Genomic DNA, 144,179 nt, shown 5'->3' on the forward strand with positions numbered 1-144,179 from the left:
ATGTATGAAAATGAGTTTAGAAATGTTTGAAAGTTAAATATTATTGAATGTTATGAAATGAGTATGTACTATTTTGATTTGAAATGCACTATGGACGGGAACTGGATCATGTTTGGTTATAAAAAATGGATACGGATTTTGGAAATAATCTGAGACTAATCAAAATGTCAATTTAAAATAAAAAAAAACCAAATAAAACCAATTAAAATCAAATTAATCTATAATTTGTTAAAATTACTTTGATATCAACCCTAACATTTATTTGGAAATTAAAATCAATTAGAGTTTGAATCATTAGTAAAACACATTTAAGATTAACTTGAAATTTGGAATTAGATTTACTTTGAAATTAAATTAAAATTGAAAATTAAAATCAAATAACTAAGATCCATTTTGTAATCACAAAGCACCATGATCAAAAAGCTAAATAATAACCAATGTCTATCACAAAATATGGATTTGGGAATGAATGTATGCAAATGAACTTTAGGCCAAGTGCCAAATAAAAATGAAAAAAATGAAAAACATTCAGGACCAAAATCGGGGTATGACAGTTGCCCCTATTTAAGTATCTTCAACTAGAGAATATGAAGCAGGACACTCTTCATATGATCATAGTGGGAGATGGTTAAATACTAAGAAGACCCGGATTTTGATCCTGAATCCCTATGACATGATGTGATATGATATGATATGATATGATATGCATGGATGCAGGATTCTCTTTTTTTTTATTTTCTTCCCTGCTAGGGATATGGTGGACCCTTGACAGGAGATGCTACTAGACAGACCAAGTTGTGGGGAATGCTGATGGTCCACAGGGAGAAAGACAAATGGTAAAAAAACAAGTTTAATGGGGAAGACAGTCCTGCTGGAGAATCAGACACACACTGGGGAGTAATCAAAGTGAAAGTTGATAAACAACGTTCAGAGTACAAGAGATTTCGGTAGTAAGTTCACATATGACTTACTAGACCCGAATAAGAAAGATAATGTCAACCGGTTCAGACACAACAAACAGGTTCATGTATGACCTGACAATGCTGGGGAATAATCATGGAGAATAACTCTTCAGAACAGGTTCATATATGACCTGACACCGGAATAAAGCTCAACAACAGGTTCATATATGACCTGAATAGTATTGAACAAACATAGGGAAAAAATCTTCAGAACAGGTTCATGGGACCTGACACCGGAATAAAGCTCAACAACAGGTTCATATATGACCTGAATAGTATTGAACAAACAGAGAAAGAATCTTCAGAACAGGTTCAAGTATGACCTGACACCGGAATAAAGCTCAACAACAGGTTCATATATGACCTGGATAGTATTGAACAAACAGAGAAAGAATCTTCAGAACAGGTTCAAGTATGACCTGACACCGGAATAAAGCTCAACAACAGGTTCATACATGACCTGAATAGTATTGAACAAACAGAGAAAGAATCTTCAGAACAGGTTCAAGTATGACCTGACACCGGAATAAAGCTCAACAACAGGTTCATATATGACCTGAATGGTATTGAACAAACAGAGAAAGAATCTTCAGAACAGGTTCAAGTATGACCTGACACCGGAATAAAGCTCAACAACAGGTTCATATATGACCTGAATGGTATTGAACAAAAATTGGAAAAACTCTTCAGAGCAGGTTCAAGTATGACCTGACCCCGGAATAAAAGCTCAACAACAGGTTCATATATGACCTGAATAGTATTGAACAAAAATTGGAAAAACTCTTCAGAGCAGGTTCAAGTATGACCTGACCCCGGAATAAAAGCTCAACAACAGGTTCATATATGACCTGAATAGGATTGAACAAACAGAGAAAAAAAATCTTCAGAACAGGTTCAGATATGACCTGACACTGGAATAGCAACAGTTGGACTTTGACCGTACGCAATGGACTACAACCAGCTTTTAACGGATTTTGCCAACAATAATTGGACTTGAAAATGACTGCAAAAACCAGATGTTGGTTTAAAGATACCAAAGACAAACCGGAATTAGAGGTCCAAAGACATAAGATCAACAGCAAGACCTAGGTCAATGCACAATGAGCACGAAGTACATCCCGGCTATGCATGATTTGAAATTTTGCATGATATATGAATGATCATGATTATGTTGACACTTGGCAGACTGGGTGTTTGTAGGGATTGTTTATAGAGGTTCTGATTCCTCAACACCAATAACTCATACCCGTACAATTAACAGGCGCATCCAGAGGAAAAACTATCATGATTGATAGTTATAAATAACCAAAGGTCCATCCTTCTAGAGGATTAATGAGTTATATTCCATGGGGACTTTTGTTGATGATCCTGGAGTATTTATGCAAACTTTGAGCCTTTCGGGGGAACAAATGATTTTCCTTTGATTTTCACATATATCAAAGTAATTTTGTTCTAAATTTCAAATTCTTTTCAAGTTTCAAAACTTCATTATTAACAAATAAATGACATCTTGCATAACAAAGAAAAGCATAGATGAACACAACTAACAATGATTGGGAAAAACTTGTATTTTATTCAAGAATGGTAGCACACAAATGGCGTAGCTCCATAGAGTGTTACAATTTTTTTGAAAATGGCAATAAGGAAAGGTTTACATTGAATTCAGTGACCACTAACATCCTTAATAGATATGATCCCCCAAAAACTTTGCTCCTAAGGGGAGTGACTGGATTAATCTTCTACCTCAAATTCTTCGGTATTAATCAGTAACAACTGATGCAGTTTATGCCTTTATGCCCCTAACTTTTGCCTGGATCGCCCTTTCGGGTTTTCAATCCACCGGGGCGCTCTTTTTTGCCTAAGCCGCCTTTTCAGGTTTTCAACTTAGCGAGCTACCATTTTTATTCATCCCTAACTTTTGCCTGAACCGCCCTTTCGGGTTTTCAGTCCACCGGGATACCCTTTTTTGCCTAAATCGCCCTTTCAGGTTTTCGATTTAGCGGGTTTTTATGAGGCATAGTATTTTTTAACTGCATCAGAGTTCACAGGGTGTGAGAGCTCTTCATCATCCATAGTTGTGAGAATCAAGGCACCTCCGGAGAAAGCTTTCTTCACAACATATGGGCCTTCATAATTGGGAGTCCACTTCCCACGTGAATCCTTGTGTATTGGCAAGATCTTCTTAAGCACGAGGTCTCCTTCTCTGAATTCCCGAACACGTACTTTCTTGTCAAAAGCCCTTTTAAGCCGTTTTTGGTATAATTGTCCATGGCACAAAGAAGTCAATCGTTTCTCATCTATGAGGTTCAACTGATCAAATCTATTTTGAATCCACTCAGCCTCTTCTAGCTTGGTCTCCATCAAGATTCTCATTGAAGGTATCTCTACTTCAATTGGGAGAACTGCTTCCATCCCATATACCAAATAGAACGGGGTTGCCCCTGTTGAAGTGCGGACGGAAGTCTGGTATCCATGCAGTGCAAAGGGTAACATTTCGTGCCAATCCTTATAGGTTTTTACCATTTTTCTGCAGGATCTTCTTGATGTTTTTATTAGCGGCTTCAACAGCGCCATTCATCTTTGGACGATATGGTGAAGAGTTATGGTGCTCAATCTTGAAGCTCTCGCATAATTCTTTCATGGTCTTATTGTTCAGATTAGTCCCATTATCTGTGATGATCCGACTTGGAATTCTATAACGGCAAATGATCTCCTTCTTGAGAAACCGTGCAACCACTTGCTTTGTCACATTAGCATAAGAGGCGGCTTCTACCCATTTGGTAAAGTAATCAATGGCAACCAGGATGAAGCGGTGACCATTGGAAGCTTTAGGCTCGATGGCGCCAATCATGTCGATGCCCCACATTGAGAAGGGCCAAGGTGACGTCAAAACATTGAGTAGGGTCGGAGGCACGTGTACCTTGTCGGCATAGATTTGGCATTTATGACATTTTCTAGCATAATTGAAGCAGTCGGATTCCATGGTCAACCAGTAATAACCAGCTCTCAAAATCTTCTTGGCCATGGCATGTCCATTGGCATGAGTCCCAAAGGATCCTTCATGAATCTCCTTGATCAACATGTCCGCTTCACGTCCATCCACGCATCTGAGCAGAATCATGTCGTGATTTCTCTTGTACAACACACCATTGCTCAAGAAGAATTTGGATGCTAACCTCCTCAATGTTTTCTTGTCAAGGGTTGTGGCATCTGTTGGATATTCTTGATTTTGCAAAAAGCATTTGATGTCATGAAACCAGGGTTTACCATCGGCTTCCTCTTCAACTGACTGGCAGTAGGCAGGCTCGACTTTCCGCTCGATCTGGATGAGAGGTGCTTCATTATGGAATCTAACTTGGTACATGGAAGCCAACATAGCCAAAGCATCAGCAATTTGATTCTCAGTTCTCGGGATATGACGGAAAGTGATTTCGTCAAAGTATTTTATTAGTTCCATGACATAGGCACGATATGGGATCAACTTGGTATCATGGGTTTCCCATTCGCCCTTGACTTGGTATATGACCAAGGCTGAGTCTCCACATACTTCAAGGATTTTGATTCGGAGATCAATGGCTGCTTCGATGCCTAGGATGCACGCCTCATATTCTGCTATATTGTTCGTGAAATCAAAACACAACCTTGTTGTGAAAGGAGTGTATCCACCATTTGGATTCAACAGGACAACTCCTACGCCATGCCCCATGTAATTGGAGGAACCATCAAACATGAGCTTCCACCGAGATCCGGGTTCAGGTCCTTCATCAAGTCTTGGGATTTCACAATCTTTTACTACCATAATGTCTTCATCAGGGAAGTCAAACTTCAACGACTGGTAATCTTCAACGGGCTGGTTTGCCAAGTAATCGGACAACACACTTCCTTTGATGGCTTTCTGAGACACACATTGGATGTCATACTCAGATAGTAACATCTGCCAACGGGCGAGTCTTCCTGTCAAAGCAGGCTTTTCGAATATGTACTTTATTGGATCCATTTTTGAGATCAACAAAGTAGTGTGGCAAATCATGTATTGTCTTAGACGACGAGCGGCCCATGCTAAAGCACAACAAGTTTTCTCCAAGAGTGAGTATCGGGATTCACAATCGGTAAATCTCTTACTTAGATAATAGATGGCATGCTCCTTTCGACCGGTTTCGTCATGTTGTCCCAGCACACATCCCATTGACTTTTCAAGCACAGTTAAGTACATAAAAAGTGGTCTCCCCTGAACAGGTGGAACTAGAATAGGGGGCTCTTGCAGGTACTGTCCGATTCTCTCAAAAGCCATTTGGCAGTCAGAATTCCATTCAACTGCTTGATCTTTTCTGAGCAACTTGAATATAGGTTCACACGTAGCAGTCATGTGAGATATAAACCTAGAGATGTAGTTCAAACGTCCCAGGAATCCTCTAACTTCTTTCTCTGTACGCGGAGCAGGCATTTCTTGTATTGCCCTAACCTTGTCTGGATCTACCTCAATTCCTCGTTGACTAACAATGAAACCAAGCAACTTTCCAGATCGGACACCAAAGGTACATTTAGCAGGATTCAGTCGTAGTCGAAATTTCCGAAGACGCTCAAATAGCTTTTGCAAGTGGTCTATGTGATCCTCTTCACTTTGAGATTTTGCAATCATATCATCCACATAAACCTCAATTTCCTTATGCATCATATCATGGAAAAGGGTGACCATTGCTCTTTGGTAAGTTGCCCCAGCATTTTTGAGACCGAATGGCATTACCTTCTAGCAAAATGTTCCCCAAGGGGTGATGAATGTGGTCTTTTCCATGTCTTCTGGATCCATCTTGATTTGATTATAACCCGAGAATCCGTCCATAAAGGAGAAGACTGCGAACTTAGCAGTGTTGTCTACCAGAGTGTCGATATGTGGCAGGGGGAAATCGTCCTTTGGACTAGCTTTGTTTAGATCCCTGTAATCAACACACATCCTGACCTTGCCATCCTTTTTGGGTACTGGCACAATGTTGGCTACCCATTGAGGGTACTTTGCAACTGCTAGAAAACCGGCATCAAATTGACGTTTCACCTCGTCACAAATCTTTAGAGCCATGTCGGGTCTTGCTCTTCGGAGCTTCTGCTTCACTGGCGGACAATCTGGCTGTAGTGGTAACTTGTGGACAACAATGTCAGTATCTAAACCTGGCATATCCTGATACGACCAAGCAAATACATCTACATATTCATGTAGCAACTTGATCAATCTTTCTTTGATGCTTGCCTCAAGTGTAGTCCCAACTTTGACCTCTTTCTTGTCTTCCTCGGTGCCAAGGTTGATTGTTTCCACTGGTTCTTGATGTGGCTGAAGGGCCTTTGACTCGCGCTCGAGCATCCTTTCCAGTTCTTCTGGGAAATCACAATCTTCCTCACTATCCTCTTCCGCTTGGTAGATGGGGAGTTCAAAATTATAGGAAGTAGCGGGGTCATCGAATTCAACTGGTTTATTGATTATTCTGCATGTTTTTTAATGATGGTTTTTTTTAGAAAAATGGAAATAAAATGCAAAAAAAAAGTAAAAAAATATTTTTGTAGTTTTTGAAAGGATTGCCATTTTAAGAAAAACAACAGATAAATGAACGACAAGAATTTGAACAAAATGCTATTTATTTGTCATAATGATTTTTTTTGAAATTCAAAAGGGGCCCTACAAATGATCCATTAGCCTTGGGCAGAGCTAAGGATTTTCAAAAACACAAAGGAAAACAACAATTACTTGACACAGGAAAAACTTCTGGAATCTCAACCGCTTCCCAATTTGTTAGGGCTGCTTCACACCGGTATATTAGATTTGATGTTTCTCCATCTTCAGTGTCATCTTCCACTGCACCAACTTGATCTCCATGGATAAATCCTTTGCTCAGGAAAACTTCTTGTATGCTCCGCACACGGTCCTTTGCAGGGACCAGGGCTCCTCCATTAGCAGAAGGCTCGTACCCCAAACCAAAACGGTCATTTTTCTCATTGACGTTGATGACTTGCCCCCAACCTGCAGGGCCTCCACTTTCAACTGCTGATTTTGCACTCTTCAAAGAGGCGAATGACAAGCTAGTTTTCTCAATAGGATCCTTAACCTCTTCAAGTGTGGCATTGGATATTTCAAGGGCTTGAAAAGAGGTTTCTAAGGCATCCTCATCAGCCTCAATATAACGGAAAGAGGAGAGTTGACTGATGATAAAATCCTCTTCACCTGAGACAATAACGAGCTTGTTATCGACAACGAACTTCATCTTTTGATGTAGAGTAGAAGTTACTGCCCCAGCGGCATGTATCCATGGGCGTCCCAAAAGGCAGCTATAAGCTGGATTTATGTCCATGACTTGGAAATTGATGGGGAATACATGCGGTCCAATCTGTATCGGTAACTCTACCTCCCCAACTACTGTCCTTCGTGAACCATCAAAAGCTTTCACCACAAGCGCACTAGGTTTCAACTCCGAACCTTGGTAAGACAATTTAGCAAGTGCCCTCTTTGGTAGAACATTGAGGGACGATCCAGTGTCAACTAAAACTCTAGCCAGAGCATCTTCTTGGCACTTTATGGATACATGCAGAGCGCGGTTGTAATTCTTCCCCTCTTTGGGCAGCTCTTCATTACTGAAGCTTAGAGTGTTGCAGGCCGTGATATTGGCGACCACTCCATCGAATTGGCCGAACGTTATATCTTGGGTAACATGAGCCTGAGCAAGCACTTTCAGCAGAGCCTCCCTATGAGCTTCAGAATTCAGAAGCAAAGACAAGATAGATATTTTTGATGGTGTTTGATGCAACTGATCAACTATCTTGTAGTCAGATTTCTTTATTATCCTTAGGAACTCACTTGCTTCATCTGTTTGCACAGCCGGCTGTGCCCCTCCCTGTTCTGGGGTAGGATTTACATTTGCAGCTCCCCTTGTTGGCTCTTGAGGGTTCACATTAAAATTGGAAGTATAAATCCGACCACTACGGGTCATCCTGCTTGTCCCTGCGATATTGGTGATGTCGGTGTCAACATTCTCCAAAACTTCCTTACTTTCAGCAATTTTGGGCTTTCCATCTACCACTCCATCCACCACTGTTATGTCGTACTTCCAGGGTACCGCCTTGGTGCTCTCAAAAGGAAATGGGGTAGGCATGCAAACTACCACGGGTGACGGATGAACAACGTCTCTCCTGTGATAAGTCACCTCAAATGGTTCTGGTATGTTAAAAACAGGTTCAATGACCGAAACTTCCTCATTTATTGTTGGACCAGAAATTTGTAAAACACCTTGATTCATCAAATTCTGAATGTCATTTCGTACCACTTTACATCCTTTTAGCTGAATGGCACATTCCTCACAACTATCGTGACATGCGTCAATCAATCTAGCCCTCCCCAATCCTACATGAAGCGCTAGCAACGGAGTTTTAACATCTTCCACGTTTTTGATTACATACACATCAGAAGCATCTTCGACGGCATTAACATCACCATGTGCTGGCAAAGGGTTATTCTTGACATTGGGTCCGACGTCTCGAAATGAAAGAATCTTCTTCTCAACCAGGTCTCATACAATATGCTTTAAAGCATAACATCCTTCTAAATCATGTCCAGGGGCATCCCCATGGAAAGGACAATGGGCATCTGGATTGTACCACGGAGGCAAAGGATTTGGTGGAGGACCCAAAGATCTGGGAGTCACTAACCCTTTTCTATAGCAATGATGGGTACAATTCAGTGTATGTCATAGGGATTGAAGCAAACGGAAGTCTACTTCTCTGTACCCTATTTTGATTTTGAGGATTTTGTGGACGAGGAGCCTGTGCCCTCGGTTGTTGATAAGCAGGTGGCGCTGGTGCCTGCTGGTATATTGGCGCTTGTTGAGCGGGTGGATAAACATGAGCTTGTGGTTGGTTAAAATTTGGTGTGACTGCTGCCACATATGGTTGTTGAACATATTGTACTGGATAAATCGGTTGTTATTGAGCGAATTGGTGTTGCTTCTTCCATGAATGACTCCTCCTTTGACTGGTTGACACTGCATTCGTATCACCCTCCTTCTTTCTTTGAAACCCTCCAGAAAACTTTTTGGCATTACTACCAGATGTTTCAGAGGTAGTCACCATCTTTCCATTCTTCAGTCCCAACTCGACCTTTATGCCCACGACGACCAGATCAGAGAAGCTCGCAGATATGCTACTCACCATTCTTTCATAGAACACAGGTTTGACTATATCCATGAACCAATCTGCTAACTCCTTCTCAGCCAGAGGTGGTTCGACTTGCGAGGCCACTTCCCTCCATCGTTGTGCGTATTCCTTAAAAGACTCCTTATCTTTTTGGGACATGCTGAGCAGTTGTCTCCTATCTGGGGCTATATCCATATTATACTTGTAATGTTGGATGAAGGCATCAGACAAGTCCTGGAAACAATGAATCCTGCTTTGATCAAGGCTTAAGTACCACTTGGAGGGAGCACCCCTCAAGCTGTCCTGGAAGCAATGTATCATAAGATTGTCATCCTCTACATGTGCAGCCATTTTCCGATAGTACATAATAAGGTGACTCTTAGAACACGAGTGGCCCTCATACTTATCGAAATCTGGGGTCTTGAACTTCGCAGGAATCACAAGACCTGATACCAAGCACATCTCCTTAGCAGTAGCACCAAAAACTTGATCGCCTTCCATAGCCCTCAATCTCTTCTCAAGCAGCTGGTAATTCTCCTTCATCCCTCTTAGGTCTTCCTGCCTTTCCTCATCTTCATCTGAAAAGTCTGGAGCATGTTGTTGATCCTCAAAGTAAGGTTGCACATGCGCACGAACGAGAGGAGGTGCGAACGTGTGGACCACAGGATGATTTTCATTGATGGTCGGTAGAGGAGTCGTCTGCTGAGCGGATGGTGCAAAACCAGGGGTGCCTTCAACTGTAGGAGTGAAACCGGGAGGTAAACCATAGGTGGGCCAGGTTGTTGGTACCGTCCTCGCAGGTTGGGGTTCAATCGATGGACCGGCGATTTCTGAAACAACCGTTGTTTGGGTATCTAACTTTGCCCTGATGACCTGTAATATTTCCATGACCTGACCCATGTTTCCGCGCAGGTCTTCGAGCTCTGAGCTCACTCGCTCCAATTCATGCTCTTGATCTGCCATTCTTTGACGAACTCTGGCACGAGTATTATATTGGTGTTGAAAATTCAGCGTGAAACTGGAGGAAGAAAGGACAGAATGAGACTCTGTTTTGAAAAATGCATGAATGCATGTATGGATGCATTTTGTTTGCAAAACTCTTGGTTAGTTTCAATCATTCATTTCAAAAATGTCACAACACTTGTTCGCAAATATTTAAAATAATAAGGAAATGAAACACAATAAAATGAATCTCAAAAAGCGATTTTTCATTAATCTCATATCAAAGTTCAAATACAAACAACGTGCTCATGACTTATGGGCTTTCCGAACCGTAGCAAGGTCGGTAGTTAACCCTTCTAACATTACCTTACAAAACTTAATGAAATTAAAGACTTGATGCGGGGTGTTCTCTGGACACATGCACCAATCAGCTTCTTGCAGCTTCTCAGGTAGCTCACGCATGATGGAACTCGCAAATCCGGACAGCTTCAAAAATTTGCCCTTCCACTCAGTGTAGAGCCCTTGGAGATCTTGGATAATGCGCACGTCTTCAGCCTTGGTCACCTCTATATCCCTATAGAGGTTTCTCCAATATCTGCATTCACCTAGCAACACCATATAGGCAGCATCCTGATCCCCACCTTCAAGTGCCTGGATTCTAGCATCGGCTCGATCCAAATGATGTTTCAACCGTGTGCAAACTCTTTCTGACTCTTCAGTCTTCAGCTTCTCACGTTCCAAAGTATCCTTGTATTTCTGAATGGTATTCTCCAATTCACGAGTACTAATCTCAGAAATCAACTGTGCTTCCCTTTTCATCTCAAGGGTCAGCTCTAGAGTCTTGTTGAGTTTTTGAATCCAGAGTAAAGCTCTATCCAACTCCTCTTCCTTTGATTTGAACACAGATTTAGTGCTAAAGAGCGCTTGTCCAAACTTTTCTCTCCTTGCTTCAGACTCTCTAGCCCTTTTGTTGGAGACTTCCAGCTCTTTGTCCTTCTTTTGTTGATCGTCTTTCAAGTTCCCATTCTCTATCGAGACTCGGCCAAGCTTGATTCTCAAATCAGCATTTTCCAACTCCAACTCCTTGATACGGGCATTGAGCTTCTCTACATCTTCAGGTAATATGGGTTCTGGCTCAGGAACCAATGGATAGATAGAAGGATCAAATGGATAAGGGAGTTTAATCATCTGAACCCTTTCTCTAACCCAACAAGTGTAAGACTCTTGGGCAATGACATTTCTCTTACCCAACTCCTTACCTTTTCTGATAACTGCTCGCCAAGACCTCTTGATCTTTTTCACCATGGGATGATCCGCTTTAACACTATATAAGATGAAAGGCTCTAGAGCTTCAGCTTTTGGAGGGCCATTCATAGGGTACCCATGCTGCCTCAGAGATAGCACAGGGTTATAATTGATGTAACCCTTGGTTCCTATCAAAAGCACATTGGGAAAGTCTCCAATGCTGACAATCACATTCTCGGTTTCCCAATCCCTGATATACCACTTAACATGACTGGAAGTGAGGGAAGCTAACTTCTGGAAGGGCTTGAGTTCCTTTGAGACAAAAGGACCTTCTTCGGGCATGTGGGATCTAAACCAGGCGTGCAACAACTGCGCACAACATAAGACGATTCCTCCCTTCTTCTCATGACGATCATGGAGAGTGTAGTAGAGATCTGCCAAAAGGAATGGTACAGGGTTACCAGAGAGGAAAATTCTCACCGCCAGGTGGTCCACAAAATGGTCAATATTTGGGAAGAGAACTATCCCATATATCAACACGGCTAACACAGCATAAAAGGCTTCCCAATTCCCTTCTTTTTCCATCTTCTTGGCCTGATCTTCCAAGAACTTCCTAGAAAAACCACTGAAAGGTCCTTTCACATCCCAATTATCCACGGCTTCAGAAACTTTCAGACCCAAAGCTGAAGCTATTCTCTTGGGAGGAATATCTTCATCAAGCTTAGGAAATGGATTGTGATCCTTCAAATTCCGGCCTATGATCCTCTCAACCTCCTCCAAGGTAGGAGCCAACTAGAAGTCAGAAAATGTGAAACAACGTAGAGGTGGATCATAGAACTGAGCAATAGTCACTGCGGTCATCATGTCCATATTCTCATTTAGGATGTCCAGAATTTTTCCATAGTTTTGTACGAAGCCGTTGAGTTTGAGGGGTGTTACTTTGGCACTCAACTTCTGCAGGCTGGTAAGGTCCACGTTCTTATATTTGAACTGAAAAGTGCCTCTTCTCTCAGGATTCATCTTGCTAACAAGTCTTGGATTCCTGAAATAATGCGAAACAAACTAAGAGTTTTGCTTTTATGCATATGCAATGAATGGATGAATGGATGCAATGTTTTTTTTTGTTTCTTTCTTTGGATAGGTTCAAAGGTCCGAGAGGTATGGATAAATTTGATTGCTTTTCCAAAACGGGGTTCTCACCGGGTATGATCTAGGGCTTTGTTTACAAAGGATCCCCAGAGTCATTGATTCACAAGAATGTTTGACGCTTACGGGAAATACTTTCCGGTCGTCAACTCCATCAAGGGAATCTATTCTGGGTGAGGTTCTCGTACCGACCCTTACGAAGTATTCACTTCGGGAGTCCGTACTACGCAACCATCGACTGGGTTCTAGACAGGGTACTCAGAGTCATGGATTCAAAAGATTGTTTGACGCTTACGGAAAATACTTTCCGGTCATCAACTCCATCTAGGGAATCTATTCTGAGCGAGGTTCTCGTATCGATTCTTACGAAGTATCCACCTCGGGGATCCATACTACGCAACCATCATTTCTAGTTGGCCAAAGGTTTAATGTTCTAAAAAAAGGTCCTTAGAGTCATGGACCCCTTTGAAACATCGACGCTTACGAGGTATACACCTCGGGCGACAATATTTGCAAAAGAATCTACTCTAAGTGAGGTTCTCGTACCGACCCTTACGAAGTATTCACCTCGGGAGTCCGTACTACTCAACCATCGTCCTATCTTATGTTTTTTCACTCTAGACTCGGGTGTAGAGTCTTTCCCACATGGTTTACAATCAAATACCCAAGTACCCAACACAGTGGAACCAATATTCAACAAATATATCAATATAATATTAAAGATAATGAAAAGCAATAAATAAGGAAAAGCCACACAATTAAACAAACAAAGGAACACAAACGTCCTAACTAGGCTTGACTCGCTTAGGGATTGGGTAAAAGTCCCCAGCAGAGTCGCCATCTGGCGCACCTCGAAAAATGGGGATACGACTTCAAAGTGAAGCGCGATCGCACGCTCGCAATGATGGACTGAACAGAGTCGCCACCGAACTTTATTTATTCCTAAAAAGGAAAGGGGAAATATCGATAAACCTAAGACAAAAAGAAAGGATAAGATATGGTCATCGCAACCAATATCAGGGTTCGGGAGTCGATTACGCAAGGGGAAGGTATTAGCACCCCTCACGTCCGTTGTACTCAACGGGAACCATTAGGTCAATTGTGCGCGTTAGTGTTAGTTGAAATATTAGGCTTTTCGAATTATTAGGTGGGAAAGAAAGGATGAGAAGAGAATGTTTTTGGATTTTTGACGAAGGACTAAACCTAAGTTTTTTATTAGTGGGCCTGACAAGTGTCGCATCCTGCGAAAAATCAACCGGCGAGACTCGAATAAAAACACACACAGAGCCGCCACTGCGCGTTATTTATCCCAAGATAGGGAAAGGAAACGCTCAGAGAAACCTGGAAAGGAAATGGTCTTGCGACCAAAGAGACAGGGTAAGGGAGTCGGTTACGCAAGGGGAAGGTATTAGCACCCCTCACGTCCGTCGTACTCGACGGGATCCACGTCCTAGAATAAAGAAAAGGTTGCTAAACATCACACACACACACGGGGAACGCGGGTGGGGTTAAGAGGAACGAGCTCGATAAGGTATCGCACCTTATGCCTACATATCTTGTCTGGAACAAGAATCAGAGCCACTGTAGTTCGGCTTACGCACGCCAAACAACACAAAACATACAAACAAGCAAGGGTGGCCAACATGGAGCCCGACAACCACTGGATGGAATTACGTCGGCATCCGAACCAAAACATGTACAAAACGGCAAACGTGGAGCCCGACAGCCAATCACTGGACTTAAGTCGGCATCCGAACCCAAAACACACTCAAAACGGCAAACGTGGAGCCCGACAGCCAATCACTAGGCTTACGTCGGCATCCGAACCCAAAACTCACTCAAAACGGCAAACGTGGAGCCCGACAGCCAATTACTGGGCTTACGTCGGCATCCGAACCAAACACACAGTCAGATAACAAGTAAACGCACGCAAAAAAGAAAAAGGTTGCCCGGAGTGGTCTCGCACGACCACCTGCCTACATACCTCGTCTGGAACGAGGATCAGGGCGATGTAGTTCCCCTGAAAGGGACTGAATTGCTAACCAGAAACCGGGGAAAGACACACTACTAGGGAGCTGGACTCGAGCCTAGTGTTGTCATGCATCGTTTACCCTAAGTTCGGTTTTCTATCCTACTTGCATAAGCAAGCCTATCCTAACCAGGAAAGAAGCCAGCACACAAGCATACAAAATAATTCAAGCATACATCAAATGAGAACAAGCATCTCAACCAGATATCCACACAGCACGCACTATAACCAAACAAGTGGCTCACACAATAGGTTTGACTGCCGAAGCAAGTCGTCTGTACGGGCTGGGTTTGCTCTTAACCTTGCCATTACGAGGCTAAGGTGAAGCAGATGAGAGGTGAAGTGAGGATCAGACCTCACAGCTCTTATCCCTAACCAGGGAGAGCTTCTGACAAATGAGCATGGGTCCAGAATGGGGGAACCCTTCTATACTCAGAGACTCTGACACAATGTGCACTGTGTCGCATCACGCGAAAAACCGGCGGGAAAAGAAAGAACAACAGAGCCGCCACCGTGCGTTATTTATCCCAAAAGAGGGAAAGGAAACGCTCAGAGTAAACCTAGGAAAGAACATGGTCTCGCGACCAAAGAGAATGGGTTCGGGAGTCGGTTATGTGAAGGGAAGGTATTAGCACCCCTACGCATCCGTCGTACTCGACGGGATCCACGCACACTAGAAAGGAAAATTGGTTGCTAAACACTGCTCAAATACTCACACACACTGGCTGAAAGAAACGAAAGAGACTGACTAAAACTGAACTCGGCAGGATGTCGCATCCTGGGCCTACTTAGTCTATCAGGCATAGACATCAGAGTCCAAGTAGTTCGGACTGGGGAGACGACACATGCTCGCTAGGATGTCGCATCCTATGCATACGTATCTTCTCGGACGAGAGAAGAATCAGAGCATTCGTAGCTCGGCTGACACGCACACAAACAAAACAAGACACAGGCAAACGTGGAGCCCGACTGCCAATCACTGGACTTATGTCAGCATCCGAACCAAAACACACGCAAAGAGGCAAACGTGGAGCCCAAATGCCAATCACTGGACTTACATTGACATCCGAACCTAAACACACACACACTGGAACCCAAATGCCACTCGATGGACTTACATCAGCTTCCAAGCACACAACAACACAACAAGTTAATAGGGAGTCGGGGACTCGAGCCTACAACTGTCAAACACACACTCAAACAAACAGACAGCGTATTGCTAAGGAGTCAGGCACTCGAGCCTAGCAACTGTCAAACAACACACACAAAAAGGAAAAAGGGCGCCCGGAGAGATCAGCTCAATCTCCTGCCTACATACTTCATCTGGTATGAAGATCAGGGCGATGTAGTTCCCCTACAGAGGGATAAAGGACTAGCCTAACCAGACAACAGAGGGAGACACAACTAGGGAGACTACGACTCGAGCCTAGATGTTATCATGCAAATCATCCCTAAGTTAAGGTTTCTAGCTAAATGGCACAAGGGCCAACCTATCCTAAGCATGGCTCACATAGGAAGCAAGCCACACACACTTAACTTGCACAGGAAGCAAGCCAAGCAAAACCTAACTTGCACAGGAAGCAAGTCTAAACTAATCCTAACTTGCACAGGAAGCAAGTCAAACAATCCTAACTTGCACAGGAAGCAAGTCAAACAATCCTAACTTGCACAGGAAGCAAGTCAAACAATCCTAACTTGCACAGGAAGCAAGTCAAACAATCCTACAAGCACATATAGCACACACTATACACAAGCAAGTGGCTCACACAGGGGTTAGGCACTGAGGCCAACTGGAATAGGGTCAAAGGTTGCTCTTAACCTTGCCATTGAGGGGCTAAGGTGAAGCAGATGAAAGGTGAGTGAAGATGAGACTTCACAGCTCTTATCCCTGGCCTGGGAGAGCTTAAGACAAGAATGTGTGGGTTCAGAAAGTGGGAACCCTTCTACACATTTAAAACTGACTCAACTGTGCAATTGCACAAGATCTTGGGTTTGTATCTGCAATGCATCAACACAGTGGTGTGAGCAAAGCAGATGACACACTGAATAGTGGGGGATAGATTGCATATCCCTACCTTCCACCAATTGCCTCTTCACTTAGGAGGACTTTGACTCTATGCAAGGACAAAATTAAACATCCACAAACATTGCCTCTTAAGGAGGACTTCAGACAGTTGCCTGGCCAAGTAACAGGCCAGGTCTTCCAGACTACATGAAGTAAAAGAGACATACCTCAATGCAAATTGCTTATACAAGCAAAGCAAAGCAAGTTCAAAGAACTAGGCAACTAAAGGTACCTGAAATGGTCAAACAGATCAGTATACAAGTCAAAGTTAAATCAAAATGAAACAGATGTCAACCAGTCAACACAAGCAAGTGAATGTGCAAGGCACAAGGCTCAAGGCATGTGAGCCAAGCCATCTACAAAACAAAACATGTTAGACAATGATATTTAAACCAGCTCAATCAAAAAGAATTGGTCTCAATGGCCATTTGTTGCTTAACCTGAAAACACAAGCTCAAAAGTGAGTAACAGGACCACTAGGACAAGCCTAGGGTCAAAAGAGAATGAAAAAGTCAAAACAGCAAAGGATGAGTGTCCAAAATCATGTTCACACAATCAAGAAACAAAACCAATTGGGTCCACATTCATATCAATCACTATCATCATTTCATGAACAGCTTAGGTCAAAACATGGCATTTAGAAGCTCATAGAAGTCAACAGCAAGACTTGAATCAAAAGCAATCCTAAACATTTCCAAAAATCACCAAATAAATCATGATCAATCACAACCCATAGCATGGTATGCATGTCAAATTTCATCTCATTTGGACAAGTGGAAGGCAGTCAATGAAAATCAGAAAGTCAAAGCAATTTTGAACATGCTCAATGAAGTCAACCAAACATGCATCAACTTAGAAAAATCATAAGTCAGAGATGGTGTATGATAAATGAATGGGATCAAAACCATGGCAAAGATGTGGATGTCTAGTTATCTCATGTAAAATTTCATGCCCATCTAATAAAGTATGAGTATTTCACAAATGAAATGGGAACATGTGTCACACAAAGTCAACAAATGACCAAGCAAGGGAGAAAATCTCAAACAATTAGGAAATGCCACAAATGATTCCAAGAAAATTCACATGTAAACTAGACATACAAGAGTAGGTTCATGCAAAATTTCAATCCATTTTGAGGTCAAGAAGCATGGTAATGAAAATCATGAAGTTGGTCATCAATGGTGTGACACAAATTGTCACACCCTAATTCAAAAAATCATAACTCTCAAACCACAAATGATAAATTCACAAACTTTACACCAAAATCACCATGATTGTGTCTAGTTTAAGCACAAAAAATTTGGGAGCCATTGGATACATTCTCATCATTTCACAAATGTTTTGGCAAAGTGTATAATATTTGCATACATGTCACAAACCCTAGTGCCAAACAAAAACCAATGATCACAAAATTCTGGAAAAATCATGATAAAAAAGTAGAGGTCATGAGGAAGACAATGCAAAAAACCCCATTAAATTTGGATCAAAATTGGGCAAGTTATGAATTTTGCAAGTTGGATGAAATAATTGAAGAAATAAAATGAAATGATTTAAAATTAAAAATGTAGAATGGCAGTTTGGTAATTCTTTGGATCACTTAATGGAACGATGCCGTTTAAGCCAAGAATTTGAAATGTTCCTATTGGTTGTTCCTTAAAAACCATGCCAGGCACGTGAATGTAAACAAAAACCTGGAAAATGCATTTGGGATTAGGGTTTTGCATACAGTGTTCATCCATCATCCCTTCCAATCGTGATTTTTAAAAGATGCCCAGAAATCTCAATCAAGCACATCAATCTCATCAGCAAACCAAACACAACAACATTCCAACATCCATTAACCCTAAATCATGCTATTTTGAAGCATCATGCGAAATAAACTTTAACAACCAAACTTAAATTCCGATTTTCTTTCTTGATAATCAATTATTTTCAAAACTATAACAACTGTTGAGCTCAGCATCAAGAGATCTTCATGAAGCATATCGGAATTTAAAAAAAATGGAAGTTGAAAACTCACCTATTTTTGAAGACAGTCGTGGCACAGTGGTTTCTTGGTGGTAAATGCCTGTAACAGATGTCCCCAAGGTCTTCAAAAGGTGAATGATGAAAAAGGTTTTGCTTAAGATGGCTTGGAATGGTTGCAAACAAGTTCTGCCATGGCTGATGTATGAAGAAAACAGTTGGATAAAAGGCTGCTACAGATGGAGGACGCTGGTGAAAATCAGTTCAAGATGTTGTATGAATGTAGTTTTTGGCAAGGCAAAGTTTTTTCTTTGGAAGTTTCTTGACTGTTTTGAAAAATGCCAAAGGATGCAGTTTTTAGAATGAAGGATTTCCGTGTTATGGCTGCTGCTTATTAGTGCTTCCAATGATAGGGAATGAGGTTAAGATGTTCTGTTTGAAGTTGCTTTTGGCAGGGCAAAACTTGGTCTTTTGTGTTTTTGGACAGAACTTGCAAATGCCAAGATGTGGTTTTGTTTAGCATGAGTGAAATAGGTTGGTTCTTGCTGTCAAAATGTGGCTATTAGTGGCTTCAAAATGATGAAATGGTGGTGAAATAACAATGCAAGGCTTAAGTTCTTTTGGAAGTTTGGAATGATTTGGTAAATGCAAGTGAGAGGGATTTTTAGAGAGTGAGAGAACCAATGCCTCCTGCTGTTGGAGTGAGGCTGCTATTAGTGTTTTCTTGACAGAAAAATCCCATACCTCTGCTGTTGGATGTTGCTTTAGGCAAGGCCAAGTTTGGTCCTTTGAGAGTTTTTTTGATAGATTTTGCAAAAGTGTGAAAAATGTGATCTTTTGAAAGAATGGGTGAGCCAATCCTTCTTGCTGTCAAATGTGGCTGCAGCTGGTTTTTTGTGACAGAAAATGAGGTAAAAATCTTCTGTTTTTGATGTACAAGGCATGGTCCATGGATTTGTGGGATGTGGTTTGGTGAAACTTGTACTTTCTTTCTAAAAATCAAGCAAACTAGCATGGGCTGTATGTACTGCATAAAATGACCTTGCAAACATATTTTAAATAACATTTCTGAACATATTCCAATGGCCAAGTGGTAAAAAAATGATTATATCAAAAAGTCAACCCTTGGTCAAACTTGAATTTAAATGAGACAAGTCAAAAAATGCCATTTTGATTGGTGAAGTTTTGGCACATGAAATTTATATTTTTGGAAAGAGGGGATCAAATGTGACTTGTAGAAAAAAACCCCACCAAAATTGGCCAAATGGTTTGAGAGATATGGCCTTTTGAAGTTCAAGATTTTCTGAAATCGATTCGATCATAACTTGCCAACCACACATGGGAATTAAGAGTTCTTGGACTTTTTGGAAATGGGAGAACAAGATCTTCAACTTTCATGTTGGGCAAAAATTCATTTGAAGCTTGTATCATGATGTAAGTTTGAGGATCAAGACTTTCCATTTTTGGTAAGTTTCAGTTACAGGTCCAGTTTCCATTTTTAGAAATTTCTGATCTGGCTTCAAATTCTTCCATGATGGTGTTTGACATGATACATGAGGCCTATTGGGACATGAATAAGCTCTCTCTCAAACCATTTCTATTCATCAAATCACTGATTAAATGGACAGTTGACCAACAGTTGACTTTTAGGGTTTCTGCCTGACTGGGCATCTTCTGATGAATTCCAAACCCTAATTCCTTGAGAACTTGACTTCAAATGATGTCCCAAGTTGTATGAACTCTTGATTATTGATCATGGTGCCCAAATCCCACAAGAATGGCCACCATCCACTGCTTTGACTGACTGTTGACTGTCTAGGGTTTTTGACTGTCTGTGTGTGAACTGATGACCTCTGAGCCTTCAACCCTTGACTTGAACACTTCAAATGGACCCCCGAGTCATGTGATCTTGTTGGACAAACCCTAGGGCCTTGGCTCCTTGAGAAATGCACTTGCTTGCTTGGTTGACTGATCTCCTGATCAGTTTGACCTAATTTCTTGATTGGCTTGCACTTGAGGCAAAAGAGGCAATGCAAATGCTATGCAATGGACCATGATATGCTATGACCTAATAATGAAAATGTATGTACAATGATAGGTGCAAATTTGAGGTGCTACAGCTGCCCCTATTCAATCAGCTGGGAACCCGAATGGATGAGAGCAACGGCTGTCAGACTTTCAGGGTAAACAGGGATTGAATACTAAGAACCGTAGAATTTGCACAATACAGGGATCCGCCAATGGAAACGTCCACTGGGATTTGATATTTATTGCTGGGTATATATTTTTTGGGTTTTGTTTTTAAAGGGTACAGCCACATCCAGACATCGCAACGACGATGAATGGGAAAAGAAATCACAACTAGATGTCAACGGACAACTAGGAAAAACTCGACGTTTACCAAGACCAACGGAGAGGTAACCAGACATTAATGAATGACCGGAAGGGATACAACCATACGTCAACGGACGAAATGGGAAAAACTCGACGTTTATCGAAACCAACGGAGAGGTAGCCCGACATTAATGAATGACTGGGAGGACTCGGCCAGACATCGACGGATGAATGGGAGAAAACTCGACGTTTACAGACATCGGAAGATGATGTTTACAGACACCAAAAAGATCGACCAGACATTTACTGATGAATGGGGAGACTCGACGTTTACAGACATCGAAAGATGATGTTTACAGACACCAAAAAGATCGACCAGACATTTACTGATGAATGGGAATACTCGACGTTTACAGACATCGAAAGATGATGTTTACAGACACCAAAAAGATCGACCAGACATTTACTGATGAATGGGAAAACTCGACGTTTACAGACATCGAAAGATGATGTTTACAGACACCAAAAAAAGATCGACCAGACATTTACAGATGAATGGGAAAACTCGACGTTTACAGACATCGAAAGATGATGTTTACAGACACCAAAAAAAAAGATCGACCAGACATTTACAGATGAATGGGAATAAGAGAAACACAACCAGACGTCAACGGACGAATGGGAAAAACTCGTCGTTTATCGAAACCAACGGAGAGGTAAGTCCACATGGGGAGGGTACAACTAGACATCACCGGATGACTAGGAAAAAACTCGACGTTTATCGACACCAACGGAGAGGAGTAAACTCAACCAGACGTCATAGGACGAAAGGGAGACTCAACGTTTATCGACACCAACGGAGAAGGAGAAAACTCAACCAGACGTCATAGGACGAAAGGGAGACTCAACGTTTATCGACACCAACGGAGAAGGAGAAAACTCAACCAGACGTCATAGGACGAAAGGGAGACTCAACGTTTATCGACACCAACGGAGAAGGAGAAAACTCAACCAGACGTCATAGGACGAAAGGGAGACTCAACGTTTATCGACACCAACGGAGAAGGAGAAAACTCAACCAGACGTCATAGGACGAAAGGGAGACTCAACGTTTATCGACACCAACGGAGAAGGAGAATACTTCACTAGGGAAGAAGGACACAACCAAATCATCAACGGATGATCGGGAAAAACTCGACGTTTATCGAAACCAACGGAGAGGTAACTCTGCATGGAGAGGGGTACAACTAGACATCATCGGATGACTAGGAAAAACTCGACGTTTATCGACACCAACGGAGAGGAGGAAACTCTACTGGGGAGAGTGAACACAACCAAATCATCAACGGATGATCGGGAAAAACTCGACGTTTATCGACACCAACGGAGAGGAGGAATCTTCACTAGGGGAGGGACGACGTTACGAACATCGAAAGATGATGTTTACAGACATCAAAGAAGACCAGACACTTACGCATGACTGGGAATCACCGAAAGATGGTGTTTACCGACGCCAAAGAAGACCAGACACACGCGGGTGCTGACGGGATACTGACATCCACAAGATGACCGGGCAAGGCTGAACACTTGCAGGGGGGTCTCACTGGGGAGAAACAAACTTTCTGTCACCAACAGGTGAGGAAATAAACCTCTGTGGGGATCATAAACACCAAATGTTGACTGGAGCAACTGTAGCAAATGCGTTGTACAGGTTGAACAAAAATCCGTCTCTGCAGGGGATACGGTTTGATGGGGTTTCGAACACATGAATGCATATGTTTGAATTTTTCTATGGCGTAATGCTCCATTTAGGAATGGAAATGCTACGCGATTTTTGAAGATGCAATGATCACTACATGCAAAATGCAAATGAACCCTGGCTAGGGAGCCGAAATGATCAGATACTCTGACTCCGTGGGGAGACTCCTTTTGGGGAAATATTCTGTGGGGAACTCTGCTTGGGGAGTGGCGGAGCGACTCCGCTGGGAGGAAGACTCAACCAATCTTCAGATAGGGTAAACCCTGCTTTGGAGAATGTCTGTTACACCGCTAGGGATAACCCATGCGATCCATAGGTAGAATCAACTCAGCTGGGGATGCCGATATCAGTCTTCTACAGAAACCCGTCCAATCCACTGGTAGGATGAACTCTGCTGGAGAAATAAATGCTACTCCACTAGGGACGACCCAACCAATCCATATGTAGGAAAATCACTGCTGGAGATGTATTTCATGAGACCCGCTCCACTCGGGGATAACAATCGAAAGATTGACCAAAGAGTGCATGAGATATATTATCTATAGCCGTCAAAACGTAGATAATACACTCGCATGGAAGATTATCCATAACCGGGTTGCAGGTTGTTAAATGGATAAATCGACCGAAAAGAAAGGCATCGGTACCAGGACTAGGTATGCAAAGATGACCAGTCAAAAGAGGATAAAGTTGCTTACTCAGAGCAAGTATCCAAAAAAGAGGGGGAAGACCCAATGGGGACAATACTGCTTGATCAAGACAAGTATCCAGAGGGGAAAAGAATATCAATACCGCAAACCGGATACTGATAACTGCAAGGAGGGGATTACATCTACCGGTTTGTAGGCAGAAAACCACGGAAAAGTAACCAGTCATCGATAGGATGAGCACAAAGGGTTAACTCCAATCAAGGGGATGAGAGTGGGATTTTACAACCACCAACTAGTAGGTAGAAAACCACAAAGATAGGACTTACAACTACCAGTTCGTAGGTAGAGGCCAACAAACGAATCTACTGAGAGACAGAGTGAGAAAAAAGGATTTACAACTACCGGGTAGTGGGTAGAAGACCGTAAAGAGAGGACTTACAGCTACCGGCTCGTAGGTAGAGGCCAACAAACTCCGCTGAGGATAAGATGAATGAGTGCCGGTTAGTGAGCGACTATTCATTTATGCCCCAGGGAAGCACGAGAGACAGTCAACAAGAAGCCAATTTAGGATCGATCCGAGAAGGCAGACTGAATCAAGACTCATCCTAATGAGGAAAGAACTCAATAGGGAAAACCCATCCCATTAGGGAGGGAACGGAAGCAACCGTCATCCACGAGGATGTATCTCAGTGGGGAAATGGCAGGAAAAGATTGACACTTTCTGCTTAAGGGGTTGGCTCTACATGGAGAGATCAGACACACCCGACTCTGCTAGGAAAATCTACTGGGGAGATTTGTATTACCAAATAGCAGGAGGCAACCATCAACAGATACACGGCAACAGCTGCATCATGAGTATCCGAATGCTATGATTATGCATGTATGCATTATGCATGATGAATGTATGATGAATGCTGACAAGCAGACATGCTCAACACGCAGGTCCGGGAATCAACCATCCGGAGAGAAAACCAAAGTCACCAGAGAGCCAAGAAAATCCACTGGAGGCTGGGACAATAGGGAACAATCAACATCCTGCAGGGGAGAAAGGCCACCCGAGGCTTCCGGAGGGATCGTCGGTCACAACCGGAGAGAAGAGTTCAACATACAAGCGGATGCGCCACACCAACTTGTGCTAGAGATACCAAGAAGCAATCAGATCTCTGATGAAGATAGATAGGTATTAAGAAAGCTTTTCATACTGATAACTCCGTTGGGGAATCTATCTGAGGGACATGACGGAGTACTGGGATGTCAATTCGCAAAATACTGAATCTTCCAAGAAAAGCACCCATGCTGGGGAGAGATGAAGACTGCTCTGCTGGAGAGGCGAAAGTTGAAGTCTTCGGTAAACACTCTGCTAGGGGAGCTGCCCCACAATAATGTCCGAAACAGCAAACTTGCTGGGGATGCCCCACGATAGGGCTCAAACAGCGCTCTACTGGGGATGCCCCACAATAGAGCTAACAGGGATTTGGAGGAAGAATCTGTACTGCCGGGAACATGAAGATGAACAACTTCAAACAACACTGCATCGGGCAACTTCACTGAGGAGAGACCATACGAGGTTCTGCAGGACAAAGATACAGTCATGCTCGAGATACGAACAATTGTCTTACCTGTTGGTAATCATACCACCCCCGGGAGAGCACTGTGGGTCTCCTAGGTATCCTTTCATCATTGTGAATGTTCACTTTGTTTAAGAACAATTTTTTGAAAAATTTGTTTATTTTGAAAACAATGATACTTTATCAATTAAAACATGCAAAACATTTGTTGAATTGAAACAAATAAGAGTGCAAATAATTGGATAAAAGCTCAAATTGATGTGATGGAATGGTAGTCTGCAAGGGGCGAGACTCCATAGATCTGTACAAATTTGAAATCGGTGATATATATTGGAGAGGGCTACATTGAACATAATGACCTTTCCTCTACCATTCTGAATTTTCGATGTATTCAGAGCTTCAGTCGATGATGAATCGAGAATCCCTGACGGATGACAGATATAGAGCACAGTCTTGTCAAGATGCAGTTACTTGCCAAATCCCTAATTTTTGCCTAGATTGCCCCAGTGTGAGGTGTTCAATCTAGCGGGATGCAAATTCTTTTTTCAATGTCTCTAACTTTTGCCTGGATCGCCCTTTCGGGTTTTCAATCCACCGAGACGCTCCTTTTTGCCTAAGTCGCCTTTTGGGGTGTTCGACTTAGCGAGCTATTCTGCTTTTTGTTTTAGGCGAAGTATTTCTTGACTGCATCGGTATTCACAGGACGAGTGAACTTCTCCATCCATTGTTGTAAGTGCCAAAGAACTGCCTGAAAAGGCTCTCTTGACAACATATGGACATTCATAGTTTGGGGGTTCACTTGCCCCTGGAATCGGGTACGAAAGACAAGACTTTCTTGAACACAAGGTCACCTTCTCGGAACACACAAGGCTTGACCTTCTCGTTGAATGCTTTTTTACTCTCTGCTGATATGACTGTCCATGATACATGGCAGTTGATCTCTTCCTTTCGATCGAATTCAGCATCAGCCAACTTGGGACTTTAAGGGTGCTATCTTTCTTTTGTTTTTTTTTTCTTTTGATTTTGCTTTCTTTTGATTTCTTTTGATTTTGCACCCTCCTCTTTCTTTTTCTTTTTTTCTTTTTTTTCTTTTTTTTTGATAATGCCCCAGTTGGCTGTTCTGCTGATTCTCGAGATGCAGCTGAGTGTGATCTTCTTTTCTTGCTCAAGAAGTCGGGAAATACCGTCAGGAATCCCTTCAACATCATCTTCTTTCGCTTCGAATACAGGGAATTCAAAATTGGGAGATGACGTCTGATCACTATGTTCAATGGGTCTAAGAAACAACCTGCATAAAGATTTTGAGTATAAAAGCTTTTTGGAAATCAAACAAGACAATCGTTATGCAGATGAAAAGATTGCTTTTATTCTTGTTTTTTAGGGTTTTTTGTGATCACCAATTTCATGCAAAAAGCGAAAAGGGAAAACAATTGGAAAACAAATGTTTTAACATGAATTATTTGAATGAAAATATCATTGCACAAAACGTTGCCAACAATGTCATCACTTCTCCTTTTGGCATGGGAGAAGGGTTTTTAAACAAAGTGATTGTTACTCTGACTTATGAACAACTGTAGGAAAGCCCACAGTGACCCAATTGTGATAGATCCCGCCGGGGATGACAACTGTTAGTATCTCTTGCATTAGCAGCTTCTGTTTTCTGAACAACCCTTCTAAAGAAAAGTCGGCGCCAGCCCAGGACTTGTTATCTTCAAGCTTGATTATCACAGGGACCCAAGTCTTCAAAGTTCGAAATACCTGACCTCACGAGGTCTTGAACCTTCATCTTCAGCTGGAAACAACTATCCACATCATGACCAGGAGCACCCGAGTGATACACACAATGTTGTTCAGGCCTATACCACCACCGAGGGTTGACGGGTATGGGTGGCGGGTCTCTGGGAGTAATCAAGTTCCGCTCTATCAACGAGGGACAGAGCTCGGCGTAGGACATGGGGATTGGATCAAAAATGATCTTCTTCCTCTCATTACTCGTACTGGCTTGTTGGGAAGCCTGCTGCTGAGGACGACGTTGTTGATGCTGATATTGCTGAGCTGGTCTTCTCGGTTGCTGTTGAGTAACTGGAATAGTCACAGCAGCAGCATGACGGTTCTGTCCTTTGTTTGCACTTCCTCCGACGGTGCACAGCATTTGTCTCCCCTCTCCCCTTCTGGGTGCCCCAGAGGATGGCTTCATAGTACCGGAAGAATTTGAAGAGCCAGGATGGCGAAACGGAGCACAGGTTGCTCTGACATCAACAGTCTCTGCAGCAAGTGGTTGTTCACTGATTCTGATCCCCCTCAATTCATTGCCCAAGGCATAATTATTGACGAGAATAGTGACAGCAGCATTCTCATGAACGGGTACACCCACTGGTGGAGCACGGTGGACTGGTGGAATCATGGCTTCCAGTCTCTGGGCTAAGGCACGCAGCTCCTCTTGCCCCTGAACAACTCCTTGCATCATCGTCATGAACTGGGCCATGTTTGCCCTCATCTCGGCCAATTCTGCCTGAACTTGATCCATACTCCTCTGTTGATTCAATCTGGTTGAGTAGTGGTGCGGACGACGATCAGCAATCCTGTCTCAGTCAGGAACCAGAGTGAGAAGTCTCTCCCAAACATGTCTGCAATGCAAGGATGATATGTGTATGATATGCATATGATGCGAATGCTATTTTATCATGAATGATCCTGAAAAGGATATGCGTATGCGAGTTAACTTTTTTTTTTTTTTGCATTACTATTTTTTTTTGGAAAATAAACATGCTATGATGCAAATGATGGAGCCAAGACTGGCAGGTTGTGCATCTTAGAACACCGGATCGGAGCTTCGGCTTGAACACGGAGTCACAAACATCTGTAACCCAAAGTCAACTGGTCAACTGGCATCTGAACCCATGTCTGGAGAACTGAGTCACCATCTGAGCGAGTACCCTCAAATTCAGCCCAGGGATCCGAAATAAACGGAACCCTCTGATCAATACCAGGGTCAAACCTCCGGCGTCCAGAAATATAACTCGTAGTCACCATCAGTACCAGGAGTCACCAACTGTACCTGTTAAAAAGATCAACCCTTCCCCACTCACGGGTGTAGTCTAGGCCAGGGTAAGGTTGAGAGAAACGCAGGATAAACAACCCTTTCAAGAATATCATCCTGTGCACACCCGATGTATGCACCGATAATACCCCATCAGAGTCTGAACTGCTCGTGATATCAATGTTCCGCTAAGTGGCGTACACCACCCGCTTCCCATGAATCACTCTATTCCTAGGTTTCCTAGATTTCACTCATGGCCTGGGTATTGGACCTTTTACCTCAACTGACTCCCACCCCACAAAGAAAAACAGACAACCAGCCAGGAAGAATGAATAATGAATATGAATGCAAACATTAATGCACGTAATAAATGCAAACAATAAATGAAATGAACAAATAATGAATGCAATAAATAAACACAGCACAAAGCAACCAAAACCCTAACCTAGAGAGCGCTAGGAGAGACTCGCTCAGGGAAGATGGACCAGCACAGGTCAACTTCTCTAGTTCCCCAGCAGAGTCGCCAGCTGTCGCATCACGCGAAAAACCGGCGGGAAAAGAAAGAACAACAGAGCCGCCACCGTGCGTTATTTATCCCAAAAGAGGGAAAGGAAACGCTCAGAGTAAACCTAGGAAAGAACATGGTCTCGCGACCAAAGAGAATGGGTTCGGGAGTCGGTTATGCGAAGGGAAGGTATTAGCACCCCTACGCATCCGTCGTACTCGACGGGATCCACGCACACTAGAAAGGAAAATTGGTTGCTAAACACTGCTCAAATACTCACACACACTGGCTGAAAGAAACGAAAGAGACTGACTGAAACTGAACTCGGCAGGATGTCGCATCTTGGGCCTACTTAGTCTATCAGGCATAGACATCAGAGTCCAAGTAGTTCGGACTGGGGAGACGACACATGCTCGCTAGGATGTCGCATCCTATGCATACGTATCTTCTCGGACGAGAGAAGAATCAGAGCATTCGTAGCTCGGCTGACACGCACACAAACAAAACAAGACACAGGCAAACGTGGAGCCCGACTGCCAATCACTGGACTTATGTCAGCATCCGAACCAAAACACACGCAAAGAGGCAAACGTGGAGCCCAAATGCCAATCACTGGACTTACATTGACATCCGAACCTAAACACACACACACTGGAACCCAAATGCCACTCGATGGACTTACATCAGCTTCCAAGCACACAACAACACAACAAGTTAATAGGGAGTCGGGGACTCGAGCCTACAACTGTCAAACACACACTCAAACAAACAGACAGCGTATTGCTAAGGAGTCAGGCACTCGAGCCTAGCAACTGTCAAACAACACACACAAAAAGGAAAAAGGGCGCCCGGAGAGATCAGCTCAATCTCCTGCCTACATACTTCATCTGGTATGAAGATCAGGGCGATGTAGTTCCCCTACAGAGGGATAAAGGACTAGCCTAACCAGACAACAGAGGGAGACACAACTAGGGAGACTACGACTCGAGCCTAGATGTTATCATGCAAATCATCCCTAAGTTAAGGTTTCTAGCTAAATGGCACAAGGGCCAACCTATCCTAAGCATGGCTCACATAGGAAGCAAGCCACACACACTTAACTTGCACAGGAAGCAAGCCAAGCAAAACCTAACTTGCACAGGAAGCAAGTCTAAACTAATCCTAACTTGCACAGGAAGCAAGTCAAACAATCCTAACTTGCACAGGAAGCAAGTCAAACAATCCTAACTTGCACAGGAAGCAAGTCAAACAATCCTAACTTGCACAGGAAGCAAGTCAAACAATCCTACAAGCACATATAGCACACACTATACACAAGCAAGTGGCTCACACAGGGGTTAGGCACTGAGGCCAACTGGAATAGGGTCAAAGGTTGCTCTTAACCTTGCCATTGAGGGGCTAAGGTGAAGCAGATGAAAGGTGAGTGAAGATGAGACTTCACAGCTCTTATCCCTGGCCTGGGAGAGCTTAAGACAAGAATGTGTGGGTTCAGAAAGTGGGAACCCTTCTACACATTTAAAACTGACTCAACTGTGCAATTGCACAAGATCTTGGGTTTGTATCTGCAATGCATCAACGCAGTGGTGTGAGCAAAGCAGATGACACACTGAATAGTGGGGGATAGATTGCATATCCCTACCTTCCACCAATTGCCTCTTCACTTAGGAGGACTTTGACTCTATGCAAGGACAAAATTAAACATCCACAAACATTGCCTCTTAAGGAGGACTTCAGACAGTTGCCTGGCCAAGTAACAGGCCAGGTCTTCCAGACTACATGAAGTAAAAGAGACATACCTCAATGCAAATTGCTTATACAAGCAAAGCAAAGCAAGTTCAAAGAACTAGGCAACTAAAGGTACCTGAAATGGTCAAACAGATCAGTATACAAGTCAAAGTTAAATCAAAATGAAACAGATGTCAACCAGTCAACACAAGCAAGTGAATGTGCAAGGCACAAGGCTCAAGGCATGTGAGCCAAGCCATCTACAAAACAAAACATGTTAGACAATGATATTTAAACCAGCTCAATCAAAAAGAATTGGTCTCAATGGCCATTTGTTGCTTAACCTGAAAACACAAGCTCAAAAGTGAGTAACAGGACCACTAGGACAAGCCTAGGGTCAAAAGAGAATGAAAAAGTCAAAACAGCAAAGGATGAGTGTCCAAAATCATGTTCACACAATCAAGAAACAAAACCAATTGGGTCCACATTCATATCAATCACTATCATCATTTCATGAACAGCTTAGGTCAAAACATGGCATTTAGAAGCTCATAGAAGTCAACAGCAAGACTTGAATCAAAAGCAATCCTAAACATTTCCAAAAATCACCAAATAAATCATGATCAATCACAACCCATAGCATGGTATGCATGTCAAATTTCATCTCATTTGGACAAGTGGAAGGCAGTCAATGAAAATCAGAAAGTCAAAGCAATTTTGAACATGCTCAATGAAGTCAACCAAACATGCATCAACTTAGAAAAATCATAAGTCAGAGATGGTGTATGATAAATGAATGGGATCAAAACCATGGCAAAGATGTGGATGTCTAGTTATCTCATGTAAAATTTCATGCCCATCTAATAAAGTATGAGTATTTCACAAATGAAATGGGAACATGTGTCACACAAAGTCAACAAATGACCAAGCAAGGGAGAAAATCTCAAACAATTAGGAAATGCCACAAATGATTCCAAGAAAATTCACATGTAAACTAGACATACAAGAGTAGGTTCATGCAAAATTTCAATCCATTTTGAGGTCAAGAAGCATGGTAATGAAAATCATGAAGTTGGTCATCAATGGTGTGACACAAATTGTCACACCCTAATTCAAAAAATCATAACTCTCAAACCACAAATGATAAATTCACAAACTTTACACCAAAATCACCATGATTGTGTCTAGTTTAAGCACAAAAAATTTGGGAGCCATTGGATACATTCTCATCATTTCACAAATGTTTTGGCAAAGTGTATAATATTTGCATACATGTCATAAACCCTAGTGCCAAACAAAAACCAATGATCACAAAATTATGGAAAAATCATGATAAAAAAGTAGAGGTCATGAGGAAGACAATGCAAAAAACCCCATTAAATTTGGATCAAAATTGGGCAAGTTATGAATTTTGCAAGTTGGATGAAATAATTGAAGAAATAAAATGAAATGATTTAAAATTAAAAATGTAGAATGGCAGTTTGGTAATTCTTTGGATCACTTAATGGAACGATGCCGTTTAAGCCAAGAATTTGAAATGTTCCTATTGGCTGTTCCTTAAAAACCATGCCAGGCACGTGAATGTAAACAAAAACCTGGAAAATGCATTTGGGATTAGGGTTTTGCATACAGTGTTCATCCATCATCCCTTCCAATCGTGATTTTTAAAAGATGCCCAGAAATCTCAATCAAGCACATCAATCTCATCAGCAAACCAAACACAACAACATTCCAACATCCATTAACCCTAAATCATGCTATTTTTGAAGCATCATGCGAAATAAACTTTAACAACCAAACTTAAATTCCGATTTTCTTTCTTGATAATCAATTATTTTCAAAACTATAACAACTGTTGAGCTCAGCATCAAGAGATCTTCATGAAGCATATCGGAATTTAAAAAAAATGGAAGTTGAAAACTCACCTATTTTTGAAGACAGTCGTGGCACAGTGGTTTCTTGGTGGTAAATGCCTGTAACAGATGTCCCCAAGGTCTTCAAAAGGTGAATGATGAAAAAGGTTTTGCTTAAGATGGCTTGGAATGGTTGCAAACAAGTTCTGCCATGGCTGATGTATGAAGAAAACAGTTGGATAAAAGGCTGCTACAGATGGAGGACGCTGGTGAAAATCAGTTCAAGATGTTGTATGAATGTAGTTTTTGGCAAGGCAAAGTTTTTTCTTTGGAAGTTTCTTGACTGTTTTGAAAAATGCCAAAGGATGCAGTTTTTAGAATGAAGGATTTCCGTGTTATGGCTGCTGCTTCTTAGTGCTTCCAATGATAGGGAATGAGGTTAAGATGTTCTGTTTGAAGTTGCTTTTGGCAGGGCAAAACTTGGTCTTTTGTGTTTTTGGACAGAACTTGCAAATGCCAAGATGTGGTTTTGTTTAGCATGAGTGAAATAGGTTGGTTCTTGCTGTCAAAATGTGGCTATTAGTGGCTTCAAAATGATGAAATGGTGGTGAAATAACAATGCAAGGCTTAAGTTCTTTTGGAAGTTTGGAATGATTTGGTAAATGCAAGTGAGAGGGATTTTTAGAGAGTGAGAGAACCAATGCCTCCTGCTGTTGGAGTGAGGCTGCTATTAGTGTTTTCTTGACAGAAAAATCCCATACCTCTGCTGTTGGATGTTGCTTTAGGCAAGGCCAAGTTTGGTCCTTTGAGAGTTTTTTTGATAGATTTTGCAAAAGTGTGAAAAATGTGATCTTTTGAAAGAATGGGTGAGCCAATCCTTCTTGCTGTCAAATGTGGCTGCAGCTGGTTTTTTGTGACAGAAAATGAGGTAAAAATCTTCTGTTTTTGATGTACAAGGCATGGTCCATGGATTTGTGGGATGTGGTTTGGTGAAACTTGTACTTTCTTTCTAAAAATCAAGCAAACTAGCATGGGCTGTATGTACTGCATAAAATGACCTTGCAAACATATTTTAAATAACATTTCTGAACATATTCCAATGGCCAAGTGGTAAAAAAATGATTATATCAAAAAGTCAACCCTTGGTCAAACTTGAATTTAAATGAGACAAGTCAAAAAATGCCATTTTGATTGGTGAAGTTTTGGCACATGAAATTTATATTTTTGGAAAGAGGGGATCAAATGTGACTTGTAGGAAAAAACCCCACCAAAATTGGCCAAATGGTTTGAGAGATATGGCCTTTTGAAGTTCAAGATTTTCTGAAATCGATTCGATCATAACTTGCCAACCACACATGGGAATTAAGAGTTCTTGGACTTTTTGGAAATGGGAGAACAAGATATTCAACTTCCATGTTGGGCAAAAATTCATTTGAAGCTTGTATCATGATGTAAGTTTGAGGATCAAGACTTTCCATTTTTGGTAAGTTTCAGTTACAGGTCCAGTTTCCATTTTTAGAAATTTCTGATCTGGCTTCAAATTCTTCCATGATGGTGTTTGACATGATACATGAGGCCTATTGGGACATGAATAAGCTCTCTCTCAAACCATTTCTATTCATCAAATCACTGATTAAATGGACAGTTGACCAACAGTTGACTTTTAGGGTTTCTGCCTGACTGGGCATCTTCTGATGAATTCCAAACCCTAATTCCTTGAGAACTTGACTTCAAATGATGTCCCAAGTTGTATGAACTCTTGATTATTGATCATGGTGCCCAAATCCCACAAGAATGGCCACCATCCACTGCTTTGACTGACTGTTGACTGTCTAGGGTTTTTGACTGTCTGTGTGTGAACTGATGACCTCTGAGCCTTCAACCCTTGACTTGAACACTTCAAATGGACCCCCGAGTCATGTGATCTTGTTGGACAAACCCTAGGGCCTTGGCTCCTTGAGAAATGCACTTGCTTGCTTGGTTGACTGATCTCCTGATCAGTTTGACCTAATTTCTTGATTGGCTTGCACTTGAGGCAAAAGAGGCAATGCAAATGCTATGCAATGGACCATGATATGCTATGACCTAATAATGAAAATGTATGTACAATGATAGGTGCAAATTTGAGGTGCTACACACTGCACAGGATCTTGGGCTTGGATCTCAATGCTACAACCATGTAATGGGAGCAAGGAGAAGACTCAACTGAATAGTGGGGGATAGATTGCTTATCCCTACCTTCCACCAATTGCCTTATTTAAAGGACTTTCACCTGCTTGGCACGAAAAATAAACAACCACAATCATTGCCTCTTAAGGAGGACTTCAGACATTTATTTGCCCGGCCCGGTAACAGCCGGGTCTCCAGACTACATGAAGTCAAGAGGACCTACCTCAATGCAAGTTGCTTAAGCAAAGCAAAGCAAAAGTTCACAAGGAACTGAGCAACTAAAAGTACCTGGAAACAGTCAAACACAGTTAGTACTCAGACAGACAAAACTAAACAGCAAAAGTTTAATCAGTTAATCTATATAGATCAATGCACAACAAAGCAAGCTCAAAGCTTAAGCCCAAACTTCACAACCTACAAAACAATGTTATGTTAGTGTACAAACATCAAACAACATCAATTGCATTTAACTTGATTCGTTCTCCATGTGCATTATGCTTTTGATCCTGAAAAATCAAGCAAATATTAGCAACAAGACCACTAGGCTAAGCCTAGGGTCCAAAGGCAAGAAAAATTCCTAAACAGCAAGGTATTCACCAACCAAAGTCAAATTAATGTCAAACAAAAGCCAACACAATTGGTCTCATGTTTATATCATTCATCATGCTCATGTTATGCACAAAACAATCCACATTGGTTCAAGTGAAGCACCAAACATGCAAACAGAACTATTGCATTCAAATCCACACCAAAACACTTCCAAAAATTCTCAAATAAATTACACCTAAACAGGGGCTAATCCAGGTATGGCACACCAAATTTGAGCTTAATTGGGCAAATGTAACCATGTCAATGAAAATCAACAAAAACAGATACAATTATAGGCTCCAAATCACAACATCAACACATACATCCATTTCAAAAATTCATAACTCAATGAAAACAAAAAAGAAATGGATGAGACCAAAACAGGGATGTCACATCATGTGTCTATTACAAGCATGCCAAATTTCATGATTATCCGATACCATATGAGCATTTCACATCAAAATTACAAACATGTACCACATGGACTTGCATATTTGACCAACAGAGATGAAAAATCACAATCAATTTGAAAATGCAATGTAAAATTCCACAAAAAATCACAAAGCATCTTAACATACCAATCAACCATCATGCAAAATTTCATATTATTTCAACAAGCACAGATCACTCAAATAATTTCAACAAGTTGACATCAAGAGGTGTGACACAAATTGTCACACCTAAGTTCTAAAATTCATAACTCCATGGCCAGGTATCAAAAATTCATAAAGTTTACATATAAATGAACATCAATGAATCATGAATCAACACAAAAAATTTCAGACATTTATTTTATGATATGAGAATTTCATGATCAAAATGGTAGAAGGTGTCAAAATGTAACACATGTGAAAGAACCCTAGGGCAAATGAAAAATATACCATGCACAACTTTGACCACTAGGTCAAAAAAAATTCTACACACATCAAGGAAGCCATAGAAAAAATCCACACATTTTTCTGAATTTTTTTACTATTTTTATGAATTTTTTAAGCATGTCATGAATTTTTAAGAATTAAACAAATTAAAAAGAAAATACAATGGCAGTTTTGTAAATAAAAGGCGCGGGGGAGGGAAACACGATTTTGAAAATTCAAACAGCTTTGAAGATCAAACAAGCTAAACTCCATCGTTCCAACTCAGAAATTCCCAGAACATGCAAGAACACGCAATTTCCAAAACGTCACCAAAATGGACAAGCCTATATTCATTCAAACCGTATGAACGTGTAGATCTCAAATATCAACTTAGTTTGACCTAACAGTTCCTAAATCAAACGAATCGCGCGAGCTAGGGTTTGACATCAAAATTTCAATTCCAGATTTCTCCTCCTATGGTTCATCATTCGCAAAACCAAAAGCATCACAGTACTCTACGATCAACACACTATAGAATGCATATAACAATTAAGGCATTGGCATGATTCGAAAAATTGAGAACCTGCTATGGCAGTGGTGAGATCGAAGCTTTTCACGTGTTTCCTCCACAAACAGTCCAACTATAAGCTCCAGGAAGATGAATTATGTACTCAGGTTCGAACAATGTTGCTTCTAGTGCTCGAAATCCACATTCACCATTGATGATGCTCCTTGGAACAGTCACGATTCAATGCTTCTTCCAATCCAAACTCCACAAACAGTTTGAGAAGATGATGAAAGGAGTTCAGTACAAAAAGAAATTCGAAAATTGGTTGAAGAATGAAGAAGTTTGATGGATTTGAAGCTTTTGGTGTTCTTGAAGAATTGAGAGAATTCCAAGAATTTCAGATCTGATTTGTGATGAATGATTTTCTGTTATGCTTAGAATGAGATTAGGATTATATATGTGAGCTTAATCATCCCTTAATCATGTAATTAGCCAAATTGGAATTGTTAGTGAAAGTGTGAAATTTCAAGTGAGGGCAAAAATGGAATTTCCATAGGACAGCTCATGCCACCTCAATGACAGCTCACACACTCTCTAAATACCTGTCATGAACTATTGCAACTTGTTTCACTCTCATTGGATGCATATTTTGGAAATTCACTATGTGATGGTACTTTGTCCAATTTTGCAATTTCATTTTTCAAGTCAAATTCCAAACCACAAGCCTTAGCCATGAAATGATGATTCCAACAAATTTTAAATGCCATTCATGAGGTGTAGCAAAAATCCCCACTCAAAAATTCCAATTATTTTGAAAGTTGGACAATTTTGCCCTTGGTCCAATTTAACTGTCCAGTTGAAAATTGACCTTTTGCATTGACCACTTTTGGAAAAATCCAATTATGCACCATGAAAGTACATGTCAAATGGAGTTTGTGCATATAAAGAACTTGCAATTTGGACAAACCATGTGGAAGTTATGGCCTCATGATTATGGGTCATTTTTGAATTTCACTGAGCCATAATTTTCCAACCATACATGGGATTTTCAAGTTCTTGGACTTTTTGGAAAGGTGAGAACAAGATCTACAACTTTCATGTTGAACAAATTTTCATTTGAAGCTTCCTTGGACACGTGGCTTTGAGGTCCAAAACTTTCCATTTTTGGAAACTTCAGTTACAAGTCACTTTCTATTTTTGGCAGTTTTTGTTCTGACTTGATTTTCTTCATTTTTAAGCTTTGAAATGTCAAATAACACTTGTTCCAACAGGAATGAAGTGTATCTAACTCATTTCCACCTCCAAATCCATCAAATCATGTACAGTTGACCACAGTTGACTTTTCATCTGATAGATGAATCTGGCAATGCATAGATCAATCTGAGCTCCAATCTTCAACTGAAATGGCTCAAGGGTGAAACCCTAGCCTCAATAAGCACAATATAATCATATAATGAACCCCATAACCATCATAAACCCCATCTCCTGATCATGCCCTGCTTGGCCCAATGCCACTGATTAGGGTTGACCAATGGTCAAAACCCTAATCTCAAGGAATCTGCTTCAATCTCTTGCATCTCCTGATGATATCAAATCATGATGATGATGATGTATCATTGCAATCAAGATGAAGATCAATATCCATTGAGAATCACAAAACCCTAATTTGACAGCCCAATCCTCAGATGGCCCATGATCAGTCACTAAACCCTAGGCTTGCACTTTGACTTCCTCATCTTCTGATCAAGACTTGAGAGTATAGCTTGCACAATGTAACCACATGATATGCAATATGCAATGCCTAATGACCTAAAATGATATGCAATATGTTAATGCTAGTCCCAAGAGAAGAGGGCAAATTTTGAGGTGTTACAGCTGCCCCTATTCAATCCACTGTGAACCTGTCGATACGAAATAGCCTCGGCTTTCGGATGATCAGGATGAAGAGTGATTGAATACCAAGAACAGACGAACAATTTGCACTCTGATGGGATAATAATTAACGCCTGTCAGAATCGGCGAAGAAACAAACTCAAAACGTCGACCTGGATACCAAAATAAATGGTAACTCAGGGATAACTATGGCCTGAACACCACACATCCACTCGGGATCATTATTCTCTCTTCTTTTTTCCTTTTTCTCGAACCCCGAAATTTTTCTCTGCTCTTTTTTCATTTTCTTGAACTCCGAAATTTTCTCTGCGCAAACGACCCTCGGATCTCTGCATTTGAACCCCATTCTCCTGTTTGCCAAAATAAATGGACCCCATTCTCCGATTTGGACCCCAGTCGCCTGACGATAACCCGCGATCGCCAATATGAACCCCGTTCTCCAGAAAATGCCGCAACATCTCCCTTTCTCCATTTGAACCCCAGAACATGCCTCAGCATTTCTTTTCTCCATTTGAACCCCAGGACAATGCCTCAGCATATCCTTTTCTCCAATCTCTCGTGATAATTCCGCTGGCAACGCCGGAAATAACACCAAACACCACTCTGAGGGCGACATATCAGAGGGTACACCTTCACAAAAGGAAGGTAACATGTGCATCTCTTCTTCCGAAGACACCCGTAACGACCTCCACTGGCATCCGCCAAAGTCTAAGGTGACACATGAACAGAAGATAATCCCAAGGACCTCATCTTGGATATAATCTTCAACTCCATCTCCATTTGAACCCCAGAAAATGCCTCAGCCTATACTCTTCTCTGATTGAACCCCGATCTCCAGAAAATGTCGCAACATCTCCTTTTCTCCATTTGAACCCCGGAATCGCGCTGATCGCGTAACGTCCTTTGATTTCATTTCCATCTCCGCCCGACGGAAAAATTTCCTCCAGTATCGCACTACTAGGGAACATTGCTGATCTGACGTTATGATACCAAACTCCTCAGAGTACCACCTTCAACCAGACACTGACTGATGACTGGGAAGAAACTCGACGTTTACTGGACATCGAACGATGATGTTTACAGACACCAAAGAAAACTCGACCAGAACATTAAACAATGACTGGGAGAAAACGCGACGTTTACTGGACATCGAACGATGATGTTGACAGGACATCGAACAATGATGTTGACAGGACATCAAACAAGGATGTTGACAGGACATCAAACAATGATGTTGACAGGACATCAAACAAGGATGTTGACAGGACATCAAACAAGGATGTTGACAGGACATCAAACAATGATGTTGACAGGACATCAAACAAGGACTGGGAAATAACTCGACGTTTACTGAACATCGAATGATGATGTTTTACAGGACACCAATCAAGCTCGACCAGACACTTACTGATGACTGGGAAATACTGTGGTTCCAAACTCACAATGCTGAACTCCTCGGAGTATCGTCTTCACTGTCCGGCAAACCAATCCCAAGCGGTAACCACGGCTTGAATCGCGCTGATCGCGCAACGTCCTCTGATTTTATTTCCATCTCTGTCCGACGGAAACATTTCCTCCAATATCGCACTACTGGGGAACATTGTTGATCTGACGTCGTGATGCTAAACTCCACAGAGTAACATCTTCGCTTTCTGGCACAACCACCTCTCAAACGGTAACCACGGCTTGAGACTAGCTCTATGCTTGCAACATGATGCATGATCTTTTTCTGCGTAATGCTCCATAATTATGGAAATGCTACGCGATTTATTATTTTTTCTATGCAACATGCTATGCTTATTCTACATGATGAATGCATACAAAGTATCCCCTCAAGGGACTCTTCTGGGGAGCACGAGACACTCCGCTGAGGAACTCCGCCAATACTCCAATTCCACCCTGCTGGGGAATAAGCACTGCTGCTGGGAAATAGGCAACCCTTGCTGGGGAAACCTCCTTTGCACCCAATCCTACTCGAGAAACCGCTGGGGTAAGCACCACCAACACCCTGTGGGGATACAATAGTTTTTTGACTTGCTGGGGATATCAATCCCAACTCTGCTTCGGGAAACCCTCACAGATACCTGCTGACTTTACTGAGGAAATGCTCACAGATACTCCGCTGGGGAAAACAGCAATCTCCCGACTCAACTGGGGATGCATCACTCTACCACCGGCTGGGGATAACCATCCTGACCCTGCTAGGGAAACGAATACTACTCCGCTGGGGACAACCCGCGCAACCCATAGGTAGAATCAACTCAGCTGGTGATGCAAAAATCCGTCCGCTACGGGACTTTGTTCAATCCACTGGTAGGATGAACACTGCTGGAGATATATTTCACTGAAACCCGCTCCACTCGGGGAACTGCTGGAGATATATTTCTTTGAACCCGCTCCACTCGGGGAACTGCTGGAGATATATTTCTTTGAACCCGCTCCACTCGGGGAACTGCTGGAGATATATTTCTTTGAACCCGCTCCACTCGGGGAACTGCTCTTCTGGCCTGGCTGCTGAGGAAACACCGGTGTAAACCTGCCGGGGAATAGCAACCTTCTGACTCGGTTAGGGAAGTCCACAGACCTTGTATCTGTTGGGGAGCTAGTCCTATGACTCTGCTTGGGGACCTAGCTGGGAAATGAGAAAAGTGGGTACAGAACACCCGTCGACTCGTCGAACCGTGGTATCCACCTCCCAATCTCGTATCAGCTTTCCACTTTTGAGAATTCCCAGACTCGTCTGGACCTTTTCTGCTCCATCATCTTGTATTCCCAATCGCTTTGCGCTCGACGGAAACGTACTCCTGGGAACTATACATACTTTTCAATCTTCCGACTTTGAAGAGTCTTCTTGATTAATTTCAAGGGTCGTCGAACGTCTCGACGTCCCTCCGTCGGACTCTGCGGGGAATTACACACTTTCAAGTCTTCCGACTTTGAAGAGTCTTCTTGATTATCATCAAGGATCGTCGTACGCCTCAACGTCTTCGTCGTTTCCATTCATTCATTCGTTCCTGATCGAACTCTCTGGGGATTTGTTACAAAGCTTCCACATCACAACCTGCAAGTGAGTGAAGAATATCTAACAGTTCCTGCAAAATAAACCGTCAGATAAAACCGTGCCCCAGGCGTGTCAAGATTTCAACACTTGGGTCACTCAACCTTCCAAATAAGATTTCAAGCTTTCCATCTTATAAACATGCATTGGAAGGAACCTGTATGTATTAAAATGCAACATTCTTTATCAACAATATCTGGATGTTTTTGCAATCAAAGCGGTAATGAAAAACAAAAACAAAATTATTTGACTGAATGTGCATTTTATTGATTGGAAAAGTGTGGCTCAAATGAGCAATACAAAAGGAAGCAATTCCTGAAAAGAGGTAATTGCGCTCAAAAGGAAAAATCTATCCTAATGGCAATGTGAAACCCGTGATCTCATCGAGTTCCAACTCGGTTACACCCCATATGTCCTCAGACTCTCCATGCTTTCTGCCTTCTGAACAAGACGCTTCCAACTGATCCCTACCGGGTATTATCCACGATGTTTTAACCAAAGCGCAAACGATCATGCTAGACGCAGTTGTTCGTTTCAATCCCCCTTTTTGCCTGGACCGCCCTTTCGGGTTTTCAGTCCACCGGGATACCCTTTTTTGCCCAAGTCGCCTTTGTGGGGTTTTCGACTTGCCGGGTGTACATTTTCTCATTTTATCCCTAATTTTTGCCCGAACCTTTTTCTGTTTTTGGTTCGCCGGGATGCCCATTTTTGCCTGGACTATTTTGTTCTTTTCGTCCAGCGGGTCTCTTTATACGAAGTATTTTTTAACTGCGTCCGCATTCACAGGGGATGGAAAATCCTCACCATCCATGGTCGTTAGCAACAAGGCTCCGCCAGAGAAAACCTTCTTGACCACGAATGGACCCTCATAATTCGGTGTCCATTTGCCCCTCCGATCGTTTTGAGGAGGAAGGATCATTTTCGGCACCATATCACTTACGTGATACACTCGAGGTCGTACCTTTCTGTCAAAAGCACGCTCTATCCGCTGCTGATATAACTGCCCATGACAGATGGCCGCTAGCCTTTTTCTCAATCAGGCTCAACTCCTCATACCGGGTCCTTACCCATTCAGCCTCTTGCAACTTCACGTCCATCAGGACTCTCAAAGAGGGAATCTGAACTTCAACAGGTAATACAGCCTCCATCCCATACACCAATGAGAAAGGAGTTGCCCCAGTAGATGTACGTACTGCGGTACGGTACCCAGGATACAAGCTTCGTACTTAGCCACCCTGTTGGCGTATTCAAATGCTATCCTGGCAACAAAAGCCTATTCACCTTAACCTCCCCATCAGACATCGGAATCCGTTCGGATTCGGGGTCAGGCCCCTCCTCCGGGATCGGTTACTCTCAATCTTTCGATTAGAGCACCTCAAGATGTCCTCATCAGGGAATTCAAACTTCATCGGTTGATAATCCTCCACGGGTTGCGGGCGATGTAATCAGACAATACCCCTTCAATTGCTTTCTGAGAGCATCACAAATCAGTAAACATTATTTTGCTCTTCTCGCAACCCGTCCGGTCAATGCTGGATTCTCAACCCATACTTGATCGGATCCATCTCGGAAATCCACAAAGTGGTATGAACCAGCATATACTGTCTCAGTCGGCGAGCAGCCTATGCCAAAGTACATCAAATTTTCCGAGCAGTGAATGTATTGTTTCACAGTCGGTAAACTTTTTGCTAAGGTAAATTGCATGCTCTTTTCGACAAGACACGTCATGCTGACCCAATTCACCTTGTAGACCCCTCGAGGGCTGTCCAGTACAGATTAACAATCGCTCCACAGGAGACATCAGAATCAGAGGCTCCTGCAACTTATTCTTTTATTTTTCAATGCCCCTTGGCAATCATTAGTTCACCTGACCGTTTGATTTCTTTTTTTTTCAACATCTTGAATATAGGTTCGCACGTGGCTGTTAAATGAGATGTGAACCATGACAGATAGTTCAATTTTTCTAAAAAACCACGAACCTCTCCTTTATGCTCTCGGTTCAGGCGTTTCTCTTATTGTTCTTTTTTATTTTATTTTATTTTTTATTTTTTTTTGCAGGATGAACCTCGATTCCTCCTTTTTACAATACACCCCTAGCAGCTTACCGGATCGCACTCTGATAGTGCACTTATCTGAATTCAACCTCAGTTTGAATCATCTTCTCCTGTCAAATAACTTGGCCAGATCTGCCAGATACCCCTCTCCTGTTTGGGACTTTGCTATCATGTCATCAATCATAGCATTTGATTTCATGACGAATCATATCATGAAACAAAGTCACCATGGCTCTCTGATACAGGCACTGGCATTCTGCTTCTCTGGAGGACAGTCTTCTCTCCATGGTAGCTTGTGTACAACGACATCGGTGTTCAACCCTGGCATATTCTGACATGACCAGGCGAAAGTATCTACATACTCCTTCAACAAGGCTACCATTCTACTCTCGATTCGCCTCTGAAGCGGCCTCATTTTCCTATTTCCTTCCTGACCTCGGCGGTGCTTGGTACAACAATCTCAACCCGCTTCACGTGCGGCTGAATCACCTTCTCCTCTTGTTTAAACAACCTGGCTAATTCCAGCAGATCACAATCTTCTTCGCCTTCTTCGTCAGCCTGATTGCTCGGATTGTCGAAGTCATATGTGGTGTAACCAAATCGTTATCAACGAGATCCGGAGAATTATTTTTGAATTCGGGACGAGACAAATCAAAAAGAAAAATGAAAACAAACATTGCCATTTTTATTTGTTTTTAAACTGCAAAAATAAATGAAAAACAGGGAACACCGCTTTTTGACTGAAAAACATCCTTTTATTAATGATGCAGAAAATGCAAATTTAAACATGAGGTGACCCTTACAATGGACCATTACGTGTCGGGCAACACGTATGGCTTTCATGCATATAAACTGAAAACAAGAAATTATTACTCTTCAGGATGAGTGACAGTGCTGATCTTTTTAAGCCTTCCAGCTTCCTGGTACGCACGGCTTTATCCAACCCTCAAACTTGCAGTTACTGTCATTCTCCTCACCCACTGTATAGGCGTGATCTGAATCTCTGGCAATTGCACTCACCATCGCCTGACCATGTGCCGGCATGGGATTGGCATCAGCATTCAATGACAATGTAAAATTGAGGGCCTTGGAATCCACCAGGTCTTGGACAACATTCCTGAATGCTCTACAGCCCTCAATGTTATGCCCCGGTGTTCCAGAATGAAATTCGCACTGGGCATTCTCATCATAGTTGGGAGGCCTCTGATCTGTTCTCATCGGAACCATCGCCCTCGGCTGAACCAACCCAAGATCCATCAGTTTCTTGAACAGAACAGCGTATGTCACAGGCGGCTTGTCAAAATGGCGATCAACCCCTTTTCCTCTCATCTGGTACCCGGCTCTCTGTTGAGGTGGCTGACGTTGCTGTCGGACTGACTGATTACCAGCAGGGATGGTTACAGCAGCAGTGTGCTGGTAGTAGCGATCCCTACCATTTCCTCTCTGGGCATACACAGCACTCGATTCACCCTCATTCTTGCGCTGACCATTCCCAAATGGCTTCTTCGATGCTGATGACGAAGCATTACCTTGAATCTTCCCCATTCTTAGCCAACTTTCAATTCTCTCCCCAGCCACCACAATGTCTGCAAAGTTGGTTACCGGACAACCAACCATCCTTTCAGCAAAAACCCCTTGCAGGGTACCCATGAAGAGATCAGACATCTCTCTGTCCACTAACGGAGGTTGCACTCTGGCAGCCAACTCCCTCCACCGTTGTGCATACTCTTTAAACCCTTCACTATTTTTCTGAGACATACCCTGCAGCTGGGTACGACTCGGGGCCATATCAGCATTGAACTGATACTGTTTAAAGAATGCATCTCCCAAATCCTGCCAGCTCTTGATGTCAGCAGATTTCAGCTTGGTGTACCACTCCAAGGATCCTCCAGACAGACTGTCTTGGAAGAAGTACATCCAAAGCTTTTGATCTGTTGTGTACGCAGAGATCTTGCGGACAAAGGCCTGAAGATGAGTTTCCGGGCAGGAACTCCCATTGTATTTGTCAAATGCAGGCGCCTTGAACTTTTGTGGGATCACAATCCCCTCGACCAGCCCCATGTTGGACATGTTGATCATCCCTGGAGTGGCATAACTCTCCAGCACTTTAATCTTCTCAGCCAGCAGCTGGATCTCCTTGTTCTGAGGCGGGACCCCATATTGACCCAAGGGCTCGTTGTGCATCGAGAACTGATCAGCCTCTCTATCTTCCTCCCTATCTTCATCGAAGCCATAGAATGGAGGCACAAAATTATCCTTCAGATTCTGCCCCGGACCAGGTTGACCACCAACATTGTTCATGAGGCCCACAGTCGTCCTCTTTCCACCATCTCTGGATCCCAGCCCTTGGTTGGAGACTCCATCCAGGTTGACCCCACTGTTTACCGCAGAAACCCGCTCGAGTTTCTCAACCTTGTCTGCCAGAGCCTTCTGACCAATTGCAAAGCCTTGCATTATATTGATCAGCTCGTTCATCTTATCTTTCAGTTCAAGCATATCTGCACTGGGAAGCTCCATGAGTCTGGGAGTATTTCTTCTGGTGTAATATCTGTGAGGGCGTGTTGAGTGCAAAGGGATGACTCTACGAGCGCGAGCAATGATTCCTGCAAAACAGCAAACAGGTTAATATGCATGAATGCAACGTCTATCCATATGAGGAAGCTTCTGTCCTTTGATTCTGATTTCATCGAGACAGATAATATTTTGACATCCACATTCTGAAATTCAAAATGTCTCTCAACCAGATTCTCAATCCATAATACTCCCCATATGGCTAGACGTGAGTTAGGTGCAGATGAATGCAAAATGAGGATGATGCAGATGTATGCAATGCACTGTGCCATCCTCCAAGTCATCTGAACAACTGTACTGAAGCCTGGTCTCTGAACTGATCGTACCCATCTGAGGAATATGTAACCACAAATCCGACTCAAGGGTTCCGAAATAAACGGAAGACAGATACATCATCATCATCATCATCAGTCTCTGAGCAGACATTCTCAATCATCTGAATCGGCCCGGGGAATCCCGAAATAAACGGATCCCCACTGATAAATATCTCAGCCCGGGGAATCCTGAAATAAACGGATCCCCACTGATGAATACCACGGACAGCACTCCGGCGTCTCAGAAATAAACGGCCATAAATCCGACTTATAAATATGACTCGGATCCACGGAACAAAAAGTCACCATCTGAGTCACCATCAATCACCAACAGTCACCATCTGTACCTGTTAAAATGATCATTCCCTCCCCACTCACGGGTGTCATCTAGGCCAGGGCAAGGTCGAGAGAAACGCAGCATAAATAACCTTTCGCAGAATACCATCATATACACACCCGAAGTATGTAACGATAATATCCCACCAGGGTCTGAACTGCTCGTGATGTCAATGTTCCGCTAAGTGGCGCATACCACCCGCTTCCCATGAATCACTCTATTCCTAGGTTTCCTAGATTGCACTCATAGCCTGGGTATTGGGCCTTTTACCTCGAGTAACTCCCACCCCAAAACAAAGGAACCACCTGTACAGAGGACGGCAACAATATGATAGTATGATGCATGCAAACATTAATGCAAATATACACTGGTTAGAATAATAAATGCAATAAATAATACAAAACAAGCAACCTAAACTATCCTAGAACGCTAGGAGAGACTCGCTTAGGGACGATGGACCAGCATAGGTCTACATCAGAGGTCCCCAGCAGAGTCGCCAGCTGTCGCATCCTGCGAAAAATCAACCGGCGAGACTCGAATAAAAACACACACAGAGTCGCCACTGCGCGTTATTTATCCCAAGATAGGGAAAGGAAACGCTCAGAGAAACCTGGAAAGGAAATGGTCTTGCGACCAAAGAGACAGGGTAAGGGAGTCGGTTACGCAAGGGGAAGATATTAGCACCCCTCACGTCCGTCGTACTCGACGGGATCCACGTCCTAGAATAAAGAAAAGGTTGCTAAACATCACACACACACACGGGGAATGCAGGTGGGGTTAAGAGGAACGAGCTCGATAAGGTATCGCACCTTATGCCTACATATCTTGTCTGGAACAAGAATCAGAGCCACTGTAGTTCGGCTTACGCACGCCAAACAACACAAAACATACAAACAAGCAAGGGTGGCCAACATGGAGCCCGACAACCACTGGATGGAATTACGTCGGCATCCGAACCAAAACATGTACAAAACGGCAAACGTGGAGCCCGACAGCCAATCACTGGACTTAAGTCGGCATCCGAACCCAAAACACACTCAAAACGGCAAACGTGGAGCCCGACAGCCAATCACTGGGCTTACGTCGGCATCCGAACCCAAAACTCACTCAAAACGGCAAACGTGGAGCCCGACAGCCAATTACTGGGCTTACGTCGGCATCCGAACCAAACACACAGTCAGATAACAAGTAAACGCACACAAAAAAGAAAAAGGTTGCCCGGAGTGGTCTCGCACGACCACCTGCCTACATACCTCGTTTGGAACGAGGATCAGGGCGATGTAGTTCCCCTGAAAGGGACTGAATTGCTAACCAGAAACCGGGGAAAGACACACTACTAGGGAGCTGGACTCGAGCCTAGTGTTGTCATGCATCGTTTACCCTAAGTTCGGTTTTCTATCCTACTTGCATAAGCAAGCCTATCCTAACCAGGAAAGAAGCCAGCACACAAGCATACAAAATAATTCAAGCATACATCAAATGAGAACAAGCATCTCAACCAGATATCCACACAGCACGCACTATAACCAAACAAGTGGCTCACACAATAGGTTTGACTGCCGAAGCAAGTCGTCTGTACGGGCTGGGTTTGCTCTTAACCTTGCCATTACGAGGCTAAGGTGAAGCAGATGAGAGGTGAAGTGAGGATCAGACCTCACAGCTCTTATCCCTAACCAGGGAGAGCTTCTGACAAATGAGCATGGGTCCAGAATGGGGGAACCCTTCTATACTCAGAGACTCTGACACAATGTGCACTGCACAGGATCTTGGGCTTGGATCTCAATGCTACAACCATGTAATGGGAGCAAGGAGAAGACTCAACTGAATAGTGGGGGATAGATTGCTTATCCCTACCTTCCACCAATTGCCTTATTTAAAGGACTTTCACCTGCTTGGCACGAAAAATAAATAACCACAATCATTGCCTCTTAAGGAGGACTTCAGACATTTATTTGCCCGGCCCGGTAACAGCCGGGTCTCCAGACTACATGAAGTCAAGAGGACCTACCTCAATGCAAGTTGCTTAAGCAAAGCAAAGCAAAAGTTCACAAGGAACTGAGCAACTAAAAGTACCTGGAAACAGTCAAACACAGTTAGTACTCAGACAGACAAAACTAAACAGCAAAAGTTTAATCAGTTAATCTATACAGATCAATGCACAACAAAGCAAGCTCAAAGCTTAAGCCCAAACTTCACAACCTACAAAACAATGTTATGTTAGTGTACAAACATCAAACAACATCAATTGCATTTAACTTGATTCGTTCTCCATGTGCATTATGCTTTTGATCCTGAAAAATCAAGCAAATATTAGCAACAAGACCACTAGGCTAAGCCTAGGGTCCAAAGGCAAGAAAAATTCCTAAACAGCAAGGTATTCACCAACCAAAGTCAAATTAATGTCAAACAAAAGCCAACACAATTGGTCTCATGTTTATATCATTCATCATTCTCATGTTATGCACAAAACAATCCACATTGGTTCAAGTGAAGCACCAAACATGCAAACAGAACTATTGCATTCAAATCCACACCAAAACACTTCCAAAAATTCTCAAATAAATTACACCTAAACAGGGGCTAATCCAGGTATGGCACACCAAATTTGAGCTTAATTGGGCAAATGTAACCATGTCAATGAAAATCAACAAAAACAGATACAATTATAGGCTCCAAATCACAACATCAACACATACATCCATTTCAAATCATGTGTCACATCATGTGTCTATTACAAGCATGCCAAATTTCATGATTATCCAATACCATATGAGCATTTCACATCAAAATTACAAACATGTACCACATGGACTTGCATATTTGACCAACAGAGATGAAAAATCACAATCAATTTGAAAATGCAATGTAAAATTCCACAAAAAATCACAAAGCATCTTAACATACCAATCAACCATCATGCAAAATTTCATATTATTTCAACAAGCACAGATCACTCAAATAATTTCAACAAGTTGACATCAAGAGGTGTGACACAAATTGTCACACCTAAGTTCTAAAATTCATAACTCCATGGCCAGGTATCAAAAATTCACAAAGTTTACATATAAATGAACATCAATGAATCATGAATCAACACAAAAAATTTCAGACATTTATTTTATGATATGAGAATTTCATGATCAAAATGGTAGAAGGTGTCAAAATGTAACACATGTGAAAGAACCCTAGGGCAAATGAAAAATATACCATGCACAACTTTGACCACTAGGTCAAAAAAAATTCTACACACATCAAGGAAGCCATAGAAAAAATCCACACATTTTTCTGAATTTTTTTACTATTTTTTATGAATTTTTTAAGCATGTCATGAATTTTTAAGAATTAAACAAATTAAAAAGAAAATACAATGGCAGTTTTGTAAATAAAAGGCGCGGGGGAGGGAAACACGATTTTGAAAATTCAAACAGCTTTGAAGATCAAACAAGCTAAACTCCATCGTTCCAACTCAGAAATTCCCAGAACATGCAAGAACACGCAATTTCCAAAACGTCACCAAAATGGACAAGCCTATATTCATTCAAACCGTATGAACGTGTAGATCTCAAATATCAACTTAGTTTGACCTAACAGTTCCTAAATCAAACGAATCGCGCGAGCTAGGGTTTGACATCAAAATTTCAATTCCAGATTTCTCCTCCTATGGTTCATCATTCGCAAAACCAAAAGCATCACAGTACTCTACGATCAACACACTATAGAATGCATATAACAATTAAGGCATTGGCATGATTCGAAAAATTGAGAACCTGCTATGGCAGTGGTGAGATCGAAGCTTTTCACGTGTTTCCTCCACAAACAGTCCAACTATAAGCTCCAGGAAGATGAATTATGTACTCAGGTTCGAACAATGTTGCTTCTAGTGCTCGAAATCCACATTCACCATTGATGATGCTCCTTGGAACAGTCACGATTCAATGCTTCTTCCAATCCAAACTCCACAAACAGTTTGAGAAGATGATGAGAGGAGTTCAGTACAAAAAGAAATTCGAAAATTGGTTGAAGAATGAAGAAGTTTGATGGATTTGAAGCTTTTGGTGTTCTTGAAGAATTGAGAGAATTCCAAGAATTTCAGATCTGATTTGTGATGAATGATTTTCTGTTATGCTTAGAATGAGATTAGGATTATATATGTGAGCTTAATCATCCCTTAATCATGTAATTAGCCAAATTGGAATTGTTAGTGAAAGTGTGAAATTTCAAGTGAGGGCAAAAATGGAATTTCCATAGGACAGCTCATGCCACCTCAATGACAGCTCACACACTCTCTAAATACCTGTCATGAACTATTGCAACTTGTTTCACTCTCATTGGATGCATATTTTGGAAATTCACTATGTGATGGTACTTTGTCCAATTTTGCAATTTCATTTTTCAAGTCAAATTCCAAACCACAAGCCTTAGCCATGAAATGATGATTCCAACAAATTTTAAATGCCATTCATGAGGTGTAGCAAAAATCCCCACTCAAAAATTCCAATTATTTTGAAAGTTGGACAATTTTGCCCTTGGTCCAATTTAACTGTCCAGTTGAAAATTGACCTTTTGCATTGACCACTTTTGGAAAAATCCAATTATGCACCATGAAAGTACATGTCAAATGGAGTTTGTGCATATAAAGAACTTGCAATTTGGACAAACCATGTGGAAGTTATGGCCTCCTGATTATGGGTCATTTTTGAATTTCACTGAGCCATAATTTTCCAACCATACATGGGATTTTCAAGTTCTTGGACTTTTTGGAAAGGTGAGAACAAGATCTACAACTTTCATGTTGAACAAATTTTCATTTGAAGCTTCCTTGGACACGTGGCTTTGAGGTCCAAAACTTTCCATTTTTGGAAACTTCAGTTACAAGTCACTTTCTATTTTTGGCAGTTTTTGTTCTGACTTGATTTTCTTCATTTTTAAGCTTTGAAATGTCAAATAACACTTGTTCCAACAGGAATGAAGTGTATCTAACTCATTTCCACCTCCAAATCCATCAAATCATGTACAGTTGACCACAGTTGACTTTTCATCTGATAGATGAATCTGGCAATGCATAGATCAATCTGAGCTCCAATCTTCAACTGAAATGGCTCAAGGGTGAAACCCTAGCCTCAATAAGCACAATATAATCATATAATGAACCCCATAACCATCATAAACCCCATCTCCTGATCATGCCCTGCTTGGCCCAATGCCACTGATTAGGGTTGACCAATGGTCAAAACCCTAATCTCAAGGAATCTGCTTCAATCTCTTGCATCTCCTGATGATATCAAATCATGATGATGATGATGTATCATTGCAATCAAGATGAAGATCAATATCCATTGAGAATCACAAAACCCTAATTTGACAGCCCAATCCTCAGATGGCCCATGATCAGTCACTAAACCCTAGGCTTGCACTTTGACTTCCTCATCTTCTGATCAAGACTTGAGAGTATAGCTTGCACAATGTAACCACATGATATGCAATATGCAATGCCTAATGACCTAAAATGATATGCAATATGTTAATGCTAGTCCCAAGAGAAGAGGGCAAATTTTGAGGTGTTACAACAAGATTTAAAAATCCTGCTCCTACGTATCTCAAAAGAGAAATCAAGGCTTACGTAGTTCTGGGTAGAAAAATGTTTGTTTGTTGGTCGATTTTAGCGAAAGCTATGTTGTATTAATCGACAAAAACATCGTTTTACCCAAAACAGATGAGGAGTGGACGCGTACCACACATCGAACGGATTTATAAATCTACATTCGGAAAAGCGTCATTTATCTCTACTCAACAATCGTGGCCGAAACATTGTTTTGTATCACTTAAGACAATATATCTTTCATTTATGAAAAAGATTTTTGATTAATCGCACGGCGGTGAGAAAAGAGTTTGATCGGTTGGATGTATTTTGAGTGATGGCGAGAACTTGGATGAGCGAGATATACATCTCGAATCCTAGCCTCAGGAGTGCACGGTATACACCATGTTCGATTTCCATCTTTATTGAAAGTGTTTAAGATAGAAATTAAGTATTTTGGAATTTGATTGAGAAAGGGTTTGAAGAAACCGCATTGACAAATTTAGGCGATGACGAGAGTTAAGATTGGCGAGGCATACGTCTCGAATCTTAACCTCAGGAGTGCATGATATACATCATGTTCCATTTCCACCTTTATTGAGAAAAGTGTTTAAATAAGAATTAGGTGTTTTGAGTTTTGTTGTGAAAATGACTTGACCATAGATCAAGTATTGATGGATGTTTTAAGAGAAATTTGGATAAGTGTTTGAGAGAAAACAAAGTGGATAAATTTGGATGATGGCGAGAGCTAAGGTTGGCGAGATATACATCTCGAATCCTAGTCTCAGGAGTGCGCGGTATACACCACGTTCCACTTCCATCTTTATTGAAAAGGTCTTAACTATTGAATTAATATTTTTTGAGTTTTTATTAGGAAAAATGGCTTGACGTTGAATCAAGCGTTTGGTGAAAGTTTGAAACAAATGGAATAGAATGGGAGGGAGAAATGGATTGGTTTGTTTATTGAGAAAATACTCGACGTTGGATCGAGTCATATTTTTGTATTTTTTTGGAAATGGTTGGTTTTATTCTTGTATTAGTATCTAACTAAATAGTCAAACAAATACAGAAATGAAATAGTACAAGATTATTACACATCGGGGGAGTGGGGTACATTTTGTCAAATGGGGATTCAAAATCATGAAATAATTAAATCGGGCCCAAACAACAAATAATGTAATGCATGAGTGTAAGTGCAAGAGAACCGGCTCATTGTAAGAAAGCCCAAGAGTAAGCTATGTGAGGTTGATGGCGAGGCTTAAAAAGCAATCGACTTACAAGGGTGTGAAAATGGGCTCGACATTGAATCGAGAAAAATATAATTTTTATAGTTTTAAAATGGTTTTGAATGAATGATGAAATTAAAAAAAGATTTGTGTTATTAAATAATAATGAAACCATGAGTATAATAAAACATAAACATAAAAAATGTTAAAAGAAATAAAATGCTAAAAGAAATAAAATGCTAAAAGAAATAAAATGCTAAAAGAAAAAAAAATGCTAAAGGAAAAAAAATTGCTACATATGAGTATTGAACCCTCTCCACTTAAGATTATGAAACTACCCTCTCTCCACTAGGCCATTTATCATTAGTTATTATTTTAATGCTATTTTAGATATATAAACCAAGATAGATTAGACATTAGAATAAAAACTAAGATAAAAAAAATCTGTTGGACTACCAGGAAAATGAACAAAAATCAAACTCAGCCGCTTGGCTGTTGGGTTTTAGAGTTAATGGATTGGGAATAGTAAAAAGTGAAATTATTATTAAACAACAAAATTAATATCCACTTGGAATACTGAAGGGTCATTTAAATTTCCAAAAAAAGATTTTAAACACTCCTAAGGTAAATAATAAAAAAAAAAGAAAATGAATGAGCTAGCATTCACACTGGGACGGAACTCTTCCTCTCTCAGTCTCTCAATCCCGTTCCCAATCTCCCATCTCTCATTCGCTCACCGCTGCTCCCAATCTCCCATCTCTCATTCGCTCACCGCTCACAATCTCTCTCCTCATTCATCCTCTCAGGTTCTCTCTTCAATCACTCTCATCGCTTACCTACCGCTTACCCATCGCTCAACCTCGTTAACCAGAGAGAGTGCAAACCCATGGTTTTAAAGAGAGAAGTCAAGCGGGAATCTCACCTTTGGCGACGACAATGAATCAGGTGAGCTTGAATCTATCTCCTCTCTTCCAATACTGGCTTTTTACTTTGATTTTTTTTATTAGGGTTTATCCCCTTGAAATCGCGGCCGCCTCCGACTTTTAGGGTTTTGGTTTTCAAATTCTCTTTGCCTCTCCAAATTTCGTTCTTCTCTTCACTGATTTTTCTCTCCTATTTATGTTCACAACTTAGGGTTTCAAATTGGTACCTTGGGTTCAAAAGAGGTGTCCCTACGAAATACTTTTTGTGCTCAGTATCAGATTGGTCCCTTTGATGTCTGAATTTGGAACAGGTAATGTGAGCTCAAACTTTCTCTTCATTTTTGTCTCTATTCCAATTTGGGAATTTTCTGGATTTTAACACTTGCCAATTGTTTTGTGTTACTGCAGTAAAAATGTTGAAGATTCCAAAAGCAGTTTCGGTTTTGATCACAGCTCTGGTTTTGGGTGGTTTTTGCTAGAAGCAATACTTGTTTGCTCTTTTTGAGGTAACGAATTTGAATGTACAATTGTTGACCTTGGAAGAGAAACATGTTTTCGGTCAAGTGGTATAACAAGACCATTTTTATCATTTTCCTCTAGATGAGCAAACTGCTTTCTGAATTGATCCACGACATTTGGATAGAGAAAACTAATTCTTTCTGTTCCATTGATGTAGTCTTTCAAAAGTTGAGGATGATACTCTAGAATCTCACGGAAGATTAGCTCTCAGATTTCTTCCTTTGTCACTCTTCGTCTTTCAAATTCAAACTCCATTTTAGTGATAGGCTGGCAGGACGGTTAAATTCCCACGACTATCAAAGCTAGCTTCCTCTAATAATTACTCATTTGACATTGCTAGTCCGGATTGCTTTAGGTAATATCCTCTCTGATTCACATTTCTTTTTCTCACTTTCTGCTGTTTTCTTCATTTCAAGCTCTAGCTGTTTGCAGTTTTCTTCGTGGGCTTTGTTGAACATTTGAGTGAAGTTGAGCAAAGTTGTGACAACTTGTTCGAATAGACAGCGGGATGGATCTTCGCCAAAATAAAGAATTAATGCGTCCACGTTCCTGCCCACCCATGAATATAGTGAAGCCAATGAGCGGACTTCAGCTTCAGCAGAACAGAGGAAGTCTTTCAATTTCTTGCGGAACTTTTCTGATATAGGACCATCATTTTCAGAAGTGGATAATTCCCGTACAATTTTCTCTAATCCTTTGTTTATAGTTTGCATCTCCTCTGCCAGGAACTTCAATTGGATCTTTGCCGCTGGCTCTAGATTAGCAAGATCCTTAGAGAAGTCTAAAACTTCAGGCAATTTGTCATCTAACACCTTACAAAGATAATGCATGAGAGTCATTTTGTTGTTCCGTGCACGTGTCTCAGTCAGTTTAAGAAGGCTATCTTATCTGAATCCAATGGCAGAACCCCTGGCATTTCCTTGGTTCAAAGCATTTCCTAAAGTAAGTATTGTTTGCATAATTCTCTTTAATTTGACAGAACTCCTGATCTCTTCTGAAGCAGCATTTACAGCATTCAAGCTATTCTTAAGAACGGAAACCTGAGAATGGAACTGAATCTTGAATGAAAATACTCTGAGCTTAGATTCTACCCGTGGTACTTTCATTAACTCCATGAAGAACTGTTCACATTTCCCTAACTTCCCCTTTATAACTCTTGATTATTTCCATCTCCTCTTTTGCAGGACAAAACTTTATGAGGTTCTCAACCTGATCAACGTCAAGGGACTCTTCCAGTGCTAGCACTGAACTCATTAAATCCTGCAATGGCACCTTCACTTTTGAAAGCATGATTTCACAATTACATGCCCGCCTATGCTCAATCAGTTGCACTTTCTCAGATTTAGGCCTAACCGAGCTTTGGACATTTGACTTCTTGGCAAGGCCTGAACTCGGGGCTGCTGTTTTTGTATGTTTTTTCGTCATGAAAGTTTTGCAGGTGGTTTTGAGTCAACAGTCGGCTTTGTCTCCACTGGGGTGTCCTTTGTAACACCCTTCTAAAATACCCCAAATATTTAATTAAATTAACAACATATAAATCAGAGTAATCATGCAATTAAGGGTGTCACACATTCCTTTCGCACCATTCGTCATACTATTTAGTCATGCTCATTATTTAACTCAAAACATAAAGTATTGCACAATACGCAGCGAATAGAGATCAAATCGATCATTCAAAACATGTAACATACTACATGTAAACTGGCTCAACAAACATCAACAACTCAATTAAAATGTTCCCTCCCGATGTTACATCTATCAGAGCATGACCCACTAAGGAGACTACACTAGACTCCAAGCATTAGCTTCTACTCAATCACTGCTCGTTACCTGAAAAATAGTTGTAAAGGTGAGTTCCTCAATCGATATAATAAGCATTATAGAATATAATGTCATGTTAAGTAATTTAACACATTAATCACCCTAATCGTATCACACATTCAGTAACGGCACATCAACTCAAATATCATACTCAATAATCAACACAATTCACACTCATGCTCAATGCCAACACAACACACGTATAACATTGGAATACATCCATTCATATTACACACCACACACATATTATGCAATGAGACTCCATGCATGCGGTACCGACTATTCGTGAACATATAGTTCAACTTCACCGACCAAATCCAGGTACGGCTACCAAGCTCACCAGTCCCACTCATTTGAGACCTAGTGACTCACATCACTATTTCCTCACCATGGGAATTAGCTACCACCCCAAGGGCCATGCTATGCACGCTAATTCACCTAGCATGCAAACATCAAAAACAGTCCAAATGACTAACATCACTAATTCCTCACCATGGGAATTAGCTACCACCATAAAGGCCACAATATGCATGCTAATCACCTAGCAATGCAACATCATAACAATAATCCACAATGGACATATGCTCACACTCTAAGCCATAAAACAGTCCATTCACAACACATGCATAACATATACATTCACAATATTATGCATACCATCATACATCATCAACACATGTATCAAAACATCATATCATGTCAAATAACTCAATCACAGTATTAGCACACTCTACTAATACCTATACTGCTCAAAACAGCGGGAAATAATCCCTACTATATCACACACCGATATAGGCAACCATCAATTAGGCACACAACATTTTAATTAACAATTTTTCCACTCTGCAACAGTGTTAACCGGTTAACGCCCTGGGTTAACCGGTTAACGCAGCACAAACACACTTTCTAGCAAAACGCAACAGTGTTAACCGGTTAACGCCCTGGGTTAACCGGTTAACGCAGACAAAACAGCAGTTTTTCACAATTTATAACAGTGTTAACCGGTTAACGCCCTGGGTTAACCGGTTAACGCAAGACAGAAAGCTGTTCCTGCGCTAACACAAAGCAGAATGCAGAATTCTCCGCATTTTCCGCCGTTGGAGGACTTCCGGACCTCCGATTCTAATTCCGTAAAAAGCTACACGTCCAGAAATTTACGACACACACCATTATCGATTCAATTACAGTTTTCACACAACTTATTCATCACAATTTCTCAGCATTCCAAATCCCAATTAGGGTCAATTCAACGGTTTATCACTACCCATTACATGCTAACCCATAATACCCATTAAACGACGATAAACCCCCCTTACCTGAGTTAATCGGCGAATCTTTTAGCTTCCCGCTCTTCCTTCTTCAACCTTCTTCCTCTTGTTCTGCCCCTTTGCCCTTTCTCCACTTTCTCAATCGCTTCTCTGTTTCACGCGAAAATTTTCTTTTCCAAATGAGACTCTTTTTCCTTATTTCACACTTATATATTTTCCACTTTATATTATTATCCCAATAATAATAATAATTCAATAATTCCAAAATAATAATAATAATAATCCAATTATCTAATTAAATTAATAAATATATTATTAACTTAATTTAAATAATTATCATATTATTATCGGGGTGTTACAACTCTCCCCCACTAAAAGAGTTTTCGTCCTCGAAAACATACCTCAAGCGAATAACTCCGGATAAGATTCCTTCATCTGACTCTCCAGTTCCCAAGTCACATTGCCACCTGCTGGTCCTCCCCAAGCTACCTTCACCAAGGCAATCTCTTTACCCCGCAACTGCTTCAACTCTCGATCCTCGATCCTCATAGGCGATGTTTCAACAGTCAGGTTATCTCTCACCTGTACATCATCTACTTGGACTACATGCGACGGATCATGAATGTACCTCCTCAACTGAGACACATGAAAAACCTCATGCAAATTCGCAAGCGACGGCGGTAAAGCGATACGATAGGCTACCTCCCCTATCCTCTCCAAAATCTGATAAGGACCAATAAATCGAGGTGTCAACTTCCTCGACTTCAAAGCTCGACCAACCCCAGTTATCGGAGTAACACGAAGAAACACATGATCTCCCTCTTGGAACTCAAGTGATTTCCTCCTCTTGTCATGATAACTCTTCTGACGACTCTGAGCAATTCTCATCTTCTCCTGAATCATCTTAATCTTTTCCGTGGTTTGTTGAACAATCTCCGGTCCAACCACAGCACTCTCACCGGACTCATACCAACATAAAGGCGTCCGACATCTCCTACCATACAAAGCTTCAAACGGTGCCATACCAATGCTCGAATGAAAACTATTGTTGTAGGTAAACTCAATCAAAGGCAAATAACAATCCCAAGCACCTCCCTTTTCCAAAACACAAGCCCTCAAAAGATCCTCTAATGACTGAATCGTCCTCTCAGTCTGACCATCAGTCTGCGGATGATATGCGGAACTCAACCTCAGCTTAGTTCCCAAAGCCTTCTGTAAACCTTCCCAAAACTTCGATGTAAATCTAGGATTTCTGTCCGAAACAATACTCGACGGAATACCATGCAAACTTACAATCTTCTCAATATACAACTCGGCTAATCTCTCTAACGGGTAATCCATTCTGATCGGAATGAAATGAGCCGATTTCGTCAATCTGTCAACAATCACCCAAATGGCTTCAAAATTCTTAATTGTCCTCGGCAAACCAGACACAAAATCCATACTGATACTGTCCCACTTCCACTCTGGAATAGTCAACGGTTGCATTAGCCCAGACGGCTTCTGATGCTCAATCTTTGACTTCTGACAAGTCAAACAGGAATAAACAAAGCTCGCAATTTCTCTTTTCATTCCCGGCCACCAAAATAACTTTTTCAGATCATGATACATCTTCGTAGCTCCAGGATGAATACTCAGGCCACTACGATGTCCTTCCTCAAGAATACTCTTCTTAAGTTCGGTAACATCCGGAATACACACCCGATTCCCAAATTTCAAAATACCATTCTCATCAACTCTGAATTCACCACCTTGACCTTGATTCACTAAAGTCAACTTATCAACCAAAAGCACATCGGATTTCTGACCCTCTCTAATCTCATCCAGAATACCACTCGTTAACTTCAACATTCCCAATTTAACACTATTGTGAGTACTCTCACACACCAAACTCAAGTCTCTAAACTGCTCAATTAAATTCAATTCTCTAACCATTAACATAGACATATGCAATGATTTCCGACTCAATGCATCAGCCACTACGTTTGCTTTACCCGGATGGTAATTCAAACCAAAGTCATAATCCTTCAGAAACTCTAACCATTTCCTCTGCCTCATATTCAGCTCTTTCTGATCAAACAAATACTTTAAACTCTTATGGTCACTGAAAACCTCAAATCTTGACCCATACAAGTAATGCCTCCATAACTTCAGAACAAATACCACAGCTGCCAACTCTAAATCGTGTGTCGGATAGTTCCTCTCATGAACCCTCAGCTGTCTCGAAGCATAAGCTATAACCCGCTTATTCTGCATCAACACACCACCCAAACCCAATAATGAAGCATCACAGTAAACCTCAAATGATTCCGACGGGCTCGGTAATATCAGAATAGGAGCAGTAGTTAACCTTCTCTTTAACTCTTGGAAACCTTTTTCACATTTTGAGTCCCAAACAAACGCTTGCCCCTTTCTAGTCAACATCGTCAACGGCAACGCCAACTTAGAAAATCCCTCAATAAACTTCCTATAATAACCAGCCAAACCAAGGAAACTTCGAATCTCAGCAACAGACTTCGGAGCTTCCCACTTAGATACCGCTTCTATCTTAGAAGGATCAACAGCAACACCACCTCTTGAAATCACATGACCAAGAAAACTAACCTCTTCTAACCAAAATTCACACTTGGATAGTTTAGCAAATAACTTCTTTTCTCGGAGAACTTCTAAAACCACTCTCAAATGCTCATCATGCTCTTCTTCAGATTTCGAATACACCAAAATGTCATCAATAAACACCACGACAAACTTGTCTAGGTACGGATGGAAAATCATATTCATATACTCCATGAATACTCCAGGCGCATTAGTCACACCAAAAGGCATTACAGAATACTCATAATGTCCATACCTTGTTCTGAAAGCAGTCTTCTGAATATCCTCAGTTTTCACACGTATCTGATGATACCCCGATCTCAAATCTATTTTGCTGAACACACTCGCACCAACCAACTGATCCATCAAATCATCAATCCTCGGCAAAGGATACCGATTCTTGATCGTCACTTTATTCAGTTGCCTGTAGTCCACACACAACCTCATAGTACCTTCTTTCTTCTTAACCAATAACACTGGTGCACCCCACGGTGACACACTCGGACGAATAAATTTCTTATCCAACAGTTCTTCCAGCTGACTCTTCAATTCAGTTAACTCAACAGCAGACATACGGTACGGAGCCATCGATATCGGTCTAGTACCAGGTACCAAATCAATCGAGAACTCAACTTCACGCTCTGGCGGTAATTCATTCACTTCTTCCGGAAACACATCAGGAAAATCACACACCACTGCTAGATCACAATTCGCCAGTTTATCTTTAGCCTCCAAAGTCGCTAACAGCATAAACAACTCTGCCCCATCTGCTACTGCCTCATTCACCTGCCTCGCTGATAGAAACAAACTCTTTCCTTCCTCAATCTCAGGAAAAATCACAGTCTTATCAAAACAGTTGATAGAAACTCGGTTAAACACCAACCAGTTCATACCCAGAATAACATCAATCTGCATTAGTGGAAGACACACTAGGTCCATCCCAAAGTCTCTATCGAAAATACTCAAAGGACAATTTAAACAAACTGAAGTAGTAGTCACTGAACCCTTCGCAGGAGTATCAATCACCATACTTCTATGCATCTCAGATATCTCTAACTTAAGTTTCACAACACAGTCCAAAGATATAAAGGAATGAGTAGCACCTGTGTCAATAATAGCTACAAGAGGAAAGCCATTAATATAACACGTACCTCGGATCAAACGATCGTCTGCAAAAGTCTCAGAACCTGATAAAGCAAAGACCTTGCCTCCCGACTGGTTCTCCTTCTTTGGCTTAGGACACTGTGGACTGATATGACCCACCTCTCCACAGTTGAAACAAGTCACAGTCTTCAACCGGCACTCTGCAGCCAAGTGACCACCTTTTCCACACTTAAAACACTTCTTCTCAGCACTGGTACACTCATGGAAACGATGTCTAGCCTGACCACATCTGTAACACTTAGCAGGGGCACTAGAGTCTCCCCCACTAGGCCTCTTCATCCCACTCTGTCTCTGAAAACCTTTGCCAGCTGCATACGGTTTTCCACGATCATTCTGATTCTTGCCTTTCCTATCAACCCTTTGCTGATAGCTTTCCGCTCTGGCTTTGGTATCCTGTTCAAAAATCCTGCAACAGTCCACCAAATCAGAAAACACTCTAATCCGCTGATATCCAATAGCCTGCTTGATCTCGGGACGTAACCCGTTCTCAAACTTCACACATTTTGAAAATTCTCCAGCAGCCTCATTATAGGGAGTATAATACTTTGACAACTCTGTGAACTTAGCAGCATACTCAGTAACAGACCTGTTACCCTGTTTCAATTCCAAGAATTCTATCTCTTTCTTTCCTCTGACATCCTCTGGAAAGTACTTCCTCAGAAATCTCTCTCTGAATACAGCCCAAGTGATCTCAGCATTCCCAGCAGATTCCAACTCAGTGCGGGTAGCAACCCACCAATCATCTGCCTCTTCTGACAGCATATGCGTACCGAACCTGACCTTCTGGTTATCGGCACACTCAGTCACTCGGAAGATTCTCTCTATCTCCTTCAACCACTTCTGAGCACCATCTGGATCGTATGCTCCCTTGAACATTGGAGGATTGTTCTTCTGGAACTCACTCAATTGACGAGCAGCTCCCATTCCCACGACATTCGGATTCCCTCCAAGTACTCCAGCTAGCATACCCAGAGCCTCAGCAATCGCAGCATCATCTCTACCTCTTCCAGCCATCTCTATTCTGAAAACCCAACAAGCTAAAACAATAAGTACTGATAGGGTTACACAACACCTATCCCGTACAGGGGAAACAGAATAATTACGACTCGACTCGACCGACTATGCTCTGACACCACTAATGTAACACCCTTCTAAAATACCCCAAATATATAATTAAATTAACAACATATAAATCAGAGTAATCATGCAATTAAGGGTGTCACACATTCCTTTCGCACCATTCGTCATACTATTAGTCATGCTCATTATTTAACTCAAAACATAAAGTATTGCACAATACGCAGCGGATAGAGATCAAATCGATCATTCAAAACATGTAACATACTACATGTAAACTGGCTCAACAAACATCAACAACTCAATTAAAATGTTCCCTCCCGATGTTACATCTATCAGAGCATGACCCACTAAGGAGACTACACTAGACTCCAAGCATTAGCTTCTACTCAATCACTGCTCGTTACCTGAAAAATAGTTGTAAGGGTGAGTTCCTCAATCGATATAATAAGCATTATAGAATATAATGTCATGTTAAGTAATTTAACACATTAATCACCCTAATCGTATCACACATTCAGTAACGACACATCAACTCAAATATCATACTCAATAATCAACACAATTCACACTCATGCTCAATGCCAACACAACACACGTATAACATTGGAATACATCCATTCATATTACACACCACACACATATTATGCAATGAGACTCCATGCATGCGGTACCGACTATTCGTGAACATATAGTTCAACTTCACCGACCAAATCCAGGTACGGCTACCAAGCTCACCAGTCCCACTCATTTGAGACCTAGTGACTCACATCACTATTTCCTCACCATGGGAATTAGCTACCACCCCAAGGGCCATGCTATGCACGCTAATTCACCTAGCATGCAAACATCAAAAACAGTCCAAATGACTAACATCACTAATTCCTCACCATGGGAATTAGCTACCACCATAAAGGCCACAATATGCATGCTAATCACCTAGCAATGCAACATCATAACAATAATCCACAATGGACATATGCTCACACTCTAAGCCATAAAACAGTCCATTCACAACACATGCATAACATATACATTCACAATATTATGCATACCATCATACATCATCAACACATGTATCAAAACATCATATCATGTCAAATAACTCAATCACAGTATTAGCACACTCTACTAATACCTATACTGCTCAAAACAGCGGGAAATAATCCCTACTATATCACACACCGATATAGGCAACCATCAATTAGGCACACAACATTTTAATTAACAATTTTTCCACTCTGCAACAGTGTTAACCGGTTAACGCCCTGGGTTAACCGGTTAACGCAGCACAAACACACTTTCTGGCAAAACGCAACAGTGTTAACCGGTTAACGCCCTGGGTTAACCGGTTAACGCAGACAAAACAGCAGTTTTTCACAATTTATAACAGTGTTAACCGGTTAACGCCCTGGGTTAACCGGTTAACGCAAGACAGAAAGCTGTTCCTGCGCTAACACAAAGCAGAATGCAGAATTCTCCGCATTTTCCGCCGTTGGAGGACTTCCGGACCTCCGATTCTAATTCCGTAAAAAGCTACACGTCCAGAAATTTACGACACACACCATTATCGATTCAATTACAGTTTTCACACAACTTATTCATTACAATTTCTCAGCATTCCAAATCCCAATTAGGGTCAATTCAACGGTTTATCACTACCCATTACATGCTAACCCATAATACCCATTAAACGACGATAAACCCCCCTTACCTGAGTTAATCGGCGAATCTTTTAGCTTCCCTCTCTTCCTTCTTCAACCTTCTTCCTCTTGTTCTGCCCCTTTGCCCTTTCTCCACTTTCTCAATCGCTTCTCTGTTTCACGCGAAAATTTTCTTTTCCAAATGAGACTCTTTTTCCTTATTTCACACTTATATATTTTCCACTTTATATTATTATCCCAATAATAATAATAATTCAATAATTCCAAAATAATAATAATAATAATCCAATTATCTAATTAAATTAATAAATATATTATTAACTTAATTTAAATAATTATCATATTATTATCGGGGTGTTACATCCTTAATTTTGTAACAATTTTGTACCTTTTCAAACTCCCCTTGAGTAATAAACCTTCTTAGCCTTGAACCTAATGCCCTTCTGAAATTTTGATTTTGAGGAATGTTGTGCTTTGGATGGTGGGTTATTTGGGAATTCTTATGGGATGGGAATTGGGATCTGATGTGAATTATGGTTATACCTTGGTTGTAATTTTTGGATGAAATTTGGGAATTGGTTGTAATGTAGGGGTTAGTTGTAGGATATGGATGTAATGCATTGTTATGCTTAAATGTTAAATGAAAATGTATGTATGAAAATGAGTTTGGAAATGTTTGAAAGTTAAATATTATTGAATGTTATGAAATGAGTATGTACTATTTTGATTTGAAATGCACTATGGACGGGAACTGAATCATGTTTGGTTATAAAAAATGGATACAGATTTTGGAAGTAATCTGAGACTAATCAAAATGTCAATTTAAAAATAAAAAAAAAACCAAATAAAACCAATTAAAATCAAATTAATCTATAATTTGTTAAAATTACTTTGATATCAACCCTAACATTTATTTGGAAATTAAAATCAATTAGAGTTTGAATCATTAGTAAAACACAATTAAGATTAACTTGAAATTTGGAATTAGATTTACTTTGAAATTAAATTAAAATTGAAAATTAAAATCAAATAACTAAGATCCATTTTGTAATCACAAAGCACCATGATCAAAAAGCTAAATAATAACCAATGTCTATCACAAAATATGGATTTGGGAATGAATGTATGCAAATGAACTTTAGGCCAAGTGCCAAATAAAAATGAAAAAAATGAAAAAAATTCAGGACCAAAATCGGGGTATGACATAAAGCATCTCTCATTTTTCCCTTTTCCTCTAAAAGGTTTCCTTCTGAAGAACTTCATATTCTTCCTTTTCTTTCCCTTGAAGGTCCTATGAGACTTGGTGTATTTTTGTCTTTGGTGTTTCTTTTTTGTTGTACAACTACACCTTTTGTCTTTACATTTAATCTCCAGGTAGGGTTTTCTACACGCGTGTGTGAATTTTGACTTTTGTTCTATAACTTCAGAAAATTGGTCATGAAAACTGCAAAGCTTTTCAAGTGCTTCTAGTGTCACCTGGTGAATTTGTCCAAGACTCATGGTTTGGATATCTCTTTGAGTTGTGGCTAACATTCTATGGATTTCTGGTTGGAGCTCTTGTGGTAGAGAGGAGACATAGGTATTCTTGAGACTAGGGTAATTATATCCATTAAGGACATAATATCTCTGTGCCATTCTGTGACAGTGTCTGTCAAGATCCTTTGTTTTGAGGGAACAACACTTCATCTCAAAGAATTCTTGTCTGTTCTTGCTATCAAACATCTCCATATCACCGATAAATTCACGATGAAGCACACCAAGAACATTAGTTGTAGTTTCTAAACGGTGTAACTCATCTTGTTTGAAGGTTCCAAGATTGTGATACCATTCTTTCACTGTGCCTGTCATCCTACAGCAAAATTCTTCAATGATCTTATAGCTATCTGCACTTGTTTTCATCATCTGGGTGTCAAGCCAAGCTCCAAATTCAAGTAGTCTTTTTCTCCAGCGACTGGGTGGAATGTCATCAAAGGTAAACCAGGGACCGCCATTTGGTTTAATCCTTTCAGGGATCAGAGTTTCTTCAGGGGACTCTTCTTCAAAAAAGGAATCTTCCTCTTTTATATTTGCCATGAAGAGTCTTGGGATATAGTTGTCTTCAGATTCTGATTTTGAGGAAACAGATTCTGGTGTTTCATCAGTAGATGTTTCTTGATCAGAGTTATTGTCACTATCTGTCGAGGACTCATCTTCCTTATGTGCCGATGTTTCAGCAAGGTGGTGATTTTTCTGGGAAGATTCGTACTTTCTGGTGATCGCCATGGCTTGGAAACCTTTATCTGGAGTTTCTTCTTCCTTTTGGATTTTTGGAGGAGGTGTTTCAGGGATATCCTGAGAGTCTGAGGATGAGGCGCTTAGGCAGGAAGCTTTGCCTTTTGTCTTGGAGGTCGAGGGAGTTGAAGTTCTAGTAGATTTTGGCCTGTAAGCTGTAGGTATGTATCTAACCTGATCTGGTGGTGATGAAACATAGGTAGGGTAGAAAGGAGAAGGCCTTTCTGGTTGTTTAAAATATGTAGGAAAAGCAGGAGGGTCAAAGAAAGAGTTTTCAACGGGCTTGGGCTTTCTTTCATGAGAGGCTCTTAAGAAATCATCTATCTCTTTTACTTGGCCTTGTAGCTTTCTGATCTCTCTTTCCTTTTGGTCAAAGGTCTTGCCAAAAGTTCTCTCTTCTAACATCTGCCGCAAATCACGATCCAGCTGAGATACTTGGGCTTTTAAGCTCCTGTAGTGCTTCTGCATTTTTTGGGATAAAACCTTGAGATTATCATTTGTCTCATCAATTTTCTCAGCAATCTTATCTACCCTTTTGTCAAGGCTTTGGAGAATCTCATTTTGAGAAACCATGTTTTCAGATTGCCAGTTTAGCACTTCTTCAGCTTGGGTTAAAGGCTTAAGTTTCCCATCGGGCTGGACTTCACTGGGATGAATGAAGGGTTTAGATGTTCTGCCTGTGATTGGATCCATTTTCCTTTCCAGGGAAGGAAATTGTCGTTCGTACTCTGGAGTTGCAGCTGAGTACATAAAACAAGGAATTGGTTGGACGACAGTTGGAGGATGTAGTGGCTTACAATGGTCTGTTGGTGACCATGTAACAAGGGTTGGATCATCAGGTGGTAACAATCCTTCTTTCCTGAGGATTTTTAGTCCTTCTTCGTAGATAGAGAGGGGTTTCTTTTTCCCATGGATTCCTACCCATGGACCATTGTCTGGATCAAATCTTCTTTGAGGAGGTGGAGAGGGTTTACACCTCCCTTTTTTATTTGTTTTGGGAAGAATGGTATCTCGGTCAATATCATTGCCGTGCATCCAGCAGTCACAATCTGGGTCACATCTTGTAGGATCAACATCCCAGATGAAGTGGCCATCTATTTTATCAGTGTAGATGGGTTTTCCTTCTGCTGTAACAGCATGGACAGGACACCAGTCTTCTTTTAAAACTGGTTGGATCATCATTGTCTAGAAGATTGGAGATATTGAAGTCGACCCTTCGTCTGGCTTTTTGAAAATCGTCTTAACCCTCTTGTCAATAGATCTTCTGAAAGTAGCCTCTTGGGATTGGATAGGCCTTCTATCAACATGAAGTCTCTCGTAGTTGGTTATCCATTCAAGTGGAATTAGTTGAGTTAACTCTTCCCTTGTAATTCTTCTCGGAATTTGGACTATAGAGCGTATGTCTTCTTCTCTATTGGTGACAACCAATAGTGAATCAGAGGAGCAACCTGAGAGAGGGAGATCTATCGAGTGATTCTGCAAGCGGTATATTATCTGGTGATGGAGAATGGCTGACATAGCTTCTGGTACTTGGTCAGTTCCAGTGATTTGAACCTGTACTTTAAGTCTCGTGGATAAAGTATTATCACTGAGACTCACGTTATAATTAGGAAAAATGGTGAGGACGACACTCCCTGCATGCAGCGTGGTGAGAACAATTCCTATCACAGCGTTTTCATAGTGGAGGTAGCTCGAGTCCAATAGAGCTATTTTGCAAAAGACAGGTTGGTTCTTCCTTCCGTGTAGGGAAAAGATGAGCCTGACAGCCCCAAAGTGTAAGGCTGTATATCCTCCAGTCTTCCAGTGATTTATGAGATACCGGGGAATCTCCAAATCTACGTACTGCTCCTGGTTCGTAGCTCTTAAGCTACATTGGTCTAGTCTAGACGACTGGACATATTCTTTCATATGAGGGCGGTTTGTAGAGATAAGATTTCGGATGGATCTCGTAACACTTCTTTGTCTTCTGAAGATGTTGTACGGACTTAATAGAGGAGGTATTGTTTCGGAAATTTGAGCATCTTCTGGAACATGAGAATATATTTTATGACATGATGCCACATTATAAAATAAAATGTCAATAAGATAAATTTATTGAAAAATAAAAAAATCCAAAAAAATATTAAATAGAGGATAAATAATTGAATTTTTTAAAGAGATTAAAAAATAATAAAAATTAAAATAGAGGATTAAAAATTACTTAAACCTTTACAAAATGTTTTGGGCTTATATTCACTATAGAAACGACGTCGTCGGGTAAAAGCAAGCGCAAAAAAAAAAAACGAAAGCAAGGACATCATTTCTACGTTTGGCTTAACGGCAGCGGCAGGGGTTTAGAGTTTGACTCAGAGCGGCTAGTAAGAAAGAGAAAACAAAGGAGAAGAAGAAGAAGAAGAAAATGGGGAAGAAAACAAAGAAACCTGGCAAAGGCAAAGAGAAAACGGAGAAAAAAACCGCAAAAGCCGACGTGAAGCGAGCTCGCCGGGAGGAAAAAAAGCTTTCTCCCGAGGACGACATCGACGCCATTCTGGTAACATAACTAACTACCTCGCGCTTCTTTTTTCTACTTTCTCCGATCAATGAATAGCCTAAATAATGTTCACATCACACTCGTTGAATCAGTTGAATATACAAAAAGAGGAAGCTAAAAAGAAGGAAGTTCATGTTGAAGACAATGTTCCCGCGCCTTCTCCTCGCTCCAATTGCTCGGTAAAGCATCGCCACGCAATGCTGCGAACTTAATTTCTCACTCTTCAGTTCATATCTTGATTTCGATTGCTTGTTACATGCTGATTTGATTGATTGATTGATTGTGCAGCTCACTGTTAATCCATTGAAAGAGACGGAGTTGATTCTCTATGGAGGTGAATTCTACAACGGGAACAAGGTTAGGGTTGTTATTGTTGAATTCAAACATTCTGATTTTGATTAAGGCATATGTGAATGCCATAAGTTTTAAGTAGTTTTGTGACACTGTTTGAGAGACTTTATCAAAACAACTTATAACATTTTTTTTTATATATACGTTTTGAATTTTTTTTTATAAATTCTTCAAGGTTTCTGATTTTGATTAAGGCTACATGATTTATTTGAGTTTTATCTACTGCCATAAGTTTTGTGACACTGAAAGGTTTTATCAAAGCAACTTATGATATATATATATATATATATATATATATATATATATATATATATATATATATATATATATATTGAATTTATTTTTATAAATTATAACCTATATATAAAAACAATTTAAATGTATTTTATCTTTTGTTATAACAATAACTTATGCAAGTTTATTTATAAGTGTTTATTTTGTTAAGAACTTCTGCTATAAGCTGCAAATAAGCTGTTTATCCAAACAGGCCCTAAGTAACCGTTTGATCTGACTTCTTTGAGCTTATCATCTCATGAAAGCACATGTGACATTATTTGAGAGAATTTACAAAAACAATTTTATGATATGTTTATAAACTGTTTTCAACTTATTTAAGCAAGGCTCCAAGATTGGTAATGCAAACATCTTATAGATTATATGAAAACAATTTGACTTGATTTTATCTTGTGCTATGAGAAATATTTGTTTGTAAGTGAGCATTTATGCTGTAAGCTGAAGAATAAGTATAAGTTGTTTATCCAAACAAGGTCTAAGTAGCTGCAACTTACCATCACGATTTGAATAAATCTATGCAGACTTTCGTCTATGGTGATCTTTACCGTTATGATGTTGAGAAACTGGAATGGAAATTGATTTCGAGTCCTAATAGTCCTCCTCCGCGCAGTGCTCATCAGGCTGTTGCTTGGAAGAATTATGTTTATATTTTTGGTAATTTGATTTGGCTCTGTCTTTGATATTTGTGTGGATTTGTGGATTAGACTTGAAAACTTATGTGTCAATTTTTTTTATGTGCTTTAGGTGGTGAATTTACATCTCCAAATCAAGAGAGGTTCCATCACTACAAGGTTAAAGCTGTGTTGCCTTGCTTTTGTTTGTAGTTAAGGAAATTAAGATTTGATTTACTGATTTTTGACTGTTTGGAGATGCCGCTTTTGAATTTTGATCTGTGTAGGATTTTTGGATGTTGGACCTGAAAACTAATCAGTGGGAACAACTTAATTTAAAAGGGTGCCCTGGTCCACGCTCGGGACATAGGATGGTATGCTCGAATTCTTTTATTGTACCATGTGCTTTGTTACCAATTTTCTTGTAAGAATGTCCGATTCTTACATCTTAAGTCAAACAGGCTTTGGGGATTTTTTTTTTCTGAAAATGCACAGTATCAATTAAGATCACACTAATGTCAGGTTGCATAGCAAAGTTCCTCAGATTATTATTTATGACATCAAATCAAACCCAAATGGTGAAAATAGCATCACATGTTTTAAGTGCAAGAATACTTCTAGTCCAGTTAGAAACACAGAAGCTTATTGATCCACATTACATTTCATTTTTGTTCATCTCAAAGTTATATTCCACCTTTGAGAATGCAGTACAACTAAACAAGTGTAATTATCATAACTGAACGGCTGACGCTGATTTGATTACTAATACCATTGTCGTTGGAACTTGGAGTGACTAAAACCCAATTAATGTGCAAGATACTGCTATTTTACACCGAAAAGTTTCCTTTACTCTAATTTCTCTTTGAACAGCTATAAGATTTGATTACTTGCACATTTCAATTTTTCCCACCTGTCCCCATTTTGTGAATTGTAGAAAAGGCTATCAAAAGTTTGTTTTATTTTTCAGTTGATTAACTTTAGAAAAGAACACTTTTATTCAGAAAATAGGTGAAAACTGAGAGTAGAAGAGAAAATTCTCCTTCTAGGGTTTCCCCTTATACAACAGAGCCACCACTCTAGTCACAAAATATTATTAACACATCTGAATGATGTCTCTATCCTTCTATTTTTCTATTTTACCATTTACTTTATTACTAATCAACTATTGTTACTAACGCCTCCTTATCTTATTGTCACTAAATAATGCACATCCTTTATTCTAACAAATTCCTTATCCTATATCCTCCTAACCAAAGACATCGCAGCTTTGTTCTATATATTGTAGAACACAGATTATTCTTTCTGATCATTTTATACATTTTGCTTTACAAACATTGATGTTTGAAGTGGTTGGATTACTCTTCTAATAATCACTGAGAGTTATATATATTGTTGGAAATTCCGCTTTCATTGTGGTCCGCTTCTAGCCACCGAATTGCGGCATTTGAGTTCCCCTCATTGCAGCCCCCAACACCTTCATGGTTTTGGGGGTATTATGGGGTGAATTTAGTCCCACATTGCCTAGAGATATGACCTTTTGTAGTGTTTATAAACTTGCGCAACCTTCACCTTACAAGGCGGTTTTGTAAGGATGAGCTAGACCCATTAATGCTTGTTGGTCCAAGGGCAAGGGTCTTTGTCCCTTAAGCATGATCTAGGGTTCGAGTCCTGCAAATGAAGAAAAAACTTTGTTCCCTATATGGGTTCACCCGGCTCGACTCAGACTAGTTGTGGGCTTGGGGGTGGAGCTGGGTATGATACGTATATGGGGACTTGCACAAATAAACTCCATATATATATATGATGACTTGCACAAATAAACTCCATATATATATATATATGATGACTTGCACAGAGACTCTAATAATCTATATTAGAGACTAATAATCTATATTAGAGTCTGTTGTATACGGGGACTTGCACAAAGACTCTAATAATCTATATTAGAGTCTTTTATCTTAATCACATGTTTTTGATCGCATTATTTGGTTCATTTGCAGGTATTATACAAGCACAAGATTATTCTTTTTGGTGGATTTTATGACACACTTAGAGAAGTGAGGTTGTTGACACTGCTTTGTTCTTTTTTATTTGCATTCAATTTTTTTCCCTTCATCAGATGAAAAATGGAAGCAGAGATTGAGCTTCTTATTAACTTAAGTTACATCTTTGGATGTTTTATTTGCTAGTGAATATTAGCTTGAAAACATTGATTTCTTAGTTTTGGTTTTAAGGGATGGAAATCGTTTTTGCTTATGCCACATTTCTGTGTATATTTGTAGATGCACAACATTTGTGGTTAAGTGGACTCATGTGATTTTTTTCTCTATCCTTATGGTTTGTAGTTGTATTTGGAATGGTTGTGTTGGCCCACAAAAATTAAATTTATTTAGTAACAAGCATGATGTGAATAAGTTTTAAGATGATATTTTAAGTCGCGACAAGTGGAATAAGGAAGGTTAGTGGTGGGAGTTTTGTTAGAGGGAATGATTAAAAGTAGTGTGAGGGAGGGAGAGAAAAGGGGAAGTTATGAAGTGGAATTGGTAGTCATTTTTTTTCTTGGTAAATTTCATTTCTGCTCTTTGGTTGTTGCAAGAAATTCCATGACCAATCTTCTTGACTCTGGAGATAGAAAATGGAATCCACACAACAAATTCTCTCTTTCAATCCGATCTGATTTCTTTCTTGAAGTTCTCTTCTATGTAGCTCACGAGGTTACATTCTTTGCTTACTGTGAGTTAAAATTTTGTTGTGAAAAATTGTATATACAAATATGGTAGTGTTTGAATATTTAATTATTTTTTGATGGCTCATGAGTAAAATGATGAAGCACATTACACCATTGGAACTAGCATTTAATAATCAGAGGAATTGGTGTTTATGGCATTTTTTAAAAAATGAATTGATATTTTGTGGTTTAATTGCAACTTACAGTCGTGGTTTGAATCAGTATTCAGAAGCTCATTTGTTGTACCATAATTATGTCACGAAGTTCTATTTCTGCCTCTCGAAGTATTGTATGTTATTGAACCCTTTAGATTTTGCATCTAGATGCTCTTTACATGTGAGAGTTAAATGAAGGTCTTTGAAACATATACAGCTAGAGACCTGATTATTGGTATTAATTCACTTAATTGCCTTTCTATTCCACTTCTTATTTGGTTTTGCAGGTACTACAATGATCTATTTGTATTTGATCTTGATCAGTTTAAGGTAAAGTTTATTTCAATATATACCATGCTGTGTCCTAATTATGGAAATGTATTATATGCCACTCCAAGCACAGAACCAAAATTTCGAGCTGTATGATGTAATAATGCTGATATAGTTTTTGTATGCGATTAACACCAATCTGATTTTATGCTGAAGTGGCAAGAAATCAAGCCTAAGCCTGGAGCAATGTGGCCAAGTGGGCGTAGTGGTTTTCAATTATTTGTTTACCAAGATGATGTGAGTACAATACTAATCCCATTATATGAAGCTAATTTTTGTTCTAAATTTTATAGCTATGCTTTTGTTTATCAATATTGTCAAATTTTCCCCTATGTGCCATTTCATCATTATGATTAATTACGGTGGCTAGTTGAAGGACTTTTGAAACTGTCTTTTTTTACAGCATTCCTTTCATATTGCAGATTTTCTTATATGGTGGCTATTCAAAAGAAGTTTCATCTGACAAAAATGCCTCTGAGAAAGGAATAGTTCATTCAGATATGTGGTCCCTTGACCCTAAGACTTGGGAATGGAACAAGGTTGTGGTCTGGAGATTAATATTAAGTGAATTTGTATATTCGTCTTCCTAGGCACGTTTAAGATTTCTTTTGGCTTAGATTTTTACTTAGTAATTAAAACGGCCCTGATAAATTTGAACAGCAGCTCAAACTTCTATGTTGGAGCTTCAATTAATTATGTGATTTTTTTTCTCTTCTTTTCTTCTCTCCCCTTTCCCCTCTCCACACCCCTAGACCCCCAGAAAAATACTGTATGCTACAATTTCATAGTCCAACTGTTTATTTAACAATTCTTTCTTCCTTCTTGATAGGTTAAGAAAAGTGGGATGCCTCCTGGTCCTCGTGCAGGGTTTTCCATGTGTGTTCATAAGAGGAGGGCTCTGCTATTTGGTGGTGTTGTGGATATCGAAGTTGAAGGTAGCTTTTTCTTTTCATGTCTAATTTTTCAATTTGTGACCATCTGCATATACTTTTAATTGAATGAATGGGACTCAATGCATGAGATCTAATCAATGAGGCTTTTGTAATGTTTGCAAACAATTAATATGATCCGACAGTCAGCTTTAATTCTTTTTGGGGGAAGTGTATTTGTTTGTTTATGCCCATGTTGTTAATCTGACATAACGTTGCGTTGCTCTGTATCACCGACTCCTTAAAATGCTATAGCGGTAAAGAAAATAGTAAAGTAGCCGCTATTGCAAAGACTAAAAATTTGTTTACAAAGTAAAACATAAATCCTCCAAAATAGAAAAATACACAAAATTAAAGAGACCATCATACTTACTAGTTAAAAAACCTAAAGCATAGAGCAATAAAACTTAAGCAGAGAAGAACATTACAAAAGTGAACTAAAAGTAGGAAGAAGAACAAAACCATTTTATGAGCAAGAACATAATAGAATGAGAATGAAAAACAGAACACTACCCTTAAAAAAGACAACGGATAAAATACGGATTTGAGGAATTTATCCCTGAACCCCTTATAGCGAACACAACAGGGGTTTGGGGCCGCAGTTTTGCTGCAATTATCTGCCAGAACAACTGCAATTGCTGACAGCGGCTCGCAGCCCAAAAACGCCGTGCTGAACCCTACCACCGCGATGCTACTCTGTTATAACTTGCTACTGACGATATAAGTTTATGCTTGCTGTAAGATGAGTTTTTTTTTCTTTCTTTCTAATTGCTCTAAAATCGCACAGGTGATGCAATGATGAGCTTGTTCTTGAATGAGTTTTATGGCTTTCAGTTAGACACCAACCGCTGGTAAGTCTATATTGTTTCAGTGATAATTACATTGTTTTCTAAAGTTGTCATTTATATAATCAATCTTCCATTTGCTTTTGACTGCCTTGGTAATTTTTGCATTAATTTTTCATTTGATCTTTTCTGCATATGCTGGTTAGAGTTAAGATGCTCTCTTGTATAAACGTTTCTCAGTTAGCTTGTTATTGATGCTGTTTGTGTAATAGGTATCCTCTGGAGTTAAGAAAGGATAAATCAACAAAAGATAAGGTAGATTTGATATTTTGTACATTTATACTTCTAATTTATTGATTTTTTTTGGACTATTTAATTTGCAATAATATTGTTGCCTAATGAAATGGGTTTGCAGTTAAGAAAGACTGAACAAAGTTGTACCAACGGCGTCGAGAAGAAGTTAGAATCACTAGAGGATTCAGAGTACGAAGAAAGCAGCATTGAAAATATATCCCAGGATATTGCGTCAAAGGTGACTGTTGCTGACAGTGAAACACTTTCCAAACCTGAAGGGAAGTCCAAGGAATCTGGTGCTAAATTGGACATTCAGAGTTCTTTGCCTGAGGTTCTCATTTTGGACCAACATTCTTATGACACTACTTTTAATTTTGGTCATTTATTTAATTTCTCCAAACTTTCTAGGCAGTGAAACCCTGTGGACGGATTAATTCTTGCATGGCTGTTGGAAGAGATACATTATATGTATATGGTGGCATGATGGAGATTAAAGATCAAGAAATCACTCTTGACGACTTGTATTCTCTGAACCTTAGCAAACTTGATGAATGGAAGTGCATTATACCGGTTTGTGTCTTTCCTTGACTACTTCCTTTGGCCGATAGATGCATACACTCCACTAATTACAATTGGTGATGTATAATTTCTAGGAAATGTGCCTAAACTTTTAAATTTAAACATAATTTTTCTGTTCTTCTAATTAAATATCAAGTAGTTCTATTTCTAGGAGCTCTCTGTCTCGTCTCTGTTCTAACACACACTCACGCATACAAGCAATTATGATTAAGAAAGACTTTTTCAGTTCTTACTTAGCTGGTCAAATTTTTCTGCTACTGCTATGTTAGTGAACGATTGTATCCTTCTCAGTTTCAAGGATACAGGACACTCCATCACTTTCACTAAGTAGTAGTAATAACAATAATACTAAGGCTGTCTAACAAAATCTGTGGTACTTGTTAGATCTTTTAGTTCACACCATATTTTGACAAAGTTATACCACACTAAGTTTATTTTCATTGATAATTTGTCACATTCACATTATCTTAAAATGAAATTTAACTGCCAAAGGTGAATATACTCTTTTTTAACAGGTAACTTAGGAATATATCATAGGGTTTATGCTGTAAACAATGTATATTTGTAGTTATGTATATTAGTTCTATTCGACCCATTAACTATGCACGATATTTTATTTAAAAATTCAGTAAAAAGTAAATCAATATTATGGTCCCTGAAATTATATTCAGTCTCAAATTTGCAAATGACAGTTTAGTCACTTAAATTAAAGAATACTAGTCAATTTAGTTAATTTTTTTTCTAAATTTAGCATCAAAGTTTTACAGATTTTATGATTGTATTGACTTAATAAAAGACTATTAAAGATCTTCTAGTTCACACCACATTTTGACAAAGTTATACCATATTTCATTGATAATTTATAACTTTCACATTATCTTGAAATGAAATTTAATTGCCGAAGGTGGATATACTCGTTTTTAACAGTTAACTTAGGAATATATCATAGGGTTTATGTTGTAAATAATGTATATTTGTAGTTATTTATATATGTTGTATTGTATTCAGCCCATTAATTAGGCACATTATTTTATTTAAAAATTCAGTAAAATAGTAAATCAATATTATGGTCCCTGAAATTATTTTTAGTCTCAAATTTGCAAACGAAAGTTTAGTCGCTTAAATTAAAGAACACTAATCAATTTAGTTAAATTTTTTTCCGAATTTAGCATCAAAATTTACTGACTTTATGATTGTATAATATTGATATTTGATTTAATAAGAGAGATTATTAAAGACAATATGTAGGTCTTTCACTGATTAAAGATATTTTGATTGATGAGCAAAATTGACTGATCTTTAATTTAAGGGACTAAATTATCCAAACCTTACAAATGTTAGTTATCAAAATGCCGACTTACTTTATTAGTTATAATATGAATTGGGGTGACACCACTTTTACATTATCCCAGGTCTCTGGAATCTGGATATAAACAGAGCTTATGGAGTTGATATTGCTGTCTTGCTAATACATTTTATTTAATAATGTATTATACATGCATCTTTCAGTTTACTACATACACATTTTTACTTTATCTGCTATAATCTGACTTCTTTTTTCTTCCGCCCAGGCATCAGAATCTGAATGGATGGAAGTTTCGGAGGGTGACGATGATGATGAAGATGATGACGACGATGATGATGAATCTAATAGCGATGGTACAAGTGAGGAGAACGAAGATGATGATGATGATGATGAAGATGAGGTGCTCATTCTAATCTCATAATTCCAACAAAATAAAAATGTGTGAATTAAAAGCTCCCAATTTTAGGTTTATGTAACAATGAGAGAAGAGAGAAGACGGTTCTCTCACAAGTCTCACTTTTTAAGTACCATAGACTTATCATACAAAGTGATGGGGGAATAGAGGAGATCTCAACCTAGGATTCACATAGGAATGTTTTAGGTTTGATTTTATTAGAAGTACCGCTGAAGCTAATCAGATTACAAAACTATATGGAATTGCAATGTTGGGCACGAGTAAAATATAAGAAAATAAACTTAGTGTCGCAGAGATGAGGTTATTTTGTTGGACTAGTGGTCACACAAGAAAAAAATAAATTTAGGAATACACTTGGTGTAAAGAAAATTGGGGTGGCCCCATTTTAGATGATGAAAGAATGTCTTGGTGATTTGGACATACATGGCGAGCTGTAGAAGCACCCCATAATGAGGGTTGACATGATAGGGCCTTACAGTGTTAATTGATCTATGTATTGGACTCCACAGTAATGGAAAATTTCCTATTGTTGTTGTTGTTGTTGTAATACACTGTTACAACAACAAAGAAAGATAAAACAACAAAAATACATTATCTTTTCAATATTCTGCTTCTTATGTCGTCACTTTCCTTATATCATTTCAGTTCACTTGGTGGTTGTTGATAGCTTTCTCTTCTGTTGATATTCTAACCATTAAGTGTTGTAAATCATAGAATGTAAATGTTAATATTCATATTTATATTTATATCATAGTATTGTTATGATCTCTGTTAAGCAAAGTCTATTAGGTCTATAATTTTATCTATTTAAACAGATTAGGTATTGTATTGTAACCAGACCCTCATATTGTCTTAGAATTTGGGCTGAGCCTAACTCAACCTCGTAAAAATGGCTCGTAAAGGTGAGCACTGACTCCACTTCTAAATATATGTTTAGGCCATCTCTCATCTAATGTGGGACACTTAACAGTATAGTATTGTAACATAACATTGAAATACCTTAGAAACACTTTTCTACCTTAAGTTTTTACACTATGTTACCACTCAAAGGTGTACAATGAGAATATGGAAGGGTTTCTCTCTAAGACACGACTGATAATTTGATGGGCAAAGGCTTACCTTTTGAAACAATAACCTGCATGATATTTGCCTTTGCCCAAGTTTAAGATCTATGATAGACACTGATTCTTAGTTTCCCCCCCTCCTTAAACTTGCAATAGCTATTGTACACAAATACTGTCGAACATATGTGCGGTCAACTCTCCATAATCAAGCAATTTATTTTTGAAACAAGAGATTTTCTGCACTATTTATTTGTATTTATGTTTTGATGAATAGGTTCAGAATACATCAGTTCAGGTGGGAGATGCTGTTGCTTTAATCAAGGGAGGAGTAAAGAATCTGCGTAGGAAAGATAGAAGGTTACGGATAGAGCAAATCAGAGCTAGCCTTGGCCTGTCAGATTCACAGAGAACACCATTGGTAGTTTATCAATATTTATTAAAGACACATTACACAGTTGATCATATATTGGAGCCAGCGGATATATGCATTTTTTATAAACTTTTTGTTCTATTAAGCTCTACTACCTCTCTTGATTGTGTCTGGTTGTGTTTTGCCTACAAAAGCATCTCTGAGCTTCAATCAATATATTTATTTGTTCCATTGCTTCCTTAATTGTTTCTTGTTGGCATGTAAAGGCAGGTGAATCGTTGAGAGATTTCTACAAGCGTACAAATTTGTATTGGCAAATGGCAGCCCATGAACACACTCAGCACACTGGAAAAGTATGTTATCTCTTTTCTTTCTTTTGTTATATTCCTATATAATTTTCCCTGTAAAGCTATATGATTGGTAGTAGCCTGACTAGTTTCCTCCTTTCTTATATTTCTCTTACTACAGATTATCTTTTGCTTAAATATTAACAGTACTATTAACTCTTCTTCTTGTTATATATTTAAGAGGAACCTTTAATTCAGCGGGTCTTTCTGTTTTCCTCATCTAAAATCAGTGAAGTCCTTGTTCATAAATAACAAAATGTTGGTTTGATCTGCATCCAAGTAATATTTTAGGGAGGTTAAATGACTGTGAACTTTGATCGTTTTGCAAATTGAAATGATGAATGTTAAATCTTCTTGTTCAGCCTCTAAACCATGACTAACCCACTATTAACATGGAGAATTTAAATCATAGATTACGTAAGGATTCTTATAGAAAGCACTGAAACAAAAATATCACTAACTTAATTCTATTGATAAATCTTAGATTTAAAAAAAAACCAAATCTTATTTTAAAAAAACAATCAAATCTTATTAATTATATAAATGAAGTTTATTAAACATTATTAGTGTGAGCAAACCCCCCAATTTCGTCCCTCAAGTATCTCTCTATCGTTTATTCAGTCTCTATAATATATAACAATAAAAGCAGTTCCTAAAGATTTATAAGTAGTCACTACCAGTCTGTCTGCAGCGGAGAGACTGATAGAGCGGAGTGAAACAGGGCACAACACTCTAGAGGGGTTTCGTGGGTTGCAGGGCGGTCATAGGTTGCGTTTTGAGCAGGTTTTGGACCACTATTGTTTTTTTTTCTTCTGTAAAAACCAAAATTACACTTTAAAATTAAATATTTTAAGGGCAATTTGGTACGTTATCTGAATTTGAGTGTTATGTGTTTAACCGTACCAACTTCCTCTTCCTTCTGCTGCGGGGGGCTGTTCGTTCTGTTCCTTCAAAACACAAGCTCTTTCGTCAAGCTTCTTCGTCTTTCATGTGCTTCTTCATTCTTCATCTTTTCTTCCTTCAAGCTTTTTCTTTTCCCTTGTTTCTTCTTCTTCATTTCTTTTCCTTCATTTCTTTTCTGTTTTCCCATGTTTCTTTTTCTCTCATTAGGTTTTCTTCTTTCCTTTCCCTCTGTTTTTTCTCATTTACTCATTTCTCTGTTTCATCTCTTGTTATTTGTAAAATCTCTCTCAAGAGCTGGACTCAGCCACCTATATTCTGAGATCTCTACCTGCCCTGACAGGAGACCACTGTGGGACCTGCCTATTTCCATAGCAGAAACGGCGCGCATCAGTATTATAGTTCTTGTTACTTTTCTCTTCATTCTTTTATTATAGTTCATGTTATTATATTTCCTGATTTAGATTTTATCTCTTTAATATAATACTACATGATGTACTTTATTAAATGATAAATGAAAAACGGTTTTCAAAATGAAAAACTATAAGATTGACAACAAAAAAAAATTCAACCATTAATCAACAATTAATGCTTTACGGTATATACTTTGGACTCAAAATGAAACACATCATGTAGTATTATTATATTAAAGAGATAAAATCTAAATCACTCATGAATTCCTCAAATAACATGGACATCATGGACAGACTTATATGATAAGCTAAACTTAGATGATTTCGTTCCTTTTAATTTTAATTAAAAATCGATTAGAGTAATAATATGATTAGGATGATCTTAATGAATGAAATAAGGATGAGAAAAGTAACAAGAATTGTAATATTAATACGTATGCACGTCACTTCTACTATAAAGTTGGTTGGTTCCACAGTGGTCCCCTTACTATATGTGGGGACCATATGTGTCGGGGCAACTAGAGATCTCAGAATATGGGCTTGTTGTATAAGTTCTTTTAGTTTTTCCAATAAAGATCTATTCTTTAGGCTAGAGCAGGTCAATTTCTGTTTTGCTATTTTCTTGCTATTAGTGGAGTTAGTGGAGCTAGTTGAGTCATGTCCTTTATTTTAGGATTTGCAGTTGTTTACGGTTTTTATGCATTCCTTATAAAAAGGCATTGGAACCTATGAATAAAGTGATCATTCTAGTGCATTTGCAATTGAATTGCAATTGAATTGCAAATGCACCAGAATGATCACTTTATTCGTAGGTTCCAATGCCTTTTTATAAGGAATACATAAAAACTGTAAACAGCTGCAAATCCTAAAATAAAGGACATGACTCAACTAGCTCCACTAACTCCACTAATAGCAAGAAAATAGCAAAACAGAAATTGATCTGCTCTAGCCTAAAGAATATGTCTTTATTGGAAAAACTAAAAGAACTTATACAACAATCCCTCCCTTGAACTGAACTTGATCAAGAGTTTCAGTTCACAACTCTCATCCCAAAAGCTTCTCTGATTCTTTGAAATGATGCCATCTTCAAAGACTTTGTCATTATGTCGGCCAGCTGCTCCTCGGTGCTGCAATAGACCAATTTAACGACACCTTCCTTTGTCAAATCTCTGAGAAAATGGTATCGGACTCTTATGTGCTTTGACTTCCCATGCATGACTGCATTATTTGACAACTTGATAGTGGACGTGTTATCGCAGAACAGAACCATCTCTTCATCTTGTTCATGCCCGATTTCTTTTAATATCCTCCTCATCCAAATGGCTTGACAAGCACATGTAGCTGCTGCTACATACTCTGCTTCAGTAGTTGACAGAGTTACGATTGGTTGCTTCCTTGAGGACCATGCCACAGCTCCTCCACTCATCAAGAAAACATAGCCTGAGGTGCTCTTACTGTCATCCACATCTCCCGCATAGTTACTGTCGGTGTAGCCTAAAAGTTCACTCTTTCCTTCACGTTGATACCATATCCCAAATTCTAGAGTTCCCTTCAAGTACCTCATGATTCTTTTTGCAGTAGCAAAGTGCAACTCATAGGGATTTGCCATAAAACGACTAATAAGACTTACCACAAACATCAGGTCAGGTCGGGTGGCTGTGAGATACATTAGGCTGCCCACCATTTGCTTATATAGCGTTGAGTCGACCTTCACACCAGCTTCATCTCGGCCAACCTTCTGTCCAGGAACTATCGGATTACAAACGGAGTTGTAATTTTGCATCCCAAACCTCTCGATCAACTCAGCAGCATATTTTCTTTGACATATAAAGATGCCATCAGCCTTCTGCATCATTTCAATGCCAAGAAAATATCTCATCTTCCCCAAATCAGTCATGTCGAATTCATTCTTCATGGAGCGTTTGAACTCATTCAGCAACTCCTCATCATTACTAGTGAATAATAGATCATCAACATAAATGCTCACAATTAAGATTTTACCTCCCTTTTGTTTGATGAATAATGTTTGTTCACTAGAGCTGCTTACAAACCCTTCCTTGACGAAATAAGCCTCAATGCGACTGAACCAAGCTCTAGGTGCTTGTTTTAGTCCATAAAGAGCCTTATGTAGCTTATAAACCATGTCCTTCTTTCCTGCTACTTCATAGCCTTGTGGTTGCTCTACAAATACATCTTCCTTTAACTCACCATGCAGAAAAGCAGATTTGACATCGAGCTGATAGATTCCCCATCCTCTTTGTGCTGCTACAGCAACGATCATCCTTATTGTGTCCATTCGAGCCACTGGTGCGAATACCTCTGTGTAATCTACTCCGTACTCTTGAGCATACCCTTTTACAACCAGCCTAGCTTTGAACTTATCTGGGCTGAGGTTCAGCGCAGCTCTTGAGAGAGATTTTCCACTCGTTCATCTAGAAATACACACTAATGAATGCCTTATGTTTGTGGTAAAATTCTTCTGGGTGATAGGAACTCCGCAAAGATGGTTTTGATCTTGCAGAATCTCGATACAGGGAGCTAAAACCTATTCTTGATGAGGTAATGTTGTAATGTTTACATAATTACCTAAACACAAATTATATCCTTACTATTTTATTTCTCAAATCATAAATATTCTCTTTGGTCACTGTAGCTGGCTTTATTAGAAGCTGAGCAGAAAGCTGAAGAGGCTGAGGGGCCTGAGATTAATGCAAAGAAAAGAGGCAAGAAGAAAACTAGAAATTGATAATTCTAATGCAACTCTCCCTTGAGGCTAGGGTATCACAGTGAATGAAGTAATTTGCAAATTTTGTTTTAGTATATGATAGTACTTGCATCTGCTTGAAGTTGAAATTGAGTTTTTGGCTGTTGTATGTATTTCCTTATTTATCATGAAGTCATTATTAGATTTGAGCCTCGTTAATAATAATGAATCTGATGATAAAATGCTTTATGGGAACTCGAATCTAGTGATATTATATATCATTGTTATATATACTTATTCAAAATATTTTTTATTTAAAAGAACACATTTATTTGTTTTAAATCAATTTAAATGATTATCGATGAGTTACTTTTATCAACTTGTAGGTTATTTTTTGATGAATGAGTAAAATAAAATGGAATAACATGCAAGTTTGATCATTTTAAGATTATATTAACTATATTTTTCTATTTTATTATCTAATTAGATGTACTAAAATAAATATATTTCACTTTATATTATTAAGGTATTTACACTACTAATGAGAAAAATAAAATGAAAATACTATTGTCTCTACTTTCCCTCGAAGGTACTAGTTAAAATGTTACACCACCCATTCATACTATACTAGTGTACATTCTCATAAATCACTATTCTTTCACCACAATGAATTGACAAGGCAACCGTCTTAATTTTCCATCATAGAAGGTATCAAACCTATCCTCAACAGTTTGATGACACTGACTGTTGTGTGTTTTAACAGGCAAGTATACGGTGTCCAAAATAACTGGTATGAATAGAGATCGTTTCTAAGAGTATAAATTATGTTCTTTATTTTAATATTTTTTATGTAAATAATTTATTTGTGTTAAAAAAAGATATTTTGGTTGATGACATAAAAATAAAGTTTCAGCTGCAAATAATGCAGTTTAAATAAGAGAAATTTGATTTGTTGTTGAGATGACAAAGAGTAGCTAAGAGTATGGCTTGATTATAAATTATGTTTACATGCGTTTAGATGCTACGCCTAGCATTCTTGGGACAACTCCACCTTAGCAGTTTTTCAATTTAGTTATCATGATCTTTATTGGATTAATGTTATTTCTAAATTCACACTACAAATCTAATAATGCAACATTACCCATACACTATTTCTCTGTTGATTTAAAAGTTATTCTTAGTAATTTAACTTCAATATCTTTTTCAAGTATAATTTCTTAGTCTATCTAATATCTAATTTATAAAAGATTAATAAACTGATATGACGATCACGCCCTTTCAAACTTTTAAAACCAAAATTTTAAATTTTACTACTTATCATTATTGCTACTTCAATTATTTAACCTCAGACTTAGTGTTCTTCTTCTTGGTTTTCTGGATTATAGAAAACTCGAATTGTAACTAGGTTGCTGCAAAATAGAATTGCTCGGCACCACTATTCTGATCCACAACATAGTAACTTCCTTATTCACTTTGTAATTGGATTGGGTATGTATGGCTGAATTTTTAATTTTTTTATAGGTTTTTCCGTTTCTTTTGCATGTTAGTCGGTTTAAATATTTTATTTTCCTTCCTCTTTTGGGCTATCTACATTACTTAATCTAATATATTTTGTGCCTGCAATTTGAATTGAAGCAGGATTACCAGAGAGGTCTGAAGGATACATCCAAGTATTCACTTTGTAATGAGCTCGTATGATTGATTAACGTTTTGATACTTAAGAGTTCTTTGTAGATTAATGATTTTATGTACACTATCTCTTCTATATAGGTTGTGACATTGTTTTCATTGTTCACCTCTTCCTGTTTTTGGTTTCAAAAGGAAGAAGAGGTTATAGCTGCATCACTGATAGATTAGTAATAGTTTAAAGAGTATTTATTATATTCTTATAGTTTAGGGACTATATAGGAGAAGGAATTCATAGTTTTAACAATATTTTTAATTAAATTAACAATATTTTAAATTGAATTAATAATATTTTGGAAATTAAATTCATCTTCTTTAATCAATTTTCTTCTTCTTTTCCGATTTCTATTTTAATCTTTAAATTTAATTATTGTAATAAATGTACTATTAATATATTTTATTTTTCCTGTAACTTGAGATTTTAATAAATTTTAATAGTTTTGTATTATTTTTAATAATAAATTGCAATAACTTTTAATATTAAAGAATTTTATTTTGATATTATATTTATTATGAATAAGTAATATTAAAATTATATTTATCGATTAAAAACACGTTAACATAACTAAATTTATGCATTAAAGAAATAGATATAGTACTAAATAATTTTATAATTATTAAAGAGAGATACCAAAAGATTTATTCTTAAAATTTAGTTTGTATAATATTTTATACAAAAATATTAGCATTCATACTAATTTTTTTTACAAATATTTATTTTTAAAATGTCTTTTTTGCAATATATCTAATAATTATTAATCATTAATATTAGTAATTAAATAAATAACTATAATATTGTTTAAATATTAGATTTTGATAGGATTTGACATTATCAATAATAACTTTATATTAGTAAAAAATTATCTTGTAAGATTCAAAGTTACAAATTTGAATTACTAATTCAAAAGAGGTTGGCATTAGTAATAAAATTTGGCATTACCAATAACAAATTTATAATGAATGTATTACTAAAATTAATATTCTCCAATATTCACAAATTAAAATAATAATGTAGTTTGAAAGATGTTTTTTCATTCAAATAAATACTAAAATACAAAAAAAAAAATCAAATTGATTTTATAATTTAGAATTAAAAAACCATTTTATAATGAATTAAAAATAAATAATTGAAAAAGTCAAATACTATCTTATAAAAAAAACATACTAAGGTAAAAATAAAAAAATATGAATAATTTAAAAAACGGTATGACTTTATATTGATTCAAAATAAATAAATAAATATTAATAGACACCTTTAGATTTGATATATAAATATCAATTTATTTTTTCATTTGTAGGTTTTTCTATGATTAATGACCATAGAAAATTAAATGAACAAGAGATGTTTTTATTTATGGTTATTTTTTTCTCTTCCTCACAATTTTTATTTATAGTAATTTTTATTGTTACATTTTATTTATAATAATTTAAATTAATTTATTATTTTATTTATATATTTTTAAATTAATTAATAAATTCACTTATGATTATTATAACACTTTATTTTAATTAAAAATAAAAATTTATTTCTATCATTATAATATAATTAAAAAAATAAAATTTTATTAAATGGTAAGCATAAAAAAATGATGATTGATAAAAATTTATATACCTAGAACAATCAAATTGAAAAGTTTTTATATACATTGCAATAAAATGAAACATATTAAAATTAAAAATATTATCTATTTTAAAAAGTTTGAACTCAATTAATGGACAACTTTATAAATTATAGTTGATATGGACAACTTAATAAATTAAAAAAGATTTAAAGTAGGTGTTCAAAGTAAGTATATAAATATTGTTTAAACTTGAAATAATATATCGTTGATGCAAATATTTTTATAAATAAAAAAAATATATTATTGATACAAATTATTATTATAAACGGAAAAAAATCAACTATTGATACAATTATTTTTATAAACAGAAATAAGTTATAAATAATTTTATAAATGGGCACACGGGTTCAAGCACTTATAAACAGAAAAAAAATCTAATGTTGATTCAATTATTTTTATAAACGGGAATATATTACCATTATTTTTATAAACGAGAATAAGTTACAAATATTTTTATAAACGGAAAAAATTCAACTATTGATACAATTATTTTTATAAACGGGAATAAGTTACAAATATTTTTTTATAAATGGATACACGGGTTCAAAGCGCTTATAAACATGAAAAAATCTACATATTAATACAATTATTTTTATAAACGGAGACAAATTACAATTATTTTTATAAACGGGAAAAGTTACAAATATATTTATAAATGAGAAAAAATTTATGGTAAATACAATTATTTTTATATACGGGAATAAGTTATAAATATTTTTATAAACAAGTATAAGTTATAAATATTTTTATAAATAGGAAAAGTCTATTATTGATACAATTACTTTTATAAACGGGAATAAGTCACAAATATTCATGCTGATGTAGGATGAATAAATGACTTGTGATCTTATGGTTGCTTTGTTAAACTCACAATTATCTTGATTGACGAGAGTATTTTGTGATGCTGAGCAACACTTTTGTTGAATTGTAATTCCTTGTGTCGAAGCAGGTTGTTCGACAGAACAAGGAAGTGTCGAACCACCTAGGGTGTTAAGTTGTGTTAGTGTGTCAAAGTGTCGAAGCATGTTGCTTCACACAGGATTTCAACTTAGGCCTATTTTAGTAGTGTTAGCTATTTTGAACTTTTATAGTTTTGGGCTTTGACTTGAGGTTCAAGTTAACATAAATATATAAATAGAGGGAGTAACCCTTATTCTTGTAATGAAGTGAATATAGTATTCATAACATTGTATTCCTAGTATTTTGCAGTTGCAAAGTGAATTAGAAGTTTTCCATAGTTTGTGGACAGAGAGAAACTCTGCAGGATTTTAATTCTTCTTCTCCTTTATCGTTCTTTACTTTCTTTCTTTCTCCATTGTTCTTCTCTTTTCAGTGTTATTGTGTGGGTGATAACAATCTTGTTCATCAAGATTGATTGAAATTCTCCATAGGTTTTTGGTGGATTTCCAACATTTGGTATCAAGAGCTCCGATTTAAACGATTTGTGGGAAGAAAATCACCATGGCAATGAATCATCCAAACGGGAATTTTCCAGCAAATCTTTTGATTCTCAAGAATAACAATTATGAGAATTGGTGCAAGTAGATAAAGATTGTGTTCTGTTATCAAGATCTTTGGGATCTTGTGAAGGAAGGAGTAACAACGCTTGCAAAAGACGCGATAAATCAAGAAAAAGCTGCACATAAAGAATTGAAGAAGAAAGATTATAAAACTCTCTTTATAATCCATCATTGTGTTGATGTAGATAACTTTGAAAAGGTTAGTGATGCAGAGTTAATGAAAGAAGCATGGGAAATTCTGGAGAAATCGTTTGGAGGCGCGGATAAGGTGAAAGAGGTGAGGTTACAAACTCACAAAAGAACGTACGAATTGCTGCAGATGGAAGATAATGAAAGCGTAACTGATTCCTTCATCAAAGTTACGAAACTGGTGAATCAAATGAAGGTATGTGGAGAAGTGTTGACATCAAGATCTGTTGTTGGAAAGATCTTGAGGTCGTTGGCTCCAAAGTTCGACCATGTGGTAGTAGCCATAGAAGAGTTGAACGATTTATCTAAACTGACAAAGGAAGAGCTTCAAGGGACGCTTGAATCTCATGAACAAAGAATGGCTGAAAGAGCTACATGAAAGTCGAAAAGTGATATGGCTTTGCAGGCACAACCAACAAAAGAAAGAAAAGGAAAAGGAAGTTGGAATGGCAACAAAGTCAGAGGAGGTTACAACAATTCAACTGGTCGAAATCAGCAAGAAGAGAACTGGTCGAATCAGAGAAAACCCTGGAACCAAGGCAAGCAAAGAGGTGGTGTTGCAGGTAGAGGAAGAAGAGGTGGTCAAAATCCAGACAAGAGTCACATTCAGTGTTACAATTGTCATAAGTATGATCACTATTCTAGTGATTGTCCAGAAAAGAAGAAGAATCAAGAAACTTATGCAAAGCTGGCGAAACATGAAGAAGAAAAGACGTTGCTGATGGTTACAACAAGAGATGAAGAGAGATTCAAGGACCTTTGGTACTTGGACTCAGGATGCTCATCACACATGTCTGAAAGGAAAGATTGGTTTGTCAACATAAAGTCCTCAATAAAGAACATGGTGAAATTTGCAAATGACAACACTCTAGCAGCTGAAGGTGTTGGTGATGTTCTGATTATAAGGAAAGATGGCAAGAGGTCAGTAATTTCAAATGTGTTATACATACCAGGCATGAAGATCAATTTGCTCAGCATATGACAGTTAGTTGAAAAGAATTACAAGGTGTCGATCAAAGACAAGATGATGAGAGTTCTCAACTCAAATGGAAGTATAATCTTGAAGGCTCCAATGTCTCAGAATAGAACCTTCAAGATTGAACTAAATGTGATGGAGCATAAGTGCCTTACAACAACAACCAACATAGATGAATGGATATGGAATTATAGACTTATCCATCTTAATTTCAAAAACATTAGAGATTTGAAGAGAAGAAATATGGTTTCAGGATTATAAAAAATCGACATTCCAAACGAAGTGTGTGAAGATTGCGTACAGGCGAAGCAACATAAGAACAACTTCAGTAACGATGCAAGAAGCAAGTCGAAGATACTTCTTGAAGTCATATACTCTGATGTATGTGGTCCTCTCCAGGTGGATTCGATTGGAGGTAACAAATACTTTGTTACACTCATAGATGATTTCAGTCGAAAACTATGGTCTTACCTGATCAAAAAGAAAAGTTAAGTGATCGAGATATTTACCAAGTTTAAATCTATGGTTGAAAGACAAAACGGTTGAAAGATCAAGATTTTGAGGACTGATGGTGGTGGAGAATATGTGTCGAAAGACTTTAATGCATTATGTGTGAAAGAATGGATTGTGCATGAGGTGGTCCCACCCTACACTCCACAACAGAATGGAGTCGCAGAAAGGAAGAATATAACCATTATGAATATGGTTAGAAGTATGTTGAAAGGAAAACATCTACCCAAAGAATTATGGGGAGAAGTTCTGTCGACTGTGACATATATTATGAACAGATGTCAGACAAAGAAGCTAGAAGGAATCACATCAGAAGAATGTTGGTCTGGTGTTAGGCCTAACTTGATTCATCTTAAGGTGTTTGGATCTATAACACATAGACATGTGCCATATCAGTTGAGAAGAAAACTTGATGACAAGTCAAATCAGATGATCCTGATAGGATATCATTCGACTGGAGGATACAAGTTATTTGACCCAGTGAATAAGCAAGTGGTGAGCAACAGGGTTGTGATCATATATGAGATTAAGGAGTGGGATTGGACTGCGAATGTCAAGAAAGATTCAGTGAGAATCTTTTATGATGAACCGGCTAGTGAAGTCGAAAGAGAAGTTCGACAAGAAGAAGTTAGAGGTGAAGCAGACCCAAACAGACCTCAAAGAACAAGACACATGCCTGAAAGGTTTCAAGAATGTGTGAGTACATCATATGATGTGGTCAATGAAAAAGGTGAGCTGATACGCTATGCTTTCTACGTAGATGTCAAAGCAGTCAATGCAGTTGAGGCATTGAAAGGTTCGAAGTGGATGAAAGCAATGAACGAAGAGTTGAAGTCAATCAAAGTCAACAACACCTGGTCACTTGTCGAATTACCCCAAGACAAGAAGACAATCAATGCGAAATGGGTATACAAGATGAAGTTGAACCCCATAGGAGAAGTGACTCGACACAAGGCGAGCCTTATGGCAAAAGGATTTCTTCAGAAATAAGGAACCGACTTTGATGAAGTTTTTGCACCTGTTGCTAGGATCGAAACAATCAGGTTGGTTGTTGGTCTAGCAAACATGAACAACTAGCAGATGTATCATATGGATGTAGAATGTGCATTCCTGAATGGGCTCTTAGAAAAAGAAGTTTATGTTGCACAACCAGTTGGGTTTGTGAAACAAGGCGAAGAAAGAAAGGCGTACAGGTTGCATAAAGCCCTGTACGGACTTAAACAAGCTCCAAGAGCTTGGAACAAGAAGATATATGGATTTCTAAGGGAGAAGGAATTTGTGAAGTCAAAATATGAAAATGGAGTATATGTAAGAAGAAGCAAGAGTGAATTGCTTATACTATGTCTCTATGTCGATGACTTGTTGAAAACAGGTAGCTGCAAGAAGGAGATCGAAGACTTCAAAGGTGATCTCAACATGGAATTCAAAATGTTAGATCTGGGTGATATTTCATATTTCCTTGGCATCGAATTCTACAAGAGTGGTATAGGTTTGATGATGCATCAAAGAAGGTATGCAGGTGAAATACTCAAGAGATTTGAGATGTAAGATTGCAACCCAACTTCGACTCCAGCTGATCCCTTGTTACAACTGTCGAAAGATTCAGATGAAGATGATGTCAACCCATCCCAATATAGAAGACTTATTGTGTCACTTCGATACCTTTGTCACACAAGGCCTGACTTAGCATACAATGTAGGTATGGTGAGTAAATTCATGCAAAAGCCAAAGGTATCACATATAGCAGCGACGGAGAGGATACTAAGGTATCTGAAAGGAACTCTCGACTATGACATTTTGTTTCCTGCAACTGATGAAGAAAAAGAATTCAAATTAGTGGGATACACCGACTCAAGTTGGTGTAGTGATGCTGAGGATAAAAAATACATAGATGACTATGTGTTTATGCTAGGTGGTGCACCAGTTGCTCGGAGTTCGAGAAAGGAACCAGTAGTGGCATTACCGTCGTGCTAAGCAGAATACATAACTTCTTCCTTTTGTGCATGTCAAGCAACATGGATGGTGAATCTGGTCGAAGAGATAACAACGAAGAGTCATGAGGCAATTACCATGAAGATCAACAGCATGTCAGCTATCAATCTGGAAAAGAATCCAATAGCACATGGTCGAAGCAAGCACATTGAGATGAGGTTCCATTATCTTCGAGAGCAGGTAGCAGATGGGAAGATGAATGTGGAACACTGCAGAACTGAGAATCATATTGTAGACATCATGACAAAGGGAATGCATGTTGAAGTATTCATAAGACTAAGGGCTATGATGAATGTAGATAACTTAGACACAATGAATTAGGTGACGTGTTAAATTGTAATTCCTTGTGTCGAAGCAGGTTGCTCGACAGAACAAGGAAGTGTCGAACCACCTAGGGTGTTGAGTTGTGTTAGTGTGTCAAAGTGTCGAAGCATGTTGCTTCATACATGATTTCAACTTATGCCTATTTTATTAGTGTTAGCTATTTTGAACTTTTATAGTTTTGGGCTTTGACTTGAGCTTCAAGTTAACATAAATCTATAAATAGAGGGAGTGACCCTTATTCTTATAATGAAGTGAATAGAGTATTCATAACATTGTATTCCCAGTATTTTGCAGTTGCAAAGTGAATAAAAAGTTTTCCATAGTTTGTGGACAGAGAGAAACTCTGCAGGATTTTAATTCTTCTTCTCCTTTATCGTTCTTTACTTTCTTTCTTTCTCCATTGTTCTTCTCTTTTCATTGTTATTGTGTGGGTGATAACAATCTTGTTCATCAAGATTGATTGAAATTCTCCATAGTTTTTTGGTGGATTTCCAACAACTTTCTTTTAGCTTTTATTATGTAGTAATATGAAGTTTAAAACATCATTAAACTTTGATTATGTTTGTAAAATGTTATAAAACTCTTTGTTGTTTTGGCCATTTTACATACATCATTTGAATGTATTGTTCTACTCAATACATAAATTGATTGTAAAATTTAAATTAAGTGTATGTTAACGAACTTGATGAATGAATTCAAACTTTAAAAATGATAATGAGAAACGTGTAATATAAATACAAGTGAGACTCGTGCATTAGCACATGTAAGTTACTAGTATTTAATAAAACACTTGCATATTTTCATTTTTAAGTGTAAAAAAACTAACAATAAAATCAAAGTGATCAAGTTAAATTTCAAACATTAAAATGATTTTTTTAAAAGGTAACTACACATTATACAACACACTAAAATATAAACATCATTTATAACCATGTTGTTTTCCATAATGCAGGCAACCAAAAAGGAACAAAATATTCCCCTTTGACAAATTTTGGAAAAACAACATTTTCAAAAACATACAAGATGTGCAACATAAATTGAGTATTAAGCACACCATACATAAGCACACAGAACAAACAACAATAGCAACAAAAGTAGCACAATCAGAAAAAACAAAATATGGTTGCTACACAATCACAATGCTCCATACAGTTAGGAACATAATCAGTCAGCATGCACACAATCATAGTAAGTAGTTGTCAGTTAGGTAGGTCAGAAGTCAACACACACCACAACTACACATCAAGCTACATAATATCAGAGTTCTTACATAATCAGTAGATCAACTCACACATGTTCTAAGGCTAGATGCCAGACTAGATGTGTAACACCCTTCTAAAATACCCCAAATATTTAATTAAAATAACAACATATAAATCAGAGTAATCATGCAATTAAGGGTGTCACACATTTATTTCGCACCATTCGTCATACTATTTAGTCATGCTCATTATTTAACTCAAAACATAAAGTATTGCACAATACGCAGCGGATAGAGATCAAATCGATCATTCAAAACATGTAACATACTACATGTAAACTGGTTCAACAAACATCAACAACACAATTAAAAATGTTCCCTCCCGATGTTACATCTATCAGAGCATGACCCACTAAGGAGACTACACTAGACTCCAAGCATTAGCTTCTACTCAATCACTGCTCGTTACCTGAAAAATAGTTGTAAGGGTGAGTTCCTCAATCGATATAATAAGCATTATAGAATATAATGTCATGTTAAGTAATTTAACACATTAATCACCCTAATCGTATCACACATTCAGTAACGGCACATCAACTCAAATATCATACTCAATATCAACACAATCCATACTCATGCTCAATGCCAACACAACACACGTATAACATTGGAATACATCCATTCATATTATACACTACACGTATATTATGCAATGAGACTCCATGCATGCGGTACCGACTATTCGTGAACATATAGTTCAACTTCACCGACCAAATCCAGGTACGGCTACCAAGCTCACCAGTCCCACTCATTTGAGACCTAGTGACTCACATCACTAATTCCTCACCATGGGAATTAGCTACCACCCCAAGGGCCATGCTATGCACGCTAATTCACCTAGCATGCAAACATCAAAAACAGTCCAAATGACTAACATCACTAATTCCTCACCATGGGAATTAGCTACCACCATAAAGGCCACATTATGCACTCTAATCACCTAGCAATGCAACATCACAACAATAACCCACAATGGACCGATGCTCACTCTCTAAGCCATAAAACAGTCCATTCACAACACATGCATAACATACACATTCACAACGTTATGCATACCATCATACAGTATCAACACATGTATCAACACATCATATCATGTCAAATAATTAAACACAGTATTAACACACTCTACTAATACCTATACTGCTCAAAACAGCGGGAAATAATCCCTACTATATCACACACCGATATAGGCAACCATCAATTAGGCACACAACATTTTAATTAACAATTTTTCCACTCTGCAACAGTGTTAACCGGTTAACGCCCTGGGTTAACCGGTTAACGCAGCACAAACACGCTTCCTGCCCAAAACTTAACAGTGTTAACCGGTTAACGCCCTGGGTTAACCGGTTAACGCAGCACAAACAGCAATATCTCAGCAATCACAACAGTGTTAACCGGTTAACACCCTGGGTTAACCGGTTAACGCAGACAAAACAACAATTATTCAGAATACATAACAGTGTTAACCGGTTAACACCCTGGGTTAACCGGTTAACGCAAGACAGAAGCTGTTCCTGCGCTAACACAAGGCAGAATGCAGAATTCTCCGCATTTTCCGCAGTTGGAGGACTTCCGGACCTCCGATTCCAATTCCGTAAAAAGCTATACGTTCGGAAATTCACAACTAACCCAAACACAGATTCAATTACAGCCTAAACACAGTTTTATCCAACATAATTTTCCAGCATTCATAATCCCAATTAGGGTCAATTCAACGGCTTATCACTACCCATTACATGCTAACCCATAATACCCATTAAACGACGATAAACCCCCCTTACCTGAGTTAATCCGGCAATCTCTAAGCTCCAAGCTTTTCTCTTCTCCAACCTTTGCCCTTGCTCTTCCTCTTTGCCCTTTCTCCACTTTCCACTTTTCAGCCGCTTCTCTGTTTCACGTAAAACTCTTTTTACCAAATGGGATTCTTTTTCCTTACTTCACACTTATATATTTTCCAATAATTATTATTATTCCAAAATAATAATAATAATAATCCAATAACTCCAATTATTTAACTAAATTAATAAATATAATATTAATTTAAATCAAATAATTATCTTATTTTTATTGGGGTGTTACAACTCTCCCCCACTAAAAGAGTTTTCGTCCTCGAAAACATACCTCAAGCGAATAACTCCGGATAAGACTCCTTCATCTGACTCTCCAGTTCCCAAGTCACATTGCCACCAACTGGTCCTCCCCAAGCTACCTTCACCAAGGCAATCTCTTTACCCCGCAACTGCTTCAACTCTCGATCCTCAATCCTCATAGGTGATGTTTCAACAGTCAGGTTATCTCTCACCTGTACATCATCTATTTGGACTACATGCGACGGATCATGAATGTACCTCCTCAACTGAGACACATGAAAAACCTCATGCAAATTCGCAAGCGACGGCGGTAAAGCGATACGATAGGCTACCTCCCCTATCCTCTCCAAAATCTGATAAGGACCAATAAATCGAGGTGTCAACTTCTTCGACTTCAAAGCTCGACCAACACCAGTTATCGGAGTGACACGAAGAAACACATGATCTCCCTCTTGAAACTCAAGTGACTTCCTCCTCTTGTCGTGATAACTCTTCTGACGACTCTGAGCAATTCTCATCTTCTCCTGAATCATCTTAATCTTTTCCGTGGTTTGTTGAACAATCTCCGGTCCAACCACAACACTCTCACCGGACTCATACCAACATAAAGGTGTCCGACATCTCCTACCATACAAAGCTTCAAACGGTGCCATACCAATGCTCGAATGAAAACTATTGTTGTAGGTAAACTCAATCAAAGGAAAATAACAATCCCAAGCACCTCCCTTTTCCAAAACACAAGCTCTCAAAAGATCTTCCAATGACTGAATCGTCCTCTCAGTCTGACCATCAGTCTGCGGATGATATGCAGAACTCAATCTCAGCTTAGTTCCCAAAGCCCTCTGCAAACCTTCCCAGAACTTCGATGTAAATCTAGGATCTCTGTCCGAAACAATACTCGACGGAATACCATGCAAACTTACAATTTTCTCAATATACAACTCAGCTAATCTCTCTAACGGATAATCCATTCTGATCGGAATGAAATGAGCCGACTTTGTCAATCTGTCAACAATCACCCAAATAGCTTCACAATTCTTATTTGTCCTCGGCAAACCAGACACAAAATCCATATTGATACTATCCCACTTCCACTCTGGAATAGTCAACGGTTGCATTAGCCCAGACGGCTTCTGATGCTCAATCTTTGACTTCTGACAAGTCAAACAGGAATAAACAAAACTCGCAATTTCTCTTTTCATTCCCGGCCACCAAAATAACTTTTTCAAATCATGATACATCTTCGTAGCTCCAGGATGAATACTCAGGCCACTACGATGTCCTTCCTCAAGAATACTCTTCTTAAGTTCGGTAACATCCGGAATACGCACCCGATTCCCAAATTTCAAAATACCATTCTCATCAACTCTGAATTCACCACCTTGACCTTGATTCACTAAAGTCAACTTATCAACCAAAAGCACATCGGATTTCTGACCCTCTCTAATCTCATCCAGAATACTACTCGTTAACTTCAACATTCCCAATTTAACACTATTGTGAGTACTCTCACACACCAAACTCAAGTCTCTAAACTGCTCAATTAAATCCAATTCTTTAACCATTAACATAGACATATGCAATGATTTCCGACTCAATGCATCAGCCACCACGTTTGCTTTACCCGGATGGTAATTCAAACCAAAGTCATAATCCTTCAGAAACTCTAACCATCTCCTCTGTCTCATATTCAACTCTTTCTGATCAAACAAATACTTTAAACTTTTATGGTCACTGAAAACCTCAAATCTTGACCCGTACAAGTAATGCCTCCATAACTTCAGAGCAAATACCACAGCTGCCAACTCTAAATCGTGTGTCGGGTAGTTCCTTTCATGAATCCTCAGTTGTCTCGAAGCATAAGCTATAACCTGCTTATTCTGCATCAACACACCACCCAAACCCAACAATGAAGCATCACAGTAAACCTCAAATGATTCCGACGAACTCGGTAATATCAGAATAGGAGCAGTAGTCAACCTTCTCTTTAACTCTTGGAAACTTTCTTCATAATTTGAGTCCCAAACAAATGCTTGCCCCTTTCTAGTCAACATCGTCAACGGTAACGCCAACTTAGAAAATCCCTCAATGAATTTCCTATAGTAACCAACCAATCCAAGGAAACTTCGAATCTCAGCAACAGACTTCGGAGCTTCCCACTTAGACACCGCTTCTATCATAGAAGGATCAACAGCAACACCACCTCTTGAAATTACATGACCAAGAAAACTAACCTCTTCTAACCAAAATTCACACTTAGACAGTTTAGCAAATAACTTCTTTTCTCGGAGAACTCCTAAAACCACTCTCAAATGCTCAGCATGCTCTTCTTCAGATTTCGAATACACCAAAATATCGTCAATAAACACCACAACAAACTGATCTAGGTACGGATGGAAAATCCTATTCATATACTCCATAAACACTCCAGGCGCATTAGTCACACCAAAAGGCATTACAGAATACTCATAATGTCCATACCTTGTTCTGAAAGCAGTCTTCTGAATATCCTCAGCTTTCACACGTATCTGATGATAACCCGATCTCAAATCTATTTTGCTGAACACACTCGCACCAACCAACTGATCCATCAAATCATCAATTCTCGGCAAAGGATACCGATTCTTGATTATCACTTTATTCAGTTGCCTGTAGTCCACACACAACCTCATAGTACCTTCTTTCTTCTTAACCAATAACACTGGTGCACCCCACGGTGACACACTCAGACGAATAAATTTCTTATCCAACAGATCTTCCAACTGACTCTTCAATTCAGTTAACTCAACAGCAGACATACGGTACGGAGCCATCGATATCGGTCTAGTACCAGGTACCAAATCAATCGAGAACTCAACTTCACGCTCTGGCGGTAATTCATTCACTTCTTCTGGAAACACATCAGGAAAATCGCACACCACTGCTAGATCACAAATCGCCAGTTTATCTTTAGCCTCCAAAGTCGCTAACAGCATAAACAACTCTGCCCCATCTGCTACTGCCTCATTCACCTGCCTCGCTGATAGAACCAAACTCTCTCCTTCCTCAATCTCAGGAAAGATCACAGTCTTATCAAAACAGTTGATAGAAACCCGGTTAGACACCAACCAGTTCATACCCAGAATAACATCAATCTGCACTAGTGGAAGACACACTAGGTCTATCCCAAAGTCTCTACCAAAAATACTCAAAGGACAATTTAAACAAACTGAAGTAGTAGTCACTGAACCCTTCGCAGGAGTATCAATCACCATACTACCATGCATCTTAGATATCTCTAACTTAAGTTTCACAGCACAGTCCAAAGATATAAAGGAATGAGTAGCACCGGTGTCAATAATAGCTACAAGAGGAAAGCCATTAATATAACACGTACCTCGGATCAAACGGTCGTCTACAAAAGTCTCAGAACCCGATAAAGCAAAGACCTTGCCTCCCGACTGGTTCTCCTTCTTTGGCTTAGGACACTGTGGACTGATATGACCCACCTCTCCACAGTTGAAGCAAGTCAGAGTCTTCAACCGGCACTCTGCAGCCAAATGACCACCTTTACCACACTTGAAACACTTCTTCTCGGCACTGGTACACTCGTGGAAACGATGTCCCGCCTGACCACATCTGTAACACTTAGCAGGAGCACTAGAGTCTCCCCCACTAGGCCTCTTCATTCCACTCTGTCTCTGGAAACCTTTGCCAGCTGCATACGGTTTCCCACGATCATTCTGATTCTTGCCTTTCCTATCAACCCTCTGCTGATAGCTCTCCGCTCTGGCTTTGGTATCCTGTTCAAAAATTCTGCAACAGTCAACCAAATCAGAAAACACTCTAATCCGCTGATATCCAATAGCCTGCTTGATCTCGGGACGCAACCCGTTCTCAAACTTCACACATTTTGAAAATTCTCCAGCAGCCTCATTATAGGGAGTATAATACTTTGACAGCTCTGTGAACTTAGCAGCATACTCAGTAACAGACCTGTTACCCTGTTTCAATTCCAAGAACTCTATCTCTTTCTTTCCTCTGACATCCTCTGGAAAGTACTTCCTCAGAAATCTCTCTCTGAATACAGCCCAAGTGATCTCAGCATTCCCAGCAGTTTCCAACTCAGTGCGGGTAGCAACCCACCAATCATCCGCTTCTTCTGACAGCATATGCGTACCGAACCTGACCTTCTGGTTATCGGCACACTCAGTCACTCGGAAGATTCTCTCTATCTCCTTCAACCACTTCTGAGCGCCATCTGGATCGTATGCTCCCTTGAACATTGGAGGATTGTTCTTCTGGAACTCACTCAATTGACGAGCAGCTCCCATTCCCACAACATTCGGATTCCCTCCAAGTACTCCAGCTAGCATACCCAGAGCCTCAGCAATCGCAGCATCGTCTCTACCTCTTCCAGCCATCTCTATTCTGAAAACCCGACAAGCTAAAACAATAAGTACTGATAGGGTTACACAACACCTATCCCGTACAGGGGAAACAGAATAATCACGACTCGACTCGACCAACTATGCTCTGATACCACTAATGTAACACCCTTCTAAAATACCCCAAATATTTAATTAAAATAACAACATATAAATCAGAGTAATCATGCAATTAAGGGTGTCACACATTTATTTCGCACCATTCGTCATACTATTTAGTCATGCTCATTATTTAACTCAAAACATAAAGTATTGCACAATACGCAGCGGATAGAGATCAAATCGATCATTCAAAACATGTAACATACTACATGTAAACTGGTTCAACAAACATCAACAACACAATTAAAAATGTTCCCTCCCGATGTTACATCTATCAGAGCATGACCCACTAAGGAGACTACACTAGACTCCAAGCATTAGCTTCTACTCAATCACTGCTCGTTACCTGAAAAATAGTTGTAAGGGTGAGTTCCTCAATCGATATAATAAGCATTATAGAATATAATGTCATGTTAAGTAATTTAACACATTAATCACCCTAATCGTATCACACATTCAGTAACGGCACATCAACTCAAATATCATACTCAATATCAACACAATCCATACTCATGCTCAATGCCAACACAACACACGTATAACATTGGAATACATCCATTCATATTATACACTACACGTATATTATGCAATGAGACTCCATGCATGCGGTACCGACTATTCGTGAACATATAGTTCAACTTCACCGACCAAATCCAGGTACGGCTACCAAGCTCACCAGTCCCACTCATTTGAGACCTAGTGACTCACATCACTAATTCCTCACCATGGGAATTAGCTACCACCCCAAGGGCCATGCTATGCACGCTAATTCACCTAGCATGCAAACATCAAAAACAGTCCAAATGACTAACATCACTAATTCCTCACCATGGGAATTAGCTACCACCATAAAGGCCACATTATGCACTCTAATCACCTAGCAATGCAACATCACAACAATAACCCACAATGGACCGATGCTCACTCTCTAAGCCATAAAACAGTCCATTCACAACACATGCATAACATACACATTCACAACGTTATGCATACCATCATACAGTATCAACACATGTATCAACACATCATATCATGTCAAATAATTAAACACAGTATTAGCACACTCTACTAATACCTATACTGCTCAAAACAGCGGGAAATAATCCCTACTATATCACACACCGATATAGGCAACCATCAATTAGGCACACAACATTTTAATTAACAATTTTTCCACTCTGCAACAGTGTTAACCGGTTAACGCCCTGGGTTAACCGGTTAACGCAACACAAACACGCTTCCTGCCCAAAACTTAACAGTGTTAACCGGTTAACGCCCTGGGTTAACCGGTTAACGCAGCACAAACAACAATATCTCAGCAATCACAACAGTGTTAACCGGTTAACACCCTGGGTTAACCGGTTAACGCAGACAAAACAACAATTATTCAGAATACATAACAGTGTTAACCGGTTAACACCCTGGGTTAACCGGTTAATGCAAGACAGAAGCTGTTCCTGCGCTAACACAAGGCAGAATGCAGAATTCTCCGCATTTTCCGCCGTTGGAGGACTTCCGGACCTCCGATTCCAATTCCGTAAAAAGCTATACGTTCGGAAATTCACAACTAACCCAAACACAGATTCAATTACAGCCTAAACACAGTTTTATCCAACATAATTTTCCAGCATTCATAATCCCAATTAGGGTCAATTCAACGGCTTATCACTACCCATTACATGCTAACCCATAATACCCATTAAACGACGATAAACCCCCCTTACCTGAGTTAATCCGGCAATCTCTAAGCTCCAAGCTTTTCTCTTCTCCAACCTTTGTCCTTGCTCTTCCTCTTTGCCCTTTCTCCACTTTCCACTTTTCAGCCGCTTCTCTGTTTCACGTAAAACTCTTTTTACCAAATGGGATTCTTTTTCCTTACTTCACACTTATATATTTTCCAATAATAATTATTATTCCAAAATAATAATAATAATAGTCCAATAATTCCAATTATTTAACTAAATTAATAAATATAATATTAATTTAAATCAAATAATTATCTTATTTTTATTGGGGTGTTACAAGATGCTCCAGCATGTGAGCACACATGTTGACAATGCTCCACAAATAACATTTAGTAGTCAGTTATCTGGAACACACTACTCCCCCTTTGTATCACAATTTGGTAAAGGTAGAAAGAAAACCATATCAGTCAGTAGCAGAAAAGATACTCATTCATTGTTAGTGGTAACACAACTATAAACATAGATGAGTAATAGTTGGAGAGAATAACATAACTGATCCATGAATGTTTAGAAACATACAATCATACAGAAACACATGGAATAATTAAATTTCAGGCTAAATCTTCAGACCAACCATCCGATTCAATTAAAGTAACCCAATCTTCATCAACATTTGAGTTAGAATCATGTGTTTGGACTAGTCTCTTATTCAAAGACTTCATCTTTGTCAGAGACTTCTTCCAAGTCATAGATGCTCCAACATATGTCCCCACTTTGAATTTTTCTAAATCCTTCTTCAGATACTCTAAAGCCCTAGCCTTCTTCCCAGACGTGTCTTCCAGCATATTGACCTCTTTAGCTTTAGTTTTTCCAGATGATTGACTCATTTTTGAAAAGAATGAGAAGACTTGAGAGAGGGAGAGTGAACACAATAGTGAATCCAAAAGATAAATAGAAGAATAACTTCCTTGCTTGTAACGATGGATCAATTAAAAGGAAAGTTTGAACTTGGAATAATCAACCTTATTTCACGTGAACCACATACCTTAGGAGAAAGATACTTTCTTGTTCTCCTTGCACGCCTCCCTAACTTTGACTGCTATAGACTCTCACATATGCAAATACCAAGAGCACCCATTGATCTTTCAAATTGAATTACATCTAAGGCCTTAGTAAATATTTCAGCTAACTGTTTTTCAGTTGCTACATGCTCAAGGTTGACAACTTTATCTTCCACAAGTTTTGTGATGAAATGATGCCTTTTGTCAATGTGCTTGGTTCTATTGTGTTGGACATGATTCTTTGAAATATTAATGGCACTCAAGTTGTCACAAAACAATATCATGACATCTTGTTCGATATTGCACTCCTTCAACATCTATTTCATCCAGAGAAATTGAGTACAACTACTCCTTGCAGGAATATACTCAGCTTTAGCGGTAGATAATATGACACAACTCTGCTTCTCGTTGAACCATGAGATTAAATTATTGCCAAGAAAGAAACACCCATCAAATGTGTTTTTTCTATCATTTGCACTTCTAGCCCAATCAACATCACAATACCCTACTAACACTAAATTGGTACTATGTGAATATAGAATTTCATACCGTATTTGCACTTCTAGAATTTTTTAGAAATGATTTTGCCTCTTAACAAAAAAAAAAAATCTTGCTATAGAAAATGTAGAGATTTTTTAAAATGTCTAATGACAACTTCCGTTTGTCTGATTTTTTAAAAATATAAAACTTCTACATTTAAGTTTCTTGTTTAAAAAAAATAATCTAAAAGTTATTAGAATTAACTTTTCATTTTAAAATTAGTTTTTTTTAACAAACACTATAAAAGTGTTATTTTTTCTTTAAAAAATCAATGATAAACAGACGCCATCTAATCTTTAGCAAAAAGGAAAAATAACAACAACCAAACTAACGGTAAACAGTTGTATCTTAAGCCTGCAGTTAGAAGTTTTATAAAACACGCGCCACCGAGCGCGTGGAAACGATGGATAGCCTGCCGAACCCGCGAGTATTATAGAATACGAGTGTTGCTTGCGACTATGATCAATAATCAAAGGCCAATCAAGGCAACACAATTGGTCAAAGCGAGTTGAGAATTTGGGGATGGACGCTATGGTACGGTTGACGACGACACTTGCCATAACCATCTCCCTTCTCTCAACCTTCGCAAACATCGCTCTCACCTTCGACGGCGGCGGCGACACCAAACAACAACCAACTCTCTGCGGAGAACTCGTTCTCCCCGCCGGTTACCCTTGCTCCGAACATGTGGTACCAATTTACTACGCTTTTCCAATGATACCCTTGTTAGGTAGCGTTTTTTTATTTTAATTTATTTTATTGCTTTCGTTTCAGATTCAAACAAAGGATGGTTTCTTGTTAGGTCTTCAGCGTGTGTCTTCTTCTGCGAGTATTGGTTATCATGCTCGAGAATCAAGACCTCCGGTTCTGCTTCTACATGGCCTATTCATGGTTATACTTCACTATCTCCTTTACTTTTACTCTATACATTTACAATGTCATTGTAATTTAGTTTGTGTATATGTTTGGTTTCAAGTTTGGATAAATTTATAGTATAATTGATTTTGCCTCCAGAAATGATTATATTTGAAGCTAAAATTTGTAGCTTCTCAGTTTAAACGTGTTTTTTATATTGAAATTTATAAGTCACTTTACCTTTAACTCTTTTTTAGTTACAATCAATTTTACAGTTTATAAGTGTTTTTTATATTGAATTTTATAAGTCACTTTACCTTTAACTCTTTTTTAGTTAAATCAATTTTACAAAATCAATTTTCTTCAACTTAGAACCAAACACACACTGAATCAATTTTACTATCTCTAGAATCAATTTTGACTAATTCAAAAGAGGAACCAAACATAAAATAATATGCTGATAAGTAGTACAATATATAACTTTTTCTTTTGAACTTTCAATATTATGTTTTGAGGTTAAAGGTAGTGCACTGTCAGTGTAAAGAAATATTACACTAACATCCAATCAAAATATTTTAAATTGCCAAATCATAACAGTATTTTAAAAATAAAAATGTGATGTGGTGGGATACATGAGTCTCATTGGTTGACAGTGTAAAAATATTTTACACTGTCAGTGCATATTCCTTTTTCTGTTATGTTTTCTGTCTTAGCACATAGGCTGAGATGTTTTACCATCTTTAGGTACTATTTTTTATTTCAATATATTAATGTATAAGTATAATAAGGCTTTGATATCTTGGTATTTCAAAGTGGGAAGTTTCAAGGTTTTGTAACTAAGTTCTCTTGGTGTATGTTTGATTCTACTTTTAAAGGAGGAGAAATTGTTTCTCAAGGTGTAAAGTTGACTTTGACATGTTTGATGTTCTTAAGTAGAATCGATTTTGCCCCTTAGTGTCTGTTTTGTTCTGCAATGACAAAAATTGATTAGTAAAGTTGAGTTGAATGGATAGAGATTTATGTTTGAATACATTTGCACAAAAGTGAGTTAAATAATAAATTCCAATATAAAAATAATGTTCGGACTCAAAAAGTACAAATCCTATCTTCAAGTTAGAATGAATTCTAGAGGCAACATCAGTTCTACTCGAGAGCAATAAAATATGTCGAATTCAATATTACACATTCAAAATCAATATTGGATGCTCCAAACGGGAAACTAATATTGGACATAATTGATTCTAAATTAAAGCTATAATCTGGGGCTTTTGTCTATATAAATGATTTTAAACCTCAAATTTGTTGTGAAACCCACTTTGAATATAATCACTTATTTCAAAATTAATTTTTGTCACTATTAGTCATATTTGCAGTGTTTTGGGCAGGGTTTGAATTGGTGTTTAAAATATACTTCTGTATGCAACAATTTGCATGATGTGCTGTCTTTTTTTAGGGGAAAGAGAGTTTTTAAGTCTTTTTAGTGTGAGTTGTGAGTTTCCCTTTAAAGTTTTAACTGACTTAATCTCATCGCTGATAATTGTTTTTTTATGGCATTTGATACAATCAGGCAGGTGATGCATGGTTTTTAAATACACCAGAACAATCATTGGGCTTCATCCTTGCGGATCATGGTTTTGATGTTTGGGTCGGAAATGTGCGTGGAACACGTTGGAGCCATGGCCATATATCTTTATCAGAGAAGAATAGGGTGAGTAATTGGCTTTATCCTTCATGTGATATAACTTATTATGTCTCAGCTGTATGCAATAGTTATGTTTATTTTTTCAACTGATGAAATTGAATTTTTTAAATTTTAAACCATGGGTGTTTCAGAAAATTGCAAGTTGAATTTGAAACTCTATTACTTAAACTCTTACTTCTGAATTTAATACCTAAAATTTCAGTTTGTAATGTTTGAAAATATTTGGACTACAAGTTCTAAATGTATTAAGGGAACAATAAGCATTTGATCATATAAAATCTAAGTGAGGTCACACTATGTCATCTAATAATTTCAATTAGATTACCTCTGAATGTTTTCAACAAATTTCACTTATATTAATTAGTAGAGACTGTGTATAATTGTTTTCAGTATTGAAACTACCGATTTTCAGAACCAGTTAGATTTTCAAGCAGACTTCTAATTAGGAAGTACTGATGATGATGTCAAAAACGGAGAGCAGCATGGACAAATAATTAATGCTTCATTCGAGAGACTGTTAATATTCATCGATCTTAAGAAGTTGGTTCACTATGTCATTTTTAGTTATATATTGTCAAGGTTCAAACATTTTTACCTTATTAATGCCTAACTATCACTGACGGAAGAGTTGGACTCAAAGTATGTTATACATTTTGCCATGTTTGTTATGTGAGTGAAGTGATACAATTATGACTTGGGCTTCGGTCCCTCATTTTTCCAAAAAGAAAATAAAAGTGACATGAGTATGACTAATTGATCTTTGTCATTTTGCAGCATTTTTGGGATTGGAGCTGGCAGGAATTAGCCCTGTATGATCTTGCAGAAATGATCAATTTTATTAATTCAGTGACAAACTCAAAGCTATTTGTTGTTGGGCATTCACAGGTATTTATGATTCCTGTAAATCATCATCTTTTCACCTTTTATCAGTATTTGGAATTGCATACATTTTATCAATTTCTCATCTATCTTAGGGGACGATTATATCTTTGGCTGCTTTTACTCAACCTGAGATAGTAGAAAAGGTGGAAGCAGCAGCTCTTCTATCTCCAATATCATACTTGAATCATGTTAGTGCACCTATGGTACAAAGAATGGTAAAGATGCACATTGATCAGGTATTTCTTGCTGCTTTCTATTATTTTTCACAGTCAAAGTTGATATTTAATATGAAATTGATTGCTGGTTTTGTTCAGATGATTGTTACAATGGGTGTTCATGAACTGAACTTCAAAAGGTTCCACTTTTTCTTCTGTCCTCTTTTTTTCCTTTAAATTTGCATGTGTTCATCGGTGTATTTCTAGTTAAGCAAATTTTCACTGTGTGTATTTTCCGGAACTCATTTTCAGTGACTGGGGAGCCAATCTCTTGGTTTCCTTATGCGATACGCGTCTAAGTTGCAGTGACATGCTGTCATCCATTACAGGTTCGTGTCTCTCACACTGCCTCTGTGTATATGTCTGTTTAGAAGGTTTTGACCGAGTTCACATGCGAGTCTTTGTTTATCTGATACATATTGTGGTGATCAAACTTTTCAGATCAGGTTATATTGAATGCCTAGGCATGATTCAAAGAATGTCCTCTCTCATTTGGATCAATAATTTAGGATTTTTTTTGGGCGCAGTCCGCATGTTTCAATAATTATGTAGTGTTTTGTGTTTTACTTCCTTTTTTCGGTTACTGCTTCTACTCATGACATTAAAATTAAATTACAGGAAAGAATTGTTGCTTCAATGAGTCACGCGTGGCTTATTATCTTGAACAAGAACCTCACCCATCATCCTCCAAAAACTTGAACCACCTTTTCCAGAGTATGCTCCATATTCCATTATCTTCAATTGACTTTTTTATGTGACAATTTTGCTGTGACTTTCCTGACTATGCATGGCTCCTGACTTCCCTGACAATTTGTCTACAATATGCCTTAGAAATCAGTATTCATGTGCTATTATGGTTCTGTCTCTGTCTCTGATGATCTCATATGTTCCACAGTGATCCGCAAAGGTACTTTCTCCAAGTATGATTATGGAAAGCTTAGAAATCTAAAAGAGTATGGCAACATCAAACCACCTAAATTCGATCTCAGCCGCATACCCAAGTCACTGCCTTTGTGGATGGCTTATGGGGGAAATGATGCTTTAGCAGATATAACTGATTTCCAGCACACACTTGAAGAACTGCCATCCACACCAGAGGTGGTTTATCTTGAAAAGTATGGTCATGTTGACTTCATTTTAAGCTTGCAAGCAAAACAAGATCTTTATGACCCTATCATCAATTTTTTCAATTCAATGGGGAAAGTTAGTAGTATTTAAAGCTCGTTTCTTTCCATTAAGATGAATGTAAGATACAGTGGAGTTCCTCCACTTTGATCTTCTGCCTGTAAATAATATGATGATGACAGATCCCACTTGTCTGGCTTAAAGAGAAGGGAAATTGAAATGCTGTTAGACCTTGCGTGATTCATATACCATTTTGTATAAGAGAAAAGCGAAATTGAAACGCCGTTAGACCCTGCGTGATTCATATACCATTTTGTTAGACCTTGCGTGATTGATATACCATTTCGTCTATTTGCGGTTTTGATGATGACAAATTAAACAAAGTAAAATAATAATGGCAGATACTATTTGGATACATGTCAGCATTTTTAAATATTTTAAATCTCATCTGAATGATATTTTAATGTAGAAAATATAAAAAAATATTTTGGAAATTGAAAAAACAAATTATAAATTACTGAAATAGAAAATAAATTCATCCTCTTCATCGTGTCCAGATTTCTGCAATCTTTCCTTCATCGTTTTTCTACAACCTCAGATTTCCTTCAGCTCCTTCATCGTTTGCCTGCAAAAACGTTTATCTTCATCGTGTGTCCAGTTCGCCGTTCTGTTGATGATGTCGCAACAATCCGATTTCATCAATGGAAGTAGATCTTCAAGTCATTCTAGGTATGTATGCAAGTGTTGTTTGGATGCTCCATTGATGACAACATGGACAAATGCTAACCCAAGTCGTTGTTTATATGGATGTTGGATGTATAAGGTATGCATAATGATTTCCATTGATGTTTACAAATTCAATGTTAATGGTCTGGTATGTTGATGTTTACAACTTCATCTCCAATGATGCTTACATGTTCAAAATTTCAAGAAATACACTCACTTTGTTTGGTTGGATGAGGAGTTGAATCATAGGGCAAAAGAGTTAATCTATGCACTATTAAAGAACATAAATGAAGAGAAGGTGACGATTAAATCTTACAAAGCAAAAGAGGAAGAATTGAAGATGAAAGTGAAGATGTTGAAGAAACAGTTGAAGATTAATTGGATGTTATTGTTTGTTATGTTGTTTGCATTTGTTGGGACAACATTGATGAAATAGGTTGTAGGTTAATTAGGTTTTAGGTTCTGTTCTTATGTTGTCTGATATAATATTGTAATAGAATTTGAATGAAAGTATTTATTATGTTATAATATTGTCCGATACAATGGTTATTTTGTTATGTTGTTATGTTGTTATTAGGATATGCATGTTATAAAGTACTGATAATGTTGTTTGATATATTGAAAATACTGTCAAAATGAACATTAATATAACCAATATACATAATTGATATAATTTGAACTCAAAATACTATCAAAATGAACATTAATATACAACCAATATACTTAACATTGACCTTGTTTGAACATTAATATATGAACATCCAAAATAAAATCCAAGACAGTACTTGAGTCAAAATGAAACTACTTAAGTCATAAATTAGTTAAGTCATAAACTAATTAAGTCATACCATACAACCAAAATAACTCATAAACTACTTAAGTCTTAATGAAACTATTCTTGAGTAGGTTGAGGAACTTGTGAACTTTGTGCAATTTTTGTTTGCTTTTCTTTGGACTTTTTTGTTCCCTTTCCACCTTTCACTTTATTAGTCTTCTTTGACTTATTACCATCCTTTGGAATTGCTCTGTCAGCTACCCATTTACCTTTACAACTCCTCTTATTATGTCCCATAGCACCATATTTTGCACATGTGACAGTTGAAAATCTCCTTGGTAGTATGTGGGGATTTCTAGGTTCATCATTCATCTTGTTCCTCTGTTTTTTGGCCTGCTTATGGATCTCCTCATCACTGGTGGTGCCATTGTATTCAAATCATCTACAGGCCATAATTATGGTCCATTGGTTGGATACACAATGTTTAAGTAAGTGTCCATAAATGTAGATTTCCTAAACAAAACAGAACAAATGTCCATAAACAAAACATACCAAGTATAGAAAAACAAAACATAACAAGTATACATAAACAAAACAGACCTATAACATGCAGTAACATAATCCTCAGACTGTTTCTTGATGTTCCATATACAGATAATTACATGACAACAAGGTATACCAGACAAGTCCCACTTTCTGCATGAGCAAGCTTCCCTTTTCAGGTTAACACAGTAAGTTTCAATGCCATTGGTGACACCAAATATGGATAAGTCATCATCACCATGCCATGTGGGACTCCACCCTTGTGCTTCATTCTTATTCTTCTCAATAACCAACTGAATTCTAGGAAATATGGATCCAGTGTAGTCATGTAGCAACTTCTTCTGATTTGTCATCCTCTTGGTGATGTGATACTTGATGTCTTCCAATAGAGTGATAATAGGCTTCTTCCTATGCTCCAATATTGCCCTATTGAATGCTTCACACATATTGTTCACTTGTAAGTCACACTTTGAATATGTTCTGAAGTGCGATTTGCTCCAATGGCAAGCAGGGACATCTAACATATCTTTCCATCCATAAGAATCCTTTTTTTCCAGCTTCATCTACCTCATATGCAACTGGAAAATTTTGGTTATTTCCATCCCTCCCTACTGTTTCCATTAATTGTCCACCATAACCCCCTTTTAAGAAACATGCATCCAACCCAATAAGAGGTCTGCATGTCTTTGCAAACCCTGTCTTGCAAGCCTCTAAACAGACATAAATTCTTTCAAACACATGGTTTCCATTACTATCAGCACATTGTATTACAACAGTACTATTAGGATTTGATTTCAATAACTCTTGTCCATAACTTCTCAAATGAGTGAATTGCTCAATACCAGCCCCTTGAACTAACTCCGTTTCTTTCCTCTTTGCCCTGTATGCCTGATCATGTGATAGTTTCACTCCCCATCTCTCAACAGCTTCAGCTCTGAGGGGACCACAAGGACAACAATACATACCTTACACAATATTTGACCCTCTCCTTTTGACTTCCAGACTTCTTCATCTTCGTAACAAATTGCACGAATTTTACAAATTTCACGGTGTATACAAAACGCACACAAGAAATGATGGAGATGATTGGGATATTAAGGGTTGCTAAAAGGGGATTAGAGTTTCAATTTCTGAATAACAAACAAAGGCAATGAACGAGGATGAATTTATTTCCTATTTCAGTAATTTATAATTTGTTTTTTCAATTTCCAAAATGTTTTTTTAATATTTTCTACATTAAAATATCCAGGTGAAAATTAAAATATTTGAAAATGCTGACATGTATCCAAATAGTACCTACCACGTCATTAATGAATTGACACATAATCAAAATTGGATGGGGGATCATGCAAATCCAAACGCAATCAAATTTAAGGGACCAAAATCGTAGGTTTGTAATAGGGGGATCAATTGTTTAAAACGTCCAAACTAAGGGGACCAAAAGTTCATTTAAGCCAATAATAATTTGCCTTTTAACATTTTGCTTAAGTGTGTAGTGTAAGCTCAAGGGTTCCTGGGTCAAAACTCTAAGCCAAAAGAAGATTATAGTTTATAGAAGAATGAAGAGCAAGTCAATAACCTTTGATGACCATCATTCTTCTAGTAAAAATAAGTCAAATACCGAAGCTTCGCAACTTATGAAAAGACAGACTAAATCTGTTGAGATATAATCAAAGTTGTGGAGTCCAAATCTAAATTAGTTATTTGGTTTGAAAGTTAGTTACTTTTATATATATATATATAGATATATATATATATATATATATTATATATATATATATATAGATATATATATATATATATAGATATATTATATATATATATTATATATATATATATATATATATATATATATATATATATATATATATATATATATATATATATATATATATATATATATATATAATATATATATATATATCTATATGCATTTGTAATTCAACTTTCATAATAATCACATTCAATAATAACAATCCTTCTCTCTCTCTCTCTCTCTCTCTCTCTCTCTCTCTCTCTCCTCACTAAAAGTGTCTCATGCACTAACAAATTAGTATCTAGATCTTCGGTTAATTTCTTGATCATGTTTTTAAGAATCACGCGTCAGTGATCTTGTTTTCGGGATCATGGGTTGTTAATCGCGTTTGCTGCAAAGATGAATGGTAACAATGGCATTCCGAATTCTCTTCTAATTCTCGACGACAATAATTGTAATCGGATGGAGAAAACATATGCAATCTGTGTTTGACTTTCATGAAACCATAGAAGTGGTTACTAATGGCGTCCTTGAGCTTCCTGAGAATGCAATTGATGCTCAGAGAGTCGTGAATAAGGAGGCCAAGAAGAAAGAATGCAAGAGATAACAAGCTTCATGACATAAGTCAAGCAAGAATTTCCCTCCTTTGGGTTAAGCCTCAAGCAAGCAAGATAAGCAAATAGTAATCTATGTTTTAGATGAAACCAAAGTAACCAAGCCAAGTCTTCACAGAGAAGTCCAAAGTCAAAGGTATCCAATGGATTCCAAGGTCTTAAGTCCAAAATCCCAAAGCAAAGGCCAAAATTCTAATTCTAAGTCCATAACTCCATAATGATGCCAATAATAGTAACCACAAGTCCGTGAGTTAGGAGAAACGAATTTCTTTTTTATTAGTTTCTTTTTTGCAATGATATAAAGAAAGGTCCAAATGGACAAAGAATAAAATGATATAACCACAAATAATATGATATAAAATGCCAAACATAAAGCATAAAGTAAATGATATAAAAAAAATAAAGGCATAAAGGTAAATGACTTTGAAGTAAAGGTTAGTACAAGTAAAATGTTAGTAAGATGAAAAGACGTTTTGGTCATTTTTGGAGAACACTCAACCATCCACTCACAAACATGAAAATATGAATCTATACATCATTTATGAGAAAGGGCTCCAACTTGGATAAAATCAACAAGTATGCCACTAGCTCTCACAAATGGAAAAGGAGAAACATTTTCACACAATACCATGAGGAATAAGAGACTTACAATCTCACTTATAAAAATGCCATTGCCTTTGGGACAAATTTAGCGCTATGTTAAGCAATCGTAATTGGACTTATGTAGAAGTCACAACTATCTGAGGCCGGTCAATAATAATGTTTGTGTTAATACATGCTAGAGAAATGATATGTAAATCCTCCTCCTAAAGCTATGCCACACAAGAATAGAAAAAGATAGGGGATGATCAAGCACAAAGGCTAGGAGGATGGTCCATTACTTCAATCCATATTTTATGACACTTAGGACAAACTTATGTATCAATCTAAAGTACCTTAAATGATTAATAATTACTTAAAAGGTAGATTTGAAATGATGAAAGTTCATCAAGTACCAATCCACACATCATGAACAAGATGGACATAAATCCATCCAATTGATCAAAGGGAATAAAAAGGGATGAAGAAGGAAGAGGACAATAGAGGTCACACCCAAATTGAATCACAAATTTGATCAAGTCATCATCAAAATCAACCATCCATTTTGATGGATTAGGGTTTTTACCCCATCAACACCCAAGATTCATTGGGTTTGATGAGACTTGAAGTCAAAATCATCATGATCCAAGGCTAACAGAAGTCCATAGGTCATAAAAATTTAAAGTGCAATTAAATGAAATAAAAATGCATCAAAGGTATTTTTAAAATGGAAATAAAATGCAAAATCCACAAAATCCTTCAAAACAACAAATAAATGGCCAAGAAAATTATGGAAGGTTGAAAATAAAATGAGAAACATATAATAAAATTTTCAGAATTTAAAAATGCAGAAAAGTATTTTTAAACCAATTAAAATAAAGGAGAAAAGAGAAAATTCATAAAAAATAGAAAATAAGTCAAATAAAATGCGGAAAAATAAAAATCAGATGAAGAAAAATAAAAGAGAATTTTGGAAATTATTTTGAGATTTTTGGATAAAAAATAAAATTACTACGAATTTTTAAAGAAAAAGCAATTTAAAATAATAAAAGAAAGAGAAAAAAAATAAAATAAAACATGGAGTGTTGGATCATGCCTCATTAATTGACGTGACATATCCAACACTCCAAATGATGGAAAACACGATGGAACGCGCCACAATCATAACACATGATCCAATTTGCATTTAACCAATCAAAACATTTCAAAATGCCAATGTGTCTAGTCCGAACTCAGACCACCTGAGAAATACTCCGGTCATCTTCTACAGTGAGTTCTCACCGAAGTTTCATCGTTTGGGAACTTCAAGACATGAGACCACCACCATTGTGATCCTCTTCTCATCCCGAATTCAACTTTATGCCTCAAATTCATTTATGTGAAATGAGTAAAGGAAATTTCAAAGAAGTTTCAAAAACAAGCAAGCCACGAAAAATTAAATTAAATGATGAACACAATCAATCAATATCATATAAGTTAGGGAAAGCATCAGAGAGTAAAGGACTACATTGTGGTAACTTGTTTAAGTTCAAATGATGTTCAGAACTACCTTGTCTAGATGGTGATAAGAAGTTGATGAAACTCGATATGTTTAGAACACTTTAGGAGGTCTCAGAGCTTGGGAATTGTTGCAAAAGTTTCATAGGATGCCGATGGAGCTTATAAAATCCAGAAAATGAATTGAAACAGACTGAAACTCAAAACACAATAGTTGAATTTTCTGGAAAAACTTCAAGTTGCAGAAGGGGTTTCTTGGATCTCAAAAGCTTGAAAATGAAGGCAACAACTTCCTTTATTTATAGGGAATGTGATTGGGTCCAAATATGTGTGGAATGATGCTGAATTCGTGCAAAACGAATTTGATCCAAGTGTGTGAAAAGCGTGACTTGAAATTCCTCAAAACTCAGCTAAATGATGTGCTTTAAGTGTCAATTAACTTCTAGAGTCTTGTTAAAACAAGTTTAGGCCCAAAACACTTGCTAATTTGGCTTGGGATTGAGATTAGTCATGATCAAATTTCGGGCAATGGTGATTTCTTTTGTTCCAAGTCACCATGTTCAACTCAATGGGGCATCCTACTTAAGAGGCTTTTTGATCCCATTATTTTTACAATGTGTTAACATCATGGCCATGATTACAATGAGCCAAGAAAGGTTTCATTTGGATGTTTGAGCACGAATTTATGGTGTGTTGAAGTTGGCATAAAATACTAGTGACATAACTTAGAAAAATTTGAGTGCTTCATGGCTGAAAATGACCTATAATGTCCTAATGAATTCCATGGCCTTCCAAGCATATTTTGACCTTAGCCTTTGAAGCAAACTTGTAGAGGGTATTGCCAATGGCATTGTGCAAAAATAATCAGCTCCATATGTTGGAAATTTAAGAAGTTGTGATCTTTGAAAGTTGGCAAAAAGTCACTTGAAAATAGGTCAAATTTCACTAAGTCCACAAATGACTTATAATGTCTCCAAACTTTTGATGATCCTCCAAGCATAATTGACTCTTGTCATGTAAAGAGAAGTTGTATAGGATATTGAGAAGAGTCATATGCAAAAAGGGGCATTAAAAATATTGAGAATTGAAGGAGTTGTGATCTTTGGAACTTTGACTTCAAAATGTTGACTTTTAGGTCAAACCCCTTGGGACAAGCTTGTGTAGTTGGACTTTCCTTGCATTTCAAAGTACGTGGATGATCCTCTGAACTCAAGATAAGTTGTCCTTGATGGTCTCTTGATCAATTTTCTCAAAGATTGAAGTTACTTGTTGAAGAAGGCATGGAAATAAACACATGAACCTTTGACTTTCTTTGATAAGCAAGTCATAGAACTTTGAGATGCTCTTGATTGAGAAGCTCTACCTTGCACAATAAACTTAAGAGAAGCAAGACATATTTTTGGTATTTGATTAGTGGTTAGATAAGCAATGAATCAAATAAACACAAAGGTAAAATAAAGAGGTGCTTGGTGATCCCTACAAGAAGCAAACCTAAAGATGGTTAGGGGAAGGGCCAAGATGTGACCTTGTTTGTATACAAAAGATGAAAATGAGATGTGGGATCTTAGGGTTAAAAATTAGGGTATGACAGATTCCCCTATTTAAGTTTCTTCAATTTGGAGGTATGAAGGTTGAAATCTTCGTCTCGACAAGATTGGAGAGACTTAAATATTAAAGACCCAATTTTGACCCTAAGATACTGCGAGATATTTATGATATGATATGAATGCGAACAAGAATCTCTATGGGGAATATAGCGCCAAAAGAGACAAAGAACTGGCTAGAGAAAAAAGGATATTGAAATTCCACGGGGGAATGACAGATTCCAAAGGGGTACCCAGCTGGGGACAGACAAATTTCCGTAAGGGGGGGGGGGGGGGGGGGGGGGGGGGGGGGGGGGGGGGGGGGGTGGGGGGGGGGAGGAAGAGCTCGAAAATAACCGATGCATGGTTAGAAAATGAACTAAAGACCCAACGGGGAATACTTATCAAGGCAATACTTTTTCAGGAAAAGCAATCATCAAAAAGGCGAAAACCCCGACTCCAACATGAGAAGAATATTACCTAATATCAGCCGAGTGATAGCTTAACAAAGGTAATAATCTCAAACATAATAATTACCAACTACCACCCAAATGATAGCTTAACAAAGATAACCAATTAGAGATAAAATGAGCATTACCTACTATCAGTCGAGTGATAACTTAACATAGGTAATAAGCTCAAACAAAATGATTACCAACTACCAACCAAGTGATAGCTTAACAAAGGTAACCAATCAAAGATAAAAGGAACATTATCTACTATCAGTCGAGTGATATCTTAACAAAGGTAATAAGCTTAAATAGAATGATTACCAACTACCAGCATAGTGATATCTTAACAAAGGTAACCGATCATAGAGTAACCAAAGTTCATACCAGGAATGAACTAGAGAGAAGTGGTCAAAGAGGACTAAATCCAATGAGGGCATGAACTCAATGAGGGATTAATCCCATATAGATGATGAATTGGAGGGGAAAACTGAAGTAAAATTTTCCACGAGGATCAGACTCGGTAGGGAATTAGAAAGGATAAACTCTTTCTGCTTAAGGTCGACACTCTATTGGAGAGAGGACGTTCACACTCTGCTGGGAAAAAAGTTCCAGAGAGTGGTGAGGAATTATTGCAAAAATGCAAAACGTGCAACTAAACATTATGATGCTATGCACATGCGTATGATTATGCTGACAAAATAAGCCCAAAGGCGCAAGACTGATAACACAGTATAACCAGATACTTGGCTAATCTCAACAAGATGGAGATGCTAGCAGAGATTCGTTATGGATTTTACCACTCTTGCAAACTGATGCTGGGTAGATTGTCATAGAAGAAAATTCGGCCTGGGGAAGTCACTGAATTCCATTCTTCAGGATCTTACCATCCTTGGGATCACCATTAACATTCCTCCTTTGTATTCACAAGTCAAGGAAAATACATATCTTTTTTGTAAATTTTCAAAAACATGATTGCTTAAATATATTTTTGTTTAAAAAATGATCATAAAAAATAAATGAAATTTCATAAACTGAAACAAAATAAGAGTAACAAACAAATTGGCAAAAGGCTCGAATTTTATTGATAGAATGGTGGTCCGCAAAAGGCGTGACCCCATGAATCATTACAAAGTTGGAAAAATGGTAAATACATGAAAAGGGCTACATTGAAATACAATGAACACTATTCTCCCTAACAACTTTGAATTCCACTATGCTCTGGACTTCGGTCGAGGATAACTGAATAGGAACCTGTGATAGGCATTGTTGCTTCAAACGATAAAGTCTGGCCTGATGCCGTTACTTACCATAATCCCTAACTTTTTCCTAGATTGCCTTTTCAGGGTCAATCTACCAGGATGATTATTTTCTGTTTATGTCTCTAATTTTTGCCCGGACCACCCTTTCGGGTTTTCAATCCACCGAGACGCTCATTTTTGCCTAAGCCTCCCTTTCTGGTTTTCAACTTAGCGAGTTGTTCTTTCATTTTTTAGGTGAAGTATTTTTTGACTGTATCAACATTCAATGGACGAGGGAGCTCCTCACCATCCATAATTGTAAGAATCAATGCACCACCCGAGAAAACTCTCTTGACGATATATGGGACTTCGTAATTAGGAGTCCACTTGCCCCTAGAATCAGTGTTGAAAGACAAGATATTCTTGAGCACAAGGTCACCTTCTATTAATAACAAGGTCGAACCTTCTTGTCAAATGCTTTCTTCATTCTATTTTGATATAACTGACCATGACACATGGATGTGATTCTTTTCTCTTCAATCAAATTCAACTGGTCATATCTTCTCTGACATCATTCAACCTCGGAAAAACGGGCTTCCATCAGGACTCATATTAATAGGATCTTAACCTCTACATGGAGCACTGCTTCCATGATATACACAAGAGAGAAAGGTGTTGCCCCTGTTGAAGTGCAGACAAATGTACGATATCCATGCAAAGCAAACGGGAACATCTCATGCCAATCTTTATACGTCACAACCATCTACTGAATGATCCTCTTAATGTTCTTATTCACAGCTTCAACAACCTCATTCATCTTGGGCTTGTAAGAAGAAGAGTTATGATGTTCAATCTTGAAGTCGTCACAAAGCTCTTTCATCATCTTGTTATTCAAGTTCGACCTATTATCAGTAATGATCTTACTTAGAACACCGTATCAGTAAATAATCTGATTCTTGATAAATCGGACCACAACCTACTTGGTCACATTAGCATAGGATGCTGCTTCAACCCATTTATTGAAGTGATCAATAGCTACCAGAATGAAATGATGTTCGTTCGAAGCTTTGGGCTCAATCATACCAATCATATCAATTCCTCACATAGAGAAAGGCCATGGGGATGAAATAACACTGAGAAGTGTCGGAGGCACATGAATCTTATCAGCATAAATCTGACATTTATGGAACTTCTTCACATACTTACAGCAATCAGATTCCATTGTCAGCTAATAGTAACCCGCCCTTAACATCTTTTTAGCCATTGCATGTCCATTGACACGAGTACCAAAGGATCCTTCATGAACTTCTTGCATTAACATGTCTGATTCGTGTTTATCCATGCATCTGAGCAGAACCATGTCAAAATTTCTCTTGTATAACACATCTTCCTTTAGAAAGAAATTTCCAGCCAGTCTTCTCAAAGTCTTCTTATCTTTGTTGGATGCCCTAAGCGGGTATTCCTGACTTTTGGAGGAAACATTTAATATTATGATACCAAGGCTTATCATCTGTAACTTCTTCTGCTGCAAACATATGAACATGCCTATCAAGGCGCATAATTGTGATACTAGGCACGTCATTCCAATGATTTACTTTATACATAAAAGACAGAGTAGCCAGAGCGTCCACCATCTGATTCTCTTCACGAGGTATATGATGAAACTCTATTTTGTTGAAGAAAGTTGAGAACCTCTTTGCATAATATTTGTAAGGAATCAGTCCGGGATGACGAGTTTCACATTCTCCTTTAATTTGATTGACCACCAAGGCCGAATCTACGTATACATCTAGGATCTTAATCCTCAAATCAATGGCTTCTTCAAGACCCATGATACAAGCTTCATATTCTACCATATTATTCGTACAATCAAACATCAATCTTGCAGTAAAAGGGATATGAGGACCCTTAGGGGTAATAATGATGTCCCCAATTCCATTACCATAAGCATTAACAACTCCATTAAACACTAAACCCCACCGGGATCCAGGCTCTAGCCCTTCTCCAGGCAACGGTTCGTCGCAATCTTTAGCTTTCAAGTACATAACATCTTCATCAAGGAAGTCAACCCCGATGGATTGATAATCATCGATCGGATGGTGAGCCAAATGATCTGAAAGAATACTTCCTTTAATTTCTTTCTGAGTACGATACTCAATGTCATATTCAGACAATAACATCTGCCAACGAGCAATCCTCCCAGTCAAAGCAGACTTTTCAAATATATACTTGATTGGATCCATTTTAGATATCAACCAAGTGGTATGATTGACCATATACTGGCGTAAACGTTTGGCAGCCCAGGCTAAACCACAACAAGTCTTCTCAAGCATGGAGTACCGAGATTCACAGTCTGTAAATTTCTTACTCGGATAGTAGATGACATGCTCCCTTCTACCAGTTTCATCTTAATGTCCAAGCTCACAACCCATAAACTCTTCTAATACAGTCAAATACATAATCAAAGGTCTTCCTTCCACTGGAGGAGACAAGATAAGAGGTTCAAGCAGATACTCCTTGATCCTGTCAAAAGCCTTTTGGCAGTCCTCTGTCTAAACACGATCTTGATCTTTATGGAGAAGCTGGAAGATTGGCCCACACGTGGCAGTCATGTGAGATATGAATATGGATATATAATTCAGACTCCCGAGGAACCCTCTGACTTGCTTTTATGTCTTTTGCGAAGGAATCTCTTGAATATCTCTGACTTTATCAGGATCTACTTCAATACCTTTTTATCTTTCAATAAAACCCAACAGCTTTCCTGAACGGACACCAAAAGTACATTTATTAGGATTCAACTGGAGTTTAAACTTTCTCAATCGCTGAAACAACTTCAACAAATATTCAACATGATCTTCTTCGGTCTTCGACTTAGCAATCATATCATTAACGTAGACTTTTATCTCTTCATGCATCATGTCATGGAAGAGAGTAGTCATGGCTCTCTGGTACGTTGCACCAACATTCTTTAAATCGAAGAGCATCACTCTATAGCAGAATGTTTCCCAGGGTGTAATAAATGTTGTTTTTTCCATGTCTTCGGGTGCCATCTTAATCTGATTATAATCTAATAATCCATCCATAAAGGAGAAGACGTTAACTTAGTTGTATTGTCTACCAACATGTCAATGTGTGGCAGAGGAAAATCATCTTTTGGACTAGCTTTGTTCAAGTCTCTATAATCAACACAAATACGAACTTTACCATCTTTATTTGGAACATGTACAATTTTAGCCACCCATAGAGGATACTCAGCAGTAACAAGGAACCCAACATCAATCTTCTTTTGCACCTCCTCTTTAATTTTGACAATCATATCAGGGTGAGTTCTTCTTAACTTGTGCTTGACAAGTGGACATTCTGGCTTTAACGACAATCGATGCTCCACAATATCGGTATCAAGAACTGACATATCTTGATAAGACCAAGCAAACACATCCACATATTCTCTAAGAAGCGCTACCATCCTTTTCTTAACATATGGATAAAGCAGTGCCCCGATCTTGACTTCTTTCTTGTTATCTTCGGAACCCAAATTGATCACTTTCAATGACTCTTTATGAGGCTGAATGGTCTTCTCTTCGTGCTCAAACAACCGAGAAATCTCATCAAGAATCTCTTCATCATCCTCTTCTTCCATTTCAAACACAGGAAATTCAAAATTGGGAGAGGGCATAAGGTCATTATTTTCAATGGGTTTAACAACTAATCTGCACAATGATTTTATGCTTGTTTTTAGAATATGAACAAATAAAATATGGATAAACTAAATAACATTTTATTAATGATAATGAAATTTGAAACAAAACCCACATAGATTCACTTTCATCTTGGGCATAGTGAAAGGATTTTGAAAAAAACAAAAAAAACATATTACTTCGACAAGTGAATAACAGAAGGAACGTCAACAACCATCCAATTATGACACACCGATCCACGTGTCATAAAGTATGGTGCACCAATCTCATGGTGCTCGAGAAAACAACTTGTGGTGGAATTGTCGTCATGCGAGGATGAATATATAGGTGGATCTTACGCATCTTGTCAAGGAATTTGGATTAGATATGTGTTAGAAGAAATGGAGTTCGAAGTGAAGAAATCCCTGGTGCTACAGATCGACAACAAGTCAGCCATAAATCTTGCAAAGAATCCAGTTCTGCATGGAAGAAGCAAGCACATCGAAGCTAGATTTCACTTCTTAAGAGAGAAGGTGAATCAATTTGAATTTAAAGTGAGGCATTACGGTAGTGAAGCACAGAATTCGAACAAACTAACCAGCAATTATTCTAAGATAATTCTATTTAAGATAGAGGAACCAAAATGCTTAAATTTTTTATATCAAATTGTATTACAATACCAATCAATAACGTTATTTTTTAGTATATTTTTAATTATTTATTGTCATTATTTTATTAAAAAAAAAAATTTCTCTTTATTGTACCATGAATAAAAGATAATTGAGATCTTTCTCATTCCAAAAAAAATAAAATTCTTAATTTTATTTCTTATGTAAAAGTGGTAAATCATATGAAATTTGCGATTAAGCATTAACTACCCACTTCAATTACACAAGTACAACTTCAATTACACTTGACTATACTTATAAAAAGAAGACAGTTTAGTTTCTCAACAACCTGCAACAAACAATGACAGAGCAAATAATCAAAATAAAACTTTACATTTTCTTAACATTAACCCCACCACGTTTCTTAATATCTTCCATAAATTCATCAAGATTGCGATCAGATGATCCACCGACCGCCACCGCATCTTCCGCCGCCTTCTTCCACTTCATTGCATTTTGCTTCAACCTCTCTGTTTTTTCCCCTGTCATTGCTTCCAATAAGCACTTCTTAACTTCATCTCTTGTGACCAATTTATTTTCCAAATGACCATACCCCAATCGAATACCAACTCCAAAAACATCAACCAAGAACTTTGCATTTGTGAGTTGATCACCCCATGCTGGAAACGTCAACACCGGAACTCCTGAAGCAAGTGTTTCCATGGATGAATTCCAACCACAATGTGTCATGAAACATCCCACCGAAGGATTACACAATACTTGTTCTTGTGGACTCCATTCCACCACTTTTCCTCTCCCACTTGTTTCCTCCAAAAACCCTTCCGGCAAAACATGTTCCTTTAGCCTCAATTCCTTTGAAGGTGGTTTTACAACCCATAAAAACGATACTTTAGACTCCAACAACCCATATGCAATTTCATTCATTTGCTCTTGAGGAAAATAAGCAATGGTTCCAAAGGAAATGAAAACAACAGAACGTTTTGCCTTCGAGTTTAGCCACTCTATAATACTACTATCATTGCTCTTCACAAAATCGCCACGAATATTGCTCGCGCTTTTAATCGCTGGGTTGTTGAACAAAGGACCAATAGGTCTTATCGGGATTGATTTATCCGAAACGTACTCGATGAAATCATGTTCGAGTTCTTCATATGTATCAGCCAGGACACAAAAAACTTTAGATAAATTCTTAAACTGTTCTAAAATGAGTGCTCCTAGAAATGGAAAGGCACTAAATGGATGCATAAAATCAGGAATTTCATTGTATTTAAGAGGTACAAAAGGTAATGGAACATCAAGATAAGGTTCTGAATTCGAAGGGAAAGGTACGAGTTTGTGGAGATAGTTATAGTAAGCGGTAAAAACAGAAACAGATTGAGTCCATAATAGAGCAGAAGGAATATGATATTCAGAAGCTACATCGCAAACCCAAGGAAGAAAAGGGTTGTTTATGATACATGAAAATTGTTTGTTTGAATCTGCATGGTTTTTTATCATTTGAGAAACAAACGGTTCCCCAACCAGTTTGAGTTGTTCAATGTATGCCGGAAGATCGGTTCGGATGGGATCATCTTCGGGTAAACCGTCGTCAAAGAAGTGAAAAGTGAGAGAACCGTCACCAATGGAGGTGAGTGATTTATGAGTGATGTTGTTAACTGTTCTCATGTCTTTGCCAGCATATTCTGTTGTGAGGAAGATGACAGAAGCACCCTTTGAAGCAAGACATTTTGCAAGTCTAAGAAGAGGGTTTATGTGTCCTTGTGCTGGGTATGAGATAAGAAGAAGATGAGTGAGAGGTTCGGATCCCATTTTCTTTTGTTTTGTACTTTGGGTGGTTTTCTTAATGAGAATCGGAGATATGGTACTTATAGCGGTACAAAAGGGAATATACTTTCCAATTTATGAAAACGATATAAACAATTAGCATTAGCATTGTTAATTTCTACTTGCTACCCCTAACTAATAAATAATTGTCACCCAGAAGATCAATGCAAATATTTTATTTTAATTATAGTGTTATTTATTACTCCTTCAGATGTTTTCAACATTTTGCATAAGTTTTTTAATGGTTGGTTAATCAAGGAACATGAAAGAAAGTGGTTTTTGGTTATATTCACAAGATTTTAATGTTTTTACTATGGGTGACCAATTAGCTCTCCTTTGATATGTGATAGTGGGATGCTTATCTGTTTTTTCTTTGGGTTAAATTTTTTCTTTATAGTTAGACAATAAGTTTATAGTGTGGAATGAATATATTGTTTAAGCTATTAAAGTGTAAAAAAGTGTAATGAGGAGACCTGTTAAAGCATATTACTTTTACTCTTGTATTAGACCGTTTTATTCTTAAGATTAGAGACAATTACAAAAAAAAAAATCATGCTTAGTATCATCGAGAATTCAAAAGAGTTGGATTAAGCCTTTTGACATTATTTGAGAGTCGGATCTAGGATTGAGTCTTAAATTAAATATTTGTAAGACTAAGATATTGTGGTCATCGTGTGAAGCCAATAAGCATTTCACACATTAGGAAACTAATGTTGGGGATGAAATTTCTCAAAGGGGATGTTAGTTTAGATAGAGGTTTTGCTAAGAGATTGTCAATGACTATCCAAAAAATTGACAGAATTGTTGAGTTAATGCATCTTCTACCACATTTAAGGAATCTAAAAAGTGATCAACTTCTTCTACTTCAATCTTGCATGGGTATAGCCAAAAAAATTTTGGCCCGATGAAGTGACAAATGATTCACATGGAGGAGGAAATTATTTGATTTGTAAAAAGTTATGAGAAGTTGTTGAAGACATTGTGTTTGGTGGATGTCCTTTCTTTGAGGGTCCTCAATAAGATAACATTTTTACCTATTAGAATAAGGGTTGGGTCTGCACTCGATAATAAATGATATCTCATATGTTTTTATGGCTTCTAAGGTATATCTTAGATGTTACAAGGTCATATTTTAAGAGACAAAGGGTTATGTGTTATGGACTCAGACCACAAGTGATTTTTCGAAAGCACCATTTGTTAAAGGTGTTCAAGGCATAGAAGTTAAGTTTGACATGACCACAAGATATAAATTAGTTTTTGGATCTTTCAAATTAGCGCTTGCCCAATATTTCCTTTAACCTATTTCTGTTAATGCATTAGGAGTCTATTTGGTAAGACCCAAAAAAGAGTTTTTAGCTTTTAGCTTTTCAGTCCATATTAATGAAAAAGCTCTGTTTGATAACTGTTTTTTAGCTTTTACCTTATAGCTTTTTTACTAGTTATTATATTTTTTTTAAAAGCTATTTGAAGTAGCTTTTGAGCTTATAGCTTGTAGCTTGTGATTTTTTATTTTATTTATACCCTTATTAATTTAACAAAAACATATTCTTACACTTCAATATATCACATATATATATATATATATATATATATCTATATATATATATATATATATATATTATATATATATATTATATTATATATATATATATATATATATATATATGCGTCAATTTATAAGATAAAAGATGATGCAATACTTAATGTCTTTAAGTAACATCTAAATTATATAATGAATTTCAAAATAGTATTGATAATTCCCAAGTTAATGAAAAACCACATGAGAACCCATGAGATCAACCAAGACAAAAAAAATCCAGAATATCATTGCAGTTTTATTGTAGAATATTAAATAATAAACTTATTTTTATTATTATTTTGGATTAATCTAACTGAATTCAAAAGTACAATATTATTAATTTGTATATCTCGTTAAATTTAATTATAAAATTTATATACAAATTTAATATATTTTGATGCTATCCTTAATTTTTCATATACATTAATGTTTTCATGTTTTTATTAATACATTATTTTTATTGAATAAAAATTAATTTAATAATATAATATAATAAGATAATGAACTACTAATTTTTAATTAAAAATATATTTTTATGTCATTTTGTATCTATCAGCTCGTGTAACACTTAATTTATCAAACACTCAAATTAAATTATCAGTTATCAGTCATCAACTATATGCTATCAGCCACCGACTACTAGCTACCCGCTATAAGTCATTAACTACCAGCTACGAGTTATCAACTATTTTTATCAAACATAGTCTAGATCATCATATGTCATCAATAGAACACCACATTTTTATCAAACAAAGTCGATTAATGATTCCATTATTTTTTATTGACGAGGTTTGTCATGTTTTTGTAAGTCGTGTCTATATATGTTGTGGTAAATATATTTATTTATAACGAATTTATAGGTTTCAAATACCTTTATCACTTTTTTAAGGATGTTAGTTTATATATATTTAGGCATACAAGAGTATCTGCGAACAAACAGAGGTATGCGAACTTCTTTACTGATCCATGTGAGGAAAGATGCATGCGTGGACATACAACTCTAAAAGCCACTAAAGAATCAAAAATGTATTTTTAAAAAGAAAGAATCAAATTTCATTTAAAAGAAAAAGAAATAACAAAAATGTATTTTAAACCTTAATGCTAATTTTATTAGTAAATCAATATAATAACTTTTTAATAGTCATTCACAGCTTAAATAAAACAATTTTATGAATCGAATTCGGGATGAAATTTGGTGTGTTTGGACGAGATACTATAACAGACATCCTATACTTTCGTTTTGAAAAAATTTATGTATCCTAATCAATATTCGCGTAGACACCAACCTTTAAATGTGTCAATATGTCATATAGACACATAAGTACCCTTACTCATACATGCACTTCAAGTAAAATAAAATCTCGATCAAGTATAAAATATCATATAATTTCAAGTTTTTAAAACATTAGAAAAAATTTCAAAAATTTTATTGTTAAATTATTAAATAAAGCTATTTTATACATTGAATTAGGGATGAAATTTGGTGGGTTTGGACGGGATCCTATAACACACATCCCTATACTTTCACTTTGAAAATATTTTCGTATCCTAATCAATACTCGCATGGGAACCAAACTTTGAACGTGTGAGTGTATCCTATAGACACATAAGTAACCTTACTCATACCTGCACTTCACGTAAAATAAAATCAGTCAAGTATAAAATAACATATAATTTCAAGTTTTTAAAATATGGTTACGTCTAAAATGGACCACCAATTAAATGGTTCACGGTGGACCATGATCACTGGTCATTGGACTAAAGATTTCATTGAGATCTTATAATACATCTATCATAGCAAATAAAACTTTTTCTCTCCCAGGATATAAGGTATCATCCTTGTCGTACAATTTGACTTTCCATTCTCCTAAGTTATATGTTCGCTGTTGTTTCTTCTACTTTGTTTTTCTCACAAACTTCGTTATCCTAAGTCTATTCTCAGCATGTATAGGTTATTGAATTGTAATTCCTTGTGTCGAAGTAGGTTGCTCGACAGAAGCAAGGAAGTGTCGAATCACCTAGTGTGTTGATTTGTATTAGTATGTCGTAGTGTCGAAACATGTTGCTTCACACAAGATTTCGATTAGACCTATTTTTAGTAGTGTTAACTATTTTGGGATTTTATAGTTTTGGGCTTTGCCTTAGGGAGTAAGTTAACCTAAATATATAAATAGAGGGAGTAACCCTTATTCTTGATATAGAGAAGTCATAACACTGTATTCACAGAATTTTGCAGTTTCAAAGGGAATAAAGAAGTTTTCCACAGGTTATGGACAGAGAGAAAACTCTGCAGAAAATATTCTTCTTCTCCATTGTTCTTTCTTTTCTTTATCAATTGTTCTTTTCTTTTCATTGTCATTATGTGGGTGATAATAATATTGTTCATCAAGATTGATAGAAATTCTCCATATGTTGTGGTGGATTTCCAACATCTGGTATCAAGAGCTCTGGTTTAAGCGATTAGTGGGAAGAAAATCACGATGTCCAAACATATATTTTTCAGCGAATCTTTCGATTCTCAATAACAACAATTATGAGAATTTGTGCAAGCAGATAAATGTTGTGTTCTGTTATCAAGATCTTTGGGATCTTGTGAAGGAAGGAGTCACAACGCTTGCAGAAAATGCGACGGACCAAGAAAGGGTTGCACATAAAGAATTGAAGAAGAAAGATTATAAATATCTCTTTATAATCCATCAATGTGTTCATTCAGATAACTTTAAAAAGGCTAATGATGTAGGTCAGCAAAAGAAGCATGAGAAATTCTGGATCAGTCATTTGGAGGCGGGGAGAAGGTGAAAGAGGTGAGGTTAAAAACTCACAAAAGAACGTATGAATTGCTTCAGATGGAAGACAATGAAAGTAAAATTGATTTCTTCACCAAGGTTACGAAACTGGTGAATCAAATCAAGGTATATGGAGAAGTGTTGACATCAAGATCTATTGTTGGAAAGATCTTAAGGTCGTTGGCTCCAAAGTTCAACCACATGGTAGTAGCCATAGAAGAGTCGAACGATTTGTCAAAACTGACAAAGGAAGAGCATCAAGGGACGCTTGAATCTCATGAACAAAGAATGGATGAAAGAGCTGCAGGAAAGTCGAAGAGTGATATGGGTTTGTAGGTGCAATCAACAAAAGAAAGGAAAGACAAAGAAAGCTGGAATGGCAACAAAGGCAGAGGAGACTACAACAATTTGACTGGTCGAAATCAGCAAGAAGGAAACTGGTCGAATCAGAGAAAACCCTGGAACCAAGGCAACCAAAGAGGTGGTACTGCAGGTAGAGGAAGAGGTGGTGGCCAAAAGCTAGACAAGAGTCACATTCAGTGTTACAATTGTCAGAAGTATGGTCACTATTCTAGTCATTGTCCGAAAAAGCATAAGTATCAAGAAACTTATGCAAAGCTGGCGAAACATGAAGAAGAAAAGATGTTTCTAATGGTTACAATAAGAGATGAAGAAAGATTCAAGGATCAATGGTACTTGGACTCAGGATGCTCATCACACATGTCTGGAAGGAAAGATTGGTTTGTCAACATAAAGCCCTCAATGAAGAAAATGGTGAAATTTTCAAATGACAATACACTAGCAGCTGAAGGTGTTGGTGATGTTCTGATTATGGGGAAAGATGGCAAGAGGTCAGTAATTTCAAATGTGTTATATATACCAGGCATGAAGAGCAATTTGTTTAGCATAGGAGAATTAGTTGAAAAGAACTACAAGGTGTCGATCAAAGATAAGATGATGAGAGTTCTCAACTCAAATAGAAGGTTGATCTTGAAGGCTCCAATGTCTCATAATAGAACCTTCAAGGTTGAGCTAAATGTAATGGAGCATAAGTGCCTTGCAATAGTAGCCAACAGAGATGAATGAATATGGAATTATAGACTTGGCCATCTCAATTTCAAAGACATCAGATATTTGAAGAGAATAAATATGGTTTCAGGATTACCAGAAATTGACATTACAAACAAAGTGTGTGAAGAATGTGTTCAGGAAAAGCAGTACATGAACAACTTTAGTAAGGATGCAGGAAGAAGGTCGAAGACAATTCTTGAAGTCATATACTCTGATGTATGTGGTCCTATCCAGATTGATTCGATTGGAGGTAACAAATACTTTGTTACATTCATAGATTATTTCAGTCGAAAACTGTGGGTTTACCTGATCAAGAAGAAAAGTGAAATGATCGAGGTATTTACCAAGTTTAAAATTACGGTCAAAAGACAAAATGGTCGAAAGCTCAAGATTCTGATGACTGATGGTGGTGGAGAACATGTGTCGAAAGACTTCGATGCATTATGTTTTAAAGAAGGGATTGTGCATGAGGTGGTGCCATCCTACATTCTACAGTAGAATGGAGTCGCAGAAAGGAAGAATAAAACCATCATGAATATGGTGAGAAGTATGTTAAAAGGAAAACATCTACCCAAAGAATTATGGGGAGAAACTGTGTCGAATGCAACATATATCCCGAACAAATGTTCGATGAAGAAACTAGAAGGAATCACGCCAGAAGAATGTTGGTCTAGTGTCAAGCCTAGCTTAAGTCATCTGAAGGTGTTTGGATCTATATCACATAGACATGTGCCAGATCAGTTTAGAAGAAAACTTGATGACAAGTCGAGTCAGATGATCCTGATAGGATATCATTCGACTAGAGGATACAAGTTGTTCGACCTAGTGAACAAGAAAGTGTTGCAAAAGGATTTCTTCAGAAAGAAGGAATGGACTTTGACAAAGTTTTTACACCTATTGCTAGGATCGAAATAATCAGGTTGGTTGTTGGTCTAGAAAATATGAATAACTGGCAGATGTGTCAGATGGATGTGAAGTTTGCATTCCTGAACGACCCCTTAGAAGAAGAAGTTTATGTTGCACAACCAGCTGGGTTTGTGAAACAAGGTGAAGAAAGAAAGGTGTACAGGCTGCATAAAGCCCTAACGGACTTAAACAAGCTCCAAGAGCTTGGACCAAGAAGATAGATGGCTTTCTAAGGGGGAAGGAATTTGTGAAGTGCATAACTGAACATGGAGTATATGTAAGAAGAAGCAAGACTTAATTTCTTATACTATGTCTCTATGTCGATGACTTGTTGATAGCAGGTAGTTGCAAGAAGGAGATCGAAGACAAAGGTGATCTCAACAAGGAATTCGAAATCTCAGATCTGGGTGACATTTCATATTTCCTTGGCATCGAATTCTACAAGAGTGGTATAGGTTCGATGGTGCATCAAAGAAGGCATGCAAGTGAAAAATACTCAAGAGATTTGAGATGCAAGATTTCAATCCAACTTCAACTCTAGCTGAACCTAGATTACAACTGTCAAAATATTCAGATAAAGATGATGTCGACCTAACCCAATATAGAAGACTTATTGGGTCACTTTGATATCTTTTTCACACAAGGTCTGACTTAGCATATAGTGTAGGTATGGTGAGTAGATTCATTCATAAGCCAAAGGTATCACATCTAGTAGCGACGAAGAGGATACTAAGGTATCTGAAAGGAACTCTCGACTATGGCATTTTATTTCCTGCAACTGATGAAGGAAAAGAATGAAAACTAGTGGAATGCACCGACTCAAGTTGGTGTAGTGATGTTAAGGATCGAAAATCCACAACTGGCTATGTGTTTATGCTAGATGGTGTACCAATTGCTTAGAGTTTGAGAAAGGATCCAGTAGTGGCATTATCGTCATGCGAAGGAGAATACATATTTGTTTCCCTTTGTGCATGTCAAGCAACGTGAATGGTGAATATGGTCGAAGAGATAATAGCGAAGAGTCATGGAGTAATTACCATGAAGATCGCCAGCATGTCAACTATCAATCTGGCGAAGAAACCGATAGCACATGGTCGAAGAAAGCACATCGAAATAAGGTTCCATTATCTTCGAGAGCAGGTAGTAGATGGGAAAATGAATATGGAACACTGCAGAACTGAGAATCAGATTGTAGACATCATGACGAATGGAGTGCAGGTCGAAGTGTTCAGAAGACTAAGAGCTATGATGAATGTAGATAGCTTAGACACAATGAATTAGGTGGTGTGTTGAATTATAATTCCTTGTGTCGAAGCAGGTTTCTCGACAGAAGCACGGAAGTGTCGAATTACCTAGTGTGTTGAGTTGTATTAGTATGTCGAAGTATCGAAGCATGTTGCTTCACGCAGGATTTCGATTTAGACCTATTCTTAGTAGTGTTAACTATTTTGGGCTTTTATAGTTTTGGGTTTTGGCTTAGGGAGTAAGTTAACCTAAATCTATAAATAGAGAGAGTAACCCTTATTCTTGATATAGAGAAGTCATAATATTGTATTCACAGAATTTTGCAGTTACAAAGTGAATAAAGAAGTTTTCCACAGGTTGTGGGCAGAGAGAAAACATTGCAGAAAATATTCTTCTTCTCCATCGTTCTTTCTTTTCTTTCTCAATTGTTCTTTTCATTGTCATTATGTGGGTGATAACAATCTTGTTGGTCAAGATTGATAGAAATTCTCCATAGGTTGTGATGGATTTCTAACACAGGTTAGCTTAAGAACGTAATCAAGTATGTATGAATCCCTTATTGGGTCATTTTTGAATCCGCAAGGAGCCAAAAGAGATGTTGTACTTGTGGTCTTTGCCCTAATGGATCTTTTAATCATCGAATCCGACAAGGAAAGTGTTGGCATTGTAGGCTAGCATATCGTTTCCAGATTTTCTTTTGGTGTTGCAAGGAGTGATTTTTCAGACGAAACGGGTATGGATAGAAAAATGGCGGAGAAGGTCATTATGCTTGAACGATTCTGGCGGAGGCGGAGTGCGATGACGATCTCATGGTGGTGTGACAAAACATCAATTATTGAGAAGTGGAGATTTCTAAAAACTGAGAGATCATCAGTATCAATATAGAAAACGAGGTTTATGAATTAATTTCTTGATCTCAATTAATAATATCAAAGTCCATTATTTTTAACCAGATTGTGATTTCAATTAAAATGACATTTTCTAGAGAAATTTGTCCCCTATTACATTCTCTAAAAAGTAAATTAATTAGAAAAAATATATCCCTATTAGGTTTTTTATAAAATTGTGACATCGATTTCTTCTGTAATTTAGGTTGTAGGAGATAGGAAAGAGAGATTTGTTTTTAAAAGAAAAATCTAATATAAAGAGTTATTCAATATAATGGTTTTGGTTGATGGTTCACGGTAAGGAATTTGTTGAAGCCCTCACCTTAGAAACCATCATAAAACATTAAAATTTTTAAATTTTTTATTGTTAAATTATAAAATAAATGAGTATTTATATTAAAATATAGTTAAAAACAAAGATTATTTTTAAAAATTGATAGATATATATTTTTATTTAATAATATTATAATATATAAATATATATTGTATAAATATGAGATTGCAGGTATTAAAATACTAAAGTAAAATACTTGTATATGCATTTGTATCTGTTTATTGTAGTAGATTATTACTCGTATCCAAATCCAAAACCGACTCAATTAATTTTGAGGTCTCGTTCTAATTTAAAAATGAATCCAATTTTTAATATAATATTTTTTATTTTTATTATATTAATAAAAATAAAAAAATTGTACATTTCAAAATTTGGGGTTGGTGTTGTAGAGCTTAATGCTCTTACACAGGTCCGGTCCTCCAAATCCTTACCAAATTTGTAATTCTTTAATGAATTATGCTATGTTAACACTCTTTTCCAATACACCATAAAGTTTAACAAAGATAAATGTTTTAAAAAAAAAATTAAAATAATATAAATTATTAAAAAAATAGAAATTATGTAATGTATGTAGATACGGTGTTATGAAAAACTAAAATCCAATCATTCATATATAATGATATGAAAGTCGGCCCATAAAGTTAAAGAACTAACTAACAATTTGTACCTTTCAAATTATAAGGTCTGAAATTGGAAGAGTATCATGTTCAAATTAAAATGAAGCTTTACACACTTCCCAATACTTGTGGTTTAAATAATTATCAAATTTAAATAACTTTTACATATTAAATTATTATTTTTAATTAATTTCTTTACACCCAGGCCAAGATATTCCTTATTTCTTTTTTTACATATCAAATTTAAATAATTCTTAATTACTTGTTGTTTTAGAATTTAATGCATAATTAATTATAAATTTCTTAATATTTTTTTACAATTTATTGTAGAGAGAAAAATAAATAAAATGAAATAATAAATAATTAAGAATATTTTTTACCAGATTAATTAAGAATATTTCAAAAAAGAAAAATAATAGTTTTAAAAATAACAAAATTTATTTATTTTTTATTTAATTTATTAATCATTTAATATAACAAAAAAAATATAAAAATAGAACACATAGAGGAAATAAATTTAATTCTAAAAATACACACATGACCTAAACGTCTTCATGATATTTCATGTGGCTTCATTATTTGATACATGTCGAAATATGGAACACTCAATCTACCTACTTCTATGGTGGCCTTTAGCATTAGGTGGCATATAATATGAGGAGGAAGTGATGTTTTTCTTTATGGTTTAATGCCTCTTTTAATCATTGATATTTTATAAGGTAATATGGAACACTCAATCCACCTACATATATTTTATTTTTAAATATTGAATATTTTTAATATTAAATAGTATAGTTTTAATTAATCAATCAACCTTAATTTTTTACTTTTTTATTTAATATAATTTTATACCAAATTAATCTTAACCATTATAAATATAAATTAAATATAAAATATTAATAATAAAAAATATTATAGTATTATTATGACAGCATAGTCACATGCATGCATTGTATGTAATTTAATGTATATTATCCTGATATAAAATAAAATTAAAATTATAAGATATAATTTATATTTATGCACCAAATTATAAATTTATTTTAAAAATTATAATTTTGTGATGATATTTGGATGATTAAACACAAATTCATGTTATATTTTATATGTGTTGGCTCAATAATTTTTTTTATAAAAAAATTAAATCAACCGATTCAATCAAAACTTTATTTGTTTAATTTGATTTAATTTTGTTTTTAAGAGTCAACCAAAATCAAACCAAACAGGTTTTTTTCTTCTTCTTTACAACTCAAATGACTTTTATAGTAAAAACCATTCAATGCGAATACCCCAACAAAATGATATTTATTATTATTTCTTTTCTTCAATTTTTTATTTTTTATTTTGAATTATTATTTTTAAATACTATCTTTATATTTTAAATAATTTGTAACTATATAGTTGACAAATAATAAATGACACATGATGATAATATTTTAATCTTTATATTATTTGCATAAAAAATACTCCTTTCTTCCTAAATTATAAATTAATTTATTAAAAAATTTCTAAATTAAAACTACTTTAGATTATCAATAAAGTAATAGTTTTCTATAATATTTTTATATTTAAAAAAATAATGTTTTACAATTCTATTAATTTACTTTTCATACTTTTAATAAATAATAATTTTTTAAAATAATTTATAATTTACCATTTTTATATAAAATTATATATTTTTCTAATAATTTAATGATTAAAATTTTATTCTTAAAAAATAAATAAGATAGTCATAAATTTGAACTCACCCATCTGTAATATATTATCTTTATACATCTACTTAAAATGTTTTAACTAAATTAATTATATTTTTATTGTAAGAAGATCTCGATCCTCCCTAGTTTATACTCAGTTTTGGATTTTGCATATCAAGTGTATAACAGTTTGGCATCATTACATTTATTTCCCATTAATAGCAACGAACAATAAAAGTAATCACATTGATCCTTATGGCTCTTAACATCTTGTGATCTTGGCAGCGCCACGTTTCTTAATATCTCCCGCAAATGATAGAGCCTCCCTTGACCATGACTCATGAGATTGAGATTTACGGCTAGATCAACTCAATTGAAAATTCGTAGTTCTTACTAATAATATTTAATATAAAAAGTTTAATAGTATTTTGTTTCTTCTTAATATTAGTCGACCAACATTTAAATTAAAAACTTTTATTAACTTTTGGATTGCTATCAATTTTAATCAACAATTTGGTAACCCACGCCATTAAATAAATGAGAGGTTTCACGCAGCAAATCACAATTTGGAACATCAATTGAGAAACATTCATACTAGAATGAATAGTAAGTTCAAGATTCAAGACATGAATTGATCATGACTATTCTCACAAATTTATCAGTTCAAAATGAACTGCAACAAACCACCACTACACATACAAGAGCTTATTCTTCAAGTACACCAACAACATTCAGTTTCTTCGAGTTATGAATATGTTATTACACTTATTATTTCACCTACTACTCTTATTTTTGTTGATCAAGTGGCTCCAAACACAAGAAAAGGGTGAATTATGTTGGTTAAAAATCGAAGACCAATTACGAAACTTTTGATTTATAAAAATGTTTAAGTAAATTTTATAAAACAAATAGAGATTAATCAGCAGAATTTTAAATAGAAAAATATCAAAGAGATGAAGAGAAGAAAATGCACATAAAGAAATAAAGAACAGAAAGATAAAGAGATAAGGGAAAATAGAAATGCACTATAGATTTATACAAGTTCGGCCTAGCCACTTGGCCTACTTCTATCCCCAAAGTTTTCTCTTGAGAATTTTCACTAAATAGAGATTTAAACTTTTCACGGGTTATTCCCAAACCTTTTTACAATCAAACAAGAGATTTTAACGGGATAATCTCCAAACCAGATATTTTAACTAACTAATCTCACGAACTAAATAGAGATTTTATCAGGCTGGGCTTCTGAACCAAACTGAGTTTTTCACCGATTCTACTCAATAACCAGAAAAAGATTTTAGCCAAACTTATCTCAAGAATCAAACAAGAGATTTTCACTGATTAAGCTAACGAATCAAACCGCAACTTCTTTTAACGATATCCCTTAAGAGAAAACAAAATCTTGAATAAATTACAAGATTAGCCCAACACCAGTACAACAAATTATCATAGATATTTTTCACCCTCTTAAAACTAAGGTAGCTTTTGTGAAAGAAAAAAAGAAGTAGAAAGTGAGAAAGAAGAGATTCAATTTGAAATCTAGTGTAAAATGGAATGATAAGAAACTCTCTATTTATTGGAAAAAAATTGGCTCAAAAAGATGTTCCATGAGTGTTGTTAATTTCTTAATCAATTAACTCTAGCTGTTAATTGATTAGACAATCCTAATATGGAAAGTTTTTGAATTATGCTATCATTGATCTAATAAAGGATTCTCTAATCGATTGGAGGAATTACAAATGTGTTAATCGATTAACCCTAACCGGGTAGTCGATTAACTAGCATAAAAAGCACTCTTAATTGATTAACCAAGTCACTAATCAGTTAAGTACACGTATAAAAATATTTTAGGTGTTTTATAAAAACAAGAAAGGCTTTAAAACATCTTTGAGTATGTGTGTGAGTTGCTTTAGTATCCAGAGAATTACTTTTATACATTTACATTAAATTGATCACACAATGATTTTATACTGGTTCGCTTATAACACAAAGCTACTCCAGTCCACCCGGCCAAGGTGATTTCGCCTTCAACAAGGACTTAATCCACTAATCTTGAAAGATTACAAACAACACCTAAGAGAGAAGAAAATCTCTTAGTCTTCTCAAGTCTACAGACTACACAGAGTCACTTGAGGAAATCAAACAAATAAAAGATACAAGATATGTAATCTAGAGTGCTTCTAAGAAAGCAAGTATTACAAACTTAAGAACAGATTTTTCACTTAATAAGCAAAAGCTTAGTGAAATTCTTTGAGAGCAAAGATGATTTTCTTGAGCGTGAAATAATTCGGTATAGTTTTGGCTAGTTGATTTCTTGCTTACTGAATGTTGATTGCATCTCTATTTATATAAGAGTTGGAGTAGAGTTGAATCTGGTGGATATTAAACTGAGTTTACTCCATCACTTAAATAGCTTCTGCAGTTTAACTTTTCCTCTTTGAAGTGACTACTTACCACAAGTAGTATCTTCTCTCTTGGAAGTGGAGATTAACGTCTCTTTCTCAATTAGGAAATCCATTTGAAAATCTTTACTTGTCTTCAACGTTACTCTTTCATGATTAGCAAATCCATAATCAGAGTATTTGTGTAACTGGAGAAACTAGGAATTTTGCTTCTGATGTTGATCTAAATAGATTCTTCAGAGGGCGTTGTTCAGAGTCAGAGCTTCTAGACTTTACTTCATGTTCAGATGCTTCTGATACTTTGTAGTTTTGTCCAGAGTCAGACTTTCTTGAATCGAGATTCCACTTCAGATGCTTCTGATACTAGAGAATTTGTATCTGATCTTGTTGTGCATCTGATGACATCATCAGATTTATTACTTCTTCCTTTAGAACCCTGCACACTTAGAAACTTTTCGTTAGGGTGCCATTTTTGGTTTCATCCTTTGTTTTCATCAAAATCAAGGAATCTGTTGTAGAACAATTTTTGTTCTTACAATCTCCCCCTTTTTGATGATGACAAAACAACTTAAAATAGCAGATGAAACATGAATGAAATAAGATCAGATAGACAGAAGCTCCCCCTGAGTTAGTGCTAGGGAGTTCAGAAGTTCTTACCAGAGCTTTCCAAGTAATGAGATTTCTGAAAACTTTCTGCAATTTCTTAAATTTAATGTTAGAGCTATTTAATCAGAGCTATTTTTATCAGAACTATTTCTACAATTGTTGCAGAGTGCTTAAGGTTTTAGACAATTTTCATCAGAGCTATTTAATGATTTCTCCCCCTTTTTGTCATCAACAAAAAGACATAGTAAAAAAATAACTTAAAGAGAAAAACACTTCATTAAAATAGAAACACAAAACATCAGATTCAAAAAGATCAAGAACAAAACATCAGATCCAAAAAGAAGACAGAAGCAAAAAGAAAACAAAAGGCAAGCAAAACATAAAATCCTAAGTGCCTAAGGGTTCTGAGGCAATTTCTGCAAGATCATGGCAAGCATCTTTTGGATATTCTCATTGACCGTATCTTGCTTGTCCATTCTGTCTCGGAGGATGTTCTGATCTTCCTTAAGGTCCTTCAGAGTCTGAAGGATCATGGGAACAGCAGTTGAAGACTCCCCCTGAGTCAGAGCCTGCTGGGCTTCAGCTTCAGCAGCTTGAGCTTCTGCATCTGCCAGAGCCTTAGCTTCAGCTTCTTGTTGCCTTAGGATTTCTGCTTCCTGAGCAATTCTTTCCTCTTCTATTCTTCTTGCTTCTTCTGCTTCTCTAGCCAACCTCTCCTCCTCTAGCCTTTTGGCTTCAGCTTCTCTGGCTAATCTCTCCTGGAGTCTTGCCTCAGCATTTCTGATGTAGTCATTTCTGACTTGTTCAGATATGCTCTTCAGCCTAAAGGACTCAGATGTCATCCAGCCAATGACTCTGTTCCAGTGTGTCCTTACAGATTCAGGATCATCACTGATTTCAGAGTTAAGGACCAGAGAATCAACCTTTTGAGCTGAAGCCTCTGCAATCATAAAGATGGCTTCCTTAAGGGTAGGTTTAGAAAGCTCAGGTTCAGGTTCTGGTTTAGAGGTATGAGGTGGAGGGCTGAGATTCAAGGTTTGAGGTTCAGATTCTGACTCAGGTTGGGGTTCAGATTCTGCTTCTGGTTGAAGACTAGGAGATGAAGCATAAAGAGGATTTAGGTCTAAAGGGTTAGAGTCTACTTCAGGTACAGCGGGAATTTTTGGTGGGGTGATATCAGAGGTGTGGGGATCAGATGGTTGAATTTCAGAGGGTAGAGTTGTTGTTTGTTGTGGTGGAAGTGAAGTTTGGAGTGGTGAGGTTACTTCAGATTGTGTTAGAGTTTGTTGTTGAGAGGCAAGTCTATGAGCATATAGAGTGGCTATTGTTGGGGAGTCAGGATCAGAAGGTTCAGGGTCAGAGGAAACAGTAACGTAGGGAGGTGATTCAGGTTCAGAGGATGAAGAAGAAGAAGTGCTTTGGTGAGTTTGTGCAGGTATAGAGGGAGGAATGAAAGTTCTGGCTATGTTTAGAACTGGTGTAGGTTGGGAGGTTCTGATGATTGATGGTGGGATTTCAGAGGTAGTGAAAATGGGTTGAGAAGAGAGAGGGTTAGAGGAAGCCATCTGAAGATTAAAGGAGACAGGAGGAACATACTTACCAGTTGAGATTTGCAGAGGAGCTGAAGATCCGCTTCCAGAAGCTCCGTCAAGTCTGGCCTTCTTTGCTGGTGGTGCTATCTTCCTCTCAGAAACACCTCTCTTGTATCTGACTAAATCTTCTTCAGAGTCCAAACAGTCATCGAGGCTGAAATCAGAGACATCAAAACCTTCTTCCAGCAGACGATGAAGATAGAGGGCAACAGCGTCTCTGGGCTCATTCTTGAAGAATCTGGCAAGGCCATGAGGCATCTTCCTCTGATCTTTCAGACTATCCCAGGATACATCCAGAGTTGGTTTGACTTGTATTTTCTTGATTATCCCCATACTCTTGAGGTTTCTGGCATTCAGAGGCTTCCCTACATCAATTGCCAGATCATCCATACATCTGGTCTTTTCCAGATCGTCTACCAGTCCATGCTCAATGAAGATGTCAGAAAGCAATCTCCCCAGAGGAATGTAGGATCTGGGCTTCATGTTATTCCTGGTTTCTCTGACTGAATCTCTCAGATATCTGAAGAGAAGAGCAGGAAGGTTGATCTTCACACCTTTCTGGATGCAGTATAAAATGCATTTTTGATCTGCATTTATGTAATCTGAAGAATTTGAAGCTGGACGGTGGTGGATTGTTCCCAGGATGATTTTCAGCCACACTCGGAGGTTCTGGTGTAGCTCTTTGTTCTTAGAGGGGTTTCCTTCAACATTTGGTTTGAAGATAGTTGGGTTGATGACTTCAGTGATGCGCTTAGACCTTGGAGGAATGTTGTAGATCCTTTTTCCTCCACTTTGCTCCATATTCAACAAGGAAGCAATAGACGCTTCAGTGATAACTATCTTCACTCCCAGAATAAATGAGACAATGAAGTTGTCATCTGCATCTGCATGTCTCCAGAACTCCTTTACCAGAAGAGGGTAAATTGGACCATACAACCGTTGGAAATAGTTCTCCCACCCTTGTTGACGCAGTTCACCAGTAAGATCAACGCCATTTCTTTTTAGGTTGTCAAAATCAACCAAAGATTCATACAAAACATCCAAACCTTCAAAGGGAGTTGAAAGGTTTATGTGGCGTTCTCGGTCAAGAATGTGGGGTTCTTGATAAACAGGGGTTATAGAAACACCGGTGACGGTTGGAGTTGAAATACTAGAGGTTTGAGCGGTGGAACTTGACTCCATTTGCTGTGAGTAGTTGAACAGTTGTTGTTGTTGAGCATCCATTGTAAAGAAGAAGATGAAGATTGATGAAGTTGAAGAAACTTGCAGAGAATGCTTCGAGAGAGGGTTTAGGGTTTTAGAGTGAGTGAGAGTGATAAATGTGTGAAATGTGAGAAAAGTGTTTATATACTCTAAGTAAAACACATGCAAAACGACAACACATGCAAAACGACACACATACCAGCGTTAGCACAAAAATCAAAATAGCACGTTTGGGGGGAAAAATGATTACAGCTAATAAATGAATGTCTAATCCCAACAGTACGCACACTGCTCTAGGAGATTTCAAACGTTCTGACCTTTGATTTCTTTTGACAGCTGTCTAGAAGTTCTAGGGTTAGACGCTTAGAGCTCCACGTGTTGATGTATCTGATCTTCAGGAATACCAAAGGATTGGTTTCTGAAGATTTCTAACTCAGATATCTTCTTAACTTGTAGAAGTATCAGATTCAGAGGCAGAAGTGTATTTGTTTTTATCAGAGTCTCATTTTACATGTTCAGAGCCAAATTTTACTCAGGGCAATTTTTAATGTTCAGATTTTCTAAGATAAAAAGAAATCTATCTTCAGCTAGAGGCTTAGTAAAGATATCTGCCCATTGATGTTCTGTATCAATGAACTTCAAAGTTACTATCCCTTTCTGAACATAGTCTCTGATAAAATGATGTTTTATTTCTATGTGTTTGGCTCTGGAATGTAGAATGGGATTCTTACTTAAACAAATAGCAGCAGTATTATCACAAAAGATAGGAATGTTACTCTCAAAGATCTGAAGATCTTCTAGCTGATGCTTCATCCAGAGCATCTGAGTTGTGCACAGTGACGCTGAGATGTATTCTGCTTCTGCAGTTGATAGAGCAATAGTTGACTGTCTTTTGCTAGCCCAGGAGATTAGATTGTTTCCCAGAAGCTGGCAATTTCCAGATGTGCTTTTTCGTTCTATTCTATCTCCTGCGTAGTCTGCATCACAGTAACCAGAAAGTCTATACTCTGATGTTTTCTCATACATCAGGCCCAGGTTAGGAGTTCCTCTCAGATACTTAAGAATTCTCTTAACAGCTGTTAAATGAGATTCTCTAGGATCTGATTAGAATCTGGCACAAAGACAGACGCTAAAGAGAATATCAGGACGAGTAGCAGTCAGATAGAGAAGAGAGCCTATCATACCTCGATAGAGCTTCTGACAAACCTTGTTGCTTACCTCTTCCCTTTCCAGAATGCAAGTTGGGTGCATAGGAGTTTTTGCAGAGTTGCATTCAGTCATATCAAACTTCTTCAGAACGTCTTTAATGTACTTGCTTTGATGAATGTACGTGACTTCTGGAGTTTGATTGATTTGAATTCCCAGAAAGAACTTTAGTTCTTGCATTAAACTCATTTCAAATTCTGCCTGCATTAACTTAGAAAATTCTTGGCAAACAGAGATATTAGCAGAACCAAAAATAATATCATCAACATAAATCTGGCATATCATGAGATCATTATTAAGGTTTTTACAGAAGAGTGTAGAATCAACTTTCCCTCTGATAAAATTTTGTTCCAGAAGAAAATTGCTTAAGCGTTCATACCAAGCTCTGGGAGCTTGTTTAAGTCCATACAAGGATTTCTTTAGTTTAAAAACATGTTCTGGAAAGTTTGAATTTTCAAAACCTGGAGGTTGATTAACATACACTTCTTCTGAAATATAACCATTAAGAAATGCACTCTTGACATCCATTTGGTATAATTTGATAGAATGATTAATAGCAAAAGATACAAGAAGACGAATAGATTCTAACCTCGCGACTGGAGCAAAAGTTTCATTATAATCAATACCTTCTTGTTGACTATAACCTTGAGCTACCAGTCGAGCTTTGTTTCTGACAACTTCTCCTTTCTCGTTCAGCTTGTTTCTGAAAACCCATCTGGTTCCAATGACATGAGTGCCTCTGGGTTTAGGAACGAGATCCCAGACATCATTCTTGGAGAATTGATCTAATTCTTCTTGCATAGCTGCCACCCAATCGTTATCTTGAAGAGCTTCATCACAGGACGTAGGCTCAATCAGAGACACTAGTCCCAGAGGAATATCTTCAGAAGTTCTGAAGGTAGATCTGGTTCTAACAGGTTCATCTTTGTTTCCCAAAATCAAATCTTCAGATACGTTAATGCGACTTTTAACTTTCCTTGGAATTTCTGGAGATTTAATTTCTTCAGAGTCTTGAGTGACAGTTGCTTCTGGAGTTTTATCAGATTCTACCAGAGTGATCTCTAAATCTGCAAACTTTTCAACTAGCTTTGACTTTTCAGGGTCAAGCTTATCATCAAATCTAACATGAATTGATTCCTCCACAATTTTGGTTTCTGTGTTGTATACTCTGTAGCCTTTAGAGCGTTCTGAGTATCCTAACATAATACCTTTCTGTGCTTTGGAATCAAACTTGTTCAGATGTTCTTTAGTATTTAATATAAAGCAAATGCATCCAAAAGGATGAAAGTATGAGATGTTGGGTTTTCTTCCCTTACACAGTTCATAGGGAGTCTTTTCCAGAATAGGTCTAATAGAGATTCTATTCTGAATGTAACACGCTGTATTTACAGCTTCTGCCCAGAAGTGCTTTGCTACATTAGTTTCATTGATCATGGTTCTTGCCATCTCTTGGAGTGTCCTATTCTTCCTCTCTACAACTCCATTTTGTTGTGGAGTTCTAGGGCAGGAGAAATCATGGGATATTCCATTAGAATCAAATAATTCTTCAAAATCTTTATTTTCAAATTCTCCACCATGATCACTTCTGACTCTAACAATTTTAGAGTCAAATTCTTTTTGCACTTTGGAACAGAAACTGGTGAATACAGAGTGAGACTCACTCTTGTGCTTTAGGAATTTTACCCATGTCCAGCGACTGTAATCATCAACAATGACTAGTCCATACTTCCTTCCATTAACTGATGCTGTTTTCACAGGACCAAATAAGTCAATGTGAAGAAGTTCCAGAGGCTTAGAGGTAGAAACAACATTTTTCTTTTTAAAAGATGTTTTTGAAAATTTTCCTTTCTGACAAGCTTCACACAGAGCATCTG

The 144,179-nt window shown here is 37.7% G+C and overlaps 3 protein-coding genes and 2 pseudogenes across 5 annotated transcripts; 2 read left to right on the top strand and 3 right to left on the bottom strand.

Annotated features, from left to right (window-relative positions):
- Nucleotides 1-2,984: 2,984 nt before the first annotated feature.
- On the bottom strand, nucleotides 2,985-11,660 carry LOC127096289 (uncharacterized; annotated as a pseudogene).
- Nucleotides 11,661-54,834: 43,174 nt separating this feature from the next.
- On the bottom strand, nucleotides 54,835-55,974 carry LOC127096290 (formin-like protein 13; annotated as a pseudogene).
- A 12,694-nt stretch (nucleotides 55,975-68,668) lies between these two features.
- LOC127092556 (uncharacterized) lies at nucleotides 68,669-83,769 on the top strand. Of its 2 annotated transcripts, XM_051031455.1 has the most exons (20): nucleotides 68,671-68,939; nucleotides 69,032-69,118; nucleotides 69,228-69,296; nucleotides 70,106-70,238; nucleotides 70,329-70,375; nucleotides 70,483-70,569; nucleotides 72,196-72,257; nucleotides 73,366-73,408; nucleotides 73,565-73,645; nucleotides 73,831-73,947; nucleotides 74,238-74,343; nucleotides 75,125-75,188; nucleotides 75,395-75,437; nucleotides 75,538-75,747; nucleotides 75,825-75,986; nucleotides 77,567-77,701; nucleotides 79,055-79,198; nucleotides 79,417-79,503; nucleotides 83,301-83,369; nucleotides 83,464-83,769. In XM_051031455.1, exons 1-20 carry the CDS (start codon nucleotides 68,808-68,810, stop codon nucleotides 83,554-83,556), a joined length of 1,971 nt encoding a protein of 656 aa, XP_050887412.1. In that variant the 5' UTR covers nucleotides 68,671-68,807; the 3' UTR covers nucleotides 83,557-83,769. The 2 variants fall into 2 exon arrangements, with proteins under 2 accessions (XP_050887411.1, XP_050887412.1); XM_051031454.1 differs by lacking the exons at nucleotides 83,301-83,369; nucleotides 83,464-83,769 and adding an exon at nucleotides 83,026-83,283 and having other exon boundaries at nucleotides 68,669-68,939.
- A 20,011-nt stretch (nucleotides 83,770-103,780) lies between these two features.
- LOC127092557 (triacylglycerol lipase 1) lies at nucleotides 103,781-108,528 on the top strand. 2 transcript variants are annotated; one of them, XM_051031457.1, is made up of 9 exons: nucleotides 103,781-104,195; nucleotides 104,280-104,396; nucleotides 105,928-106,068; nucleotides 106,837-106,947; nucleotides 107,037-107,180; nucleotides 107,259-107,299; nucleotides 107,412-107,488; nucleotides 107,778-107,873; nucleotides 108,055-108,528. In XM_051031457.1, the coding sequence occupies exons 1-9, from the start codon at nucleotides 104,028-104,030 to the stop codon at nucleotides 108,375-108,377; spliced, it is 1,218 nt and encodes a 405-aa protein (XP_050887414.1). In that variant the 5' UTR covers nucleotides 103,781-104,027; the 3' UTR covers nucleotides 108,378-108,528. The 2 variants fall into 2 exon arrangements, with proteins under 2 accessions (XP_050887414.1, XP_050887413.1); XM_051031456.1 differs by having other exon boundaries at nucleotides 107,037-107,299.
- A 14,045-nt stretch (nucleotides 108,529-122,573) lies between these two features.
- On the bottom strand, nucleotides 122,574-124,206 carry LOC127092558 (gallate 1-beta-glucosyltransferase 84A24). Its single transcript, XM_051031458.1, has one exon. The coding sequence runs from the start codon at nucleotides 124,163-124,165 to the stop codon at nucleotides 122,726-122,728; it is 1,440 nt and encodes a 479-aa protein (XP_050887415.1). The 5' UTR covers nucleotides 124,166-124,206; the 3' UTR covers nucleotides 122,574-122,725.
- Between the last annotated feature and the right edge of the window lie 19,973 nt (nucleotides 124,207-144,179).

Source organism: Lathyrus oleraceus, chromosome 6 (genome assembly GCF_024323335.1).
Source record: "Lathyrus oleraceus cultivar Zhongwan6 chromosome 6, CAAS_Psat_ZW6_1.0, whole genome shotgun sequence".
NCBI lineage: Eukaryota > Viridiplantae > Streptophyta > Magnoliopsida > Fabales > Fabaceae > Lathyrus > Lathyrus oleraceus.

Excerpts from the sequence above, each read along its gene's own strand:
- LOC127092558 (XM_051031458.1), bottom strand. The coding sequence starts at position 124,165 with ATGGGATCCGAACCTCTCACTCATCTTCTTCTTATCTCATACCCAGCA.
- LOC127092556 (XM_051031454.1), top strand. The coding sequence starts at position 68,808 with ATGGGGAAGAAAACAAAGAAACCTGGCAAAGGCAAAGAGAAAACGGAG. Across the intron at positions 69,297-70,105 it reads AATTCTACAACGGGAACAAG|ACTTTCGTCTATGGTGATCT; the intron begins GTTAGGGTTGTT and ends AAATCTATGCAG. Across the intron at positions 73,646-73,830 it reads TATTTGTTTACCAAGATGAT|ATTTTCTTATATGGTGGCTA; the intron begins GTGAGTACAATA and ends TTCATATTGCAG.
- LOC127092557 (XM_051031456.1), top strand. The coding sequence starts at position 104,028 with ATGGACGCTATGGTACGGTTGACGACGACACTTGCCATAACCATCTCC. Across the intron at positions 104,196-104,279 it reads ACCCTTGCTCCGAACATGTG|ATTCAAACAAAGGATGGTTT; the intron begins GTACCAATTTAC and ends CTTTCGTTTCAG. Across the intron at positions 107,874-108,054 it reads CTTGAACCACCTTTTCCAGA|TGATCCGCAAAGGTACTTTC; the intron begins GTATGCTCCATA and ends TATGTTCCACAG.